We start from the raw sequence: 128,305 nt of genomic DNA on the forward strand, positions 1-128,305 counted from the left end.
AAGACTCATTCGTTCAATATGTCTCAAAGTAAATAAACTCCTCCATCCTACTCTATCTCTTGCTAAGTTCACTAAGTTGGTAAAATCATCTTCATTTTTCAAATAAATTTGTCTCTTAAATAGGTCCTTTTTTACAATAATATCATACAAATTAGTCCTGTGTCTACCCACTCGTCCCTTTAGTGTTTGACATCCTAGTGTAGCAAATAACAGAGACTGGTAGACAGGCGTGTCGTTGTCACTGCGTAGAACATGACCTAGCATTGTCCACCGTGCCTTTTCCACTCTCTCGGAAAGGGGCCTGGTCTGGGTACGAGCGTAGAGGGCCTTATTAGATATTGAGCTAGGCCAATAGATGTGTAGGATGCGCTTGAGGTGCTTCCTCTGAACAACATCTACAGACTCTAGAACATGCTGAGGTACGGCCCAGCAGCAGCAGTTGTACAGGAGCACTGATACTACTAGTGAGTCGTAGAGTTTGATCTTTCTCTTCTCAGTTATTTGACTCCTCTCTGATCCCTGGCACCACAGCTTGTCAAATGACCAGAAGGCAGAGTTAGCTTTATTTATTCTATTAGTAACATCCTGCTCTGATCCAAGCTTTGTACCAAGAATTTACATGAACAATATCATCGTCCGTATTGATTCTTGATTGTCTGTTATTTCAGAATGATTTAATCAATGCAACTTGTAATCGTTGACTTAGAATTTTATCGAGTATAGTAGCTACTTAGTTCTTAGTCAGTATTCATCTTTACTTGCCATTATTTGCCATTATCTGCTTCGCTAGAAATCATCTGAACTGGAAATTATCAGAACAGTTGTAATAATTAGATGTATCTCTTCAACATTTTAGAACGCAGTACTCCACCAGCCTATAACCACCCTGGTCATGGGCCATGGCCAGGTAGTTCACCCGTACTATTACCAATATTGAATTGGTCTAAAGAATGGCAGCACATTAATCATCGGACCTGTTTGCCCTAGTGCCCAGACTGATTTATAACCAGATTAGCTGATTAAGTTACGTCATTCGTCCCTTGATATATTTATATAGATAATATATTTTATAGGATGTTTTTATTGCACTTATTTGCACTAACTAAAATTCAAACTGGTCCTGGGATAGAATTTTCGCTCTTTACTGTACAGAATCTATAAATCTCTTTATCAGTCACGAATTTCGCAAGCTAATCTAGGCGAAACCGGTTTGGAAAAGCCAAGTATAATTTCTGCACAATTTCTATATGGAATATGGCTCAAAGAAGGGATCAGAGGGGGTTAAAATTGAGGTCTGAAATGGCTGAAATCTGGCTTTGTTTTGTGTGTTTTCTTCGTTCGAATTAATCAAACATCGTTTAGTGTTTACTGTTTTTTGTAAGGGTGGCTGTACTCTGTAGTTTGTTCTGACACTTCCTTTTTAATTTCAAGTAAGCGATTAAGGAAATTAATTATCCTGATTGATTGTATCGCTGACAAGTACCAAAACTTTGTGCAACTTTCAAGTCTGCTTGTAAACTTTGATCTCGTTTTCAGTAACCTTAAGTCATTTAAAGCTCGTACAAGCCAGGGAGTTTTTACTTAGTTTCATCATCCGAAGCCTAATTAGACTTTGAACTATGAACTGCAGTAAAAAAGGAACAGCTTGAAAAAGTTTTACAACAAAAAATTTTATTTCGCTTGACACATCTCAAACGCAAGGAAATATTTTTAAAACTAATTATAAATACAAATTTTTCCTAAAGGTGGAAAGTTTATCTGATCATTGCATTTACGGTCATAGACTACTTCAGGTTGTTGATTTAAATCTTTATTTAAATCAGTACCTCACAGTAGTAGAACAGTTGTTGAGAGTGGGCTCCTTGTTCCTATGGGAATATCGGGCTCTCTCTGAGCAACTGATTGATATTTCATGCCCCCGGGTGAGAGCCAGTGCTCCCCATCGGGGCATGTAATATCAATTCTGCTTTCCTGCCAAATTTGGCTCGAAAGTGTGATAATATTATATACCCATCTACTTCTACAGGCTAGGAAACTTGGAGCGGTCAACCAAATATTGATTCTATTCACAGAAATAAACTCGCTGTCCCATTTTGACACTGTACTCCGTACAAACTACAAACCATTTTATCCTACTCTATCGCAGATTTGGTGCATAATCCAGCATCATGATGAGGAGAAACAATTACTATCTCATAGTCACGTGATAGTATCTGGCAGAGTCACGGGGTCGGGGAAGAATTATTAGTGAGATAACAGTCAGCTTATATACGACTAACTGATGTAATCTGGTAATAACATTTTTGTTGAGTAGACTGAAAAATGCCCCGATTTAAGAGTAATGAGGCTAGCGAAGGGAGTGATTTAAACAGTGTCGCAAAAATACCCCGATATAAGGATGAAATTAATTTCAAAACAGTTCCTCCCGTATGAGTTAATTTAATATTGAACAAGGATCACTGAACTTGACAGTACTAATGAAGATGCTTAGGATTAGGAATATGATTTAAGGATGACATTTAAAAACTCAAAACTCGGCATGGAGTTGACCGTCGCTAGTGTCTCCTTTTTGTAAACAAAAAAGAATTTATATGCATTTGAATTACCGTTCAAAATAATACTGAGAATGAAATCGATAGCTCGCCATTACTATCAGCGAGTGGCGACAGTATGCTTTTGGATAGATATGAGAAAAACTGATATTTACTGAAGCGCAAACAAATAAACAAAAAACTACCCTAGCAGCCAGGTTAATTCAAATTTTAAATTTCAACCAATTTTCTGCTCTTCGAGCAGCAGTCACTTGTTGATATGTTGTGCGAGCAGTGCAGAGGTCACTGATTGATCTGCTGTATGAGCTGAGCTAGAGACGAGTTGGAATAAAATCAAAAGCACATTCCAAGAATTCACTGTGTGTTGCCTAGCACAATTGCACAAATTGCTTTAGAAGTAAAGCCAAAGATCCCTCAGCCAGCTCTTATAAGTTCGTGGCGTCGATGTAACCGAGGATAATTATGTCCAAATTTTGTAACGGCATAATGGCCTTTGTTTTAATCCTTGACATGAGGGGAGTAAGCAACGGGTTTGCTTACCACAATAAAGCAGGGACCCTCTGATTGAAATGCTCATAAATAAATCATAAATGGTAGCTGTTTTGACTCTCTGTGTTACACAACATCTCGCATGAACGGGTCTCTTGAACATTCGCTGACAGATAACAAGCGACTGTGGAGGCGCGGAATTTACTGGTCACTGAGAGCACTGACTGGATGCCCCTTAGCAAGAATTTAGACACAAATATACATTTCAGGATATGTGCAAATACAAACTAAACACCTCCCTGCTGCTAGAGAGTGGACAACTTCAAAATTTCAGAAATTTGGGTAAATGGGCGTGGTCAGGGTGCCAACTGCCACTCCACTTTTATTTACCCTCATTTTATTTTATTATCATGTTCTAGTAATTAGTCAGGATGGAATGGAGTGACGCCCCCCACTAGCAGAATGGCAGTTGTAACAGACGTGCTCGCTAGAAGTCTACCTTTGCTCACCTTACTTCTCCTTATGCCGATGTCTTCGACTCTAAACATTTCAAGTTGGAACCTCAATGGTATTAAAGGTAACATTCTTAGAAGAGAACATTTAGTAAGTGACGCTAAACGTTATCATTTAGATGTAGTGTGTCTCCAAGAGACAAAATGCCGAGACTTCGAGGAAACAATTATTGACGGTCACAAACTTGTAACACTAGCCCAATCAGACAACTGGTATCATTATGGTCTCGGTTTTCTAATCTGCCCAGTCCTTGTACCTTCTATTGTTGCATGGAGACCACTTAGTAACATTCATTGATATAAGACTCACAGAACCCAACGGATCTCATCGTATGATCAGGATCGTTAACGTGTACGGACCAACCAAGAAGATTGTCGATGATGACATCAGTAAGGTCACAGGTAACTCCCCATTGTTACAATCATATTTCAATGATCTGAAAACTGCTATCAATATCCCAGCTCGATACGATTTGTTTGTTGCAGGAGATTTTAACGCCCGACTTGGGAGATGCAGTAGGAAAGAGTATGATGCTGGCCTTAATAATCATATTGGTCAGTTCGGTAATGGTCTGAGAAACAGGAACGGTGAGTTTCTACTGGACTTTATTGTTGATAATGGTCTGTTTGCGTGCAATACTGCGTTCCAACACAGAGCGAAGTATATTACCACCTGGAAGGCTAGATGTGTTCCCAAGGGCAGACCCAAGGGTTCAAAAGACACTGTGAACTATTTTAAACAAATTGATTATATTTTATGTCGTACTAACTTTAAAGTCTGTTTAACAGACTCCCGCTCTTTTTGCGGTGATTTTGTAAAATCTGACCATAAACCTGTGGTCGCACGTTTTAAACTTGGTTGTGAAATTGAATACATTGTACATAAGCAGCCCAGGTCTGACAAAATAAGGTTTGATGTCAATCGCCTTAATGATTCTGATATTAAGTCTAAATTTTTTGATTCTTTTAAAAGTAATATTGATTGTATAGTTTTAACTAATAATGCTATATTTCTGAAAATTCTGATATTTTTGGTATATTGAGTGAATGTGCCGTCCAGGTGGTTGGTAAAGTGCCCCCGGCGAAGCCTCATCAGTACAGCGACGATCCAACTGTCGTTAAACTTTCAGCAGAGAGAAAGTCCCTTCAGCAAGAATGTAGCCTCACAGGGATAAGTGACAGGAGTGACCTCAGAAAAAGAATCAACCATCTCAAACGTACCATCAAAAAGAGGTTGAAATCTATCAACGAGGCCACTGCTTACGCCCTAGTAGATGTCATCAACAACACCGACAGCTGCAGAAGCATGTTTGAAGCGAATAGAACTTTGGCCCAGTGTAGGATGAAGAAAGATGGAGTGACTGTCCACGATGCAGACGGCAACACCTTAGGTTCTGACTCATTAAAAGCAGAAGTTATTAAAGAATACTTTAATAATGAGTTCAATGACAAAGATGAACCCCACCTCTCAGCATTCATAGACCCTCCTGGAAGCCTCCTCTGTCCCATAACACCTGAAGAAGTTGGCCGTGCTGTTATGAAGCTGAAATCCGGTAGAGCGTGTGGCCCTGACGGTATACCTAATGAGCTAATGAAAGCTGCTGGATATCCCCTCCACTGTGAGTTGGCTAGGATCTACAATCTCTCCTTTGAGACCAACACATACATCCCAGCTATTGGAGAAGGTATCCTGACACCCCTTCAGAAGCCAGGAAAACCCCGAGGTCCGGTAAAGTCTATCCGGCCCCTCACATTGCTAAATGGAACTAGAAAAGTCCTATCCCTCGTAGCCTTAAACAGAATCAATTACCACGTTGATATGTACACTGGACCTTGGCAGGCGGCATACAAGCAGGGTCGCAGTTGTGCTTACCTGAGGACCCCAGGCTATTATGTTCATTAACATATAGAATATAGATTTGGCGGAATGACAGGCTGAGCGCGGCCCAGTAAAGTTGTGCTGACCTGGTTTGGTCTCAGAGAATGTTGACATCAGTGGTTACCAGGCGCGAGTTTGAGTATAGTAAAATCAACATTGACATGACCGCTGCGTTTAATACCATCCGCAGACAGACCATCATCAACCTCCTCATTGATGCAGGATGCTCTAGAGACGACATTCGCCTGGTTCAGTACCTCCTCTCAAATACAAAGCTCAAGGTGACGGTCAACAGAGCTGAGTCTGGTAAATTCGTGATTAATATTGGAGCTTACCAGGGAGACAGTCTGGCAGGTAAAGTGTTTACATTGACCCTTGCCGGTGCCCTGAATCACATCAGAGCCGTGATCAGTGTCACAATTCCTAGACCGAACCCCCCAGTCTCTGATAGAGGCCTCCCGTTAGAGTCCGCCTATGCTGACGATGCTGAGCTTCTGAGTGAAGATGGTCAGAGTCTGGTGAAGATACTAGAGATTGCCAGTGACATACTAAAGGACTGGAGTCTCTTTGTTAACGAATCAAAGACGGTGTTTACAAGAGTGTATTTGGCAGAGACATATGCTTTAGATGCCCATGGCAATAAAATCAGAGGAAATGAAGAGTGGCGAGAGTCAGTACTATTAGGATCAAAGCTCTGTTCAGAAAGGGATATTGTCAACAGACGCAACAAAGCCAATGTTGCCTTCTACACCTACAAGAAAGTCTGGTTGAATAGTTCTGTTCAGATCAGTGAGAGTAGAAAGCTGAAGTTGTACGAAGCTCTTGTCACTTCAGTGTTGTTGTATAACTGTAGCAGCTGGGCTGCTCCTGAAACCGTAATGGCATCTGTCGACGTTCTTCAAAGGAAGCATCTGAGACAGATCATCAACATCTATTGGCCTACGGTGATCAGTAACGAGAACTTATATAAGAGATGTAATGTCAGTCCCCTTACTGAAAGGATCAAGAAAGCACGATGGAAGATGCTTGGGCACGTTCTCAGAAGCGGTGATGACACTCCCGCTTTCTTATCTTTTAGATTTGCATGTTTAGGATGTCTTGACTACAAAGGAAGGAGGGGCAGACCTCGTTCAAATTTATTTGATTTATTATTAAAAGACATTATGACGAAGAATATTATTGTGATTGTAAATAAAAGATTTAGTTTAAGTAATTTCAACGATTTAGTGTACAAAGCTCATGATAGACGTTTATGGAGAAGCTATGGGTGAGTCGAGACTACTCGGCCACTCGATTTTATGATTTATTTCCTATTATCTTGTGTTTGCTGTATATAGTTGATTAATAAGTAATACCGATGGCATCATAACAAGCCATTTAGAGATCCCCATTTAATATTATATCAAATTTTTCCCACGCTTTTAAAAAGGGTGTGGTCACGGGTTTAAACACACTTACAAAATTATTCACCCAATTTATTTTTGAAGTAGAGACCTTAGGGAGCACAAATAACATCTCAAACCTTCTAAACTCGCTGAGTTGTGCCAGGTTTTGACCAGATACTTTATTAAGCCTTAACACTTAACGATTCCCAATTCCCATAATGTTCAACGGGGTAGTTAACGGGGTCACCTTATCACGTGATTAGGGAAGCCAATCACCTGATCACATGTAATGAATAAACTCGTTGTGCTTCGTATCTCGGTCATCTGAGAAGCAATTACTCTAATTTTTTCAGGACAAACGTAATTCGAATGGCCAAACACAATTTAGCTCGATCCGATTATCCAAACTAAATAAATGCTAAAATGAACCTTTATTCGAAAAAAATGAGATGACAAATTCCTCGAACTAGTGGTGGTAGTAAAAGGCTATAAAGGCCAACGTATGGGTATTGACTTTTTTGCCCACCCTGTAGTTCAGGAAGGATAATTCATATTTCAAAAGGAATGTTGAATATTTGATAGTTCAAAAAGAATATTTGTATTTTTGACTCGTTTGGCTGATGATTTCGCACATTATATATATTATAAAAAATATATATTTTTCCCTTCAAATTGACACATGAATATTATAAACATCCAATTCTCTGAGCTTATTTTTACCTAAACTTGATAATATGGTTGTTGCGCTAATTTTTTAGATTTGGTTATCGTAAAATGTTGATTAATGATGTCATAAACGAAGTCAAAAGTGAAATTATATGGAAACAATTGCTTAGACAAAATTCACTATTAAGTGGAACAACATCATAATAAATAATAATAATAATAACGCTTTATTTGTATACCGCTTAGGCCGTATAAGCGACCAAAGTCCAAAAAATGGAGTTGATACTGGCCAACAAAGCGGTGCAGATAAATTTACCTTAGTAGTCCCTTTTCTAATCAAAAATTCAAATTTATAAATTGTAGATTGATCTTAAAGTCCTGCGTCCATAACTACTGAATCACCAAAAATACTGTTCGCACATACAGGATAGGCTTGATGAAATAGATGGGTCTTGAGAGCCTTCTTGAAAACATCCAGTCGAGAGATGGAGCGTAGTGAGTAGGGAAGTGTATTCCAGATTTTAGGAGCAGTGTGAGAGAAAGCACCAGCTGTAGCCCTCAGCCGTGATAAAGGAGGGCGTTCCAGTAGGAAGAAGTCATGGTCCATTCTGACATGATGTTTACTAGTGTCCCTAATGTTAACATTAACTATAAATTTATGAATCGTTTGACATTCGCAGATGGGTGAACGTACGCTGTACGTCGTGCAGAAAGATCCAAAAGTCAGGCCTAAACTTATTTTCTAAATGATTCCTAAACGGTTTAAGGTAATTCATTTCTGTAAACATTGTTTTGAAGTAGAAGTGTTTAATGGTGGATTTTCAAGACAATTAAATCAAAATGATTAGACAAATTCAATAAATATCTGATCATATTATGTACATCGTGATATAAATAACCATCAACAAAATCTTTTCACGATCCAGAAAGAGGATCATTCTCAACAGCAATACTGTTGCGTGGAATAAAACACCGAAGGGGGGGGGGGGGGAGGTCCCCCCTCCCCCCCTCCCCCCCCCCCCCCCGTAGCTGACTACGAAGAGAAAACGAAAGTTCATTTCAAAACATACCATCCTTTTTCTCAATCGAGACCGCTCAAGAAAATTTTGGGAGTGCCTCAATCTCAGTTTAGTCCGGGGTTACTCCTTCTACTAAATCATCTCTCTGTCGCCTCTACAAATTCGTCCATTTATAAACAAACTCTAAATTACTTGTCTTTAAATTCTCTTTCGGCTAAAAGCCCGCATCTCCAAAGCCAACTTCCTTCTGAATCGACTTGATTTCTCCTAGGAGATCGACATCTTTTAGTCCTACTCTTAGCGCGTACTTGTATGACTGTTCCGCTTCTAGTTTCCTGAAAAGTCGTCTATCAGTGAAGTGCAATGATTTAATCTGATAACTGATTCTTCAGCGCTGACTCTTTTAAAGTTAAACGCAAGAAGAAATGATATATTTCACAGAAAAATAATCAGCCAAAGCAATACTGAAATACCGCATTATAAATACCTGCTAGTTTTAAGACACACAAGAGATAAATAGCCCCAAACTTCCGGATCAGTATTGTTGAGAATGTTAGCTTCCGAGAGGGCTTGTTCAGCTTCACTTAGTTCACCAAGTCTGTAACAGGAGATTCCGACTCCTGCAATTAATTTTATTTAATTTACTTTCAGTTATATTATAATTACAGGGTGGTATACACCACATTTAGCAAAGTCTCCCCTGTGCACACAGGGGTGCTAACCTGGCTTTCTACTAACAATATTCCAAACATTTTTCATGTAAGCTTCAAAATAAGACCAGGTTTGTGGATATATATTCTCGGTTAACTCAGAGATTTTGAGATTCACATCTTCAAACTTTGGTAACGTCAACATTAAGTCCTGTGACATCACCAAACTATCGAAAGACGTCATCACACTCTCACTATACTATCACATGACGTCACTATACTATCACATGACGTCACTATACTATAACGTGACGTCACTATACTATCACATGACGTCACTATACTATCACGTGACGTCACTATACTATCACGTGACGTCACTATACTATCACATGACGTCACTATACTATCACGTGACGTCACTATACTATAACGTGACGTCACTATACTATCACATGACGTCACTATACTATCACGTGACGTCACTATACTATCACGTGACGTCACTATACTATCACGTGACTTCATCTCATTCCTTACCTAACCAGGTGATGCAGCTAGGAGAGTCCCTACACGCTAACAAGAACATCTGTTTAGCAGCACCGTACTGCTGTAACTGCAGATAGATGCTGGCCAGTCTGAGACGTATAGAGTGTGTGTCCGGAGCAGGAGTCTCGTAAGATAGTGTACGTTCGTAGTTGTCTCGGGCTCCTTTTGATTCTCCGCCTGAGGGACCGTTTAAATATTGTCACATGACATGACATCACAAATAATGTTCTACAAACAATCGTCAGATATTCGCTTATTTAAGCTCAATGACCAAGGTGAGCTTCTAACATTTAAACATAATAAGTATCTCCTTCTCGCATAGATAGATAATATGTAAAGCCCACTTACTAAGATAGAGAATATGTCCAAGTAAAGCCCACTTACTAAGATAGAGATAATGTCCAAGTAAAGCCCACTTACTAAGATAGAGAATATGTCCAAGTAAAGCCCACTTACCAAGATAGAGAATATGTCCAAGTAAAGCCCACTTACCAAGATAGAGAATATGTCCAAGTAAAGCCCACTTACCAAGATAGAGAATATGTCCAAGTAAAGCCCACTTACCAAGATAGAGAATATGTCCAAGTAAAGCCCAACCAGCAGGATTGGTATGGTTCAGAACAGTGGCCTGTTTAACATAACTCTCAGCTTCGGTCAGCTCTCCTTTAGCCATGTGTAGTTTAGCGAGGAGGAGGTAGTATTCCTGATTCAGAGTTTTGGGAGAGGAAAGAAGTTCGTGTGATAGCGCACTTTCTACCTGAGGAGGAAAAACCGTGACGTCATCGTGACAATAACGTGACATCATCATGACAATAACGTGACGTCATCGTGACAATAACGTGACGTCATCATGACAATAACGTGACGTCATCACGACAATAACGTGACGTCATCACGACAATAGCGTGATAGTGCACTTTCTACCTGAGGAGGAAAACACGTGACCTTATCAAAAGCAAGTCAATAAATAAAAAATTGGTCTGCAATTCATATGGTTGACTCGACACTTTCCGTCTGTAAAACTGGCGGTTTTTCTCTACATATACCTCCCTCGACACAATTTACCGACATCAACCTAAAATAATGTTTCCAGCCTAACGTGACGTCATCATTTCCAAATTTCAATACTCACCAGACTGTAAGCGTGCAGTTCTAACAAAGTAGCCGCGCTGGCGAGGAAGATAGAACTGTCGTCTCTGTTGAAGTGCTTGTTCGCCTCCAAAAACGCCATCTCAGCTCCTGATGAAGAGTTTCCTGGTTTAGTTACCATGTTTATCATGACAACCACGTGATACCACGCGATACCACGTGATACCACGTGGTAACTGTAATTCATAAGATTTGTCTCATATCATTTAATTGAAAAGAGAGACAAACAATGTCGAATAGTCCTAAGATTTTCATGTAAACAGAAAATACATATTTGAATTGTATTTATTAACCGATATCATTGTCACGTGTATCGTAGAAAAGTCCTAACACCGTCCAGGCCAGGCAATTGTCGGGCTGAACGCACGTGGAGTCTTCAAAGAACGTTTCTGAGGGAGTTGCGGGTATGATAATTCTATAATTACTACTCATGTGACGTTATTAAACTCACGTGACGTTATCAAACTCACGTGACGTTATCAAACTCACGTGACATTATTAACGTGACGTCATTAAAATTACGTGCCGTAATTAAAATTATATACCTGCTACATCATATCGTTCCTCCATAACGCAGACGATACCGTACATCAGCAGTGCAAGAATGTAGTTCTGGTCCAGTCCCAAACACTCTCTGTAGTATTATCAATTCAGTTAATTGATTCAGTTTAATATGATTGAAACCACCTACCAATTTTAAACGGTAAATAAATTCTAAATACTATGATACTTTTCCCTGTACTGGTGTGGTACTTGGTCCACTTTGGATTAATACAAATTGTATTCTAAACCAAATATTTCCCAAGTTTCAAATCAACAACTGAGGAATTTATTCCTAACAATTTATAAAAGTAAAACTATTGTGAGATATAAAACCTGAAGCACTCCCCAGCTTTGGAAACATTCCCCACGAGAAGAGAGAAACAGCCGTAATCAAACCAAGACGAGCTACTGTTCTGATCCATTGCTAACCTCTCCTAATTATTTAATTAATTAATTAATTAATTAATATTATTATTATCTCCTGGGGAAAGACTTCCATAAGGGAGATGGTGATACTTCTAGTGAACTATTGTAATGAGATAATGAGACGAAAAGTTAAGTTCTCAGTCACAAGATATCGATCGTTATAAATTAATAATAAATTAATTATTATATAAAGTCAATAAACTCTTACTACAATTAAGTGAACAATAAAGTGAACAATAAAGTGAACAATATAAGGTCATTAACTTAGAGTTTCCAACCATAAAATAACAGTATTACTCTAAATAAAGTTAATACCTTACTCGGGATTATTATGACCGGGATAAAGTGGTGGGTTTAGGGTAATTTCGCCATATTTTTCCCGAACCACATTTTCACCGGTCGTTAATAAACCCGCCTACTCAGCTTTTAGGGTTCCCAAGGGGTATGGGTGCTCATATTTTAATCGTTGTCTTATATTCACTAAAGAAGACTATTGGGACACTTGTTGTAGGTTTTTCGACTTCATTTGGCTAAAATTGCAAAAAATTCACCTTTTTGCCCAATTCTTGTCATATATCCTTATTGTCAAATTTGATTTAAATAGGCCAATTTTTAATTTCTTAGGTATTGACTATCTCTTCATAATGAAATAGGACTCAAAGTAAAAGTAACAGTTAAATTAAAACTTGAATTAATTAAAACTGATGAAAGGGATGATCCAGATGAAGATAACGAAGATGATTACAACTTATTGGAAGACTAAACAGCTCTCCCTTTATCTTAATATCGATCTGGTTGTTACGCTTCAAATGTTAAAAATTATTTTCCATCTAGTTTGATTAACCACGAGTCATTATTTCTGTCTACTTTCAACAATTTTTGATAATTCGACTTGTTTCACAAGTTTTAGCAATGCGAAAATTTCTAAACTTGCTTATCTCTAATAAGGAAATTTACATCTGAGACAAAATTTTTGAATCTAAAATTGAAAGGTTGGACACCGGTAAAATGGCGACCGGGAAAATGTGGTGGGTTTTGAGCAATTTCGCCATATTTTTCCCGAACCATATTTTAACCGGTCGTTAATAAACCCGTCGTAATAATCCCGAGTAAGGTAGCTACAACCTAAAATAACAGTATTAATCTAAATAAAGTTAATGACTAAAATAAAACGTTATTAACCTGATAGTAACGAGCAGCCAGTTCGTAGTTCTGGTTAAGTTCCGCCTCTTTAGCAAAGTGAACAAGAGAGTTCTGGTCAAGGGGTGAGGGGAGTGGGGCGGCGTTGTTCTGGAGAGAAAACACCTGGGATACACCCTTGTGCATCTGTTCGATCAAGAATACGTACCTAAAGAAGTAAATATAGTGTTACTAGATAAGTTACAAGGTAAAAATGGACATTTTCTTTTTCGATGATCATCCAAGATGTCATCATTACGTCAGCATGAGGTCATCATGACAATTACGTCACGCCATCATGACGGTAACTTCACGTCATCATCACAATAACGTCACGTCATCATCACAATAACGTCACGTCATCATAACAATAACGTGACGTCATCATAACAATAGCGTGACGTCATCATAACAATAACGTCACGTCATCATAACAATAACGTGACGTCATCATAACAATAACGTGACGTCATCATAACAATAACGTGACGTCATCATAACAATAACGTGACGTCATCATAACAATAACGTGACGTCATCATAACAATAACGTCACGTCATCATAACAGTAATGTGACGTCATCATAACAATAACGTGACGTCATCATAACAATAACGTGACGTCATCATAACAATAACGTGACGTCATCATAACAGTAAACAGTAATGTGACCACTCACAGTTCACTGAGGAACTGATGCAGTTCTTCCTCTTTCTGAAAAGCTGATGTTTTGAAAAACTTCTCTCTTACAACTTTAACCACGCTCTGCTTCAGTTGTTCCTGAAAAAAAACGGTTTACAATTGCAATAATTATAAAATATACGTATTAAACAAATATATCGAATAAGCCATGAACTGTATCACATTTACTTTCTCTTAATTCTTGTTATCTAGAGGTGATTATCCTGGCTGCAGAATCATTAAATAAATGGAATATTCCACTAATTTTAACTTTTTAATTATTCTGGGATGAAGAAATTAATTCAATAAAAACACGTGCTGTTAGAAATTGAGAAAAAATCAGATAAGAAGATGCCAAATCCTTATCTATCACAGACAATATGTATATTACAATAATGAACAAATTATCTAGACGGAAACTGTTTAATTAGATCTCGGAAAGTCTGTGAGATGAATTTCTGCTGTGTGATAAAGAACATGCTCCCTTACTGTTACCAATAATCTCAATTCTTGAGTTCGTGTCAACATAAATTTGTCTGCTGCTGATAAATTTGTAGAGCTTTAGATTTGGAACCAAGTTACTTAAATTGGTCATAAACTTATCCGTATTCTGCAACCATTTAATCTATTTGGTATTTACTCATCGCATGATCTGTCCAAGTTTATACTTTAAGCACGATTACAATCCTCGTTGTAGTTATCGTTATACCCTTTATTAGCGCTGATATTCCTCAAAGTAACACGAGCCCCGTAAGAAGCAGAAATGATCACACAGCTGATGTTGATGACGGTAGTAGCTACCACTTGTAGTACCGCTTTGGTGTCACCTTTCGACAAGGGAGTTATAGGCAAAGTTTCCAAACAGTTCTTACAGGACTTTGCGGACGAGGTGGCCGACCTAACATCTACTCTATTGAAGGTAGGGCTGGGACTCGGGAGGGGGGGGTGCTTTGGCTAGAATTAAAGTCGAAATTACATCTGATATATTCGAAATATTATACAAATTCATGTCAGTCTTAGGAAATTATGTGATCATAATGTCATGATCAGGTGATTTTAATGTTTGATAACCCCACCAGGAAACATCATTCAGTGGAAGTGACAGTGGAAGTGACTACTCGTTCAACTACTGGGGAGTTAGAGTAACCTCCCTGTCTCTCAACCCCTCCATCACCCTCCGTAATGATGGGAGTCCCCGGAGTGGAACAGGTCAACTTGTAGTGGACGGGAGTATTGGAGGGACTATAAGAGCCTCAGGGAGCTGGAGGTACAACAAGAAGTCCTGGTGGTACTCCGTGACACTTGATGGAGGAGTTCACGTTAGCTCAAACGGGTTTAGTATCTCAAACAGGGTCTATCTTGGGGAAAAGTCGAACGGAAAAGTTGGGTTCTCACATGACTCGGGTTCTTGTAGGTCGAGTATGGGATCTCTCAACATTGACATTACAGGTTCCTGGTATAGCTGGATCCTTAACATTATTGTATGGATCTTTGAAGATGATCTGAGGGGAGCATTGGAGGAAGTTGCTTGCGAGAAAGCGAATGAAGTGGTGGGCGAAGCTGCAGTTAACTTCGAAAATGCAATGTTCAACCAGGACTTTTCTATGCCATTGAAATCAGGAGGAGAACTGAAAGTGGACTTTAACCCATCAGTAATAACAGGGGGACCTAGCTGTGCTGTTATCTCTACACCCGCAGTTATAGAACTGACAGGAGTACCAAACCCCCCGCAAATAGTCACACCTCCCTTTATCCACCTCCCTGCCACCGAGGAACCAGCTAGAAAGAAAAGACAGGCTAGAGACTGGTGTGGAGTGGTTCCAGGTCCTAACAGTGGGGTCTCCATCATCCTCACGGAGGACCTCGTCTCTAGAGGTATCCAGAACCTACACCACTTCGACTTACTCAAGTTTTCCTTGGTAGAGACAGGCACTGAGGGGAGCAGAACAACTTTCGATGTGTCCCGCAATGGCCAGCGTATAAATACAGTGAGTGTAGAGTTCCCTGAGGACGAGGGACGGACCCTGGCTGGATTTAGCAGGAAGACCGTGAAGATCAGCAGCACTGAACTCCCGGAAGTAAGCATCACCGACAACGGTATCTCCGTATTGGTTCACCTCAGAGCACGGGTCACTCTGAGCAGTGATAACCCAAAACTTGAGATTAGAACGGAGTTCGAGTCCCTGACTAATTGGATAGGAACAGTGAGGATGGTAAAGAAGGACGGGGGATACTCGCTAGTCCCCCACGTGACAGCAAATGTAGATATATGGACTGGGAAACTCTACATTGGAGCGGAGAGGGACGGAATGAGAAAGTCCGGCCAAAGGAGACTGGAGGAGGATAACTTGATACTGGAGGGGATCGAGAGGCTGCTCAACTCGGTGCTGGAGGAGAACCTGGCGAGGGTGCTGGAGGACGATTTGCAGAGTGGGATCCCTCTAAACATCCCTGAGGAGTATATGACAGTGGGGAGGGCGGATATCAGTTACAGGGAGGATTATATCATCGTATCTGCTGATGATATCACTATCAACCTTCAGTAGAAAACGGGACGCAAGAAAATGGAGATTACTGGTTTGAGGACTTATGAACTGATCAGTTAGGGTCCGATATCAAACATTACAGTTATCCGGACATAACTGAACTAAGTGATTTTTCTAGAGTACTACTTAGTAGAATTAGAATGAATTCAAATATAATGATTCCTCATTAATGGTTCTTGAATTTTGAGCTGGAATAAAATAGCTTCAGCGTTAATTTTAATTTCTTTAAATTTCCGGGATGTATCCTTGAAAAAAGTTATTTTGCTTAAAAGAAACTCGAAATTCTGGTAAGGGGTACATTTCATCATATGTACACTGTACAGATATAGAGGGTATAGAGGTGTAATAAAACCAGTTCTTTGTAGGCATTTTAGTGGTTTAAAATGGGAATAAGTATGGTTTATGCTGTATTATTATATGGTTTTTGGCCATCCTTAAATAAAAAGCTGACTTATTTTAGCTAACCTTGAAGGCAAAGTATTTGCCGGAGGAGTTAAGGTCGTAAATCAGTGATCTCTTCCTTTCATCTGAAACTTCGTCTGACTCTGTGGATTCGTTTGAGACTCCGAACTTCTAAACAGTATTATAATTAATAAGGAATAATATTCGAGGATTGGTAACTGTGATTTGGTAATGGTGGGAACATCGCCTTAAAAATTTGCACCGTTTATTGCGAATAAATATACTTAATAATCACCTGATCACACGAATAATCACATGATCACACTAACCTGTCGGTACTCGTTCAGCACTAAGTTAGCCACGTCTCCGATCTGTTTGTGATATTCTGAGACAGCTTCGTCCGCTCCACAGTGGTGTTTAGTTAGTGAAGACCGTTTTGGAATGTATTCTGCTACCTGAAAACCACGTCATGTCCAATTGCTAGAAACAATTTAAACGAAATTGATTTTTAGACAGGTTTTTCTGTGAAGTTTTGACTACTCTATTCTTCAAATGTCGGATTGATCGCAGTATATTCACCTTAGCAGCGAGTTGCTCGGGCGGTCTCTTCGAAACAAGTGGCTTCTCCAGAACGATCTCCACAACTACATAACTTCTGGCTTCTGTGTAGATCTGAGCTTCCTGGTTCTTAGGCTCTTCTGCTCCCTCGACTGGTTCCTTGGCTGCTTTCTTGCTGTCCTGTGGAGGCTAGGTACTAAGCTTAGAGACATTGTTTGTGATATACCTTCAAGTTAGATAGGTAATTGGATACTTTAATAACAACGTGAAAATATGTGAACATTTACAAATTGCTGACTTATTGGCAATTTCAGTGTTTAAGAAGATAAAAATGATGATGTGACAACAAGTTAAGTGAGACTGATTCAACTGAAATGAATTATTGGTGATGCTAACATTTGATTGGGTGCTGGTAGAAGAAGCTGATGGAATGCGTGTGAGTGGTGCTTTGAACGTTATCTGTAAAATTAGTGTGATGGATAACGCAGGTAATATTAAACAGGAATCACCGTGATGCAATTTGGGTTATCGTGGGGTTGGGCTCTCTTCCATCCCGCTCTTTCTGTACTTATGACTTTTAAATACGATAAACTGTTACAATTCATCTTCTGCCGCGAAATTATGTTGCTTAACCGCGAGGTATGGTAGCAAAAACAAATATTTCTTTGCTTTAATGCCAAGGAATTTATTTCCATTTGTCCAAATTCAGAAAGCAACCACTCAGTGGTTGAAAGACTGCCCACGATAACCCAAACACGTGACACCGCGTGACACCACGTGACACCACAGTGTGTTCACCTTAGCCCCCTTTTTAGCGCTGCTAACCCCCCGTCGGCTGCCCCCGCTACTGACTCGCTGCTGTCCACTATCTTCACCTGATACTGTCCCCGATCTGGTCGTCTTCTTAGTCTGCCAAAACGCCTTGATGTTATAGCATGAGAAACGGAGAAAAACCAAGTTGGGGATCAGATACGAAAATAGGCTCTATTAGTAGTAGTAGTTAGGCTCTATTGATTGGTTCTATTGATTGGCTCTATTGATTGGTTAATCACAGGTATGTGCCGAAACACTCTTTATTAACCTCCTGGTAATCTAGCATATTATTGATGTAATCAATGTCATTAAGGCAACATACAAAAGTTAGTTAGATGAACATTGTTCATATAATACGCATGTTGGAAGACAGCATTAATCTCGATTATCCAGCGATCAATAACAGATAAACATTGAACTACCACCCAATTTCCACCCAATTACCACCTCATTAACATACCCTCTCAAGTACTTCACTTTCAATGTACGGATGTATGAGAGCAGCTCCCTTGATACGGGTAACCCCCGGGTAGAGAAGTGGTGCCAGGTTAACCCAGGCTATTCCATGACACGAGGTGGCGGTGTCGTCGTCCTTCCCTTTCTTTGCTCCAGAGGACAAACTCGATCTGAAGATCTGAAAAGTTCGTATGTGAGGTGGCCGCTTAAAGACATTGTGTTTAGTTGATATTATAATGTTTATATTTTACTGAGTTAGGATAAAATGATATTGAATTGAATAGACAAATTGTGTGTACTAGAGTGATGTGCGTATTATTTTGCATTTGAGAACGGTAATTTAATTGATTATATCATTTCTTTTGTTTGGAAAATGTGACACGGTCCACTCTACCCACTTTTTTTACAATCCTCATATTTTGGTCTACTTTTTGTGTGTTACACTATGATCAATTTCTGTCTTAATTCTATGGCTGGAATGTTGGTATAATTTCCACTTGAGTAGCTGCGTCTTTCCTGGGATCGGATTTCTGAGTTCTGACGCTGCAAATATGGAAAGTTTCACAGAATTCATAATAATTGGAACAATTGCACGGAGTACAGCCCCCTACGAAGAAAAATTCCTACTCAAGGCATATATTTGAGTGTTTTCATCATGGCTCAAGTTTTAAAAAAATTGTGGTCACCTTGGCCATGACCACAGGCCCACAGCCCCCTACGAAGAAAAATACTTATACTCAAGGCACATATTTCAGTGTTTTCATCATGGCTCAAGTTACAAAATATTTTGAGGATATTAATAAATGGAGTTACATCTGATAAGGTCTACACTACACAATATAAGGCCAGTTGGTAGATCACCGACCGGCTATAAGCCGGCTACTAACCGGCTATAAGCCGGCTTATAGCCGGCTTATAGCCGGCTACAATTTTTATAGCCGGCTATAAGCCGGCTTATAGCCGGTTAGTAGCCGCTTACATTTGTTGTTGAGCGACGGCTATTAGCCGGTTATAAGCCGGCTATTAGCCGTTTTGGTATTAAAAGTGGTTATAAGCCGGCTATAAGCCGGTTATAAGATATTAACTCAACTACATCGTACTGAACGATAGTCAGGAGCCGGCTATAAGAAATTCAGTGAAAACGGCTATTAGCCGGTTATAAGCCGGCTATTAGCCGTTTAGGTATCGAAAGTGGTTATAAGCCGGCTATAAGCCGGTTATAAGATATTAACTCAGTTCAGTACGATGAAGTTAAGTTAATATCTTATAGCCGGCTTATAGCCGGCTTATAACCACTTTCGATACCTAAACGGCTAATAGCCGGCTTATAACCGGCTAATAGCCGTTTTCACTGAATTTCTTATAGCCGGCTCCTGACTATCGTTCAGTACGATGAAGTTGAGTTAATATCTTATAACCGGCTTATAGCCGGCTTATAGCCGGCTTATAACCACTTTCGATACCTAAACGGCTAATAGCCGGCTTATAACCGGCTAATAGCCGTTTTCACTGAATTTCTTATAGCCGATACCTAAACGGCTAATATAATAGCCGGCTTATAACCGGCTAATAGCCGTCGCTCAACAACAAATGTAAGCGGCTACTAACCGGCTATAAGCCGGCTTATAGCCGGCTATAAAAATTGTAGCCGGCTATAAGCCGGTTTATAGCCGGCTTATAACCGGCTTATAGCCGGTCGGTGATCTACCAATTTCCCCAATATAATATGCAACTTTTTTTACCTTGTTGAAGCGATTTAAGCTGTTTAAAAACACTTAGCCCATGTAATTACAATTAAGTCCATACTTCATCTAACGGGAATAACCCTTCTCTAAACGTCTAAGTGAGAGGTGATTCAGATGCTCAAGAGCGGCTTCTGTACTGTCTGCACTATTTCCTACACTTCATTAGAAGAAATAATCTGACCTCGACAGATATGTCGTCAGGGCGGCCATGATACCGATTCTGAATATGTTGATAACATTTAAGACGTGCCAACATAAAACGAAAAAAACTTAAACTGTCGAACAAAATCGAACATTTTCGAACTATGTTTTCGAATTTTTAAGACAAATTCTGGGGAAAGGAATAACCCGCGATAAATTGGTAGTTGCGGAAAATCGGGGGTTAACTTGGAGTCAGGCAAGTGCAGATATGTCGTCAGGGCGGCCATGATACCGATTCTGAATATGTTGATAACATTTAAGACGTGCCAACATAAAACGAAAAAAAAACTTTAACTGTCGAACAAAATCGAACATTTTCGAAATATGTTTTCGAATTTTTAAGACAAATTCTGGGGGAAAGGAATAACCCGCGATAAATTGGTAGTTGCGGAAAATCGGGGGTTAACTTGGAGTCAGGGTAAGTGCACCTTAATGTATTCAAGACGTTATTAATTGATATGAACCTCCGGATTACCATAAATTCAACATACTGGTTTAGGATAAAACTAATTGTAAAGATGCTCAGCTCTAAATATCACTGATCACAGTATTCTTAGAATCTTCGTTATATCACATACTTCCATGGGCCAGGCTCTACATTTGGCAATTCTCTCCTGCAATGTTTCTGTAGCAGAGGGAAGAAGGAATACGTTTCTCTCCGAGTTCCAAGTAACTCGAGCTTTGTCAGCTTCTGATTCCTTTCGGAAACTGTGGTGCTGAAAAGATATTCCACAATTAACATTTTTCTTTTGCTGAATAAGTTTATCAAGCGGCGAGCTTGCAAAAAATTGATTGACGGAAGGAATCGTCCAGTTCAGTTTAGAGTCTTTATTAAAGAAATCGGGAAAATATCGAGCAGTTTTCAGTTGTCGCTTATAATGACTTTTACTAACAAGGACTTGTACTCCATACTACATAAGGGCCAGCTAAACTTGATAGCTGGTTACTAAGCAGCAAGACATAAAGCGTCACTGCGCGTGAAAAATAGGCGCGTGCGCGTTTACACTAGCTGTTGAAACAAAACTTTATTTATTTTTGTTTTAAGCGCGCGTTTCAAATTTTCCATATGAATCTCACAATTGCCACTGCGTCATCCAAGGTGCATGAAAACCAAATTATAATGTAAGAGTTGGGATCAAAGCATTAATCTGTTCGAACGATGAATAGATGTTTACCTCTTTGACCCGCAAATCCCCATCCTCCTCCTCGTAAACATAACCCTCCACACTTGAGCTAGGAATGTGAACCACTGCTCCTGTCAGACCATTACTGGACGCAAAACGTCGCGGTATTACCTTTTGTGGGCTCGAGATATCCTGTAAGAAATTATCAAACTGACAATGTTGCAACATTACTTATTATTTTATCAGGACACACATTTCAAACCACTCAATGATCAGATCACGTTCCTATATTATTATTACACTGTGCTCAACAACATTTGTGTAGATAATTTACCATATTTTTCTCGGGAGCAGGCCTTATAGACCCAGCTCCGGCATTTACGCTAACATCAACTGTGTCACTTAGAGGCACTGTCATTACTGCGTTGAAATTGTGTGTCTGGGGATAAGAAGGTTAATATTAAAATCTATAAAGTAAATTAAAGTTATAACTCCACTTTTGACCTATTTGGCGGCCATTTATTAATTCCATAATTGCACCGGTTTTTGTTCCAGGGTGTGCGATTACAAAACTAATTGCACTGTTTTGAGAGTGACCGAAATCTTATTAGGTACGATTACTAAACTAATTGCACTGATTCCCTGAAAGATGCTGTAAATCATGGCTCAGGCAGATAATTAGAGTTAGAGAGAGCACCTCGTAAAATGAGGACCTAATTAAAACCGAGTATTTTACTACTGTGAGGTGCTGATTCAAGTATTGACTTAAATCAACTACCTGAGGTAGTTTGGCGACCGTTAGTGCAATGGTCGCACGAAATAAAATGATGGGCATAAATTTAAATTTATAGTTTAGGAGAACATCTTTCCTTGTGTTTGGAATATGTCAATCCTTACATTGCATTAACACAACACAGTATGAGGCTGAGATCTCACTAATTATTTGTAAAACAAAAAGTGGCATAACTTATGTTCTGATAAATATTTTTGCTTCTAAATTTCACAGAATGTTAATAACAAGTATCTAAACCTTTGTGGCAAGTTTTGTGTGATTGCGAGCTTCACTGAGTTTATTTGACCAATTTAGCCCCTGAGCGAGCTAGCTTGAATTTCTCACCCAGAACTGTTTACATTGGTTAATAGAAACCACCAAAAAAAATCCTGGGTCACAAAATTAAAAAACCAGCGATTTATTCACGTTTTACCAATTCTATTCACATGGATCCATCGCACATTCCATTCTCTCTATATTTTAACTGATAAGGACTATCACAGATGATCCTTCCTGCTTGTTTATATCGTTCTTCTTACATGGAATGTGCGATGTATCATGGTGAATAGAATTGGTAAAACATAAATAAATCGGTGGTTTTTTAATTTTTTTACCCAGGATTTTTTTGGTGGTTTCTATTAACCAATGTAAACAGTTCTGGGTGAGAAATTAAAGCTAGCACACTCAGGAGCTAACTTTGTCAGACAAGCTCAGACTCACACAAAACTTAGCACGAAGTTGTGTCTAATTATGATTGACATTCTCTAAAAATTTGAATCAAAAATATTAATCAGAACGTAAGTTATGGCGCTTTTCCATTCTGAAATAAAATAATTAGTGAGATCTCAGCGAGCTGTTACAATTTTAAGAGATAAGGATGGGTAGACTTTTGAGGCCCACCCTGTATAACAACAAAGTCGGTGCGATTATAAACTAATTACACTGGTTATAACATCAGAGGCGTGGAGTTATACGTGAATCTAACTGCATGTATAATACGATTACACCAGTTATTGCACTCGGCTGCGCCTCGTGAAATAACTGCAATAATCGAACTCGGCTTCGCCTCGTGCGATTATTGTATCAATTTCCACTCGGCTGCGCCTCGTGCAATTAATAGTGTAATCGCATTATACGCAGTTAGATTAGCGTATATAATAATAATTAAAAGTTATAATAATAGTGACGGAGATTACCCAAAGGACGGATTAAGAAAGCAGTATTTAATCACTTGGCAAATTATATAAATGCACGAAATCTCACAAATTAGTGATAAGTTGAGAACTTACAGCGTTATTGGACGGCTGCCAAGTTTCCGGTAGTGAGTAAACACTGTCCACACGGATGGTCATGTGGTTACTAACCCCGTACACTTCAGCTGAGACTAACGGGTTCGTTACTGTTACTTCAACCTGTAACTCCGGCTGGACAAAATATTAGTGAGTACAGAGCAGTGCTCGCATTCCACGAAGGCACGATATAAATACCGAAATATATTAAAATGCAAAAGCTTGTTATCGTACATGCAATATGATGAGCTATATTGTCTTACAAAAAAACAATATTATGCATGATTGATTGGGGGACTGGTCCGTAGTACCAGCCAATGTTTACTCAAAAGTAATATATATAATTGAAATAAGTTAAATATTCATCCCCGAGGGGCACGCAGATTATAATTGTGATGTTATCTATTAAAACTATTCAATTAAAATTTTATTGGTCGAGTCGACTGGCCCTGATCTGCAAACATATTTGATATTAGTAACTTTATGATGCTGCCTCACCGCAATTAGGTGTGTTATCAGTGTAGATATAATGCGCTATGTGGCAGTGAAATAAGGAATGTGCTGTTAGAATGGCAGGTGGTTTGAAATGTTGTCCTGATTCAGATTGTTTAATTTGAGCTGTATGAGTTTGGTTTTGAGTGATTATTGACTATGTTTTTTGTGATTTACGTAATCCAGGTAGGTTGTGGAGTAAAAATGGTGGCCATTCGTCGTTGCAGCTAGCACTTTGCAAGTCTAGTAGTACTTTTTTTGACGAATTCTTATATATGTTGATAGAAAATATACTGGATGGGCATATATGCGAGTGTTATGCTCTGAAATAGCGAGCATTGGGCCTTTATAAAAGATGCTAGATCTCAGGTCAGTCTGTGAGTAAATTGATAACCAGTCTAAGTTTTGTTCGTGTGTCGTTCCTTGTTTGGGTGTGTTAGGAGGGAAAAGTTCTGAAATCGATTTAGGTAACAAACTAGACATATTTCGAACTTTGTGCAGTATGTATGCATGTATTTCTCATAACTATACACAAAACTGATATTAAAGTATTAACACCAAAATGGAAGTTCGCAGATTGGACTGGCACATAAAATTTAGTAAAAGTTTTAAAATTCTAAAATGTTAGTGTAACCCTGGCTAGGGTTGGCCCTACATTTTACAACTAAAAGTTACAGGAAAAAGTATAATTTACATGAAAAATACAGGGTGGGCCAAAAGTCAGTACCCATACGTTGGCCTTAATAGCTCCGCCGTGTTTTATATTTGAGAGCTGTTGCTTTGCAGATGGCATACTGTACTTACTTGTTCGAGGATTCCGTCGTCAAAATTTGAAAATTCGAATATTTTAGACCACGCCCATTCAATATTAAAACACCTATATTGTTTTCTCTGAACATGCTGAACGCCTTAATTTTTAGAGACGGTAGATTATCAAATGTTGCATATGATCTGAAAACATGAGGCAAAACGGATTAGAAATGACGAAGTTATCAAGCATTTTCTGTATCTCGTTAACAATATTGACTGGGTGATTATGTGACACCGTGACACGACACCTTATTTGGGCACCCTTAACAATTCCCATAATGTTTAACGGGGTAGTTAACGGGGGCACCTTATCACGTGATTAGGTAATCCAATCACCTGATCACACGTAATGAATAAACTCGTTATGCTTCATATCTCGGTCATCTGAGAAGCTACAGTTCTAATTCTTTCAGGACAAACGTAATTCGAATGGCCAAACACAATTCAATAACATTTAGCTTGATCCGACTATCCAAACTATCAAATAAATGTGAAAATGAACCTCCATTTGAAAAAAATGAACGCGAATATTTTTCGAGTTGACAAATTCCTCGAACCAGTGGTGGTACTAAGTCATACCAGAAAGAAGTATTTAAATTGGGCACTCAGTGACTGAGCTATAAAGGCCAACGTATGGGTACTGACTTTTGGCCCACCCTGGATACAAGGATACAAGGATACAAAAGTGATAATTACTTTATTGAGTACACAATAGTTGTAATTCTGAAATAATTTAAGTTACACAATTCTAATTATTAACAAGTGTGTAGGGATAATTTAGAAATGTTATATAATGCTAGTTTTAGAAAAATAGATAAATCGAGTTTGTATGGTTCAATCTTATTTTAAGGTCCTATAGCATTATTTTAAGGTCCTATAGCACCCTGTATATATATTATCTCGGCATATGAAAGTTAAAATACATATTACATGTAATACCTGAAGGATATTCTGACCAGTGTTCGCAGCAACATTTTCAGCTGTTGTCCCACTATGGATTACAACAGCCTGAGTGAACCCATTCTCACCTGAAATACAGAGATACCTTACTGGTGGGGACCATATTTATTCTGATTCTCAGTCTTGATTGGTCAATGATGGAGGTTGATTGGTTCCTCTCCCACAATTTTTCACATATTTTATTCGCAAAAAGTAAAATCATCCCGGCAAAAATGGTTAACTAAACTATGTACCTCGAGACACACACAAACGGCAAAAACATCTATAATAATAAATTATTATAGACGTGGATTCTCGTGGGGAGGTGAGTTACATTTGTTTATTCAACATGGAGGTTCTGCTCAGCAGGAGACAGAGGTGAAGCACATTTTGTATTATGGAACGCTTGTAACGCTTGTAACGCTTGTAACTCCTTCCAGTATAAGATGACGATTGCCTCGATCTTTCGGTTTCAGCTTAACTCCCTAGGCCCTAGGTCATGAGTAGAACCGAAGGATCAGAATATATGTTGCATGTTGCTCGTATTAACTATAAAATATCAATTTTGAGGGATAAGGAAGTGTTTATAGGTTCTGAAACCTATTTAAATCGGTTCTGAAACCTATTTAATTCGATTTCTCGTGCAATTTTAGATGAAGAACAGTTATCAAAATGAGTTAATAAATAGGTCGATTTCGGTAATTTTTGAGCTTTCGTTTAGAAAATAATTCGGGACCTTCAAAGGGGGGTAACAAGAAGGAGTTACAAGCGTTCCATAATACAAAATGTGCATCACCTCTTTCTCCTGCTGAGCAGAACCTCCACCTTAAAAGTAAACAAATGTACCTCCCCACGAATCCGCATCTATTATATGGTAGATAACTGAGTTATCTGACTATTTATCTGACATTAAACTAATCAACAGTGCATTTAAATTAACCTTTGAGAAGAGATGAGAGATCTAGAACACCTTGACCAATTGGAGCAGTCTTCTCTTCCCTTGCCTTTTTCTCCTTCGGCAACACTTCAATCACGTGAAACAGGACTAGCCTAGCAGATGAGAATAAAGAATAGTAAAGGTTGCTTAATATCATGGTTAAATATTTACTTTTACAGCCAGCAGATTAATAGGTTGTCAAGCTGGGGAAAAACTGATACAAATTGGAAATCATACCTGTGACATATTTCATCTATAGCTGACGGATCATCTAAATTAACTTCAATACTGGCATTAAAATTGAACTTTGTAATTCCATCAGGTCCGATTTCAGCCTTGTTCGTTTCTCCAAGGGTCTTGCCAAACTCTACTCTAGCGTACGCAGTTACTGCATCTCCTTTGACACCTCGCTGTAATGCCAAACGATTAATGTAACATTTGAACTGAACATGAAATATTCAGGTCATTTAAATTTGAGGCAAAATCAAAAGTAATTGGATATATTCATTAGTCATATATATGATATTATATATACATGCCTAATATGTCTCTTTTTTTTTTATTTTGCCATAAATTTTATAATATGTATATTGTATATATATCGGCTCAATCACTGGAACCATTTAAAGCTCTTCTAAAAACTTTTCTGTTTAAATTGCCCCTTCATGAACTTGAAAAACTTTATCGATAATTTATTTTGGTCAATATTGGTGTTCGATTTTTACATATAAGTATCATTTTCTGTCATTAGACTTAATGATATATTTTCAAGCATACGTTACCAGTCCTTATCTTATTCAAGTACTTTTCTGGGATGTTTAGATTAAACTGCTGAGTACAAGTTTTATCTTAAAAGTGGTGTTATTAAATTTCAATTTATATATATATATATAACTAGACCTGCTTAAGCCAGGGGAATGGCCCGGTACCCATTAATAAAAGGTGAGTTATATTTTGTTGGTATTAATTATGTAGAAAATTAGGAACCTGATCAAATGTTAAAAGATAAAATGACCTTATTCCTATTATACTCACTAGATTCTTAGCCTGAATAATTTTTATCTGTATAGTTGATGTACGTTTTTCTTCACCGGCTGGTGCCCCTCCTTTGTCAGCCATCCTAACAAGCGAATGGATTATTCATTTGGTACCAACTATGTACCATGATGCATATAATAACGAATCATATTTTTTGACACGTGACTGAAAGTTTTGGTTGGATGAAGCTGATCGGTGAATCGGAAAAATATGCCTCACCTCCTGTTCCCCATCACATAAGCATCTAGATTCATAAAAATGGATGTTCTGATCGAAATGACAACGTCTTTCTTCATTAAATAAATCAAGAATAACAACAATAATAGTACTCCACTGTGAACTAAATGGGCATAGTAAAGCTTTTTGGAGAATTCTCGTGAGAGTCTGCTTACAACACACCGCCATCCAAAGATTACACCTCGAGAGGAGGAATATGCCAAAACGGTATACACTATACAGGCAACTAAAAGAGACTAGGATACAAGGTTACAAAAGTGATATAATTACTTTATTGAGTACACAATAGTTGTAATTCTGAAATAATTTAAGTTTAAAAACAATTCCAATTATTTACAGATGTGTTGGAATAATTTAGAAATATTATATTATGCGAGTTCAATTTTATTTTGAGGTCCTATAGCATTATGCACTGGCCAGTATTTGAGTAGAAATCTGGGCTCTTATAGTAGGCTGTATATTGTTCGTTCACAGAGAGAATTGAATGGATTGCTCTTGCTGTGGCAGTAAATTTGGTAGGATCGAAAGTTTTATTGGGGAGCAAACCGGTCAGTGATATTTTTGGAATGGAAGTTAAATTTTTCCCTAACTGAGTAACCAGTCAGTTAAAACATGATTTTCGTCCTCAATAGGCGTAAGCCCCTTGCTGGAAAAGCATCTTAAGTGCACTATCGACCTTCTCTTGGTACTAGGGGCGTTTAGTATCGACCCCTCTCAATCAGGGACAAAAGGATTTCGCGGCATGTACGAAATCGCGAAATTTCCCATTCTTCGCGACAAATTTTATGTATAGTTTAATGTATATCCTGTTAAATACTTTCAGCGCTGCTATATAACAAATAATTTGAGGGAAAGTATGTCGTAATTCCCTCAAAGGGGTGTCGTAAGTTTACACGTTGCCTTAACAGCTGATTGTTTTGACTTTTGCTGGCTGTTTGTTTTAACGTTTGCTGAGTATGGGTGACAACAACAAGAGTAACAAGAGAGCCTCATCTAATAACAACATGTCACGAATTCTTTCCCCTGCGGACAAAAAGGCAAAGTCCCGGTCCAAGAACAACACTCCAGGACTAGAGGTGAAAGGAAAAGATGGATCTTGTGAGGCTATTGTTGTAGACAGTGATGTAACACTCCCAAAGATTGACAGTTCACACAGGGACAAGACAAAATGTCCATGCAATAAGTCAATATCGTCATGGAAGATTGACTGTGTAAAGTGCAAGCAATATTGGCACATAGACTGTCTAACTATGAACGGACTCAATCAGAAAAACGTCAACAGCATGACCAATTGGCACTGCCCCTTTTGTTTGGTTTTACCAATTCCCACACTCGAAACTGCTGCAGATGTGTGTTATGTGTGTAGGAACACTCTGACACTTCAAAAATCTAACAGTCAGTGTGAGACAGCTATTGCCACAGAGAAGCTTAATACCATCACAGCTTTTGGTGAAAAGCTTGGCAAAGTTGACTTTGACAGTCTAAACGACAGCATTGCCGCCATCCAGAACCTTGACCTCCATATCAAGCACCTACTGGTTAGTGACAAGAACACTGCTCCAGCATGGGTTGAAATTATGGAAGGAGATCTGAAGCAGCTGAAAACTTCAGTTGACTGCGGACTCGGAAAGGTTTCTGAGACTGATAGTGGCCTAACAGAACAGATTAGAGTGTTGAACAAGCAACTGCAGGACTTTTCTATTCCTCAAGTAAGTGCTCAATCTTCATCCAAGACCAAAGATCTCATGGAAAAAATAGAGAAGAATCTCCATGAGCTAAATTCCAAGCAGTCTCTGGAGACGAATCAGGAGCTAACAGCCATCAGACAGTCTTTGAACACTCTTGAGCAAAATTCTTTGGCTTCTTCTGACCATTTAAATGCCCAACTTACCAATTCTTCACTTGCCCCTGGCCCAGACCTAACAGCTAATGAGCATCTCAAATCAAGAGAAGAACCAGTTGTAGGCGCTATAGAAGAGTTTATCACCACAGAAGAGCAGGATCTTCTCCTCCTTGCCTGTCAATCACTTGACGAGGATTTTGTTGTGGAAGGAGCTCGTGCTGTGTATTCTCTGGGAGAACCATACAAGTATAATGGCTCCAAGTCACCCAATGGTCAGCTAGAGTCAACCAGCTTCTCCAAACTGATGGACAAAATCAATGGGGCATTCTGTAGTGGTGAGAAACCGAAGATCAATAGTCTGCTGATCAACCGCTTCAAAGAGGATGGCTCCCTACCAAAACATTCGGATGATGAAGCCACCATCCACCCCGAATCCGAAATTTTCACTGTGTCCATCGGAGGCCAGTGCAACATCAAATTCTTTGACAAGAAGACGGATGATATAGCCCTTGACCACCCATGTGTTCCAAGATCCATGTATCGCATGACACGAAGTAGCCAAGAGTATTACAGCCACTGTATCATGGATGGGGCAATAACTGGTGGGGTCAGATACAGCCTAACTTTTCGTTCAGTTAGCTTCAGGAACAAGAACTCTACGTGCATCATAGGAGACAGTCATACAGGGGGGCTTAAGTTTGGGTCAGATGCCAGGAAATCGTTTGGACAATGGTTCCCTGGGAGGCAATATTTTGCACCAGTGGTTGACCAGATTGACCCATATGTCACATGTGGTTATCGTAACGTTGTTTTGATGTGTGCGATTAATGATCTTAAAAAACCCGAGATCAAGAATACAGCTGATATTAAACGAAATGTATTTATTCCCTTTATTAAAAAGATTGAGAAAATTCATGCTATTAACCCTAAGGCACATGTATATGTTTGTCCAGCCCTGCCTACAAAGCTTGCTGAACTGAATAGAAAAGTTGTTTGCTTTAACCGCCTTATTTTGACAGAGCTGATCCCTTCAAATTTTGGTGTGACTTACGTCGATGGGTTCGGTGGGTTCTGTGATGATGCTGGGCTTCTTAGCCAACAGTTCTCCAGAAACATCGGCCGAGACCAGCGACCAGATTATCTCCACCTTAACTGGAGGGGTACAGCTAAACTAGGCACTTTGATTCGTAACACAGTGCTTCTTAGAATGAATGGAGGAGTTGATAGAAGGAAAAGGAGAACAGACGAGGTTGATGGACGCTCATATCGGAACGTGTTGAGTGGGACGGGTTCTACTACTGCTGCTGAGTCTCGACACCAGGATGGTTACCAGCCATTCTTACTCCCCTGAGTAAAGAGGTATGCCTAGTCTGTGCGAAGTTCATTAACGTAGGACAATTCATTGTTGAATGCTGTGAATGCGACTGTCCAATGCACCATAAGTGCTATACCAAATCCATTAACAATGACACATTATCTGACGATTTTTACTGTCCCAAGTGCGTACATTTAGCAGTTATTCGTTACAATCCATTTCGACTTGCATGCACTAATTTAAGTGATATTGAAAGTAGTGAAGTGGATGACACTATCATAAAAGTAGATCAAATACTAAATAACTGCGTATCGTACAATGTCAAGGAATTCAACAAAGCACTAGATAATCAAATGAATGAATTTTCATCGCTTCTCTTCCAAAACATCGACGGCAATAAGTCAAATTTCGACACTTTCGCTATTGAATCCCATAGGCTCACCAAGAAATTCTCGATCATAGCCTTAGTGGAAACAAATGAAGGTCCTGAATCCAGCAGTTTGTATCAATTAACTGGATACAACAGTTTCTACCAAAACACAATACCAGATAAAAAAAAGGGCACTGGAGTAGCTCTCTATGTTTGTGACACTCTTAGTGCCAGAGTAAACGGCAATGTATCCCATATCACTGAACATTTAGAAACTCTTTTTGTGGCCGTAAGTAGTACAACTTCCCCAGTAACAGTTGGTGTAATGTACCGTCCTCCAAGTGGTAATGTCAATGTTGCACTATCTGAACTCTCTGACATCCTTGACAGTCTCCCCAAGTGTAGTTACCTAGCGGGTGATTTTAACATTGATTTACACGATAAGAATAGCACAATCGTACAACGCTATGAAGAAATACTATTAAGTAAAGGATTTTTCCCCCTAATTTCGTTAGCAACACATGAGAAAACAGGCTGCAAAGCATCCTGTATTGATAACATAATAACTAACGACGTAGAGAGTATAGTAGCTTCTGGAATACTGACTGACCGTATATCACACCAATCACCCATCTTCCAAATCTTTGATAGAAACTTGGACTCTAGCAGAATTGACCTGAAATACAAACAGTATTATGATTACAACAAACCGAATGTAAAAGCTTTTTTACAGACTCTGGAACATGATCTCAATAATAATGTTATCGACAATTTTACAACATTTCACGACATATTTAAGGACTGTATAGATAGAACTTGTAAGTTAGAAACCCCTAAATGCTCTAAAAGAACAGCACTGAACAACCCATGGATTACACCAGACCTTGTGGTCAAAATTTCATATCAGCACGAACTTTACGATAAATGGGTAAAGGTCAGAAAAGTTAAATGTAAATTTGGGGAAATTGAAAATAAAGGGGGGACATGCCAATGCCCAATATGTTGCTCAAAACGTGACAAGTATAAAAATACAGTGACTGCAGGCGGAAGGTCAAAAAAGATCGCCGCAATGCTCAATCTAAGTTCTATGGTGGAAAATTTGCAGAGTTGCACGGAAACAGTAAAAAGACGTGGGAATTAATTAACCAAATACGGGGTAAACGAAAACGACAAACCATACCTCTATTTACTATCAATAATGAAAAAATTACTAATCGTAGGGTAATAGCTAATGAGTTTAATAAGTACTTTGTCTCCCTAGCTTCTAATCTTAACGAGGCATACAATGAAATCGGCGAACTAGTAATTAATGGCATCCCCAGTATCTATGACTACCTACCAAAATCCAACACGACCAGTATTTACATGCATGATTGTACAATCGATGAAGTATGTAAAATAATATCAGAATTGAAAAATGGCAAATCGTCTGATATCCCAATACATGTTGTAAAAGCGTCATCCAGAATTATCGCCCCCCCCCCCTATTATCTGTACTATACAATGAATGTTTGAAGGAGGGAATATTCCCGGACGATTTAAAGATTGGCAGGATCAGTCCCATATACAAGAAAGAAAATGAAGAATTACTTGAAAACTATAGACCAGTCTCTACCTTAGCCGTATTTGGTAAGTTATTCGAGAAAATTATATATAGTAGGCTATACAGCTTTTTCCAGTCACAAAATATGATCTATGAAAATCAGTGTGGATTCCGTAAAAATCACTCTACAAGTCATGCCCTGAATTTCTCAGTGAATTATATAGAATCATGCCTTAATAAAAAGCAGCACGTGCTCGGAATATTCATTGATCTAAGCAAAGCATTCGATACCATCTCAGCTGACAAATTACTGAGTAAGCTAGATAATTACCGAATTCGAGGCAATGCCAACAAACTCATTGCTAGTTATCTCTCTAATAGATATCAATACGTCTCGGTCCTAGGAGAAGAGTCTGACAAGCTTCCAGTTCTCTTTGGAGTACCCCAGGGATCTTGTCTTGGTCCGTTACTATTTATTATTTATATCAACGACCTATATAGGGCAACTGAACTAGGCAAGTTCATTCTATTTGCTGACGATACAAATATATTTGTTGCGGATGAATGTAAGATAAAGTTATATGAACGAGCAAACCAAAGTCTCAAACTGGTACAACTGTATATGAAATGTAATCTCCTGCATATTAACATTAAGAAATGCTGTTACATTCACTTTAAACCAACGAATAGAAAAAGCAAGGTAGAACATAATGAAGAAGAACACGTACTTACTCTAAACAATGTAGTAATAAAGCAAGTCAAAAAGGTGAAATTTCTTGGTGTTATTATTGATGATCAGCTTAAATGGGATGCTCATATACGGTCGCTCAACACAAAGCTGAAATGTGAAAGTGGGAAAATTTGTAGAATACGGCACATTATTTCAGAAAAACTCTACAAAGAACTGTACTACACACTATTTGAATCACACTTGCGATTTGGGATATCAGTATGGGGTGGCCTTAGTAACAACAGGCTTGAACCAATATTTATCACTCAGAAGAAATGTGTTAGAATACTATTTGGTAACCGAGAGGCGTACTTAGAAAAGTTTAGAACTTGTGCTAGAACACGAAGTAAAGACAAGCAAAAATTAGGAAGCGACTTCTATGAAAAACAGCACACAAAACCGCTATTTAAGAAAAATGGTTTACTAACCATACACAGTTTGTTCAAACACACTTGTTTATTGGAAATGTTCAAAATCAATAAATTAGAATCCCCAGTCCCACTCCTAAATCTATTTCACAGATCATCAAGACGTGCTGATCGATTCATCACTCCAACCCCATCCACCTCCTTCATATATCAATCGACAAAAATGTGGAACGATTGTAGAAACACTGCTAGCAATATCAACTTCTCTACATCAACGAACCTTGTAAAATCCACAATAAAAAAGGAGTTATTCGGCATGCAGTCCAGGTACGACGAAATAGATTGGTGTGAACTGAACTTCGATTCCAACGAACTGAAATTCTAATGTCTACTCAATGAAGATATGCTGAGCGCTAAAGCCGATTGAAGTGTTAATGTCTAAAGTATAAAATTTCGGCGGTCACGCCGCGCATTTTGCGCGCTGTGCCGCTATTTTTGGCCCATCTTATCAGATATTATTTACAATGTACTCGCACAGTACATGCAGGGCATGCCTCAAGATCATATTAGTGTAGGAATCATTATGTTTTCAACAATTCATTTAGGGACTACCGGTGGGTGATGAATAATTGAGAATCCAACAGGATCTTGTTCTCTTCATTGTGCTGATTCCGGGAAGCATTCGTTTTACGCTCTAGTCATATTAAAATCGAGATATCGGTCATTGAAAAATGAGTAATTATAGGCCTGTCAATGATTGCAGCCCAATTAAGAGCTGATCAGTTGCAGCTACTTGTGCCATATAAGGGATAACTGAAGTCACGTGACCGCCAATCCTATCACGTGACCTTGATTCGTAAATCCTTGGTCACGTGATCACATTCGTAACGTGTCGAATGCTGACTAGGATATCTCGTGACGTCACCAGAGCTCAAGCTCCCTGACCAGGCCTCATATGGAATAATATAGTGTATCACGTGTAATTGGATCCAATTAAGAGGAGTTGCGCAATTATCGCAGCATCTCGATCTGGTACCCAGCAGGCAGCTGGGCCAGAGATTTTAAAGATAAAATAGAAGGATTTCTTGTTAAGGTAAATCGAAGCGAAAATCATGTAACCCTATGTTTTTGATGACGCTGAACACGATAAAACTGGTTATAATGTTCATACTTCAGGGGAAATTGCTTTAAAATGCAATTGAATGTCATCAATTTATTATGAGCTGAGTAGCTTATCGGTTGGTTATACTGCATACTGCAGCATCTCTGCGAATCCTTATAATTGTAAACAACGAAGCCTGAGCTGTACTTCTCAGGTTGTGTGTGTGGTTATACTTATGCTGTTATGGGACAGATCTCAGGTTGAAAAGACGAAGGAATTGTTTTTCCGAATATTTGATAAAGTTTCAGTTTAACAAATACAGAGTCAGATATCTACAAATAATATAACAACAAAGCCGGTGCTTATTGCAAATTCTTATTTTTCGCGCAATTTACACGTGGGCACTCATTATTTGGCAACATTACAGCAAATTAAAATGAGCGTGCAATTGCGAAGTAATCGCACAGTTAACCATGGCAACCCTAAATGAAATGTTGACAGTTGTCTCAATTTGCACGTGGGCGGTCTTAGAGAAAACTTGGATTATAATATGGAGTGATCATTTCTAAAAAAGCTTTCTTGATTTAACAATGAAGTTGTCTGAGTACATAAACGGAACTATAACTACCCTTCCAAGCCAGCCGCCGTCGAACAAGGATGTTCTTCGGTTTTTTCTGTTTCACAAAGAAGAACGACCATTGCACATAATGGAACAAATATCGCTAGCTGCAGAAAAAATGGTCACCCATTTCAGCTCCCTTGAAGTTTACAGCCGAACTGAGTTCTTTTCATCTTCCAACTTGAACAAGTAAGTGCTAGTTAGACGCTTATATCTTTATATGTAACTGTACAGTGAAATCTTTCTCAGACACACTATAGTTTTGCTAATCGACGTTGTCCATTTAACAACAAAAGTCGCTTTTAAAAAGAGATTTAAGGATATAATAAGACAGCTCCCTTTTATTCATTTTCTTAATGCTAAGGTAATGTTAATTCAGGAAGATCAAGGTCCTTTACGAAAAATTAAAAAAGCGTAAAAACATGCGGAAAAGGGAAGCGATCGATAATTTTGAGACCTTCTTGGAGAAGGAGTTCATTCTTGGAATCGTGAACGATCCTCAAGCTCATGTTCTTAATCGTGACTTCAGTTATCCCTTATATGGCACAAGTAGCTGCAACTGATCAGCTCTTAATTGGGCTGCAATCATTGACAGGCCTATAATTACTCATTTTTCAATGACCGATATCTCGATTTTTAATATGACTAGAGCGTAAAACGAATGCTTCCCGGAATCAGCACAATGAAGAGAACAAGATCCTGTTGGATTCTCAATTATTCATCACCCACCGGTAGTCCCTACAATTCATTATATGTCGAATTCAGCAGTGGGTCCTCTCTTCGTCCGGTGTGTGTGTTTGTCGCATGTCTGGACTCTCGTAGTCATGTAATTTTTAATTTTTAATTTCTAATTTGTTATTTTAATTTTAATTTTAATTTTTCAATTTTCTAAATGTGTGTTCTGCTCCGGGACTCGATTACCGTTTCGGCTTTCTTGAGACTGTAAATTTGGAAAGCCAACTATGCGGGGCGCCTGCCCACCGGCACTGAAGAGTGATCAAAGAATTAACTAAAATTTCCTAATATAACGATTGAATATAGAGTTGTTTAACCGGCGCGGCCATGGGTGTGTGGCCTAGCTTTGGCTGCACACCTATGACTGCGCTGTTGCTGGTGGACAGGCGCAGTTTTTGTTGTGCAGTAGTGTTGCAAGAGAATAAAACCAACTTATTATTTACTAAATGGAATCAAGAATATTATTGACTATATTTGATAACGATGAATTGTAAATTTCGATCAATTTATATTCTCGGTCTCCAATTATTGAACTGCGGAAGCTGGTTGCCTCAACAATGTTGACTATGCATGGTATGACTGAATTGTAAACACGTGATAACTGAACGAAAAATAAATGATGAACATGATTCAAAAACTGTAAACCACCAAATGAATTATCGCTTAAATTTAAATAAGTATTTAAACAAAAACCATCATGTGCCGTTAAACAACAGGGCGCGGCTCATCTGGGCCACAGCAAATCGGCGAAAATGGGTTTGAAAAAGCCACTATTGGCACTCGAGTCCTTGATCTTTCCGATGGTTCACTGGGGCTTTTGAGCTGCCGTCCTTCAGCTTCTGTAAACTAAAATTACTACCAATCCAAGTTGAGGCAATCAGCCGACGCGGGGCCTTTATGGTTATATATGATATGTTTAATCTGTAATAAAGATCAAAATTCAAATTTGTTTCTCTAAAATTTGTTTCTCTAAATTTCGCGGTACCGCGAAGAAATTTAAACGAATAACATCAGTCAAAGCTTAATTACCATGTTTTTGAAAAATGTTAAAGTTTTCATGTACAACAAATAGTAATGAATGATGCATGCTTCTGGGGAAAAAATAGTAATACATTTTTTATTTTGCGTGATTACTGTTTTTCGTTTTAATTTAAATGATTATTATATGCATAAAATAAAAATTGAAATAAAAATTGGCGCGCCGCGCATATTTTTGATTTTAACTTATTTATACCGCACTATAAAACCAAGCGCTACATAAACACTCCTGCGCGCAGTGTTGTGACCTCCCTTCGTCGTAATTAGCTCGTATTCAGATTGAACAATTTTGAAGTCAAATAAATGTTGTTTCTTTTAGACTTAAATAAACAATATGGATGTAGTCCGAAAGTAATTTGTCTACTAAATAACATTTTGAAACTATGAACAAAATTGGCGAAAATTTGCCGTAGATGTGACCAAAAAACTACGCGCAGAACTAAATATTTCTTCATAGACGCGTGAAAATTTTTGAGTTTAACATTGAATATTTTAGCTTGGTTATTGTAATACTTAATTTTCAAGTCTCTATCCGATAACTAAATATTTTATCTTTACGACAGTATAAAATTTGTTTGTATATTTGCTAAATTAAAAAAACAGTAGGAATAGAAACGTCGAAGGTCTTGCGCTTATTTCAGTCCCAAAATATACTCTAATCATAAACTTCATAAAACCCACTGAAAATGATGTCGACAGGCATATTAAGCCCTTACACCTTCCCAAATCATTTAGCAAGGATTCAGAGCCAGTTTTTAAAATTAGCTTTCGAATATCATTGTTAAGACATAAAACTATAAATAAATGAGTGCCTTTTTCTCTTTCGTCTCGATAGTTTCTCTTTCATTTTAACATTATACATTAGTAAAAGCAATCAGCGATCTTTATTAATCATATAAAGAGTAGAGTAATTGGTCCTCGTCAATGTTTAGTGTCTGATTACAGTTTCGGTCCGACCTCCACAACTGAAAAGATATTGGGGGTATTATCAGTTATGTAAATGGAAAAATTATATTTGCATCATAAAACTATGAAAACATTGAAACTAATGTTTTTGAAGGCTCGCCTATTCGTTTAAGCAATCAAATAGTCAGTGCATGCACAGTAAAGAACAGTTGAAGGCACCGGGAATGTTTCAAATATAACCTCTGTCTACTATCAAGTATCAGACCACACACTCCACTATCCACTATGTACTATAATGTACAATGGCAATGAAAATGTGTTCCCGCCATTTTATTTTAAAAATGCGCGCATCTTGCGCCGTGACCATGGTGGTCACAGCGCATGCTGGTGAACGGAGGTAGGCTGGTGAACGAGTTATTGGGACAAAATTGGAACATTTTGGAACATTGGTTACATCGGTTGTAGACATGCAGTGATTCCCAAACTTGGTTTGAGTGGTCCTAGGACCAATCTAAACGCTTTCCGGCCAGTTTTAAACCGTTCTGAGCACTTTTAGTTTTAGGAGAATATTAATTTTTGTTCATTTTCGTGCATTCCATGAACCTGGGTAATTTTCATGCTCATTGGAATTTAGAAGGTAAAATAACTCACACAACAGTGCTCCCGACAAGTTTCACGGATATAGTGATTGAGTTTCTAGTCACCTAGCCTCTTGGCCTGAAAGATTTCTTGTTCGGCAGGGTGACTGCTTGAACGTCAACTTCAACCTTTCCCACTGTGCACTGCATCGAATCGAGGTAGAGTTGTTAACTGAAATATTACATTCAGTCTAGCGACCTTTAAATCTGGGTCAAACTTAGTATTTCTGAAAGTTTCGCAAAATTTTATTGATTACAGAGGGTGTGTCACGCCACTCTCTCCTTAAGATCTTGCAGATGTTAGCACCATACCGTACCTGTTCATTATAATAGCCCTAGACTATTGCATGAGACAAGCCTTAAGCAAGCACCCTGAAATAGGATTTACCATTAAGCCTTATAGGAGTAGGAGAGTCAAGGTGGAGAAGATATCGGTCACTGGTTTTGTGGATGACATTGCTCTGATAGCAGATACTGAAAAGGAGACAGAGACGCTGATGCAAGAGATAGAAAGGGTTGCTGCCACAGTGGGACTTGGAATGAATGAAGGGAAAAACTAAATTCATTACTCAGAACATCGAGAACCCTGATACCATCAAGTCTCTGGGTAACCATGCTGAAAGAAAGCCTGTCTCTGAAGAAGGAGAGACGATAACAACGTGATACGATACGGTATGTTGAAATAGGAAAAAAAACAACAATTTCAGGAAAACAACAATTTTATTTAGTATCAGTTACAGCAAACAAAAAATATATTTTATATAATATAATATAACTAGGACGAACTTTAGTTTAGAAATCTTGGGGGACTTGGAGTAGCAAGAGATTGACTAGAAGGTATATACCTTTTACCAAAAACGTCGAAAAGAATCCTGGGTGATACAGGATCGGAGAGTACAGACCATAAAGTTTACGCACCCACCTTTGCCTCCAGAATTCTTGGTTGGTTGAAAATGTATGCTAACTTGGTCGTTTATACTCCAAGTCCCTTTGTTAAAAGAAGTAACATTATGTACGTCTGGAGTTAACTTCATTCAATAATAACAATATCAATATAGTCAATATCAATATCAGACTAAACTATCAAATAAATTATCAAATATTATTTGTTAATTCGATCTGAATAAAAATTTAGTTAAGTTAAGATATTAAATAATTAAAAACATTACAACAAGTGGTTAAAAACGCCCAAAATTGATCTGAGAGCTTTTCAGTCTATGATACAATCATGATAGTAATATTAAGTGTGTTAAGTGTGTGCTGCTGCGATAAGAATAGATTACTGCAATTTAAAATTGTTTGGATTCCAAGTATCTTTTAAATCAGCAGCCTGTACTTGTAATAATAGTGCCTTGGTTCTCAATTTTATCAAGTTAATGGAAGTTTCTAGGCAATTGCTTGAGGTTAGAATTTTTTTATGAACAGTGTTCCAAAGCTTGGCTGCAGTGAACAAAAAAGTATTTGATTTATTAAGAAGAATAACCGTTAAACTCGTTGTACGGTTTGAAATGTTGATGGCCTCATAAAGGGAGTATGGGCAGTGGTACTTGATAATCTTAGAGAATTCTGAAATGCAATGGTACTTGAACAAGTTTTGAACTGTAAGAATTTTTAGTCTATTAAAAATGGGTTTTGTATGCTCCTTTTCAAAATGTTTATGGCCTAATCTTTGCATACCATATGGTCTAGTTCTTGCACATGTTGATTGTTTATCTAGATATGAGTCGAGATCACCAAAAAGGATCCTTATACAGTGCTTCTGAGTGATAAAAAGACTGTCATTGGACCGTTCCTTGATGACAACACCCCAAACACTTATACCATAACTGAGATGTGATTCAAAAAGAGCATTATATATTTTCAAGTATAGTTCAGCAGGTATAGAGTGCCGGATTCTACAGATTGCACCAGTCATGGTCCGCAGCTTTTTACGGATGTAGTGCATGTGGGCAATCCAGTTTAGCTTACTATCTATAACAACACCTAAGAATTTGGTATCCTTGACTTTAGTAATAACCTTACCATCGATGAATATTGATCTAGATTCATCTAGCAGGTTAGCAAATGGTCTAGTCCGCGCACAGGTGTCATCATATTCAGAGGCAGGTTTAAAATGTATGTAGCAGCATTTGGACATGTTGATATGAAGTAGATTACATTTCATGTAAATCGAGACATGTTTAAGTACTAAGTTGGCTTTTTTATATGTTGCTTCTCTAGATGGTCCTGATATGAAGATATTAGTGTCATCAGCATAAAGTACAAATTTCACCTCACTGTCTGAAAAACAGTTTACTATATCGTTCATATACAGTAGGAAGAGTAGTGGCCCAAGAATTGACCCTTGTGGTACTCCAAATTTCACGTCCATTGTTACTGATGGTACATCGTTATACATAACATACTGCTTTCTGTTAGTCAAATAGCTTTTAAGTAAGGTAAGTGCTGAACCCCTAATACCGTAGGAATTTAACTTGCTTAGAAGAATATTGTGATCAAGGGTGTCAAAGGCTTTGCTCAAGTCAATGAATATGCCCAATACATGTTTATTGCTAGCCAGAGACTTTGTAACGGAGTCTATAGATTTGTGTAGAGCATGAGTGGTAGAATGGCCTTTTCTAAATCCAAACTGTGAGTCTGTTAGTACACCTTTAGATGTGAAGAAATTATAAAGGCGTTTGTAAATGATCTTCTCAAAGATTTTTCCAAATAAAGGTAATATTGATACAGGCCGATAATTTTCAATGCATTCCTTATTGTCTTTCTTGTAAATAGGAATAACTTTACCAGTTTTAAATATACTTGGGAATGTACCACTTTGTATACATGTGTTGTAAAGCCTGGCCAAGGTACCAGCAATGAGCTTTGCCGATTTTTTTACAACGATTATAGGTATGTCACTCGCCTTGCCATTTTGAAAATCTCTGATGACCTCGACAATCTCGTCTTCATTAGTTTCTTCAAGGTATATGGAGTCAGATACTGAATTAGACATGAACTGAGCAAATGATTCTACTGGTTCCAGAGAAATACTATTGTTTGACAATACATTTTTATTGAGATTACTTGCAAGAGATGTAAAATATTCACAAAATTTGTTAGCAATTATTCGTCTGCAAGTAACTCTCTGGCCATCTATGACAAAATCGTCCTTACATCTAGACAAATTTTTACCACGGAGTTCATTTATAACTTCCCAAGTCTTTTTCGAATTCATGCTGTACTTCTCGAATTTTTGAGTATAGCACATAGCCTTTGCCATATTTATTGACCTTTTGAGAAACTTGTCGAATTCCTTGTAGTAGATGTGCTTGTTTGGGTCCCCGTCAGGTAGTTTTAATGTACAAGTCTTCTTCCATTCGAAATACAACCTAGCTTTCTTATCGATGGAATTAATTAGGCCCTGGGTAATCCAAGGGTTGGTTATGCTGTTACGTTTAGTGGTTCTAGGAGTTAGAAGTTTGCAAGACAAATCTATCTTTTCTTGAAATAACTGCATGAAAGAATCAAATGTGTTACAGCTGTGGTGGAACCTATCTACATCGTTTTCTATTTCAAGACAGAGCTTTTCTAAGTTAGCATTACTATAGTCGTAGTGTATAGTAATTTTGTCTGATGAATCAGGTGTTGGCACAGAGTCAGGGGAAAGTTCAATAAGAGTGAATATAGGGTGATGGTGGGAGATCTTGTCAGATATCACACCAGAAATAAGGGTTTGATCTACTACATTGGTATGGATATTGTCAATACAGGTCCTGGAACAGCCAGGCATTTGGTGAGTTGGTACTGATATGGTTGGTATGAAGCCGTTGTTGAATATTATTTCTTGGAATTTGTCCTCTGATGGAGATGGGTCCTTCAACATGTTTATATTGAAATCACCAAGAATATATACTTTTTTGCCATTCAGTTTTGAGAGAATACATTCATATGCTTCGTTGAACAGTTCAAGTGATGCGTTTGGGGGACGGTATATAACCCCTACAACAGTTGGGTCTTGCAAGCTAGTGATGGATACGAACAGTGATTCTATGTGTTCATTACAGAGAGATAAGCCAGGGATTTTGTTAAAGTTAAAGGAGTTGTGCAGGTAAAGACACACTCCTGATCCTTTACCCTTGAACTGGTTTTTCTTTTGACAAAAATAACGTGATTGGTAACAGGAGGAGTATCCGTTAAGCTGATACAGAGTTCCATTTTCGGGATTAGTATTTGTTTCTGCAAGACCGATAACAGAGAATTTGTGGTCGATACAAGACAGCTCAACTGCAAAGTTGTCAAAGTTTGATGCATTTCCATCAATATTTAGGAATAATTTGGACAAATATTTAGCTGAATTTTTAGGTAGGATGGTAGCATTCAACTCAGTTATGGAGAATGTTTTGCAATTTTCAAGAATCTTTGAGCTATTGTAGATAGATTCAATATAATTAACTGGCTCATCATCAATGAGGCCATTGTTTGCAAAGTGTGGAGCTTGGTAGAAAGGGTTGTACCGTACAATATCATTGGCATCAGTGCATATTTTGCAGTATGTTGCATCTCGAAATTTGGTTATGTTATCATCAGTTTTACATTTTTTGTGCATTATTTTGTCACACATCTGACAAATCAAAAATGGATGTCCAGCACGCACAGGTCTATCGCAACAGCAGCAGATTTCGCATATCAGTTTGACTACCATGACTGGATTACAGATCTACGAGAACGTGGGGAAAATCTATTTTGGGCCTTGGTAACATCACTGAACAACCTCCCATCAACGGGGCTACCTAGAATCTTATGGGCAATTGCCCGGGAGAGTTTGAAGATACCGCTTGACCCCAGGTGGATTGGGTCATCCGGCTTCTTGTACCTACAAAACTGTTTGTTCAGTAGACCCTCCTCATCGACAAAACTATCAAAATCTAAATTTCCTATTCTAGCGTTGGTATTACAGTACCCAAACAATATACTATTAAACTCCATGGCTCTCTCATTTAGCCAGGAGGACCTAGTTGGTAGGATTGGTGAAACTATAACTTTAGAGTAAGGACAAATTTCACAAATATTCGTGAGCTTCTTCGTCAGCTCATTAGCCCAGTGTTTAACATCACCCCCTCCCCTCTTAACGACTGTAATGATTCCATTAAATTTTCTTAGTACATTTAGCTAGTTTATAGTAGATACACACGATCACAGAATAGAAGAGCACAATTGGGCTCTTTGTTCTGCGACCGTGTTTCCTCGGTGGGCCGACAGGTTTTTGTTGTGTAGTAGTGCTGGGGAAAAACACGCTTTGAATATCAATGAATGTAAATATTGTTAATTGACATTAGTGCCACAGTTTCTGTGGTAAAAACAAATTTATGGTTAAACATTATATATCGTAGAAGGGCATGATTTACGCACATCACCAAGCATCTGGATGGATAATTAACACACAAGGATAAACTGACCTTTAAACATGACCACCAGCAATATCATATAACCATAGCTCCGAAATAAATAAATTGCTCTACATAGAAACATCTGGCCTGATCTTATCACATTGTGGTCCCCAGGGGTTCGGTAAAGCCCTTACAGGCAACTGGGTCCTTTTACCAGCCACAATTAAACTAGTCATGCCAGTACTGTCATAAACTGTAACCAACTATTTAAAAATAAGATATCTTTTGCTAGAAGAAGAATAAGATATCTTTTGCTAGAATTTTAAATTGTAAGCCATAGAGCAATCTTCTCAATTTTAAAATTTAAAAATAACATTTTACCCTAACTATGATGTGGTGGCATTTCATACTTAACTAAATTTCAACTTTGAAAGTCAATAGATTATTAGTCACAACAAAATTATAGTTTAAGACATCCATTTTGCATTGTGTTTCCAATATTAGAATTTATGATATGTATTGATTGAATAATTGGTAATAAATTTAACTTTTGTTTTATTAACTTTTGTTTTATTAATATTATTTACACCACAGTGTACTACAACATTCTTATATCCTACACAAAGGGCAGGGTCTAACTGATCTATTGTGAAGCATTCAAGTCTTTTTCCAGGCAGTTTGTGACCGAATGTCCCTTTTCCAGCACCAAATCGGAGGAACCGGGTATTTGAGTCACCAATAATCAATGTTGCATTGCTACTGCTGCTCACGTAGCGGAATGTTATACTGAATCTCACGTCCCTCCTTTCACTGCTCTTATCTATTCTGTGGTCCCAGAGGAACTGAGACTGCTTGCTCATGATATATAGACTGCGTCCCTCTATTGTCTCAATGACTTCCCCACTTTCTGATCCTTTCATTGAGAACTTAACTGAACACTGGCTTCCTAACGATACAGTGAAAATCGAACTATCATGCACAAGCGAGTTCTCGTTATCCGAGTGTTTAGGGAGAAAACTGCTCTCATCATTGTACCGGTTGATCAGGCATTGATTAATAACTGTTTCAGGGCAAAGCTTCTTTATCCTTGAGGCAAGTTCAGCAAGAACTTCAGGCAGGTCTTCTGATATGGGCTTAGCAGCTTTTGCCCCGGGGTAATCATATCGTTCACCAAAGCTTATAACTCCATGCCCGTTTTCTGTGTTCTTGACAAAATCATCGTTCTGTTGAGCAAGGAAATCTAATAGCTGAGAGTTCAAGGTTGTATCAATGAATTCTGGTAAATAAGACATGATGTGCTTAGACTTAGGGTCGTCTGCACTTGAAGGCTTCTGTGCATCTAGCAGGAGCTGTTCATGGTCTGTTTCACAGGCTGCTGGTGGCCCTATGATAAAAGGAGGCATGGGCAGGTCAGGAGTGGATACGTTTGAGGATCTGCTGTTTTTGAAACAGTTAATATCAACTTTGAGCTCAGCAAGCTTGGTGTTTATGGAGTCAAGAGTCCTAAGGTGGCTATCATTGTCTTTCAAGTTTTTAATGGATGTTTGAATATCTTCTAAGGACTTGTGTATAGAGCTTTCGTTAGAAGTAGTATGACCCATTGGAATGCTGGAGGGGGCTGACAAATAAGAAGGGGACTTAACCTCGTGGTCACATCTCTTGCCACTTATTACAGCACAGACATTTTCTGCAAGGCCAAGCAGGGATAGTAGACCCTCTGCTAAGGTGAGTTTTTTAAGAGATGGGCAGCTCTTAACCATAGATGGCGTTATGATTGCAAATTTGTTCACATCAAGTTTTAGAATGTTACAGATGTTGAGCTTAATGATATCTACCTCTGAGCGCAGGCTCTGCGAGTGAGTCAACAGGAAGTTGTCAAGGGGGGTAGACCCTGAGAAGAAACTAAGGAGGCTGCTACAATCTTTATTTTCCTCTGATTCGTGGTATTCTGAAAGAATTATATTTTCAACATCCTTCAGTACTTCGTCAATTTCCACCATAATGGTAGGAGTCGTGGGTGCAGGTGTAGTCTGATCCGGAACCGTAGTAGTTGAAGTCTGGTCCGGAACAGATTGAGAAGAGTCAGTGGGTGTATCGTTCATGGCGTAGAAGCAATTGGGGGTACCAGGCAATCCAGGGGGCACCTTCACGTCCAACCAGCACACTCCCTGGAAAGAAAGAAAAGCAGATAACAATTTCAAATGTTCCGTTGTGGAAAACAATGAAAGTGTATTTAAACTGGATTAGTCAAAATGATTCAAAAGATTGAAAAATTGAACAGACTGACGGACTACGACACATGGGACAAGAGAGTGAGTGAGTATGAAAAATATGAGGTGGTTGGACTGGCAAGCCCTATCATTTAATCAGAATACATTAAATATAATCCATAAGCCATATATATGTCAGCCTGTTCTTGGAGCACAGCCCCAAAAGTTATCAGAAGTATTGGTTCAAGATTTAAGCTCAAAATTCTTTCAACACTATCTATACATTAATCAGGGTTGTCCAATTGTCCAATTGTGGATTGTGGTGTGAATGGAGTTATACATTTCCAAACAGAAACATTATTCACTACAACTACTTAACTTCTTAACAGGTTAGCGTGCCAGTCTTCTGATTCAGCACCCCCTGGACCATCATAGTACCCCCGATGCAGTTGACTTTAGCAAGCCATGGACATATTGGACATCCTCAATAAATGTAATAGATTTGTAGTGTTGTAATTAGTTTAAAATAAAGCCTGTCTCTGAAGAAGGAGAGACGATAAAAACGTGATACGATACGGTATATTGAAATAAAGCCAGTCTCTGAAGAAGGAGAGATGATAAATACGTGATACGAAACGGTATGCGAAAGCTATGTAGTTGATCAGACTTAAAGTTACGTGTTCTTAAGAGGGTGAGAGGTTCTTTAGTAAGGCCGACTGATTAAATGAGGCTCTGAAATGAACAGGAATCTAGCAATAATAGCATGGAGAGTGGGGAAAATCAAAACGCGGAATAATAATCTAACTCTAAGTTAACGATAAACTGGTACAGAAATCAAAAGTCCGAACACGGAGTCTAGGAGTAGGAAATAGCTGTGAACCAAACAAACAGAATGGCACCCGTGCATGATATATTAAAATATGTACCGTTCTAGGATGCCTCCGCAAACTTTTGCTCCTCTGTAAATGCATGTGTTAGTGCTGTAGCGAAAGCTATGTAGTCGATCAGACTTCAAGTTACGTGTTCTTATTAGGGTGAGAGGTTCTTTAGTAAGGCCGACTGATTAAATGAGGCTCTAAAATGAACGGGAATCTAGCAATAATAGCATGGAGAGTGGGGAAAATCAAAAAGCGGAATAAATAATCTAACTCTATAAGTTAACGATAAACTGGTACAGAAATCAAAAGTCCGAACAAGGAGTCTAGGAGTAGGAAATAGCTGTGAACCAAACAAACAGAATGGCACCCGTGCATGATATATTAAAATATGTACCGTTCTAGGATGCCTCCGCAAACTTTTGCTCCTCTGTAAATGCACGTGTTAGTGCTGTAGCGAAAGCTATGTAGTTGATCAGACTTCAAGTTACGTGTTCTTATTAGGGTGATAGGTTCTTTAGTAAGGCCGACTGATTAAATGAGGCTCTGAAATGAACAGGAATCTAGCAATAATAGCATGGAGAGTGGGGAAATCAAAACGCGGAATAATAATCTAACTCTAAGTTAATGATAAACTGGTACAGAAATCAAAAGTGTAGGAGTAGGAAATAACTGTGAACCAAACAAACAGAATGGCACCCGTGCATGATATGTTAAAATATGTACCGTTCTAGGATGCCTCCGCAAACTTTTGCTCCTCTGTAAATGCACGTGTTAGTGCTGTAGCGAAAGCTATGTAGTCGATCAGACTTCAAGTTACGTGTTCTTATTAGGGTGAGAGGTTCTTTAGTAAGGCCGACTGATTAAATGAGGCTCTGAAATGAACGGGAATCTAGCAATAATAGCATGGAGAGTGGGGAAAATCAAAAAGCGGAATAAATAATCTAACTCTAAGTTAACGATAAACTGGTACAGAAATCAAAAGTCCGAACACGGAGTTTAGGAGTAGGAAATAGCTGTGAACCTAACAAACAGATTGGCACCCGTGCATGATATATTAAAATATGTACCGTTCTAGGATGCCTCCGCAAACTTTTGCTCCTCTGTAAATGCACGTGTTAGTGCTGTAGCGAAAGCTATGTAGTTGATCAGACTTAAAGTTACGTGTTCTTAAGAGGGTGAGAGGTTCTTTAGTAAGGCCGACTGATTAAATGAGGCTCTAAAATGAACGGGAATCTAGCATGGAGAGTGGGGAAAATCAAAACGCGGAATAAATAATCTAACTCTAAGTTAACGATAAACTGGTACAGAAATCAAAAGTCCGAACACGGAGTCTAGGAGTAGGAAATAGCTGTGAACCAAACAAACAGAATGGCACCTGTGCATGATATGTTAAAATATGTACCGTTCTAGGATGCCTCCGCAAACTTTTGCTCCTCTGTAAATGCACGTGTTAGTGCTGTAGCGAAAGCTATGTAGTCGATCAGACTTCAAGTTACGTGTTCTTATTAGGGTGAGAGGTTCTTTAGTAAGGCCGACTGATTAAATGAGGCTCTAAAATGAACGGGAATCTAGCATGAAGACTGGGGAAAATCAAAAAGCGGAATAAATAATCTAACTCTAAGTTCTCCACTACCTGAATATTGATCGGGAACAGGTTAGCCGCGTATGTGGAAAGAGTGAGTTAGATTATAGGTAACAACGGGTAGTCTCAAGCTACCCGTCTTTGCACCGTAACTTAGCCATCTGATCTAGAAGAGGAAGGGAGGTTATCATCTACACATACTGTATTAGGAAGTTAATCGTGTCCTAGCTACAGATCATACCTTATTAAGAAGTTTATCGTATCCTGAAAAAAATACCTTATTAGGAAGTTTATCGTGTCCTAGAAACAGGCCATATAACAGAATTATCACTTTCTCCTCCTCCCAATCCACAGTATTCCGGAGTTTCTGCAACGTCACTAAAACTGCAAAACATTGTAAGTTCATATGTAGATTCTATAAAAGGTTTGAATTAAAGCAGAGAGGTTAATAAGCACTTATCATATTTAGATTATAGTTCAGTCAGTTTTTTTTGAGACGCCTCCATGAACCACCACGGGGCGACCTGCCCAGTAGTAAGAGCTGCCCAGTAGTAAGAGCTGCAGGAAATCACAAAAGCAATGAGGAATGTTGAAATTAAATGACTTTTGTCATTTATGGGTGCTTGTATAATAATTTTACCGCAAGATTTTGATAATCTTTGTAATAAACTAGTGCAATGATTGGACAAGTCACAATCAACAATGATAAAAGTGTTTTATATAAAATAACCTAAAGCGAGAATGTCGTTAGTTGACTATAAAATACAGTACCAAGCGATGTATTAAAGTAACACAATTATACTCGTTCTAATTGATATTAGCTTACTTTGATTCAACGAAAACCTTCCTTTTATCTGCTTTCGTGAAATTCAAAAGTGATGTTAAAGTAACACGAGCCCTTTAAAGCTTGCAGGGGTTCCTCCTATTATCGTTGATCAATTATGTACCAAGTACACTATGTAATACAGCAAAGTCGTCAGTCGATAACTGCTGTTAAAGCCATGAAAGTTCAAAGCGAGTGCAGAAACAAGAAATGGCGCGAAATCATAATGTTCAAGCCACACGTACAACGTATGATCTGCATTATGCTCCTTCATCAACTCATTCTAGTTTTAAACGATTTTGACACGCTAAAATGCGCGCGTGGATTTGCGCGGCGCGTAGAAAAATTTTAAAGCTGTCAGATAGAGGTTAATAAATTTTTCTACTGTCAACACAGCCCAAGTTATTCATGTTTTAATATCAAAAAATGTCCGATTTTTTTGTATTATTTTTAACTAATTTCCTTTTCAAATCGCTGCCACATCAAAATTATTTTACGAAAGTACATTAAATTTTCACAGAAAGCAAGCTGAATCGTTTTAGAACTAAATTAAAAAAGAATTTAATATAAAAATGTTAAAACTTTAAAATTATCGATGGAATAAATTGCCAACGTCCAAATATGTGTAAAATACGACGAAGGGAGGTCACAACACTGCGCGCAGGAGTGATAAAGAACCATTTGTGTTGAATCCCTTTTATTTGTTTTCTTTGAATTTTAAGATCTACTTCTTCTCACTTTTTTGAATTTTACTTGGGGATCCAATGCTTTGTTTTTATAGCACCCCGGCGAACGCCGCGGGCTTCATATTGCTGCGCGTGTTAAAACAAATTTTCGGCATAAATTTGTCAGGAGATCGACTGTAATTCCGTTTATGAACCTTTTAAAGATATTTGACAGTGCCGATTATCCCTTAAAGGATTTTCAATAGTGCCGAGGAAAAATAAAACATCAAATTCATTCATCTGAACATTAGTAAAGGTTATAATGATATCAAATCAAGATTTCAAACGTTACAATCATTAATTCTAATCAAGTATTGTCAACTGTGATTAAAGATCATAGCAAGGTATGCTATCCTATATGTAAGCTACAATGAGGAAGAAACAGCATTATACAACAGTATTACTGCTAGTAAATATAGGTATAATACCAAAATGTAACTATTAAAGATAAACTTATCAAATTTAAAATTGACACGAAACTAATACGCGGTTTATATTAGAATGCAACACAAACACTAAACACATCAAATAGAAACAAAAAAAGATATCTCGCACTGTCAGTCATTACATATTACAATTATGTAAATAACACCGAAGAACTCATATATCAACAGCTCGAGTAGCGCACACTACTAGTACTAATCTCGAGTGTCTGACAGTGGCAGGGGAAGCGTCCAAGGTTCGATGCCGCGACCGTGATCTTTTAAACATTTTGTGAAAGTCGTCTTTGTTTAAGAAGGTCCACTTCCAGTAGCCCATTTTCTCCCCACATAACATTTCTTCATCCTCAGCAAGACCTGTTTTATTTTCCATTACAGTAATTCCATGTTCCAATGAAATCTAACTCTTCAATTTTAATATCAGCGGTCGGATCCTGAAATATGGAAGTGAAACTCAGTAAATTTTTACAGTCAAGTAATACTATAACTTCTATTCGTAAAATTTTACAAGATTTGTTTCCAGTTTCGGACAAATTCACAATATTACTACATAACAACTTAGTAATGTAAGCAGTAAGGGCCCTCTCCTAATTTTAATCTGTAGAAGCGCACGTGCAAATAACGCGCGGCTTCAATGCAAAAATACGTGTGTGCTCTTGGCGCGCGCTAAAACTCTGCGCTGAAAATATTGGTTTGGTACCACAACGAGAGTTTTAAAATTCCCGCCAATTTCAAACTCCAGAAAAAGAATCCGAAATTTTGGGACAGCCTAAAACATATTCAGATGATTAATGCTTTTCGACTTTATTTGTCCGTAAACTGACAACTACAGCAAATCTATCTTCTCTACGAACTGGGCCCGAGTTACTTGTTTTAAAATACAGCAAATCTATCTTCTCTACGAACTGGGCCCGAGTTACTTGTTTTAAAATACAGCAAATCTATCTTCTCTACGAACTGGGCCCGAGTTACTTGTTTTAAAATACAGCAAATCTATCTTCTCTACGAACTGGGCCCGAGTTACTTGTTTTAAAATACAGCAAATCTATCTTCTCTACGAACTGGGCCCGAGTTACTTGTTTTAAAATACAGCAAATCTATCTTCTCTACGAACTGGGCCCGAGTTACTTGTTTTAAAATACAGCAAATCTATCTTCTCTACGAACTGGGCCCGAGTTACTTGTTTTAAAATACAGCAAATCTATCTTCTCTACAAACTGGGCCCGAGTTACTTGTTTTAAAATACAGCAAATCTATCTTCTCTACGAACTGGGCCCGAGTTACTTGTTTTAAAATACAGCAAATCTATCTTCTCTACGAACTGGGCCAGAGTTACTTGTTTTAAAATACGACAAAGTTAACTGCTGAATGTTCCCGGTCAAAAATTAATTATAGTTTATATTAAAATATTGTCTAGTGTCTATGTTTTACTATAATGCTGGGAGCCTTGTTGTAAATAATAGGGTACATACCATTCCTTGAAAGTTGTTATTTCGGAGTGAGCAACCATTTTGTTGACTAGCGAATCTAAATTGAAATAGTCGAATATCACTCAATTTCAGTTGCAGGTCGACATCCTTAAAATTAGAGAGCAAATAATTTTATTTTGTACTCTACTTCAGTCAATATAAATAGAAATTACAGCAATTTGAAGTAACAGTATATCAAGCTATATCATACATAATTATGAAAGCCTCGCAGAGATCTCGATTAAATCTGTAAACGTACATTTAACGGTAAGATATATAGATAGCGCGCAATATATGCGCACGCATAAAACCAATATGGCTGCCACACAAAGCTACAAACTGGAACAAGAAATGAAAATTGTGAATTCAACCAGCTTGGATACTATTATCCAACGCGACATTGGTTTGGGCGCATTATCGACACGTTTTAAATGCGCGGAACATTTTTGTGCGCGGCACTAGCATTTTAAATTTTCAAAATTCAAATCATAGCAAGAGTTATGGTTATTTTTCAAGACAAATTTTGAGGCAAATTTTACGTGTAAATTATCCATTTTTCATTCATGATCACTCATAATTTGAACAATTTACCTTGGATTTTTTTTTTTTTTTTTTTTTTTTTCAAAATTCAAATAAACTTTACATCAATGTATTACAGTTATATTCAATAAAAAGACCACAATATCTCCTGTGAAGCAAAAACATGGAAAAAGAGAGCTAGAAAAATATTCATGATACTCAACACTACCAGACTCAGCTGGAGTGAGAAACAATTTGTAAAAACATCAAGGTAAAATTTATTTCGGCTGAACCAAAACACGGTGGTAAGACCATAATTACATTGGTGCCGACCCTACATAAAATCATTAATAAATAATCAAGAGAACAAATTTAAATGTATACGATACCTTTGCTACTACTCGACAAACTTACACGACATAACAACAAAATAACATAATTAAATAATATTATAATAAAACAATCTATAATCTAGCCACTCACGTACTGCGTGACGCGCTTGTTTCGGGTTGTCTCATAAAAGAAAAAACGGCGCGTTCTACTGCAGGTGCGAGGGGCAAATTATAGAGAGTATGACATTCATAAAGTAAAATATATATATAATAATATTCCATGATGGGCCGTCTAATCAGGCCAGCATACGTCAGAAGACCAGAGAAATTCAGTAAGCTTTGTTTTGAAAATAGAAATTTTCTCAGTCTGTCTAACATAGGCTGGCAGTGCATTCCACAGAAGCATTGTTCTATAAAAGAAGCTGTTTCTGAAACTATCGCAGTTTGGTACAATAGAGCAGGTATATGTGCTGGTGTCAAGTCCTTCAATGACTGATGCCGTGCTCCTTGTGTACCTCATTGTTCCAGCTTCAACAACAGTAATATATTCAGGTAGAGATATACTTACCAAATCATTTACTATTTTATAGAAGAGCGTTATTGAATTATGGATGAACTTAGATCTCACAGTGGGCCGCAAAGGGGGGTCATGATAGTTTAGGCATGAAGGAATGGTCTGATTGGCCATATATACTGTTCTTAAGGATTGTTTGGCCCAAAAAGTCGTTTAAAGACATTTTCAGAGCTCTAGTGTCATCACAAACAAAGTTATTTCGATATTTTGAATTTTCCGAATTTTCAACATTTTCATACGCAGACCCTTTATATCCCTATAATTGATGTTTAATGCGGAATTCTGTGCAGGATGATCTTTTCCAGTGGTAATACGATCAGAGAAGGGTGTTTTTTGATCAACTTTATGTAAAAGGAAGCCAATTCAATGCTCCCCAACCCGCAAACACGCGCACATAACGCGCGCGCTTTCAGGAGTTTAATCCACTATTTACTTGGTTTGAAGTAACCAAAGAGATGGTTATATGTATACATTTGGGGATAAGATAAGATAGCTGGAAGGAGCTTCTGAAACTGAATTGTGTCGCTCCATAAGTTGTAGACACCAAACTGCAAACTCAATTTTAATTAGCTTCTAGAGTAGATTTTTTCACTCTCGCCCCAGTGAAAATCAGTTTTTCTGGATTTTTTCCAAAAGTAAGCATTTTGGGCCTTCATGACCTTTATAGTGTCAATATAAACATGTGCATTGCGGTCATTTTAGGCCAAAGTTTGAGTCTCTAAGACCTTCAGAAGCTGAGATACAGATTTCCCATATATGCGCGTAATGAAAAAAATGGGCGTGGCCCCCACAGGGTTGGGAATAGCGACACAACATGTGCCGTTCGGTGAATTGAGTTACAAATGACCTATTTAACCCGATTCAGTATCAAAAAACTCTATACATCGAAGTGCACACTCAACCCCTCCCTTTTACTAGAATATTGCTTATTTAGCGCCAGGAAAATACACCAAAATGAGAGCAAACTGGGGATTTTGAAAAATTCATAAAATGCAAAGCCAGATCCAGCCACAACCATTCTTGGTTGCATTTGTTAGGAAATTGTCAGTACTTAATGATAAAAGTGGTTTTTAGTGGGCACTAGAAGGCCCTAACAACTATTTCTGGTCTTGAAACTGTGAAAAGATGTGAAAAAGAGGGTCTAAATTTGCCTCTGCGCGTAAATTTTTCCTAATCAAGAGGCATGATAAGGCCTATTTCACCAGAAAGATCATCCAAAACTGTTCTAGAAGGTATTAAAATAATCATTAAACCTTATTAGGCCATTTTTCTGAGACACAGGCATTTAGTGGCCATTTTCACTGCCAAAATTGATTTTTTTGGCAGTCAAAAAAATGTCTATATTTGGCGCGCTGCCAAAACTCAACATTTGAACATTTTTCAATTCGGTTTTTTGCACTTTATGTGTATATCTATTTACTAGGAGATGAGATAAAGAAAATGGGATTTAAAGAAAGTCGATTTTTGGCCTAAACTATCATGGTGGCCCACTGTGGATCTAATGGGTAGAATTTTAAGCTCCTTCTGCTTCTCATAGAATACAATATCACTATAATGATCAAACTGTTGTCCATTGATCCATTTGATCGCTCTTTTCTGGATTGCCTCAAACTTCGACATGTGTGTCGATCGCTGAGGACACCATATAACTGAGCAATGTTCAAAGATTGATCTTACAATGGTAAGGTAGAAAGCCCTCTTTTGGCGTTTATCCATGGTAAAATGACAGGTTCTCTTTAAGAGCCCAAGCTTCGAGCTTGCTTTAGATATCAATTGATCACAATGTGCACCCCACAGAAACCTGTTGTTCATTATTACACCAAGATCTGTATGGGATGCCACATAATCAATTATGACTTCATTAAGATTATACCAATAAATATTAAAAGGAAGATTGTCTAATACATTTCTTTGCAGAGTTACAGATAACACCTTACACTTTGAAGGGTGAAAAGTCATTTTGTTATCGATTGACCAGGCAAACAACCTGTCTATATCTCCTTGGAGAATATAGTGGTCTTCAAAGCATTCGATGACCCTCCAAATTTTGGTGTCAAAATTGAACTCTTCAGTATTCGATGATTAAAACAATTGTTTTAAGAACAGAGTAGTTTTAAAGCTAAACATTCGCAATTTGTCTTAACAGGAGTCTTGGGAGAATTATAAAAATGAAATTTAAACGTTTTAGCGGCGCATGAAGCCCGCGGCGTCCGCTGGGGTGTATAGACACGCCGATTGAAGATAATATTTTTTGATCCCAGCAGCTTACAGTCCCAAATCAACAAACTGGTAGAATATCTATGCCCATTCTGCTATGTAGCACCAATCCCAACCATAAATCATGACCTCGACCTCTGCCATGTCTGTATAAACACACTCACGATCCAGCAAGCCAACAGTGTTCATGAAATAGGAATAGCAAGTGAGAAGCTGGAACAAATGGCATCATTTGGTGACCTGCTCAACAAAGTGAACTTTGACAACCTCAAAGATGGACTATTGGCCATACAGAACCTTGAGCTGCATGTTCAACATATATTAATCAGTGAGGAAGGTCTGAAGCATCACCAAAACAAAGTGAGTTAGATAGAGGAACATATGAGCGAAATTGCTAAGCAAAAAGCATCAGAGGATGGTTCAATCACTGACATGGTAAAACAGACACATCAGTTGGTTGAACAACTCCAGAAGATCAGTGATAAGCCGGAGGTAACATCTCACAAGAACGAGGAGCTAATGAAAAGGATCGAAGACAAGCTCCGGGCACTAACCGAAAGTGAGACAACTTTTCAGACCCAACTTAACAGTTTAGGTAGTCAAATATGTGGCTGAGAAACACTCTCCTCCACCACATACTCTCTTACAACCTGACCAGCCTACCCCTCATATAGCACATGACCAGGTGCCATGCCTGTAACGGAAATCAAGCCAGATTTCATTCTGTCAACTGAATCTGATAAAATTACTGCCTTTCTTCAGTCATGTTTTCAGAATTACAACTATTGTGTACTCAATAAAGTAATTATCACTTTTGTATCCTTGTATCCTTGTATCCTTGTATCCTTGTTCCTTCGAATCAGAGAACGGTCACTCTGTCATTTCATTTGGCAATACCTACCACTACACTGGTTCTAAATCTTCAAAAAATGTTCCACCGATTCCTGAGGAACTTAAACCATTATTTGATGAAATGAACAAAGTACAAACTGAGCTGTACAATAAGTGCTACCCGGAGCAGCCCCACCTGACGGCCCCAGTTAGGAAATATTTGATAAAACTTGGAAATATTCTACACTTACTTGTGTAACAAGCCCACTTACACTTTTCACTGAAAAGGAATATCGTTTACTTTGTCCTCTCTACTGTCTATGAACTATGTCTACTATTTAATGAGAGTATAGAAGATGAGGCATGCTGTCATTATAAATTTGTTGTTTTCTTGATAATACTGGTATCTTTTGCTTTGCTCGGTTTTACTGATCATGTAAAAAATACAATAGATTCATCTCGGGCATGGACATAAATAATGATGTTATTATATGCTGCACTAATAGCAGAAGGAATATATTATTCACCTTGCTTTAGCTCATTATCTTCTGACATGGAAATCAGGTTCTACTATCTTTACATGGTTGTCACCACTGTGCTATTCCATGATTTATGTGCAAATAGTTTCCATGGGAGTGGTCCTTGTTTTTTACTTTTTAGCCTACCTCTCGCAATACCTTAACAGACATGATAAGTACAACATATATCGCTGTTGGGAATTTAGCTACCGTGTTATTCTTTTATTTTCGGCACTCGATAATAATAATAATTTTTGTTAAATTTATGCTTATTTTGTCGAATTCTACTAGATGTTCTGGTAGTCATGATTTAACTACAAAAGTACATGATTCATTAATTATATCCCTTTTTGTTTGTAATTTATTTGTAATGATATTGATAATAAAAATAAAGGTTTAATTACGATTTTGAAAATCTTGAACCTCTAAAAATCAAGGTCCAAGATTTTCAAAATTGAATTAAAAATCTTTAAAGGCCTATCTCAAAATTCTGGCTCTAGAGTTCTCTTCTAACTGATCCTAAGAACATATCCTGAAAGTTTGAGGGTGATTGCTCAAAAAATGTAGGAGAAGATAGATTTTTAGACTCGATTTTCAGAACGCGCGATTGAAAATCGCTCATGCAATACAATTACACATAAGCGCTGACCTTTGACCGGCGATAATTTCGGCTAGGAAAAATATTTTTCCATGGGACCAAAAGCAGCTGATAGATATCACTCCCCTCTATCAGAAACAACTATAAAGTCGATTTCGAGAGAATTTTGATGAAGACCCCCCCCCCCCTGGCCCCCTTAATTATTATTACATATAAATTATCAAATATTAATATTTCATTAGTTTAGGAATGAAAATAAACAGTCTCTAAAATGCTTGGAATAACAAAGAAACTTTCTACTCCTCTACAGCTTGGATCCAGGTAGCAAATATTTTAAAGTTCTGTTTTAAATGATGTATAATTTGTATTTCATGAGATATTATTATAATCATCGATACTTAATTTTAGTTAAATCCCTCAATGCTATTTCAAAAATCTAAGATCAACTTTAATGGAGACTCAGACCCATGGATAATTTCATCTACCTAACAAAAAACTTTCATTTCTCACTTGTTCGTGTACAGGTGTATATTCCATTTCTCACTTGTTCGTGTACAGGTGTATATTCCGATGGAGTGGAGCCAACCTGGAGAAAGCCATGGCACCGGATCCAGAGCAGGGTTTCAGGCGTGACCATCCCCAAACCTTCGACTCTGCTGAGTGGGCCATCCCAGAGAATGAGATTGTGGGTTTTTTAAATTATTGTTTTCGTAAATTAAGAACGTGTTAGCAATATATTATTATACAGGATGGTCTATAATTAACACGATGTACAATTTCAAATTTCATTAAAAGTTATCGTATTTTTTAAATATTGCTTTTTTTCTCTCTGCATTATCACAATTATAATCCAGCCTGATAACCTGATTAAAACAACAACCAACTTTGTTACAACTGCAGGACATGGCTGTGCCTCAGTACAAAGCACCTGATGAGCGATTGTTGTCCATTAATTTTGGTCCACAGCACCCTGCTGCGCACGGCGTACTGCGCCTCATGTTGGAGTGTAAAGGAGAGGTTTAATTATAATTTTATACATTACGTTTGATTCAATTTTTGCAAGTGTTTGGTTTTAGATTCATATTTAACAAAGTAACAAGTATTTAGTTTCGTTTTGATTTCTAGCTTTTTTTATTAAATACTTTTCAAATTTTACAGAGTACAGCAATAGATGAATATAAAATAGAATCGTTCAAAATATCGCCCCCATCTGTAAAATATGATGGGCACCCAAACACGGTAAACACATAGTGAACTATGTCCGCAGTAACTTGGACCCATTACATCGAATTAATCTAAATCCAAAAATTTATGAAAAACTATTTAATAACAAACAAATCCATGGTGAATAACTGTGGATGTAGAGTCAAAATTGGTAATTCAATACGTCAAATTCCAGATACATTAGATACAGGTCTGAAATGGTCATTAATGTGTGAGAAGGTGTGCGGGTGAAGTGTGATATGATGTTGAAAGTATAGGAAGGTAGATAAAAAAATTAATAAAACAAAAATAATAATAATATGGGGAGCAAAGAGACTAGGCTAGACTGTTGTTTCACTATCCAATAAACATTTCCATAGATGCTTAGTGACTTCAGCTTTGAAAAGACTAGTAGACACAATCTGTCTTACCTGTAAAGGGAGTCCATTCCACAGTATATGGGTTCTGTAGAAAAATGATTTTGCCAGTGGGCTATTTAAGGTACATGTGGTGTGTGAATTCTGACTTAACTTAGGTAAAATTGATGACACAATAGACAGACTGTCGAGGTGGCAACGTCTTAGTCGAGAAGTGCCCTGATATAAAGAGAGATAGTGAGGCAGCGATACAGGAATTAAATTGTTAAGAACTTTGTGGAAAAAAATAAGATCATTCAAGTCAAACTTTTGAGACAAAGGGAGAATGTCGACAAGCTTGCACTTTTTGACATATTGCTCAGGTGGATAACTGCGGCCCTCTTCAGACAGAATCCATTTAATAGCTCTCTTTTGGAGACTTTCTAATTTATCACTAAGTGATTTATTACAAGGGCGCCAGATTATGGAACAATTTTCGAATTGGCTACGAACCAGGGAGAGGTAAAGCGCCCGGCGACGTTTCTGATCAATGACAATATGGCCATCTCTTCTGACCATACCAAGTTGTTGGCAGGCCTTAGTATAAATTCTGTCGCACTGACTATTCCAACTTAGCTTAGGAGTAACATCGACTACAAGATCTTTTTCTAACTCTACATACACAAGAGGAGAGCCATCAAGATTATATGCGAATGGAGGAGATAAAGATGGTTTTCCTGAAACAATAAGCACTTTACATTTTGCTGGATGGAATCGCATTTTGTTTCTTAGTGCCCAGTCAGAGAGATAGTCTATATCCATTTGTAAATTAGTATTATCAGAAGATGAATGTATTTTACGCCAGATTTTTGTATCATCGGCATACAAAACAATATCAGTATTATCCGAAAGGCCAAGAGGAATATCATTGATAAGCAATACAAAAAGTAAGGGACCAAGAATAGAGCCCTGGGGGACACCAGAATTAACTGAGAGGGTAGATGACATCTCATTACCAATAACCACTCTTTGGTAACGGCCTTGAAGGTAATTGGTAAGAAATTTGAGAAGTGTACCATCAATGTTATATAAGGTCTTTAGCTTATGAAGAAGGATATCATGATTTACAGAATCAAATGCCTTAGCAAAATCAAAATACACAACATGATTGATAATGTTTTCGTTAAGAGACAATGCCAGGCTATCACAAAAGTCAACCATATTGGTTGTGCATGACTTGTGCTCTAGAAAACCATGCTGCCTGGGATCAAGAAGGGTACTTGTCAAAGAAAGCATTAAAATATTAAGTTTCACTTTCCCTTTCAGCAAGTTTTCAAAGCAGATCCACACATTGGCTTACTGCACAGAGGAACTGAGAAATTAATAGAATACAAAACTTACACTCAGGTGAACTGACACGTGGAGTAAAAGCCTTATTTTGTTTTCCAATTAAAAAACTTTTATTCGGTTATATAATATAATCGCCGCCTTGATATAATATTTGCTTCTGAATTTATTAAATTTGACAGTCAATAGAACTTTTCAATTTATAACCCTAAAACCCTCAAGCAATGATAACGGTATCCCCAGGCTTTACCGTATTTTGATCGTCTCGACTATGTCTCAATGATGTACAACGAATGGGGCTTTTGTCTAGCAGTTGAGAGGATGCTAGGTATTGAGGCTCCAATCCGAGCCCAATACATAAGAGGTAAACTATACAATTACATGAATACAGTAACTGTATAATTAACCTGTACAATTATGCAAACAGTCACTTTGTCCCCGACCCCGCCCAATGGCCAATACTCCAATATAATCTAATGTTAAATGTACCCTGAAACTTCATTTCGAAGGTTAAAAGTTAAGATCGTTACCGATTAGAATTCCATCTGCCTTATCTTTCAGCAGATGTAAGAAATTATTTGATGCTCAAATTAGTTAATTACAAGTTAATTAGTTAATCGATATTAAACCAGATACCTCACTTCTCAGTGCTGATGGGTGAGATGACACGAATCCTGAACCACATAATGGCCGTTACAACTCACATTTTGGACGTCGGAGCGACCACGCCCTTCCTTTGGCTATTTGAGGAGCGGGAGAAGATGATGGAGTTTTACGAGCGTGTCAGCGGAGCTCGATTACATGCCGCATACTACAGAGTGGGTGGTGTTGCACAGGTACCGTGTAGTCTATGTTTTATTTTTACTGTTGTACTTTCGGCGCTTGTTAATTGGCCCGTTACGATGTAGTCATATTGCTGTTGGGTAAACTAAAGTATAATAGGTATCTAGATAAAAAAGAATATACAAAAAGTTGCGTAACGTTGCCTGTTGGCGCCCCCGCTAAAAAAGCGCCCCCCTGTTGGCGCCCCCTCCCCTTTTGGCGGGGCCCTTTGTTACGCCACTGTAAGAAAACCTTTTATGTTTGCAGGATCTTACACAGAAATTATTATGGGTTGAAACCTTCATGATGTTCTTCTTGCCTCCACACATGCTCCCAACATTTATAACAATTTAGATGCAGCATAATTAACCTGATGTATTTTACAGGACCTTCCAATCGGTTTTATGGATGACGTGTATGACTGGATGAAGAACTTCAGTGAGAGATTGGACGATGTTGAGGAACTGGTCACGTACAACAGAATCTGGCGATCAAGAACAGTGGGAATCTGTCCCATCACACTGGATAATGCACTTTCCTGGGGCATGAGGTAAAAAGAACATTCTGGTACTTTTAATTGAGTTCGCAACTATCTTCCTCCAATCCCTGATGGTTCAGCAATTACTTATTTGTTGGAATTCATGTTGTTTGTTGCCACTGAGACATTAGTAAAATATCTGAAAAGTACTGCTGAGCGCGATTGCCAATCGAAAGTTTTGTGACTCGATGTTTTCCTGGCAACATTTCAGCAGTGTTGCGCGCGCGCGTCGGCGCGCATATTATCAGCTACAGCAGCTGTTAAAAATATTATTTTGTTCTGTCTTGACCGATCAGTAATTTTAAACTTGCATTTTAAATCAATATAAGAAGCATATCCCGCTTTTCAGTAAGTTTTTATTCTGGTTTAACGAAATACCTTATAGTTTCTAAATAAGATCCAATAGAGTATTTTAGCATATTCCATACCACCTGGGGACCCCAGTCTTTACTGTTTATAGGCATGCAGATATGGCGGAGTGACAGGCCGAGCGCCGCCCAGTTGATATAATTCCATATTGAATTTGAAAATCGTGTATATTTCTATGTAACCATATGTTTATTGTTTATGCAACCTGACACGGTTCTGTGCAAAATAGTAATCCTAACTCAAAATAATAATACCTTACGAGACATATTTATATGGTACGAAATTTGGGGATTTTTGGAAAAAATGGGAAAAAATCCCCATATTTTCGTACTGAATTTCTGAAATTTCGTACTGAATTACTGTATTTCTGAAAAAAATCCCCATATTTTCGTGCCCCCATAATTTCGATCCCCGCTAATTATGATCCACATAAATATGTCTTGTAAGGTAATATGCTATCAATTAGTCCCTAGCGGGATGCGTGCATGGTGAAATTAACAATGTACTTGAACATTTCAGCACCGCGCGCCAACAATTGTTTAATTCAGATTATCGCGCAAAATAACTTTGTGCAGGCAGACACGTACGCTCGCACGCTCGCACGGACGCAAGCTACCATATACAAAAAAAAACCTCGTTCGCTAACCCTTGTTCTTGACTCTTTTGTGCCTTCGGCACTTTGAGTCATGGATCGGGAAAAAATTGCCTAACACATCGGGATCAGCACTTGACATTTTAGCAACCGATTTTTCTAGTTTTCTAACGATCAATTAGTACCACAATTTTGATTTTACCAACATTATAACACATGGAAGGTAGTCCAAATTTGAAACACACAAGGAAATATTTTCACTCTGTATAATTACAGCGGAGTCATGGTACGAGGGTCCGGAGGGCGGTGGGACTTGCGCAAGTCTCAACCTTACGACGCCTACAATCTCGTAGACTTCGACGTGCCAGTCGGAAGGCACGGGGATGTATATGATAGGTACATGTGCAGAATGGAGGAAATGAGACAGAGTATGCGAATCATGCACCAGGTACGTTCAAGTTTCGTGAGTTTGAATTAGTCTTAATTAAATTAAATTTGTTTACAATAATCTCATATTTTGTCATCAGGTATTTCTGTTTCTATTCTAGTATTCTATATCTTTAGAGTTAAAGTGTTCCTATTATTAGTCTAAGGGGGAAATTTTTGACACGATCCGTCACAGATTAGGGGGAGAGTAGCTCAATTTTGGCAAGCTTTCTTCATCATTGTGCCCCTCACAGAAATGCCCAAATTTGGTTTGGGTTTTTAATAGCACAATATGTATGATTTGTTAATCTTTAGATCTGTTTAACGTCAATATGGCACTCGATGCAAGGGGGGATTGAAAGAGCTAAAGACGTTGACTATCTTATATTTTCATCATCACATCAAAATCACAACTAAGCCTTCTGATATCAGGGGTCCCACGGTGACCAGATCCTATCACCAATCAGTCCACCCGCACTGGTAATTCGCAAAATCATGAGAAACATTACAATGACTCGTGGAATTGATGCTTGACACTCTAGTACTACTTGACTTATCAAAGTTAAATTTAATTGTTGGATCACCAACAAAAAGAGACTTAAGAACAAACAATATGGTTACAACAACAACTGTGTGAAGTTCAGCTCACAATGACTAATTAGCAACAAATCCACGGAAGCAAATATGTTACAACAATTATCCGTCTTGAACACGAAAACATAGCTCAAAAGTAAGGGGGAAAATACTTTTGTCCGTATTTAAAATAAGTTATGCGTAATTTTTACCGTAATTAAATAATGAATAATCAACGGGATCATTTGATGATACTTCATCAGTTCATTTTATAGCACGGCCGCAAAAATCTGACCCCTAAAATCTCGAAATTGCAATAAAATCACACTTCAAAAACTCAAAATTCAGAAGTCAGCACTTCGCGGCTGTGGTATAGTTTACATTATAGGTTTAAATAAGTCAATTAAATTAGTCAATATGAGTCTAAGTAGCGCAGCTTCATGAGTGTCTCAGAGTGTTGATTGAGACCTGGGCGTGGATCAGCAGTAAGGTGAGAGAAATACTGTGGGTATCAGCACCGGATAATGCACTTCATCATCTGGTCCAGACGGGAGCTGTCTTTCTTGGAGACGTACGCGGAGTAGCACTTATTTACACATCTGGAGGGTTGTGGTGTTACACGTGGTTTAATCACGTGGTATCTTGTCACGTGGTATGTTATCTTGTCACGTGGTATGTTATATTGTCACGTGGTATGTTACCTTGTCACGTGGTATGTTATCTGGTCACGTGGTATGTTATCTTGTCACGTGGTATGTTATCTTGTCACGTGGTATGTTATCTTGTCACGTGGTATGTTATCTTGTCACGTGGTATGATATCTTGTCACGTGGTATGTTATCTTGTCACGTGTTATGTTATCTTGTCACGTGTTATGTTATCTTGTCACGTGGTATGTTATCTTGTCACGTGGTATGTTATCTTGTCACGTGGTATGTTATCGTGTCACGTGGTATGGTATCTTGTCACGTGGTATGTTATCTTGTCGCGTGGTATGTTATCTTGTCACGTGGTATGTTATCTTGTCACGTGGTATGATATCTTGTCACGTGGTATGTTATCTTGTCACGTGTTATGTTATCTTGTCACGTGTTATGTTATCTTGTCACGTGGTATGTTATCTTGTCACGTGGTATGTTATCTTGTCACGTGGTATGTTATCTTGCCACGTGGTATGTTATCTTGTCACGTGGTATGTTATCTTGTCACGTGGTATGTTATCTTGTCACGTGGTACGTTATCTTGTCACATCTACAAGGAAATCGTCAGTGGATTATATGTTTAAATTTTGCTATATCATGAGGGTATATGAGGGTTATCACTTACTGAAAGTCAATGGATTGGTTGCCATAGTAACTGCGTATCTGTCGGCTTAGTGCCACATCCACTGCCGGACTACTCCTTGTCATACTGATCAGTAACAACACTGTCACGAGCATCAATGTTATCTGTCTTGACATTACTGGCTGCAGTGATTACGGTAATTAGATAATGCAAATGAGGCTGCAGTAAAACATGATGCAGCAAATCCTGGATAAAATAAGAAAAAGAAAATAATACATTTTGTCAACCATTTTGATCAAATACAAGCTATGTACGTGTTTTCATTCAAACATGATTCGGGCCACTATTCGAATGAAATAATTTAACGGCGCCAGCATTGATTACATTCCAACTACCGGTTGATAACCGTTTGAAATCTTCATAACCGGCAGTTGGACCCCGAAAAGCAGGAAAACTCCGGAATTAATCCTCATAAAAAAGGAGTCTGACCAGGTTTACACCATGACCGGTTAATTTATCTAAATCCCACGTTTATTTAAAACACGTGACCTATCTCCTGTTTTATCTCGATGTTTTCTTTATATATTAAATTAAACCTAACCCCGCTAGGCGCTTAAACCCTAACCATACTGGGGCACGACGTCCTCGAGCTGGGTGATGGACGTGGCCTTGAGCTGGGTGATGGACGTGACCTTGAGCTGGGTGATGGACATGACCTTCCTAATTGGACGGAAAACAATTCATAGTTCAAATACTCTCATGATATTCTTTTCTGTAGACCTCCGATCACAGGACGAAAATTAAATTGAAACGTGTGCGGAGTATGTTATCGGTTATTTACCACCCTATTGAACAGCTTATACAATCGTACAGAATTTAATGTTGCATGCTATTTATCCGGGACTTATACAATTAAACAACAAAATTATATAAAACTATACGTATTACTAGATACTGATTGTTTTTTTACGCCCTCAGCTGTAAAAGAAAGAACTAAGTATTTCGAGCACCTATGATAATAATATCTATTATTCATCAATCGCACCTATATTAGCAGATTTCTTTCACAATATCTTAACATTATCTGAAATAAACAATTATCACAAGGTGATGTGTCATGTGACACCTTGTAATAATTGAATGTTGCCACCCTTCATGTCAAATAATGCAAGATATTGTGCAAGAAATCTACTAATATTGGTGCGATTGATAAATAATAGATAAAATTATCTGCTCGAAATGTGTTCTTGCTGGGCGCTGGCACAACAGCTTACGACTTCAGACCTAATAAATGTTTTATTAAAATGAACGTGTAGTTTAATAAAATATAAAGTGTTGGTCCACCTCATACGTTAGTAAGGAGTACTAGTAGGCACAAGCTAGGAAATTTGGAGTCCCAAACTGTTCAATAATGTGGTAAATAATCGATAACATACTCCACATACGTATAAGTTAATTTTCGTCCGGTGATCGGGGGTCTACAGAAAAGAATATTATGATACTACTAGTGAAACCCGTGCCTACGGCCGGGACTTCATTATTGCAGTTGAAATGCAAAAGTTTAAACGGTGCAAAAGCATGAACTCGCTCAGTCGAAACCGGCCGCATCATACTCAATTTAATTCTGAGTGCCCCTCACGTATCCAATAGTTAAGTAGTTATACTTCACAGGCAATCTTGTGGCTCTACCTACTGCCAAACTACCTAATTATGTATCAAAGCTGTAATTAGGGGAGCTGTTAATGAGTAAATACTAAATAGGGAGAGAGTGTGTGAGAGGGAGAAAAATTGAGACACTTTAGTATCACATTTGGGGTACAAAACCATCAATTAAGATGGTTCACCCTGATTTTTTTTGTGAAATTTTATTTCGAGATAGCAATTGACCAACAAACTTGGGCATGTGACTGAACTTTTGAGGGGGTTCCGGACTCTGGGTGCCCGCTGGACAGCCACCCCCATCTTTGGTCCCAATCATGCCAAATCATCTTAAAATGCTCAAACCCAGATTAGTTCCCTGAACTCGTATATAATTTTATGAGCCAAAAACCATATACCCATATTTGGTCATACGCAGGTCAAATTTGATCGATTTTGCCTGGATAAATTGGTCAAATATCAATATTTTTGAATGAAACCAACTTTATAGAAAAGGTAAGCCTAAACTGCACAGTCTCTATGATTATGAGCTCAATATCTACCTAAGCAAACTGTGGATTCTGTGTTCAAATAATCGCAAAAAATTAACAAAATTGCCCATAACTCAGTTCGTGATATTCGCGAAACTGATTTCACTCAAAACAATAGAACTCAATAGGGTTTCATTATTTTTTCATGAAACTTTCAAAGGGGGTAATGCAACGACCATTAATGTCAGTATTTGAGATTTTTCCGAAACTGACATTGTCATTAATGGTCATTAATGGTCATTAATGGTCATTAATGGTCATTAATGGTCATTAATGGTCATTAATGGTCATTAATGGTCATAAGATATCTCAAATTTTGAAATATCTGGCAGTAACCTTGACTAATTGAGGGGAGAAATCATGTTTCGTTAGGAGATCAGCGGCTTAGGTCAATACAGATGAACGGATCAAAACAGCCAGTCAGAGCGAGCTGTCGAAGTTGGAGTACCCGCCAGTATTTTACTTCAACAAAACAGGAGACTTTCCCATGCAGGACATCTGTCATGAGTTGAAAAAACTGGTTAACTGTCTCCATTACCTCAGTACTAGATTCATCATAATGGCCGATTCTGATTCGATCGAAGACACGAAATTCACCCTAAACTGGGGGATGATTCTTAAACTCGCTACGGAAAGTGAAGAATTCAGAGACTCTGTATCCCTTACAACTCTGCAGCACTCTGATAGACAAAACCCGCAGTGTGCTGCAGAGCTAACGGCTAAATGGGATGTTCTAAAACAAGCAGGATTTCTGAGCCTCTCGGCCTATCTTAAGGCCGGGTTTTTGCTCCTGGCAGCGTTTTATGACAAATCGCTGACTGTTTCAGAAAGAGCTGAAAATGCGTGGACTGTTTTCACGTTCTTCACTCTGTGGGGAGAACACTCGAAGAAATTAAATACCAGCGAGAACTTCATAACTAGAGAAAGCTTCAAAGACTTAATATCCGCAGCTAACGGACTTGTCTTGTATTTTGTCGACTTGATTTGTAATCACCCCAAAGCACCAGTAGTACCGTGGTTTTTATCGTCTGATCAAAATGAACAACTCTTCGCTCGAATCAGGGTTGGACGGCACTCCGGTAGACGCACACAAATCGACTCTACAAGAGTCCCTGAAGCCATGGGTCGTTACAACCGACTATTAGAGGTGGAGAATACGCTTGATGTTGAATGTGGTACAAGTGTTCATAAAACCGCTCATACCCGGGGGAAGACACTCTTTCGTTCTGAGTGGAGCAAACATCCAGAGAAAAAGATTGCTGTTGATTTTGGAGGTTCGGTCAAGATGAGTAACCTTATAATCCAAAGCTTAAAAAGAGGATCCAAGATTGGAGAGGAACTCTTTGTTTCCTCTTCTAGTTATGGAAGTTCGTATCTTTCAGGTGATAATGGAAATGTTATTTCTGAAAGACGGCGGAGTCTCCAATTTCCACTCTCATATGGTAGTGAACAACAATCAGATGATGAATCAGACCATGAGAGTGAAGACAATTTTTCTGATTATGAGGACGAAGAGCTGGTTGATAGCTCCACTAAGGTCGTGACCAAATATTGTAACCAAGGCAAGACCAACTTTGGTGCGAAAAGCCGAAGGAAAAGATTTTTTGGTCTTGCCTTGGATACAAGTATTGGGGTGTATCGCCCAGTCTGTAAAGGTTTAGCAGAACCAGAGCTATGCAACGCTCAAGAGGTGCAAGTTGGTGGAACAATAACTGGTATACTCATAACAGGCAAGGATGAAAAAAGAAGGCGCACGGTTGTGCAGGGCAAAGTGCTTTCTATATCTGTTAAGACATCTAAAGCATCACAAAGAAAAGGAAATGCTCGGTCGGGAGAGAGAAGACCTGCGGTGGCGATCTGTATTGAGCACGATATGTCTTCCCAGTGTTGGTTGAAGACCCAGGATGGTTCAATAATAAGTTTAGATTGGGAGAACGTTGTGGTTATGGTATAATTGGGTTAGTTGTAATATGTAGTAATATCAGTGTTTGAGAAAGTTGTAAAATTAACTTTTCATCCCTTTTCATACCCCTTCCAAGACGTAAAGTACCGTCTACTTATTGTTAGTTAACTTTAGGTAGGTTCTAAGTGGTCCTCGTGTCCGTCCTTCTTGTTCCAGGAAGTGCGGAAAAAAACATGACCATTAATGTCAGTATTCGAAATTTTGGCAAAACTGACATTGTCATTAATGGTCATTAATGGTCATTAATGGTCATTAATGGTCATTAATGGTCATTAATGGTCGTTGCATCACCCCCCTTTCAAAATCGACGTAGAATTGCATGATGACCTTAAGTTTTGGAGTGAAATTTTGAGTTAGACCTTTAAAAAATGTGGCGGACAAATTCTGAAATTTGCCGGGCATTTGACCAATTTATGAGCCAAAATCGATCAAATTTGGTGCATATGTCCAAATACGGGCATATGGATTTTGGCTTAAAACTTAGTCATTTTTGTCTAATCTTGATGAAAAGTCATATACGCGTTCAGGGTACCACTAGCTACAAGTAGAGCACCTAAAATCTGGGTTGTGGGCATGTTAAGGTGATTTGGCATAATTGAGACCAAAAATGGGCGCGACTGTCCCACAGGCATCGGTGGGCACCCGGAGTCCGGAACTCCCTCAAAAGTTCGGTCGCAGTTGGTCAATTTCTATCTCGAAATCAAATTTCACAACAAAATCAGGATGAACCTTAAACCACTTACCACCGGCCGTTTTTGTTTTTTAATTTGCTTATTGACTTCGTCAGAGTTTTGTCGAAATTATACCGAAAAAAACCAGTCCCATATGCATAACTCTTACAATTTTCTTGATTAAGCCGTTGGAAATTACACACGAACGAACGAACCCTTACACATTTTGGGATTATTAGAATAGATTTGAACTCTATGTACGATCGTAAGGAGAGTCCGGAATTTTAAAGTTGTATATTATCAATCCGGAATTTGTACAATTATAAAATTATATAAAACTATGCGCATTAATAGATACTAATTGTTTTTTTCTGCACCCTCACCTGTACAAATTACGGTTTAAGATTTTCTATAAATGAATATAGCAGATTTACGTAAATCAGACAACAAAAAATAAAAGTTGTCAGAAGTGGGATTTGAACCCACGCCCACATTCGTGGACCAGAATGCTCATTCGTACGAATGCAAGGTTACTCTTGAGTCTGGCGCCTTAGACCACTCGGCCATCCTGACATATCAATACTGGAATGTTTCCTCTCTACATACCGCTAAATGGAGCATGCGTCACTTTACTGTTATTTCCGTACATAATGAATTGTGAGTATCTGGTTTCATCGCGTGACGCGTATTTCATAAGTACCTCCTAGATAATACTACATAAATGTACATTATGCTATTATAACCTAACATACCTAATTACTTCTTTAAGAACATTGTACAATGTTAGATTTTGTAATCTAAAATGATATTTGGTAGTTGAAACCAACCTGCATTATTACGAAGACAACAATATTTTATCACTAATTTATTAAGTCACCTTGTACATTGAACATGCTTTATTTTACGAATACACTACGGTAGTAATAAATATTTAAAGGATTTAAAAGACTTTAAGAGCACACCAAACAAAATAATTTACTTAATACCATGGAACTCAATTCCTTTTCATTTAAATACCAGCTATTCACAGAAATACCTATACAATATGCTATAGCAATCAATAGAAATAATTTGTGGACCTGCACGGATCGATGATTGCGTAAACCTAATTGCGGAGAACGGGCATATGGTAGTCTCTGGTATGACAATGGTAGTCTTTCTAAGGAGGGGGCCGCCCAACAGGTATTGTCCTCTGGTAAAGGTAGGTCTACCTGGGCTTGTGTCCTACACCTGTGTCCTACACCATAGGGACGCCTTTAACGTATTCAACCTAGCCTCGATGTAGGTAGAGTACCGAGTGGGTGCCACAACAAAAATCATTCCAAGTGGAACTGGCAAGATAAATTTGTTTAAGAGCTCCGTTTGCAGTGCTGATTGCGAATGGAGGATCAGTATTTATTTCGACCGATGCAATGTTTATATAATACAAGTGAGGATAATTTTCCCAGACGAGGTAATGAGGTAATGAGGTAACGAGGTAGTGACTTCACCCCTAGTTAAGAAATTGTGCACATGTGACGTAAGCACATGTTTAAAGGGCGAGGGGCTTTAAACATAACCTTCACTAATAAAAATGTTTAAAAGGATTATAGAGTGGGAGGGGGCTTGCCGTCTTGAAATATTCAAAATCTGGCTAACGTCTTGTTGTAAGAATCGCTACAATTCTTTGGAACACTTCGCGGGAAACGTATCCATAATAACTGGTGGCATAAAAACTCCTTATCGGTCGTACACATATTTTTAAAATTAAAAATTAAAAACACGAATTTAATGATCAACTTCACCGATAGCAATAAAATCTACAATCTTCCTGGCGGTGCGGATGGAAAGATTTTAATCAATTGCCTGAAGTTGAAAATAGAGCATATTTTAGTGACCACAATTTCTATCCTTACACCCAAAAATAGACGAAGAAAGCCCCCCCCCCCCCCCTCCTCCCTCTCCCCCCCCCCCCCCCCCCCCTCCTCCCGGCTCTTCAACGCTCTGACAAAGATATCATCCTTGCTAGAGACATGTTAACCACTAAGCCAGTGCAGTATTTACCTTTGACCAGTGAAATGTCTCGTTTTCGCAACATTTAATTAAATCAATTTTCGAGCTCGCTTAAGAAGTGGTCACAAGAAAAGGAAGTTAAAAAGGAAGTTGTTTAAAACCTGAACGACTGCTTCCGCAATCCGCATTTACAGGGAGCTCATCTTGACATTAGGAGAGATTATTGCAACAATTATTTCCATTTTATGAACTTTATAACCGGTTACTGGTGTGGCGTAATTGTGATTGCTTGCAAAGTCTACCATAAACACTGAGAAATTGGCTCGAAACTCGAACGAGTAAGGAGTCATCAAAGCTGTAAAATGACATGAAATTGAAACGTTCGCTTTTTATGTAACTAAATTTCATTCCCACGCGTTGAGAATATTATGTTGATCAACTTATGTCTTATCAGTGCTCACTTCTCTAAGTGATAAATTCAGGACCGTGCTCCCAATAGTACTTTTCAATCACATTTATTGGTAGGGTTTTCTTTAAATGAAAATTGGTTGGTCATGAAACACGGCCATGAACCCTGTATCACGTCGCTACGCGCTATCTCGAATCGTTTAAATACTTCAATACCAGTTTCTGCTGGAAAGGACGCATTCTTTCAGACCCTGAGCTCAGAGCTGCTGTGTTAATTGAGACAGAGATAAGGTTATCATTATTACACCAACCTTGAACCTTACCCTAACCAATAGGTTATGTGGAACATAATTTAAAAATCATGCAAAACAGATTTTTAAGTTATGACGAAGTTATCAAAATCTCGTCCGCAAGAAAGAAAGAATTACCTCAAACGGGCACTCAGTGACTGAGAAATAAGCCCGATTGTTAGAGCACTTATAGTTATTGCCCAACCTGTATCACGTATGTCATATGTGTCACGTATTTGTCACGTGTCCCTGTCATGTTGTAACGCTAGAATAGCAATATCAGCTCCACGGTAGTTAAGATAGCAACATGTAATTGGTTGTAAGCTAGAGCAGCGTACGTATACATGTGTTTGTTGGAGCGCGTGTCAGGGCTCTCCCTTACCCACTCCTTTAAAATATAGGCCCTCACTGACGTCACACCGTTGGGAACCAACAAAGACCTTAACCCCCTGAGACTTTAAAATGCAATTTCACTGCAATGGGACCTTGGGTTCAAAACCAAATTGTGAGACGAGCTTTAATTTGCTAATAGCAACGCCATGCATTTCAGATCGGTGTTCACATAACGCATTGTTACATCCTGTTCCATATTGAAAACGTTTGTTTTAACGTTTTACAGTCTATTAATAAATATGAAAGGAACCAGGCATGAAGGGGCTGAGTATAAAGTCGAATATATAGGGTAGAGGCAATGGTATCATTAACATACTGAGGATGGGAAATTGCATATTTGTTTCTGCATTTTTGTGTGAAACTTTGTAACAGGGGGTTGTTCACATATCGTGTTATTACGAGGGGGAGAGAGGGGGTTCTTAAATAATTACGATAATGTATTTTTAACACAAAAGCTAAGTGTAAAACTGATTACGGAGGGGGATTGAGCGGACTGGCCAAGTTAATTGTCTCCGCTGTCAATCACCACTAATTCCCTGCAAAACTACTATTTGATTTTTGTCTCACCTTTTAAGTTTTAAAAGCCCAACTAGTTTGTTACATGACGCATTACCTAACGCGCGACGTGGTAAGAAATTCGGTTACCTCTGTTACCAGGTTACAACGATGAGGATAGCTATGTACTGTAAATTTACTGTTGGATCAAAGCAGCTACTTTTAATTTATCGTTATGCGGATAGCTATGTACTGTAAATTTATCGTTAGAGTTTCCTCCTAGAGTGAACTTATGGGGACGTTGATATGTGATTGTGATTGGTTGCAATTTGAACAACGATTGATTGCAAAAACACTTGAACCAAAATGCATATATGTCTATTTTTCTAATTTCTCCATAAAATTCCATTTTATGAAATTTTGGAATTTAAATTGTATCTTTCATAAAGTTGCAGCCTCAAAGAATAAAGAACAATATAAATTCAATTCGATATTCATGCAGAATCTAAATATCATTTTGACAGCCAAAATGACAATTTTTTCCCTTATATCGGATTTGGACCTTAAACAATTTTTCAGCTCGAACACAAAGTAAAACTTATAGTATTAATTAACTTTAAACTTTTCGCCCTTTTGTGGGCAATGGTGAGATATTTAAGAAAATATTTCGCTATTTAAAAATGATGAGAATAATTTTCGCCACTTTTATTTGAAGATTTTCAAACCATTCACGACGAAAGGTAACAGGTTAGAATCTCACTGATGCCTTGCCAGTTGCCACTAGATCTACTGATGAGGCGGCGTTGTGAAAGATCATGATATAATATAAAATATATAAAATATATAAAATATATAAAATATATAAAATCCCTAAATTTGTCGGAGAATCGCATTGTCATGACCAGATTAGATTAAATACCGGTTACAGATTCTGGACAGGCATGATTTAAGTAATTCTGCGTTAATTTATCTGGTGTAAAGGTGGCGGACAATGACAAATTCCGAAACTGATTTTCTACTTAATTTCTTTCAATCACTCGAATTGATAAGTCAGGATCCTGATAAGTGAAAATAAAAAGTTCACTATCGTCTAAAAAATGCGACGTTAACAATTAATTAATTTTAACAAATTACCAATACTGCTCTTCCCCCCAGACATTAACGTCACATTTGAATTATCGTTTAACTTATGTCGTAAGTCAATGATGTGCAGAGTTTGGGGTGAGAAAGTTGGCGTAATGTGTGGGAGTGGTAAATGAATCTGTTCTTGAGAAACAGTTACAGAATCTCCACTACGCAATGAAGTCTGTTTAAGGTTCTCTAAGTTCTCTAAGTTCTCTAAGTTCTCTAAGTGCAATCAAGCCTGTTAAGTTGTTAACTGCTACAAACAAACTGCGATTTAAAACCAGCTAAAATAATTACTTCTGGGTCACATTTGAGGAATTTTAGAGATTCCCCCGTGAAATGTGAAATGTTTAGTGAAATGTTTAGTGAAATGTTTAGTGAAATGTTTAGTGAAATGTTTAGTGAAATGTTTAGTGAAATGTTTAGTGAAATGCTTAGTGAAATGTTTAGTGAAATGTTTAGTGAAATGTTTAGTGAAATGTTTAGCTCAGCCTGCTTCACACCTGCAACTCCGGCTATACTGAAACAGTCTGGCTGGAGAATGCGCGGTTCAATCCCACCACTCCAGACCAGCTGATAACACTTTAACTGCGCAACTCCCTTCCGAATTCGTGACTGAAACTTACGAGAACAGTAGTTGTGAGACGTTAAAAGAAAACATAGCAATCCACTGACCAACCCCCATATTTATAGCCCCGGAGAGCTACAAGTCACGTGACGAGTTGGGAAACTCCCGTCATTGTCTAATGTCTATAACCTCAGAGAGAGAGAGAGAGAGCGAGAGAGAGAGAGAGAGAGAGAGAGAGAGAGAGAGAGAGAGAGAGAGAGAGAGAGAGAGAGAGAGAGAGAGAGAGAGAGAGAGAGAGAGAGAGAGAGAGAGAGAGAGAGAGAGAGAGAGACATCAGAGAGAGAGAACCTCATTTATGACAATACAGATTACAAAATTGTTGCAGTTGGAACACATGTAGGGGTGAGGTATTTGTTAAATAAATTGTTGTCCAATCTAATTACCGGGGGACCAGTAACGCGATCCTTAGTGGGACGGCAGAGTGGGCATAGAGTGGGCATTGACTATTGGGGTGACCTGTGCACGTTCAGCACGGATCAACAGGGCTGACTGTGTCCATCATTGGATGGGTGCAGCATTTCTGCAGAAGTTCTGAAGCTGTGCCTTCCCACTTAGAGTCGAAAACTTTTCAATATAAACACGGAGGTCGTGACGTGAATAATACATCGGGTCGTGACCAGAAAACTAAAAACAATGGTGGACCATTGTGACAAGTCGGTCTTATTATTATTATTATGAATGAACGATTTCTTGTTGTTAATGAGAAAGTTCAATAATTGCAGTGGCGGGGCATTGTTATGTACCCTATGTATAATGATTATCATCACAAAACAGAGCGAGAATAGTTTAATACGTGAATGAAGCATATGAATGTAATTATTAAACTTATGGTAAGCATTGTATGGTAGATAACTCGCAGCTATTCTCTGAAATGAGACTTAAGACTGAGATAAAATCGTTAAATCAGCTCATGAGACTCCAATGAAATAACATTGTAATATTATTCTCTGCTCAGAATGAGCTGGGTCTCCCGAACGAGCACCTGATCTAGCCACAGAGAACTGGAAGTAAAGTCGAGTGAATTATTGGTCACTATATCGTGCCCGGGCAATGACTTTCTCAATAATTCCATCATCATTATAATGAACCGAACTATCACAAAAGAACGTTAACAATGGTTGATATTTCACAATCTTACTGCACGGGCATAATGGAAAATAGCTCCATACGCAACAACACGCTACAATACAGGTACTGTCACGTTTTTGTTAAAGCCCCCTAGTTGACAATGGTAGGCGTTAACTATAAGCCATCAGGCTTGGTGCTCTCTTATTTATACATCCAAACTTAGGGAGTTCAGCACACTCCTTGGGCTCAGTGATGGCTTCCAAAGATTTTGTAATTAATTTTGTCCATTATTGTAAATGTCAGCCCTGCAGATTGGTTACTTAATGGATTTAAGTCCTAGCAAATGGATCCTGCATATCGACAATCTGGGATTTACGGCATATAGGTAACAATGAAGATGTGGGTCCCTTTTGTTTACTCGAATCCAATGTCGACCTCTATTTGCTCTGATTGTGAGTGAAAATTAGGTTAGTAGTGAGGTAATTCATCGTCAGCTAAAATGGGGAAATAAACCACTAACTTTGCTGAACGTCACAAAAAATGTTAAATAATACATTTTTGGGTTTCTAATCAATTGACTAAAACTGGAATTACTTAAGTGTTTTCCCCAAAGTTCACTTCATGGGGGGCAAATGTAAATGGGTGTGGCTGTCCTTTAAACGTTTAGCTCGGGGTATGCGACCTCTAAAACATTTCGGCCAGGGGCCAAAGTTTTTGGTCAACTGCTTTTTCGAAGTTAAGTTCCACAAATAAAACATAAAACTATTTCCAAATATTTGAAACGATTTATAAGTACCATACCTTGGTTCAGCTTCGAGTTGGATCGCTCAGACCAAGATATCGAGTATCTCCACCGCCAAAAGAATGGCGAAATAAAAACGTTGTTGGATTTTTTATATATACACACCTTTCTTTTAACCAGGTAACTAGTGAAATATACGGTAGTTTCCAAACTGAAAGTTTCCTGTAAATTGCGATCTCCCTAGATTATTGCAGTTTCTCTTGAAACCGCTCTTCAATTCAAATTATATTTAACGTGCTCCCAACTGCACCCTCTCACTGTGATTGGTTGCCTACTTACAAACTAGATTGCAGGAAACCATAAAGTAAACCGGACGTGGAAATGTAGTTAAACCTACAAGTTGCAAAGACTGAACTAGTAGGGGAGATGGAGTGGATACTGGCTATTACTGTATTATGTAGTTGTCATCATCAAAAATGGCAAATGTGTTGAAAAACATGGATTGATCTGAAGAAGACTCAAGAAATAAATAATTAATTGTAATAAAATCTTAATTTAAAATTAGTGATCCCTTCCTGTGTTCTGTTAGTTAAAGTATTTTCAAATGAAGATAGATGGATCCAACTTGTAGGCTGTTAAAATGACTCTCCTAAGCGTAATAACCGCGGCGTGGAGGTGAATATTACCTTATATTCAAGTTTTATTAGTTCAATACAATCCAAAACAGGTGACTGACAATTGAATATCTTCAGAAGCAGCTACCTAACATTTAACAGGGCCCAATCTGGTTATCATGGGTCCGCAATCAATCAAAATTTAAGAAAATCCAAACAAGATTACCAGAAAATATTATGGACCTACTATACCTAGATCAGAAAATTAAACATCATATTATGGGACCCGCTGCAGCTGCTTGAGTATTCTTAACTAAACCTTGGTTAAGAAAACATACCACTTGTGTGACGTCATTGACGTCACACAAGTGGTATGTTCTGCTTTTTGGATATTGTATATGAACCGTGATCAACTTCTTGCTTAGTGTTTGGAGAGAGTTCGCGTTCGCGAACTCTCTCTCTCTCTCTCTCTCTCTCTCTCTCTCTCTCTCTCTCTCTCTCTCTCTCTCTCTCTCTCTCTCTCTCTCTCTCTCTCTCTCTCTCTCTCTCTCTCTCTCTCTCTCTCTCTCTCTCTCTCTCTCTCTCTCTCTCTCTCTCTCTCTCTCTCTCTCTCTCTCTCTCTCTCTCTCTCTCTCTCTCTCTCTCTCTCTCTCTCTCTCTCTCTCTCTCTCTCTCTCTCTCTCTCTCTCTCTCTCTCTCTCTCTCTCTCTCTCTCTCTCTCTATAACCTTCTTTCCTCAGTGTATGAACGACATGCCAGAAGGGGACGTGAAGGTAGACGACGCTAAAGTCTCGCCACCCTCCCGAACGAGATGAAAAACTCTATGGAGGCTCTTATTCACCAGTTCAAGTTCTACACTCAGGGATTCCAAGTTCCTCCAGGATCTACTTATACTGTAGTTGAGGCTCCCAAGGTTTGTGATTGTTCATTGTTTCAATTGCGAAACAATATTTTATCGACACGTGGAAATTGTTGAATTCACATAATAATTATGAATGAAAATAAAATCGAAGAGTTTCGAAACGTTTAAAATTAGTGACAAAAATTCTGAAGATTCTAGAATTTGTGAAATCAAATTTTTCCCGTTTTATTCGGGAATCGTGTCTTACTCCTGAGCGCGGCTCCGTGAAATCTCATAATATTGCTTGGAATTAGATAGTAATCTAGCAATTTCATGAGACTTCACTTCTCATTCTAGTAGAATTGTGATTGAGGGAATGCTCGGAAATTTGATTTTGCAATCGTTAAACTGCTCAATGTCCATCTGTCTATTTAAATACGGCCCCTGCCCCTCGTACGTCACGCCACAATCTAAACTTCTTGCAATGTGCACGACAAATCCACGCCACCATCTAATTAGCGTTTGAGAGGTGCGCACTAAAAGTTGCGGTCTGCTGGATCAGACATTAATGAGTTAACTTAGTGTCTTTAGAGTACGGTTAACTTCATTGCGGCAGTTCTGATTGCCACGTGGAGTCGTGGACGGTCATTCTAATCGAGTATTTAATCGAATCTTGTAATCGCGGACCAGTATTACAAATTAAAAGACGTGGTGGTGATTGAGCTTTATAATGAATACGTAAACCCGAGCTGTGATTGGTTGATTTTGATTGGTCGAGAAAGCAAGAAATTAAGATCTAATAACTGTGTTTGTTGTTTGTTAAATATAGAACCCGTCCCCAATCTCGTATCGGAAAATGACTAAACTCCAAGCTAATTTTGCTTTTGGAGCAAAATTAGCTGTAAAAGTCGCGTAATTTGACCAAATTCGTTGATTTTGTCGTATTATTCGGATATATCTTCGGTTCCTTGAATGAAATCATTCTGAAAATTGGCGACGACCTTCCAATAGGGCTTTCACAACTGTCCGAAAAATTTGGTGGATATCGGAGTTGATAGGTATAGTGATCAAAATGGGGCAAAATACGCTGCTTTTAGCTGTAACATAATGTCTGATGGTTGGATATGCTTCAAATTTTTCAGACACTGTCCTTGTAAGTCTATGAGTAAGCTTACCAATTTTTGTTGCAATCGGAGGTCGGGAAGGATACTCAATATCTATTTGTTTGAAGAAAATTGTGCTGGCCGAAATTATCGCTAAAAAACAATCCTACAGTCGGCACGCGCGGCTCACTGTCGATGGCGCACTACCTACTTAGACCAACCTACCTGTGGCTAAAGCTCTAATATACAAAAACAATACATTATAACTACTATTAAATAAAATAAATGGAACACAAATTGTAATATGGATTTCTTTTCAACCTCAAAAACTTGCAACCTCAATTGAACCTCTACTTTATTTTCAGGGCGAGTTTGGTGTGTACATGGTATCGGACGGCAGCAGTAAACCGTACCGTTGTAAGATCCGGCCTCCTGGTTTCTATCATCTAGGTGCAATGAAGGATGTTGCTAGAGGCTTCTACATCGCAGATATCGTCGCTATCATCGGTCAGCTATTTTCAAATTTTAAGCGGCCGTTAAAAATATATTGAAATATTACACAGTATACAGGAATAATCGGCAATTTTCCATCCCCAATATTAGATATGATTATTGTATTTGATTGTAGAAATTAGTTAAATAATATATAACTTAAATACAAAGTGTAACACCACAATATGTGGTGAACCATAAACACCTTACCTTTTTAAGTTGTCCTTAAAAGTTCGAATCTTTCAGGCACGATGGATTTGGTATTCGGAGAGGTTGACCGTTGAAAAACCAACTCTTCATCTAACCAACCTCTTCACTCTCAGCTGTTGCCTCAGACTCTATTTATTAATGGGAAAGTACTGAACTTTATAATTTACCGAGTTTGCGTCTGCATAGTTAGTTAAGTTTCCCGGCTCTTGATTAAGGGTAAAACAATTTGATCAGCCTATCTCTCTTTTTGTGACCCTAAATGGAAGTTTTTAAGGCTTTGCTTATAATGCAATGGGAGCCGCAGGGTCCTGCCGCGATTAACTTTTTTAATAATATCTTAAAAAGTGCAATATAATTCATCTCTGTATAATTATAAAGCTTTTTGAAGTAAAAGTTCTTAAAGGTGGATTCTGAGTTTTAGAGGTAACCATGACCACCGTCCACCATAGCAACATAAATGCTAAACCATAGCTGGTTCTCTAGCAACCGAGACTAAAATCAGTTATTCATTGGAGAATATCGATTTTTACAGAAATTAATTATTTTGCACCGTTTAGGAATTATTTTAAAAAGTAAATCGCGGCCACCCCGTATTATAGACAACCCTTCGATAGATAATAATGCTTCAGTTTTTCGGAATGAATTCCGCTAGACCCTCACTGGCTTCATTTAATTGTTACATTAACTGATGAAGAAACTATTAATGTGGTAGCTTCGTTAAATTTTTGATTCATATTTTTTGTATATAAGATAATGTGTTTGTTTTATGTCCTGATAACTATCATGTAGTGACTGAAAAACGGGGGCTTGCTATTCATAAAAGTAGCTTTTATCTATGCGTAAACTTACAGTCTGAAACATAAGGATAATATGCATTATATGGTCAATAATAAATAAATTAAAGTACAAAGTATATTGAAATTCTGGCTCATACCCTATTTCTTGCAGCATCAACAGAGGTCTTGTAACTGGAGGCTAAGCTACAGCTCGCATTAAATGTAACTACAATCGCAAGGCAAATATATGTCAGTAACTGAACTAAGATCGTTCTATTAAATAGGGGTTCGTTGACATTTTCATTACTCCTACAGAATTTTACAGACGGAAGACGCATTTATATTCGAATATGTCGCTTACTTAAATTGTGTAACCGATTAATTTGCATAAACTGAGACTTAACCGCTTCCTTCCTTGTTGAATGCGGAGTTTTAATCAAATGTGAATTGTAAAAAAACCTATTTTAGCTACCTCGTGGCACATATTTAGCACCCCTATCCTGCGTCATTTCCCTCCCAGACAGTTGAATTGTCTACAAGTACAATTAGTCCCGTTTTTGTGGGTTAAAGCAACTCAAAAGGTAACGGAACTCATTAAGAGATGGCAGCTGTAAAACCGGGATGGCTCGATCCCGCCCCGATTATTAATATGAACTATTTGACATTAATGCTGTTCCATTTAAATATCCTGTCTCTTAGGTCAATTATTGCACTCTTTCTGCGTAGCTCTGTAACTACAAGTTGTAAACCATATGAATACTGGGAAATACTTGGTCAAGTTGGTACGGTCAACGGTGCAGTTACTCGGAGCCTAATGGTCAAGTTGGTGGTTACCCTGAGCCTAATGGTTAAGTTGGTGGTTACTCTGAGCCTAATGGTCAAGTTGGTGGTTACTCTGAGCCTAATGGTCAAGTTGGTGGTTACTCTGAGCCTAATGGTCAAGTTGGTGGTTACTCTGAGCCTAATGGTCAAGTTGGTGGTTACTCTGAGCCTAATGGTCAAGTTGGTGGTTACTCTGAGCCTAATGGTCAAGTTGGTGGTTACTCTGAGCCTAATGGTCAAGTTGGTGGTTACCCTGAGCCTAATGGTCAAGTTGGTGGTTACTCTGAGCCTAATGGTCAAGTTGGTGGTTACTCTGAGCCTAATGGTCAAGTTGGTGGTTACTCGTAGCCTAATGGTCAAGTTGGTGGTTACTCTGAGCCTAATGGTCAAGTTGGTGGTTACTCTGAGCCTAATGCCAATTGTCAATTTGCCGGTTACCCTGAGCCTAATGGTCAAGTTGGTGGTTACTCTGAGCCTAATGGTCAAGTTGGTGGTTACTCTGAGCCTAATGGTCAAGTTGGTGGTTACTCGTAGCCTAATGGTCAAGTTGGTGGTTACTCTGAGCCTAATGGTCAAGTTGGTGGTTACTCGTAGCCTAATGGTCAAGTTGGTGGTTACTCTGAGCGTAATGGTCAAGTTGGTGGTTACTCTGAGCCTAATGCCAATGGTCAAGTTGGTGGTTACTCGGAGCCTAATAGTCAAGTTGGTGGTTACCCTGTGCCTAATGGTCAAGTTGGTGGTTACTCTGAGCCTAATGGTCAAGTTTGTGGTTACCCCGAGCCTAATGGTCAAGTTTTAAAACAGTCAACTTAATTGTTACCAGGTGCGCCAATCCATATGCGCGGCGCGCTTTTCTAGCTTTTATATGGAGAGAACCGAGTGCAAGAGACTAGCTTAAGGGGACATCTGCCAAATTCTTTTTTGCCGAGATTCGGGAGTTGACTTCATATTAAGACAATAAGATTGAGGCATTGACAATTGAAATCCTTTAATCCTTCGCAGCTTTACCTGGGGACCCCAGGCTATTAGTATTATGTTCATAAACATTCGGCGGAATGACAGGCTGAGCGCCGCCCAGTAATCGTTGTAGGTTTACAACCTACCAGGACGCGCTCCGAGTTGGACTTTGTAGCGTGATGCAACACTGGGTCGCGCCGCGCATCAAATAATTCTTCTCGCAACCATCTTCGGTAGATCGGCGAGATGCACCACTGTGCCTCACCGAGCTGCGAAGGATTGACATCGTGAATCAAAGTTGGACTCGTCGACGGTCCAATATATGGAACAGATATTTTACGAGTATCACCCGTTATCAATCGCAGCTCGGCGTGGCCCTTGTCATACGTTGTATGACCCGCCGCGCACGAAGTGCGCGGCTCCCCCTGTATCGTCGAAGACTATAGTGAATAAGTGAAGCGACCGTGGGGGTCACCACGTGATACAACCGTGGGGGTCACCACGTGATATTGATTCACGATGTCAATCCTTCGCATCTCGCCGATCTGCATATGGTTGCGAGAAGCATTATTTGATGCGTGCGCGACCCAGTAGTGCATCGCGCTACAACACGTGATACAACGTGGCCCATGGTGCATCTTGCCGATCTACCGAAATGGTTGCAAGAAACATTATTTGATGCGCGACCCAAGTATATAGTGCATCGTGCTACTTACCTGGGGACACCAGGCTATTATATTTATGTTCATAAATATAATTATAGTCATAGAGAATTCGGCGGAATGACAGGCCATGAGCGCCGTTCAGTAACGTAGCACTTGCCATCGGGACAACATTTCGAGAATAAAGCGGCGCGCGCTACTTCAACGAAATTTAGACGAGTAACATCCGTCAAATTAAGACCTTAATATGTTAAAAATATATTGATTTAAGTATTTAGACTTTAGTTTACAATTATACAAAAGTGTACAGCGACGCAAACATGCAAATAATTTAATGCCTCGTCTCATTATTATGTATTAAAACTCTTGTTTTATAGTTTTTACCTCATTCTTGAATGTTTGACGGTAAGGACTAAGGTACCCGCGTCAAAAAAATAAACTTTTGTACTAGGACTACTAATTCATATCAGTAGAATTTGACGTACTTATCACAAACAAAACGAACCGGTAAATATGTATGAAACGAAGCTGAGCGACTAAAACCTTTTGAAGAACTAGAAGTACTTTACTAAAAGTATTGATAGTTCATTATATATATTAGGAAATCCACTTTACAAAATTAATTTTAATAGCTACTTTGTCCGAATCTAGGACTAGATAGTACAGTCAACAGTACTATCCCAATTATGAAGCGTGTTTGCCTACCCACGTCATCTTTTACGGCCTCGCGTGCACATATCTTGAAATGTAGCTGAGCTTTAGGCTTAATCGTCCAAGTTATGCATGTCAACCATAGGCATAAGTATATTAGTATATTTTACCAAAACCCATATTCACGGGTAGAGTGGACCGCTGCCAGTGTCTCTCTTTCCCAAACAAAAGGAAATGATATTAATTTGATTGACCGTTCTCAAATGCAAAATGATACCGAGAATGAAATCGGTCGCTCGCTTTTTCCATTCATTCACGGCTTACGAATTGTAATAAATTTCGATTGATTACATCAGTCAGATGCTGTAAAAATCTCTTTGGGTTGCGTTCGGATCGATACCTAGTATTTCGGGGTAAGGGTAGTAGTTATTGCTTATTGAATTAGCTGAAGTTTATTGAATCTTTATTGCCGAGTACAGCTGCCTTTGGGTAGATCTTCTTAATCTATTACAATTGTAAATGAATGGGAAAAGCGAGCGACCGATTTCATTCTCGGTATCATTTTGCATTTGAGAACGGTCAATCAAATTAATATCATTTCCTTTTGTTTGGGAAAGAGAGACACTGGCAGCGGTCCACTCTACCCGTGAATATGGGTTTTGGTAAAATATCATCTCTTTTTGATTATAATGTCAGGGTACTTTATAAAGTCGAAATATAAACTGATATCTTCATTAATTAATAAGGAGGAAGTTTCAACGATTTCGAAATTTTTCCTTGTGTTTAGGTAAGCATATCGGTCGATCACTGACTGAATATGCCACCTAATACTCATTCAAGTTGGCATTAAATTCATATATAATGACATTAAACTGTCGTGGCAAAGCAGAATTTGTTGGAAATCACGAATGAGCAAAATTCTCACCTTTCGCACGTGCAAACTTTGAGCGGACGTTGCGTGCGCATCCAATATTGAATCGCCGTAAATTTTTGCATGTAATTGTTTTATATATAGCTTGATAAGCATGCAAAGTTTCAAAGTATTTTAAGAAGAACTGTAATCACAACGGCACTCTAAAGTTGACAGAAAATGACGAAAACAGCAATTTTCAGTGATTTTAGCAATTTTCTATCAATTTGGGCGTGTCCCCACGTGTGCAACTTTTCGATTTTCAACTTCAAAACTAGCCTTATGCACAATTTATACCTATAGGAAGCAGAACTGAGCTCCTCAACTCAAGGCATGGCCCAACACCAGAGAATACTAAATCGCAAAATTGACGTTTTTATAAAATAATTCTTCAAAAAAGCACAAACTTCAATGACGAATATCTTTATGAAGGAGCAAGCTAGAAAAACTTTCCGGTAGATTTTCAGAATGCTTGAACAATTATCTAAGGTGAAAATCTCCTCAGATTTTGAATAAAATTACTCCTTAATGGTTTAAAATTAATTTTAAAAGTTATTACTTTGTCAAAAATCAAGTTTTAAAAACGGTTAACTTGATGACGTCATCAAGGGGTGTTTATGACGTCAAATAATTTTTTTATACAATGTAAACTAAAGTGTAAACAATTATTTGCAAGACCTGTGGTCGGAAATGGCTTTATCTTTTATACTTTTGAATCTATGGACAATTAAATACAGGCTACAATTGACTGGCAAAGCGTCTATCCCTGAATATGTATGTATATATATATCACGACAATCTGTCGTAAAACAGGGGTTCTAGAAAACCCATTTCCCGATGCTCCTGAAACCTGAAACTTTTTTTGCAGTCGATTTGATCAGCGTCTAGACGCCCTGAAAAATTTCAGATCTCTAACTCAATGAGTTGAGATCTCTAACTCAGTGCTGGCGAGTATTTTATGCAAATTTCTTAAAAATCTCAACATAACTATTTTTTATTCCTGTCATCTTTGACATCAAATTAGAATGTTTTGAACTAAAAATAATTCTGCTTAACGACTTCCGATGAGTCTTAATGCCTGGAAAACTCCTGCCGGAGGCGGCGGCCTTCGGCCGCCGCCTCCGGCCGGAGTGCACGCTTCGCGTGCACAAAAGAGGCTTGTAACGTGTACCAAAGGGGGTATAATAGTAAAGGGGGTATAATAGTAAAGGGGGTATAATAGTAAATGGGGAACATAGTATACCCACAATAAATGCAACGGTCGTGCTTGCCAGCACTGTGATAATCAACTTTGCTAACGTATGACGTACTGAATGACGAACCGATCGTAAAGTTAATGACTTAAAGTTAATGCATAATGATCATCATGTCCATGTTGCTAAATGTCTTGATATCAATATCATATGTCTTCTGTCTGGAACAATTGAATACTTCAGAGAAACACGTACAAACTGAAATTCCAGAAACAATAACACGCTATCAGTATCACGACCAGTCCTCATTCTGATTGATGTAGATTGTAGATTGAGATCCAACTTACGCACAACTAAACAAAAATCTGATGCCACGCATTGACGCCTTGTAGTTGTATAGGATCCAGAAAAATCGCCAAGTTTCTTCATATTTTTACACGATGTCCGGATCTTTGAAGACAGCTGTGTTTAAAGTAAACATTCTGTCGTCAAACTCGCTGTTTTCGTTGAAAACAATCGTGTTGGACCGATCAAACTGATGACAAAATATTGTTAGTTTTATTAACTTTCGGAATAATTTTATGTATTACAATTACATCGATAAGTTTCCTTGGTTGTAAAATTATTATTATTAAAATTACTAATTACGTTGGGGTTGCAATTGCACTCGATGGGAATCGTTAATATTAAATTGTTACTTAATTCAAACGTATAACATTTCTAATCCCAGATGACTTCCGTGAGAACTTTCAAATTTGTCTCGAAATTACTTCAAGTTCAGTGAAAGTTTTTTCCAAACAGCCCCTCCCCTAAGTTGACTTTCAGTTTTATAATATGTGAGCGATTCCTTGTTGTTGGAATGAATATATTATGCAGACTTATAAAAGGAAATACCTCATCGTCGTCAAAGCTTATGTGTTTGAAATCGGGATACAAATCAACTTTCTTCACGGCGTACGATTTGTCTGTATACAGAGATGCATTGTAAACTTCATCTGCATACTCTGCAAAAAATGTAAGTTAGTTGTAAATTCAAGTGGAACACAAATTATCCAGCTTAATGGATGGTTTCGATATTATTATTATTATCCTGCTTGCTGGTGCATGGTATGTGGCTCGCTACTAGTAGTAGTACTATGCAGTACTATAAGTATACAGTACTATACAGTCTCTGGGAGAATTAGAAGTGAAACGAATGCACGTGGAGGGAATGCTGATGGTAACATAGTCTATAATTACCTGGGGACCTCAGGCTATTATATTTATGTTCATAATCATAGAATAGAGATTAGGCGGAATGACAGGCTAAGCGCGGCCCGGTAAAGTCTATAAGTATAATAACTCGCTTCTTCACCTACCAACATATTATACTAATACATATTTGAAGTTGGAAAATTCGTTTTCAAGAGTGACGACATGAAATCACAAACTATCAAAGTTAACATCGAATTCGACGGCGAGCCGGAGGACATGGTGGCAGGACCCCACATCCACACCAACCCAGTTGTACGGAGCAGCTGTGGAAAAGAAAGTACCTGGAAGTCACTTCAACCCTCAAATACCACGCACGGTGACAACTGACATAACAATAACATCCATCTAAACTCTAAAGCGAGCGACATGTCGGAGCTGGACATGAAGGGGAGATAAACTATACCGCTAACATTGTTGTAGATGATAGTGGCGGTGATAAAGGGGAGATAAACTATACCGCTAACATTGTTGTAGAATGTAGATGATAGTGGCGGTGATAAAGGGGAGATAAACTATACCGCTAACATTGTTGTAGATGATAGTGGCGGTGATAAAGGGGAGATAAACTATACCGCTAACATTGTTGTAGATGATAGTGGCGGTGATAAAGGGGAGATAAACTATACCGCTAACATTGTTGTAGATGATAGTGGCGGTGATAAAGGGGAGATAAACTATACCGCTAACATTGTTGTTGATGATAGTGGCGGTGATAAAGGGGAGATAAACTATACCGCTATAAACATTGTTGTTGATGATAGTGGCGGTGATAAAGGGGAGATAAACTATACCGCTAACATTGTTGTTGATGATAGTGGCGGTGATAAAGGGGAGATAAACTATACCGCTATAAACATTGTTGTTGATGATAGTGGCGGTGATAAAGGGGAGATAAACTATACCGCTAACATTGTTGTTGATAGATAGTGGCGGTGTAGGAGCTTCCTTCATTGGGAGACGTGATATTAACAATAACTGTGGTCCCTGGCTAGAGAAAGTGTGGTCAGATGGCAAAGTAGAACCACTTTGGTTCTTTTGCGATAGTCAAAACGCGACAACTAGCGCTGGATGGCGACAACTAGCGCTATCCAGCGCTAGTTGTCGCCATCCAGCGCTAGTTGTCGCTATCCAGCGCTGGATAACGCTGGCCAGCGCAAAATATATATGTTCGATAATTGTCGCTATCCTAATCCAGCGCTACTTGTCGCCATCCAGCGCTAGTTGTCGCTATCCAGCGCTAGTTGTCGCTGGCTATGCGACACTGTCGCACGCGATAGTTTGCGATGGCCAGCGCATCTGGCCATCGCAGAAAACAGTTCGATAACTAGCGCTGGATAGCGACAACTAGCGCTGGATAGCGACAACTAGCGCTGGCTAGCGCTAGCTGACGAGTAATAGCGCAAAAATTTTGCGCTGGATATCGATGGCCAGCGCTGGCCAGCGCTAAGCGATAGTCAGCGCAAAATTTTTGCGCTATTACTCGTCAGCTAGCGCTAGCCAGCGCTAGTTGTCGCTATCCAGCGCTAGCCAGCGCTAGCCGCTAGCCAGCGCAATGTATCAAAATCATATACTTGCGATATTAGTCGGATGATGATTAATCACTTTACACTCGACTGTCACGTGACTTTTTTAACCCATTCTCTGACTCTAGCTGGTTCTGAACGACTTTTTTAAACCTTAACCCTCTAATCTGATCCCAACCCTAACCCTAACCCAATCCTTAACAAAAACATATGCTGAAACCCTAACAATAACGAGAAATTAGACTAACTTCCTTATACGGTCATATCACGTGATCGATACATGTACAGTTTTTCGCCAATATCTCGTCAGGAGAGCATTTTAACCATATGTCATGGGCCCATGGGGGTTGATTCGGAATTAGCGTCCGAAAATACATCGATTGAAGTTGGTTACAACCATCGGGGGCCCTTTTAGAACAATCTCGAAGATCGACTGTAGAGTGATTTAGCACGCTCGATATTAGTATTACTCGTCAGCCAGCGCTGGCCAGCGCAATATAGTTGCGATATTACTCGTCAGCTAGCGCTGGCTAGCGCTGGCTAGCGCTGGTTAGCGCTGGCTAGCGCTGGTTAGCGCTGGCTAGCGCTGGTTAGCGCTGGCTAGCGATGGTTAGCGCTGGCTAGCGCTGGCCAGCGCTAGCTGACGAGTAATAACGCAAAAATTTTGCGCTGGATATCGATGGCCAGCGCTGGCTATCGCTTAGCGCTGGCCAGCGCTAGTTCATAGTTGTCGCTATCCAGCGCTAGTTGTCGCTATCCAGCGCTAGTTATCGAACTGTTTTCTGCGATGGCCAGTTGCGCTGGCCATCCACCATCGCAAACTATCGCGTGCGACATTGTCGCATAGCCAGCGACAACTAGCGCTGGATAGCGACAACTAGCGCTGGATGGCGACAACTAGCGCTGGATGGCGACAACTAGCGCTGGATAGCGACAATTATCGAACATATATATTTTGCGCTGGCCAGCGTTATCCAGCGCTGGATAGCGACAACTAGCGCTGGATGGCGACAACTAGCGCTGGATAGCGCTAGTTGTCGCCATCCAGCGCTAGTTGTCGCGTTTTGACTATCGCAAAAGAACCGAAACTTTCTATGGTAAAGAATTACTTAAACTTAAAGTAAAAGCTAGGAAGAGAAAAAGGAAGGGCAGAAAGGTGAAGAAGTGCAACATGACAAGAGAAAATAAAGGAAAGGAATGTGCATCAACATCCCAACCTTCGAAATAATTCGTTCCCGTAGCAATCAGGATCACACACACACACACACACACACACACACACACACACACACACAAACACACACACACACACACACACACACACACACAAACACACACACACACACACACACACACACACACACACAGATTTACTGGGATTGTTAGTATTGATTAGTTTGAGCCTTGGAATTTTGGGAGTTGATTCGGTTTCAGATTCTGAGCAACCAGCTCAATCACCATTTAAAACATCCAATCAGTGCACATTATGGCAGAAAATGACGGGTCTAATAAACAAGTTGAAAGTTCCTTGTCGATTTTTTCCCTAAAATTTTAAACATAAATTCTGGAGCATCATAACACATGACTATATTACTATTATATTTATATAATATTAGTGCCTTGTTGAAACAATTTGTAACTGCTATAACGCAGTGTCCATAAATAATAATTGATTATGTTTCAGTTTGATGTGAACATTTCCGATGGCAACAGCGACAACAGAGTCAAATTCCTTTGTTCTTTATGGTTAAATAACTCTTATTAATAGAAAATAAATAGCGGTATTTAACATTCAATAGACAAAAATATGATTTATAAAAAGTTTGGGGGCAAATACACGTACAAGTGTATCATTGCAACGCTGAGTCATTTTACAAATCTAAAAACCTATTCCTAATACATTAACAGTAAGTATAATCGGCAGATTTATTCTCTTAAATTCATATAAAAATACAAACCGAACCTAAAACTTTAACTCCTCTTTTCCTAAAAGAAAAATACCTAATTATCAAGACAGTTTTAAAGATTATAGACTTTTTAAACATCATAACGACGTGGTATTATTAGTAATTGTGTTGGTTATCCGCTTTACATATTTAATGCTTTGTCAGCTCTGCAAAAACAAGCTTTTTAAAAGTTTAAACATATTTGCGGAGAAGAATCCGTAATTGGAAAAAGTCAAGCCACGTATCAGAACAATTCAAAGTTTAATTAAATTTCCGTTCGTAGCTTCAAATAATAGTTATTCAAATATTAAGCCCCAAAAGTAAATTTATCTTAAAATTAAATAACGTTCAAATTATATCAATTCAAAATTAAAATTAAACGTTTACCTCGGATTGAAAGAGTCAAAGTATAACTTAAAAGGAATCTGAAAATAACATGCACTTTCTAACGTCACAGCGCCTCACAGGAGCACTGCGGTGCATAAATATCGTCTCAAGAGTATCGCGTGCAGGCTCACGTGCGAATGCGTGATACCTCACGCAAATGCGTGATACCTCACGCCTGGTTGCAGCATTGTAGAGTTAACGCGTGAGAGATAACGCGATGACTTGTGACGCGTCCCACGTGTGTGAAAAGTCTTTAGATTTTTCTGGCTATCAGTATGATCTGTACACAGAGTCTGCAACAACTATATTGTCTGTCCCTGCGACTCTGTGGATATTCACTTTCTGTACGGCAAAGCGTCGCGCGCACACGTGCACACATCTTCACGTACGTGTACCATCCAATGCTCATCTTACACGTGCAGATCAGCAATCCTGTCAAATATCTCCCTGATTCTCTACTGATCACACCACGAAACTATCTGATAAGAACTGGACAAAAAGAGAGCTCGTATCTGACTGAGGTTATCAGTCACGTGACTCCATTTCAGAACAACTGCTCGTATTTACTCATTGAGTTTGTTTGGATGGTCATTTGTTCGAGTTCTCTGTAGACCGGGGCACGTTCAAAGGAATCGGAAGGCTCCACGGGGACGAGGCGCGGGTGAGAGTAGAGTGGAACGTGGAAGGAGTTTGTGGCGCACTTCTCGAGCGATAGGAGTTTGTAGTCGTAGGGTGGCTGGTAGCGATCTGAGACGAGAAGTTAGTGACGTCATCAAGGTAGTGATGACGCACAGACAACAGCACGGAGACCGATGGGCAAAATTTGGGGCTGAATTTAGAAATGATCTCATGTAATGAAGCTGATCAAATTATCACGTCCAAATTTCTTGTACACCAAATTTTCCTCCTGGAGCTGTTTTTCCACTCCGTAATTTTTTTAAATTTGCTACGTCTGCTCGTATTTGATCATTTTGTTATCCTAACAACCGACATTTCCAAGTTTGATATAAATTATATATTTATTATCGTATTACGATTTATTATAATCGTTATAATTTCTATCACCGTGGACTCTGAATTCAGAAACAAATATCATATGTCGTGTCTACAAAGGTTACATTTCCAAGCGTATAATTTAATAACATGTGCTTTTTATGCTATGATAGGATAGTTCAATGAGGATACCTTGTCGAATTCAAGTATCACAAGCGTATCAAAAATTAACATAGCAAATTTGTAATTCGAAATTGAACGACTAAACTTAAGTTTAAAAGAGAATTTCAAGGGGAACCAATTACATTTACTCCCCTTAAGTGTTTCGTATGAAATTCTCGATCTTTCGGGATGTATTAAACTGTTAAACTAAAGAATTTACTTTTTAAAAAGTGAGAAGAGAAGCTTTGTTATAGAAATTTTTAACTTTTGCCTCTAAGTGGGTTTTCGTGCTGTTGTAGTGCTAGTAGAATGTAGAAATATTACATTCAGAATGGTATTTAAGCGAAGTAGTAATATGTAATTCTCTGGGCTTCCATAACTTTTTGTAAAAAGCAGCAATAAACAAAACATTGAAAGACAAATATTGACAGTTTTCAGTTCTAAAGTATGCAGCGGGAAGGAACATGGAGAAAGTGAAAGGGAAAGTGAAAGTGTTTTTCACTTACCGACTGGAGGTTGTTTAGGCTCACAGCATTTACAGATTAAACATCTCATTATTCCCAAGTCGGCTCTTTTCTTTTTCCCGCTTGCTGAAACAAATGTATTGTTAAACTTAAATTCGATCGATACATTTTTCTAATATTAAGCGGTATATGAGCGATAATTTTTCGCTTCCCTGAAGTACCCTGACTTCAAAGATAAACTCCTTGAAATGAAAGTGTAACTGAAATCAATACTCACAAATGATGAAGAAGATGTACATGACGAAGACTGCCACTAGAGCAGTGATAAAGAGCACTATTCCCACTCCCAAGTAAACGCTCGCCGAAACTTGATTAGCAGCAGCTGAAAAGAAAACGGAACTTCAGATTAATGTTATAGAATAATTTGTGGCCTAACTAAACACAATTTTACTTTTAAGTTTCTCCAAGCATTAATTATATCAGTAGTTAATGACTATTGACTAGATAGGGTTATGAAAAGTTACAATGAATGATGGCATCTGGACTAGTGGACTTGGGACCAGCTCACAATACATAACATTAATGCCCTCTGAATACCATGAGGTTAGCTCAAGAAATGTTATAGATTTGTAGTGTTTTAATTATTATATTTTACCAAAACCCATAATCATGGGTAGAGTGGACCGCTGCCAGTGTCTCTCTTTCCCAAACAAAAGGAAATGATATTAATTTGATTGACCGTTCTCAAATGCAAAATGATACCGAGAATGAAATCGGTCGCTCGCTTTTCCCATTCATTCACGGCTTACGAATTGTAATAATTTTCGATTGATTACATGTCAATCAGATGCTGTAAAAATCTCTTTGGGTTGCGTTCGGGTCGATACCTAGTATTTCGGGGTAAGGGTGGTAGTTATTACTTATTGCATTAGCTGAAGTTTATTGAATCTTTATTGCCGAGTACAGCTGCCTTTGGGTAGTTCTTCTTAATCTATTACAATTGTAAATGAATGGGAAAAGCGAGCGACCGATTTCATTCTCGGTATCATTTTGCATTTGAGAACGGTCAATCAAATTAATATCATTTCCTTTTGTTTGGGAAAGAGAGACACTGGCAGCGGTCCACTCTACCCATGATTATGGGTTTTGGTAAAATATCATCTCTTTTTGATTATAATGTCAGGGTACTTTATAAAGTCGAAATATAAACTGATATCTTCATTATAATAAGGAGGAAGTTTCAACGATTTCGAAATTTTTCCTTTAAAAACATTTCCTTGTGTTTAGGTAAGCATATCGGTCCATCACTGACTGAATATACCACTTAATACTCATTCAAGTTGACATTAAATTCATATATAATGACATTAAACTGTCGTGGCAAAGCAGAATTTGTTGGAAATCACGAATGAGCAAAATTCTCACCTTTCGCACGTGCAAAATTTGAGCGGACGTTGCATGCGCATCCAATATTGAATCGCCGTAAATTTTTGCATGTAATTGTTTTATATATAGCTTGATAAGCATGCAAAGTTTCAAAGTATTTCAAGAAGAACTGTAATCACAACGGCACTCTAAAGTTGACAGAAAATGACGAAAACAGCAATTTTCAGTGATTTTAGCAATTTTCTATCAATTTGGGCGTGTCCCCACGTGTGCAACTTTTCGATTTTCAACTTTAAAACTAGCCTAATGCACAATTTATACCTATAGGAAGCAGAACTGAGCTCCACAACCCAAGGCATGGCCCAACACCAGAGAATACTAAATCGCAAAATTGACGTTTTTATAAAATAATTCTTCAAAAAAGCACAAACTTCAATGACAAATATCTTTATGAAGGAGCAAGCTAGAAAAACTTTCCGGTAGATTTTCAGAATGCTTGAACAATTATCTAAGATGAAAATCTCCTCAGATTTTGAATAAAATTACTCCTTAATGGGTTAAAATTAACTTTAAAAGTTATTACTTTGTCAAAAATCAAGTTTTAAAAACGGTTAACTTGATGACGTCATCAAGGGGTGTTTATGACGTCAAATAATTTTTTATACAATGTAAACTAAAGTGTAAACAATTATTTGCAATACCTGTGGTCGGAAATGGCTGTATCTTTTATACTTTTGAATCTATGGACACTTAAATACAGGCTACAATTGACTGGCAAAGCGTCTATCCCTGAATATATATGTATATCTGTATGTATGTATATGTCCCGACAATCTGTCGTAAAACAGGGGTTCTAGAAAACCCATTTCCCGATGCTCCTGAAACCTGAAACTTTTTTTGCAGTCAATTTGGTCAACGTCTAGACGCCCTGAAAAATTTCAGATCTCTAACTCAATTTTAACATGGTTTTTAGGGCACCTGAATATGGCGATTTTGGGTTTTTTACCGAATTTCGTATAACAGTGCTGGCGAGTATTTTATGCAAATTTCTTAAAAATCTGAACATAACTATTTTTTATTCCTGTCATCTTTGACATCAAATTAGAATGTTTTGAACTAAAAATAAATCTGCTGAACGACTTCCGATGAGTCTTAATGCCTGGAAAACTCCTGCCGGAGGCGGCGGCCTTCGGCCGCCGCCTCCGGCCGGAGTGCACGCTTCGCGTGCACAAAAGAGGCTTGTAACGTGTACCAAAGGGGGTATAATAGTAAAAGGGGTATAATAGTAAAGGGGGTATAATAGTAAAGGGGGTATAATAGCAAATGGGGAACATAGTATACCCACAATAAATGCAACGGTCGTGCTTGCCAGCACTGTGATATACACAATAGTCCTACAAAATAGATATGAAACTTAAAGGATACGCGTTCTCAGAAGAAAGCGTTGACTTTGAGTCATTGTTTCAAAATACATTTTATTTAACTTACTGCTGGTAATTTGAATTGATTTTATCACACTGGTTTCTCCGAATATGTTCTTTGCAGTGCACTGGAATTCGTAGTTTTTCCCCGTGAAGAGGTCACCTGCCGTCCCGATAGTGTTCAACATGCTGTATGTAAAACCTGCAGATATCATATCCTTGTTAGATGATAGTGTTCAACATGCTGTATGTAAAACCTGCACAAATTATATCCTTGTTAGATGAAGGCCGAATGTTCCAGCAGGAAAAGAACCACTCAACATAAGAAAGAGAGCAATTGCAAAAAAACTAAAAAGTCAAGAGGACCTACCTTTTGAATTAGTCTCACTGGTCTGGAATTTAGAAGACTCTAGTCGTTGGAAGGTGTTGGAGGTGGAATCTGAGTTACGATACTCCCACGTAAACTCACTTTCGGGGAAACTTTTAGCAGAGCACTTTAACTGTAGCGTCTCTGTTTGAAGAGGTCATTTGTAATATGATAGAATGAACAAGAGGCCATTTGTAATAGGATAGAGTGAACAAGAGGTCATTTGTAATAGGATAGAATGAACAAGAAAAACGAAGAATATAAAAACAAAGAATATAAATTTGGAAAATAAGGATATATTGAAATAACTAACCCATGAGGGAAACGAGAGAGGAATCGTCCGAGGCCAGGTTACCAACGTTTTCAATCTTGACATCATTTGGTTTCTCTTGATCAACTGAACGAGAGAGTTGTTATTTTCAATATTCAAGAGAAGATCATATCCCATTACATGCGATTACTAATTAAATATAAACTTCAGACGTATTTGCGATTATTGAGAGGTTAATAAATTTAGGGATTGGATGGAGTCACTATGCCTCTGAAGTCAGTGAAGTTTATCAAAAATCGCAAAAAATCACAAACCAAAGCTGATGGTAATAGTTTCGTAGCAGTCACTGTAATTAGTTCCTTGAATGGTGTTGTTGCCACAGCATTGGAATGAGTCTGTGTTGCAAACTGTGTCGTTCGCGTAGTCCACTTGTATGATCTGAAACACAAGGATATGTTACTAAAATATGAAAAATAAGCGCTGAAAAAATGTTGGTTCCTTACACAACCAAGTGTAACTAAGTGTAACTAAGTGTAACTAAGTGTAACCAAGTGTAACTAAGTGTAACCAAGTGTAACTAAGTGTAACCAAGTGTAATAATATAACTAAGTGTGCTCAGTTTTACTATCACAATTTGTAAAGTTTTCAAGACAGATTTCTCCTATGTTCTTATTAACAAAAGGACTTCAAGTAACACGTGCTGTCGAAATATTTTATAGCTAGGTTGTACTCTAATACTGGCCATCCAAACATGAGTCACGTGCTTTTGATTAGTAGACAAAGTTAGTATATTATAAAGTTATAATATAGTTTCCTAGATAACCTGTTATGGTATGCTATTTGGAACTGTATGCTACAGTAGGCTTGGTGTGTTTTGCCTACACATCAAGTCAGATAAAGGGTGTATATAAGGATAATTAGAAATGTCAGTCTAAAAGTTATGCAACGGTCCGTAGTATGGTTCTTAAAAGACTGAAAAATCTATGTGAGGTTTCGAGATAATATGCCATGAAAAGTGCGAGGAGAATATTAAGAATATATTAAAGAATACGTTTTAGAATATTTAGAAAATACAGGATATTTAGAATATTCAGAATATTCAGAATATTTATAACTTTATAATTAAAGATAAGTAGTTAAGATAAGTAGTTTGAATGTGCTCTGATCTTACCACACTGTCAGTTAGCTGAAAATACATTTTCTTATCTCGAATACTTTCATATTTAGAGTACCTATTCGTCCGCCAAAAATCGAAAATTCAACAACAAGATAATTTGAATCCTTGGATATTATAATTGTCTTTTTAGAATGGATGTTTATTTGGACAATTTATGGACCAAAGGTTTTTAAGGTTTTCAAATTGGTAGTTTTCAATTAAGACGTAACACAGCAGTTAATGCTGAAGCTTACCACGCTATCAAAAAGCTGAAATTGCGTGTTAAAGTTTAATAATTTTAGGGCCTGTTTTACTATTTACAAAAACAGAGACAACGTGAAAAATAGTGCCCAAATGACAATTTAGAACAGCACAAAATGAAAACCAAAAACATCAAAAATAGCAAAGTAAATAGACCGAGCAAATAAATCACATACCTCGATATCATTAGATTTAGTGATAGTAGAAACTGTTCCACAGTCGTTATTGCGCTTCATGGATATGGTGGGACGGGGGAGCCCTGTTGCTTTACATGAGGCAGATAGAGGGTAACCTGTGGTTCCGTACACCTGGGGGTAACTGGCTTTTAGACATGAGCAAACATGAGCAAACATGAGCGGATATGAGCAAATAAGAGCAAAATGCTAGGCGAAGTACTAAACTATGAGCAAATATAAATACAATCGAGTAGGCGGTAAACCAACCTGATTGCCAATAACTAAAGTGTAATCCGTATCTTCAGAATGCTGGGTTACAGAGACCCTTTCCTCCACAGCTAGAGTTATGCTAACACAAGCGGTTTCTTTCAGACCTGATCAGGAGCGGGTGTCACGTACTTGATAAAACAATGAGATTAATAAAGCAATCATTTAACAACGATAAAACTATAGTTCAGCGAAGTTTCACGACAATTTTAGGTCAGCTAAAGATAGTGAGTTGGGTGACTAACCTTTGATAAAGTTGTGTGAACAACACTTGTACACCCCGGCGTACTGCTCCGTGACCTTGTCAATTAACAGGTTTCCGATATACTTCCTTCCCTGTGGTGACGACTATTGTGACGTTAGTGTTATTACCCGAGGTGTCAGTCGCAAGAAACAACTTCAATAACAAGAGAAATTTCCTGCATTTAAGTAGCTTGATTTTAAATCTTACTTATTGACTTTGACCAGGCTGGATGCTATGGCGCTGGTGGAGTCTGGAACGTCGATACTTATATCAGATGGGGTTGGGTTGCCGGACCCCGTACATTGCATCGTGAAGTTAGCTCCTCTCACTGAGTGGATATCGTTTCCTTTCACAGTGATGTCAGGCGTGGAAGCGGTGGTGTGGGCCACTTTGGCTGGCTGGGACTCTGGTTAGGAAGATGGGATTAATTGTGTTATTACGTGATTAATTATTTGATACTCAATCTTATAAATTGATTCATTTCTCCATGGGATTAAAGCGAGTTAGCTAATCAATTACAGATTGAAAAGTAGGAACAATACAAAAATAAAAATAAACCCGAGAAAAGGAAAATGAAATCTCACCTCGAATAATGACTGTTTTGTATTGGCTGACCATACCAGCCTCGTTGTAAACAATGCATTGGAAAACACCGCTCGAATTCTTCTGGATATTCTGAAAGAAACAGGATTCTGTTAGAAATAAGAATCTCTACTCTAATAATAAGTTAATATTTAACTAAAATGATAACATAACTTGATACTTATTAGCTCACTTGAAATCAAAACTTTAACTAAAGCTACAAATGTTATCTAGTGGTTATAGAGGTGTGTACTTTTTTTGTTTGTTTTTTAGAATCGTTAAATTTAATTAATTAATTCAACTTACTTCTACTGTCAATACATTGTTGTCGTTATCAAGATTAAGTTTCCCTCGGTTAGCCATCGTGTTATCTGAGTTTAGAAGGAACTTATCCAGTCCTTGACCTGCAAAGAAACAGTGAGAAAACTGACAACAACAAAACAAGGAAAATGAGAAGAAAGGATGAATCAGTAACATTTAATGGCCAGGAATAAAGCGCAGGCTATGAGAAGAAAAAGGAAGTAGGGCTCCACGAACCATTCCATGATATATCGATCTGTCCTTTGACTTTGAGACCAAAGTCTATCGTTATAGTGGCCCCAGGTATGTTGTATTGGGAATTGTCCATCGTGCTGTTGAACCGAGGAACTGTGTCTAAAATGGCAAGGGGTTAAATTAATTTAAAGTAATCAACAAGTAAACATACAACTCTTAGGGTGTTTATTATTTTTGAGGTCTCTATTTCAACGTTCAAGTTCTCTATTTTAGCTCTAAAAATTCTCTAATGTCCCTACTTAAACTTCAATCGATCAAGCCTACCCGACAAGGTGAGACGAATGGATTCCACGGATTTGCTGGTGGCGGTGAGGGCCGCACACTTGTACTCAGCATCATCATCAACTGCCTTTATACTCTTCACTATCATGCTCGTTTCCAAAACCTAGATTATTTGATAATTATTGCAATTAGTCGGGTTAATTAGATAATTATTATCATAGTTTTTCAAGAGCACCTTTTTGTACCATAGCATATGAAGGGTCAAATTCATTTTATTTTCGAAATAAATTTTCAGCGATACTAAAATATTAGCAACAATAAAATCATTTTATTAATCCAGCGACAGCCCAACCAGAGGGTAAATCAGGAAATGCAGGATGGACCAAAACTAACGCATTCAAAAAAACATGTGAAATCACATCGAGATCATATTGAAGTTGCGTTAATTTTGGTCCACCCTGAAAACTAACAGTGGTAGGCTCAGCACACGATGCTTAAAATCAGCTCAGCTTTGCTAAAAAAATACCTAATCGAGCAAACTCGACTCATAAATTGTCAAAAGTGTTGAATTTCTTGATTAATGGAATGAATATTTCCTTTTCCAAATAAGGTGAATTGCACAACTAAGGAAAAATAGTACAGGTCTTAATGCTTTAATGCAAGTGAGAAGTTCTCAAGATCAAGATACGTGGTTAGTGGTTAAAGTGTGGCAAAATCTTAAAATTACCCCCGTACCGGGAAATAATCAACAATCATGATGTGTGAAGATTTCAAATTTTTGCGGAGGAGGCGACTTTATGATGTGCAGATTCGCAGAATAAGATTTATATGTGGTGTGTTTTAATCAACAAAAAGAGATCGATCATGATATCTGACAATACAGCAAAACCTATAGAAAATCAGCCATGTGCAGTTCATATGACGTTATATCAAGCTAGTTCATAACAATTACGTCATCACAATAAATTACGTCATCAAAACTGCACAGCAAGCTGATTTTCCACGGCTGCAAAGAACAAAGTGACAACAGAGCGATATAGCGCAGCAGCATAATATGTATAATATCCCCAAACACAAATTTACCTCAACGTATTCGTTTTGATATCTGATCTTATTTGAACTGTGACGCTGCAAGTATAACAGTCTTAAAATGTGCTGCCAGGAATGTTACCACGGCTACTTTGTCGTGGTTACCGTGGTAACAATCGTGCGAAAAGAATATTTATAATTTATTCTTGAGAAAATGTAGATTAATTAAGTTATTTTAATTGTGTCGCCGTTTTGGAGAAACAACGACAATTAATCTAGAGAATGCAGTGCTCTTGTTAGAATATGATCTTATTAGGCTCAAGAACAATCAGTATAATTCAATAAACAACTGCATAAGTTGTGCTGCCAAGTTTACTTTATTTATGTGCTTTATTATGAACGAAAATATGGGCTGAAGTAATGTAATGACCGGAAGTTTTAGTCGTTACTAAGACTTTAAAATTAATTGTAAGCCACCTTTTACTATAAAAATGAGAAACAATAAACAGCAGTAACATTGCATAAAACGTCATCGGCAATTGTCTGGACGAATTTTGGACACCAGAATAACAAATGGAAACATACAAATTTCAAAAACGTTTCATAGAAAATTATAAATGCTTTTTCAAATTTACCATGGTTACGACCATGAAATTGCCGATGACGTGGCCTTGATTGTCAGCTGATTTAAACACCACGAACTCAGCGGTACATCACAGAACACGGTGACAAACGAAACAAGTGATAAATATCAACTTTAAATGTTTCCTTGTGTTTGGAAAACATTTTTTTAAATTTCCTTGTGTTTGGAATATTACCTCATAAACATCGCTAGTTTGAAGTTTCTTGTCGTTGGTGTCGTGCCATTCGTAGGAAGGTGTGGGATAACCACATGCCCCACACCGCAACGTGATTGCTTCACCAACGTTGGGTTTACCGCCGTTGTCGATAAACAGGATTTGTGAGGAGTTATCGTTCATCAGGCTGAATGACGCTGCAAGAGAGAGGCTGTTATTGGTAAGAAAAATGTATGCGCTATCATTCATGATCTATATTCGAGGTAAGCCCCCATTATTAAAATCAATCCCATACTGAGGCAAATTTAAAATTACAGCTATCCAGTTCCAGAACTAGAATTAAACTCCTAATTACACATGTTACTGTAGCAACATCTGGCGCGTGTTACTGTAGCAACATCTGGCGCGTTTTACCATAGCAACTTCTGGCGCGACCCCCGCTCAATTCATCCACTGGACCACGAATAATCACCGCATTGAGTCACAGACTAAGTTTTTTACATCATCCATGTTGCTTGATATTCTATGATGATATCAAATGATCACAAACTTGATTACAAATTTTAGAGAGAGAAACAACTGAGGCAGTTTACAAATGAGTGGCTATATCTACTTCGTTCGTGACTATATCTACTTTCGTTCCAGCACAGTAATTAAAGAGCGAATGAACTGTATCTGTAAACTGAGGTGTCACTTCCAGACCCTCGTACGAGCTCTTAAAAGTTTAATCTGATTAAATGGGCCCACATGGAAGTAATAGGTTGTAGTATAGTCTTATAGTAACAGTTGTCCGGTGTAAGATATTGATATAGGAAATTAAATTGCTGGCACATCGGCTGTTTTACCTAATCAAATCCTAAATTTATTGTACAGGTACTATGACAATGTCTCAGAATTTTACCCATCCAAAAGGCCGGATTAAATTATATCACTAAATTTAAAAAGGTTTTTCATTTTTGGGTTTATAAGCGAGTGATTTTGTTCATAATGTTTTAGGTCTTCGGGCCGGTGTTTCAGTTCAGGAAAATGTTCAGGAGATTATTTGGAGATATGCCAACAGTTTTGTAATAACTGTTTTGTAATAACAGAACGGAAAGCTCATCACTCATCTCAAAAACAATACATACCCTCAATACTACTCCCCGAAACTCTTACAGTCTATATAACAGTCACTCCTCCCCCACCAGCCCCCCCCCCCACACAGGCAGGGGGTTTATTATCTGGGCAGAGTACGAGAGGTACACAGAGGCCTCATGACACAATGTACCCTACACCACCCTACACCTCCCTACGTGTGGGGACACACACGTCGGGTGCATTGTTCGCAAGATATACTGCGATGTGTGGGACAGTAGTGTTGTGGTCTGTACCTATACAGTCATAATCTGGTGAATCAACAGGTGGATAATAAAACTCGTAGCTGCTGGTGGATATTTTCGGTTTTTCATTTCACTGGCCTGATTGGTCCCCCGCTTAAAGCCTATAAGCACTCTAAAAACACCTTAAACTCTAAAAACTTTTAAAGGCTACGTACCAGCTGTTTTGACAATGTAACTCTTAGCGGTAGAGGTTCTCCCTTCGAAGAATGTTCCAGTAGCTTCTACATCGCAAGTGTACGTTCCCGCAAATTTGTCTTGATAGTTTAGAATTACCAGATCGTTAACTTCAATGTTGTACTGCCTATCAACTACCTGCAGACGAAGGGATTCAATTGATCCGAAAATTAATCAATTATTTAACTAATAAATTAATTATTATCTATTAATATTCTTACCGAATATTTCGTCGGTCGTCAGAAAATTGTTTTACAATCAGGTAAACCGCGGTGATAAAAACTTATAAATACATTATATATAACGATCCACCGGTGCGATCACTCAATCTGATCAACTGAATAGCCTAAATAAACAGATTGAGAAATAGTCAATACCTTGCCGGTGACATGCATGACGTTGCTGTCCAGGTTGATATTTCTGACATCAACACCGTCTTTTTTCCACGTGACTATTGGAGCAGGGTTAGCGTTAATCTGGGAACACTTCAAAACGGCCACTTTCTCGTTCGGCTCTATCGTCTTTTTAGCTGATTCTGTTTCTATATCGAAATCTGGGGGAAGTGTTTGTTTAAGCTTATGCATTTGCAGATTGAAACAAAAAAGGTTTCCGGTTGGATACGTATTGCAAATTTAGCTGGTGGGTATGTGCCAGCAACAAATTGAACTTATATTATTTTAGTATACAATCACAATTTGCTTTTCCAGGAGGGGTGTATTATCTACAAACTTACATTCGACAATGACATGCAGGACAGGAGTGAAGACGGCATACCCTTCCTCGGACTGTATTAGGCACATGTAGTAACCCGTATGGGTGGAGTTAGCTGCTACGGTAAATGTTCTACTGGTAGATGCTTCAGATCGCTGAGAAGGAGTATTTGGTGAATGGGTTACAGTCAATTGAAGGAAATTTGTTAGTTCTGCTTTTCACGTAAAAAACCAACAATAGTATTTATTTGTTCCCGATAAGTCGAGATTTTGCCATCGGGAGCACTAGCATGTATGTTAATGGAAGTAAAAAGCGCCTGAACTTTCGGAGCATTGTATAACGTGGATAAAGAAGAGGGAATGGGGAGGGAATTGTATTTTTAAGAAGAAGAAATAGTACCTGATTAACTTGCGAAGTGTAAGGTCTCTTGCTCAAATACCATTTATAATTAACTGCATCGCTCCCTATTACCGAACTAGCACAGTCTATACTTAGCTTCTCTCCTGTAATTAGATAATTAATAATTAATCAATTGAAAGTTTTGATCACATTGGTTATAAAAATGTCGATGCAAAATTTAATATGTATTAAATCCAGAAAAATGTTAATAAACAAATAGTTTTCTTTGGACATCCCATTTACCTGACTTAATATTAATGACTTTGTTCGTTGTGAAGTACGCTTCGTTAACTGTTATGAAAACTTCTGCAAAATACAATGAAATGATAACTGAGACTCGAACTGATATAAACTAAATACCTGATAATATAAACTAAATACCTACTAAAAGTCAGTCAAAAGTTATTGGAAAGCTAAAATGGTATTTAGACTGATCTGCTTGTTTTTTGTTTGTCAGATTAAAAAGGACTCTAACCTGAAGGGTCTGAGGATAATACTGCACTTGTGATGTAGGAGAGTAACACCAAGATTAGATACATCGCTAGAGAATATAACGGATAATTATTAAATGTAACGGATCATTTGTAAACTATTGCAATCAATACAGAAGGCGTTAACCTACGTACGATAATTAGAAGCTCAAAATCAAACATTAAGTTTTCTCATGAAAGTAACAGCCCCAGTTCCATTTAGATCAAGCAATTTTATCCCGACAGTCCGATCGCTTGCCCATCCCCTAAGATTTAGAATAAAGTCATAGCAACTTAATTTAAAACTTCCATGAGAGAAGCATTAAGAAAACACAGCAAAAAAAAGCTTTTTCACTTTTCAGCGTACTCCAGACCGGCAAATCTGACACAAAAAAGAACTGTTTAGAACAATTTTTAACTTATGTCATAAATTAACATGCGGACAATAATTCGGCAGAATTTAGAGTGTCCAGGTAATGTTCGAGAAGCAGATTGAAAATGTTATTAAACTGATCCTGAAATTGCACTTTAATTAATTCATTTTGTTGACCAAAATATCTCGAAACAGATAAGTTCCTTGATCAACATTGCATCATGCCGAAAGTCAAGGAAAGCTACGTAACGAGGTACACATACACGATAAACAGCAGAATAACCTGAAAATAAACACGAGTAAATGGAACAAAAAACTAAATAAAAACTAAATAAAAACTAAATAAAAGCTAAATAAAAACTAAATAAAAACTAAATAAAAACTAAATAAAAGCTAAATAAAAACCAAATAAAAGCTAAATAAAAGCTAAATAAAAGCTAAATAAAAACTAAAGCTATGAAGTTAGATCCGAACACAACTCATCTGACAATGTCACTGGCTCACACTGAGCTCACAACAGGTATATAACTAACAAAACTGGATTACACACCCGTTTGATCACCTCACAGAAACACTGCACCTAATTGGTTAATTACGTTATATTGGCTAATCACATTATTGTTTTATCACATGATGTGTGAAGCAACTCTTGTTATCACCCAGCAAGCTTTTTCAGACAAAGGGCACCTCAAGTTTTAAACGGGGTGCAGATAATGAGATGTTGTTAGAAGAGGTTAATGGGGGCAAAGATACACTTTCGGGTGAGGTTAATTGAGTCGGAATTGTGTGGTGATACAATGTAACTACACACCTCTCATTAACAAGCGAACACACCAACCACACTCAACAATAACTATATTCCATGTAGATCCAAGACTTTCTGATAAGCGACGATATGATTACATTAGGCAAACTAATAAACTTTTAAGATCCTCGGCAGAGCCTTTTGCCCCAGAAATTGTACACCAGTGAGCACGTGCCAAAGAGCCAAAAGTCATGGGGCAAACAGTCACTGAGGTAAGAATTTCTGGGACACGAGTCCGCAGGGTTGTTATAAATCTGGGGCACGAGTCCAATGATGCTAAAAATCTGGGGCACGAGTCCAAGGATGTTAAAAATCTGGGGCACGAATCCAGGGATGTTAAAAATCTGGGGCGCGAATTCAGGGTTGTTAAAAATCTGGGACACGAGTCTAGGGATGTTACAAATCTGGGACACGAGTGTAGGGATGTTACAAATCTGGGGCACGAGTCTAGGGATGTTAAAAATCTGGGGCACGAGTCCAAGGATGTTAAAAATCTGGGAAACGAGTCTAGGGATGTTAAAAATCTGGGGCACGAGTCCAGGGATGCTAAAAATATGGGACACGAGTTTAGGGATGTTAAAAATCTGGGGCACGAGTCCAGGGATGTTAAAAATATGGGGCACGAGTGACCAAGGAAGACGTGAACCCTCAACATCACTACAGAAAACCCACGTCGATTCCGGAAACATAGTGACCGTCACGGCCGACAGAATCCGTGGATTGCAGACTCAGAATAATGGGTCAACCTGATTGGTTGATAAGAGGTCACGTGACGCAAAATGCACCACTAAGAGGACCCGAACAAACGGTGACCGTCGGGAAGTATAGTCTACAGCATAGAGCCGATGATCCTAGAGGAGATAAGAGGTTCCGCAAGGTACACATTTTTAAACAAAAACCCCAAAAATACAATTTAATTTGTTGAAAAGTTGACAATGAGGGACCTGGGAAAACTGCCATGACATAACCCGGAGTGTACAGAAGAAGATCCTGCGCTTTGATTGGGTGCCTGGGAACAGTTTCAACAGCTATTGGCAAGGAGAATCCACACGTGTGCCCGACTATGACAAGTTCCAAATTTAGTGCCAACCACTCTCCCGCTGTAATAGCACGGGGGCTGCTGATGTCGTCACGGGCCAAGGAAAATGGCTTCTGATTGGCTGATTTTCGAGTCCCGTGATAAAGAAAGGCTTCTGATTGGAGGGATTTGGAGTCCCGTGATCCAGCGTAGCCGTTAGGATTGGTGGGACGATTTCATTGTTGACAGTGACTAAAGAGGGTAAATGACGAGGAAAATGGGGAAGCCAGATAAAAGATATCAGGATATATAATAATGTGTTAGCGATGTGTTAGGGATGTGAAGAAAACATAAGTGTTACGGAAACTGTGTTACGTTTAGATAGCAACATCCAATCTTAATATACAACCATATAACTCCAAGAGTACCTGTTCTCGGAGATCAGTCTCCTTCAAAACAATGAAGAGGGAGAGAGAGGGGACCAGAGAGGACTGAGAGAGAGAAGGGGGGAGAGAGTGGAGGAAGAGAGAGAGTGGAGGAAGAGAAGGGGTTTTAGCTCACTCTGTCACCGGGAACCTTATACCCTAACACCTTGAAACCTAAAGTTTTCAACAGCTTATCATTACGTTTTTCTGTCATGAAACCAGAGATCATTTGACCTGTGATTCGTCCCACATTCCCTCGTTCTGTCATCGTATAAATACCTGACATTCTTAACGAGACGAGGACGGGAGAATTAACCGATAAAACTGATAATTATAAGAACTGTTATCACAGTGTAGAGGTGGTGTACACAGTGTATATTACAGAAACAGTGTGAACTAGTGGTAACGAGATCGTGTGAACAAATGATGAAGAGATGTGACGATCAGAGATTTAGTTAGAATTTATCTGTTTCAAATGTAAAATACATCATCGGGTTGTATCTGATTTTGTCGGTCGTAATCTGCGGTAAAACGGCGGATGCTTGTTCGCTCGGTCGAAAGTAAAAATAAAATGGATCAATAAAGACACTCTGCGCTGTTTTAAGTTTTTTCATGAACAATAATTTTATATTAATAAAACCACGATTTACTGCGGACTTAGGGGAACGGAAAAACCCGCAGTAAATTGGGGTTTTTGGTAATCAGGTTTAAAGTGGGTGGATATAAGGCCTGAAAGCCATAGAACTGACATTTTTGAAAATTTCGCGATGGTTTATACCATATATTATGTATATTATATGTTATAGTGTATAATCAATTGCATGGGATTCGAAAAAGGTGATTAGCTGCAGTAGTTAAAATCACAATCGATCGCAAATGAAAATTCCTGTCGGAAAGGTGAATATATTTACAATTAAATGAAATCATCCCGGAATTATCAGTTAATAATAAAAAGGAACAATTAAAATGAACAGAATACCATAATAACTGCATCAAAGAAATTCCAAACATCCTCATGGTAGATACCTGCTACCATAAATGTATAACCGCCAGCATTTGAAGTTTCTGATTTGACCCGACTTTCAAGAGACACGTGATCAACGCTCTCGGCCAATCACACGCTGTAATGGTGGTTACGAGGATATTTCTCTCCAATGAGGAGCCAGTATTTCGTCACGTTAAACCCTAATGATTACCAGTTACTCTGGGGTCCCTGGTAACCGACCAGTTTCAAACCGAAATGTGGTGCACGAACGTTCGAGTATCCACCAGCCATCAGTCGATCATAATCGAGATGCTATTGCACGTGACAGAAACCCACCAATCAGAATTGGGCAGAGTTAGGTTCGAGGTTAAAGAACTTACGACTAGTCCCAAGATTCTATTCTATGATGTCTATATATTTATATAGCTCAATCAAACAATACGCTCGACTAATGACTTATAATTAACAGATATCTGATCACGAACATTTGAATGCCCATATATGGTTTGCCTCGCAGACTCCATCGGTGCAGTGAAGAATAAGAAAAAAGGTTCGTTGGGTTTTATTAGCTTCAGGAAAGTTATCAATACTATTTCTTTCTTTATTACAGCTGAAAGATGATCGTTCCCGCCAGAAAAGGAGACTCAAGGCCAAAAGTGCCAAGGAAAGAGTGACATGCTCTCTTTTGCATACCGTGCAATCAATCGCAAGAAACTTAGCGATAGTCATCCATACATATTTAGATGCCTACAAATAAAAACAAGTTCTTGGCAATGAATTCGACGTGCTTTAATGTCAGTTCTGGCGTAGGTTCCGGTTTTATTTCTGTTATTGTTTATTGTAAGGGGGAAAAATCTAAATTACTGATCTGATAAATAGAAATGACGTAACATTTTTAACTACAGCTCAGTGCTCACAGCTGTTCGAATTAACACCTCGCTACCTATACCATGCTATTAAAATGCCGAGTTGTGGTGCCCAGTATACCTCAAAACTAAAAACTAGAACATGTGATACTCTGAATTTACTCCTAACAAAAATGACGCAACCAATTGGACTACAACAGCTGGCCAAATAAACGCCAAGAGCAGCATGCTATGCATGGCTATGACGACAAATGAAGCGAGAGAGACAAATGACTTCCCCCGATGCTAAGTACGGCAAATAGTTGTGACGCAGTTAACTTGACACAGTTAAACTTAACTTGGCGGAGGTGCATGATGTAGTTGTGCGAGTTGCTTAGATGAGGAGGCCGATGCGGATAATCGTACAGTTTGCTAGATTAAAAGATGCGAGATCGCATAACTCGAGAATTTTGCCGCACTTAATTGATACCTCTGATGTGAGAATGATAATTCCACCTCATGACCCGGAGTTGATGGGAACCAAAAATGTCTGGATAAAATGAAAATTATATCAAAATAAGAAAATTAACAAAAATAAAATGACAAAGGACATTATATTCTCACACTAAGATATGAGAATTACAAATTTAATCAGTCCAAAAGATGAGCACCGTATCAGTTGCACAATGCAATTTGAAAGAAAATATAATAACTTTCAAAATTTGTCCGAACTGGCTTCAACCTGGTGCAGCATGTAAGATGATTTTTATATTGCAACATAGCTAAACCCTCAGACCTCAAATGAAATCAAGACAGATATTAAGATTAAACTCTCGATCCATGATCTATTATTGGTTTAACCGCGCACTTGCGGTTTTCTCATTCCAAAATTATCCACAACATCGAAAGATAAAAAGTCACGAGACCAAAAAAGACAGCGTCACGTGATTAAAATGTACATATCACGTGTGACGCGCGTCTGTGCTCGTTGCTTAGCAACACACCATATCATTGGAGATGACAGTGTGAAAAAGACAGCGTAATCGTGAGATAGACAGCTTTTACTTTCAAGAGTCTTGCAGTGATTTCCGGGGCCGGGTAATTACACTTAATTGAACCAGATCAATTAACAGGCGGATTAGAGATTTAGTCAGCTGTTAGTGGTCCATTTCACGTTTTAGTTGACAAAATGACAGCTACATCCGGGTTTTAATAATAGATATTATTACTATAGAGGTAATCAGTGAAGTTTCAGTAAGTTGATATGACTGAGTGTCACAGATGGACTACCAATGGTCATTGTACCGATATCACAGTATAAGATAGTGCATAGGAAAATAAACTGGATTAAGATTAAATATAAGTAAAATAATTAAAACGAAAATTTAATTTTAAGGACAACATGCAATTGATACATAATATATAACTTCAAATTGATCAAAAGCAAAAGAGTAATAAAATTTGACTTTATATTGATCAAAAGCAAAAGAGTAATAAAATTTTGCTCAAAAGCAAAAGAGTAATCAAATTTGACCTTATAATGCTCATTGCTCAAAAGCAAAAAAGGCACAAAATTTGATCATCGCCAATTTACCACCGAAATTGCTGATCTGAGTAGTGATTATGGTTAGAAATTTTGTCTACATTTTCAGTCATTCTTTTTTGTTGAGAATGTCCATTTAAGTGGAGAAAATGACGTTAAAAATGTTTGCAAATAGAATTGTAGTGTTCGCCATTTTTGTTATGGCAATATTGGTAATTGGCCGTACCAGTAGTTATTAGTTACGAGCTGTCCCAGAGGCTCAACAATACGTACACGAAAAAAGGGTAATCAATAAGAAAAATTGTCTCTAAATCTCGAACATTTTGTGCTTTTCTACTGAGACATTTTATTCAGCTCGGCCAGCTTTTCACGGCTGTAGTACACATATATTTATAACAATATATCAGCCTCAAAGTTCAAAGGCAATCAGCAACACGGCGCCACAATATCGGAGATGAGTTTCTCGTTCAAGCCTCATCCTTCATACGCTCATTTCTAATCAAGGCGGTCACTCAGTGCACACGTGCTGGTCACATTACCCACGTGCACCAATTTACAAGATCAAATAAATACCATGGTAACATTGTCTCATCCAATCAAAACGGGGGATATCTACCAGCTATCTGCTGGATCACGTGATCAATTTAATACACAGTATTAGATGAGAGTACTGAGTAGATGGTGATAAATTCAATGTTAAACGCGTTCGATGAGGTCGTGAAACTCAATAGACACTCGATGTCTGCAGACGATACGTATCATTAAACTCATTAGTTCATGTGTAGATAGATGCCAGTATTAGTTGTAGAGTTTAGCATAATAAAAATCGCCTAAAAGAACTCTTGGAATTAATAAGTTAAATGTTAACTTAAAACAATAAGTAAAGCTGAATTCGGCTCCGCTTCTATGAAGATAATGAATATTTAACCGTCGGCCTAATAGATATACGTAGGAGAGATCAAATTATGCCATGACCAAAAGAAGCTCTTATGTTTTACCCAACCATCCTCACAGTGAAAACAGGAACAAAAACAGTTTAAAACAATAAAAAAGCTGCAACAAAACAACAAAACTCCTCAGTTTTACATACATCCGGCATGACAACCAACCAATCACTGTTTGTAACCAGTTAAAACAGCAACCATGTGCGGTGACCAAAGACCCCCTTAACCCTGTCCAGTAACTGTCGAGAGGGGCATTAGCGTTTTAATACTACAATAAACAGTCGCCTAGCTGTCCAGTAAAAACACACCAAGTTGAACACAAAACATTAGTTGTTATAAAGCCATAGTTTAACAACAACCAACCACACAATGTCCCCTTTATCTCTCTCAAATATCACATACTAAAAGAAAAGAGCACACTCATAATACAAACCCCTTTACAGACACTGCCGAGTGTGAAAAGAAAAGGTTTAGGGCTCGGGTTTGGGGGCAGATCCTCCTGTAGAGCGGATCACGTGACACGTGAGCGGATCACGTGACATTTCAGGGACGGACACGTGATGTGTTTTTATTGATTTGGGTGAGGGGCAACAATAGCGTGGTGACACGTGACTGGTCACGTGGGATCACTCACCCGTGACCTGTATCCTTCACACTATATCTGTATAGATCAAATAAAACTGTGGGATTTTGTAATCTCTTCAGATGTGGGCTTTTTCCTTATATTATCACTGTGAAGGTAAGAGAAAACGTTAATCCGTGTTATATAAATTAGTCTTCAAAGAACGATCACTAAGAAGGGCTGGACTCTGGGACTCATTAACTAGGGATCTGCATGATATTATTCCCTGAATTGCTCCTCAATACAATGTATTGTCTTATAATTATATTGTATATGTATATGTCATGATATGCAATGCATTCACCTTTCGATTACTGATTATAGTAACGACAATTATATCTGTATCGAAAATTCAATGTGATATACAGAAATATAAAATAATAAGAAATCGACGACGACTGAAGGCTCTAAAAGAGTGTAAGCGAATTATTATGCTCTACATCAGCGACCATGATAACCAGTAACCATAGCAACCATAGCAACCATAGCAACCATAGCAACCATAGCAACCATAGCAACCATAGCAACCATAGCAACCATAGCAACCATAGCAACCATAGCAACCATAGCAACCATAGCAACCATAGCAACCATAGCAACCATAGCAACCATAGCAACCATAGCAACCTTAGCAACCATAGCAACCATAGCAACCATAGCAAGTAGCAACCATAGCAACCATATAGTAACTATGATGGTAACCAGTTGCTCAGCTACCCATGACCACAGTAACCAGTGTAAACGGTAACAGTGCCACAACAAATGGGAAATATAAAGCAGTTGGGCCGGATACCAGTCACCAATATCTACTGAGGGGGGGGGGGGGCTATTCCAGTTTGGCATGACGTACAATGCTGCAAAATCCACAGCTTTCCGACAAACCGCAGATAATCCCCCTGGCCCCCAGCCCTCAACCTGTAACAGCGTAACACGGATATCGGGTGAAATTACAGCCCCCAACAGCTCCCCCCCTCTCTCTCTCCCCCCCCCCCCCCCTCTCTCTCTCTCTCTCCACCTCCTCTGAGACCACCAACTCTAAACCCCGCTAATTTGGCAGCCTAAATATTACCCGGTACACAGCTGTCTAAGTTAGTAGTAGATAAGATACTTATGGCTCTGTAGAAATACCAGTGGTTTATGGTCTACTCTACAACCATGGGGTTTATTTTCTACATTCTGGTGTTCCTCTGCCAGCTGGTACATTCTACCACGTTTCACAGGTAGAATGTGTCACTTTGTAGTTTAACAGTGGAATATGTGGAATATGTGCGGTATGTCGTGTTAATTGAAGGGGGGAGAAGTTAGGGAACTGAACACCCAGTTAAAGAGGAGGAATAAAGTTCAGACTATAAAATATTTAGATTTACAACAGTATTCAGCGTTGAAAGAGCTGGTTCAGCCCCAAATCGAGAGTAAATTATTTGGAAATCCAAAGAAGTGGCTAAAATAATATGCTGCTCAGACCATAGTCTACTGAGGGTAACTCTGAAAAACATAAAAAATACAACATGTATAATAATATACAAAATAAAAAATATAACTTTGACTAGGTTGCTTCTCAAACGTTCTAGACCACTTGAGAAGCTTCAAGAATTGAAATCCGCACACTGTTTACTGTGAACTGAGGTTTTGGTTAAAGTTGCTGAATGATCAAAATCTGGTAAAAATAAAGAATGTAAGAAATAACAAATGCCCTAGATATCAAAGTAGGCAAGGCTTTAAAAAGTATGTGAACAAGTGTCTCCTCTCAGACGACTAGCCCTCAACTATGTAAAGATGTAATTATAGCATGTAAGTCCTATGTCAGTATGCTGTCTATCAGATGTACCAAAGAACAGGATTTGAAGAGGATTCTATTCCGGATTGAATTGCACAGTTGGCAGTAGACAGCGACACATTTTCAATCTGCAGTGGGGTTCCATGTTGGCTACATACAGTCTTCTCCCAATGTACTGGCAGTGATAATGATTAATGAGCGGTAAAACCGGTACAGATCAAATTCCCGAGGGAGTCTTCCCTCGTGCCGACTTAGGGGTAAACTTAGGGGTAGACAATATTTCTGTTGGGCCTCAAGACACACCACACACTATTGTCCCGTGGGATAATAATATTACGAAACTTAAATGACCTTAATTTAAAATGTGGCCAAATAAATAAATAAATAAATAAATAAATAAATAAATAAATAAATAAATAAATAAATAAATAAATAAATAAATAAATAAATAAATAAATAAATAAATAAATAAATAAATAAATAAATAAATAAATAAATAAATAAATAAATAAATAAATAAATAAATAAATAAATAAAACCACAGATACGAAATAACGAAGTAGAACAGTATGTCAAAACTACAAGTTGCCAGGGAACAGTACTATTTAGAGAGCACACGACATGTGTCACGACTCACGGTGGTAGCATGTGAAGTATACAGAAGGTCACAAGTGAAGTGACATTATCAATTATCGTTTAGAGATCGGAAATAACGCGACACAAAATAGACTTTAAGCTTATGGTTTTGAACGTTACTAGTTATAACTAATCACGTGCTTTTGTCGTGTTCGACAGTAAACGTTGGACGTTCAAAAGATACTGATTTTCACCAGAAATCCCCACTTTTCAGCCCGTAATAAATCAGCCTAAAATGGAACTCCTGAAGTAATAGCTGTCAAATTAACGTGTAAAGTGATACAAATGGTTCCCAAGCGGAGATGTCACGGACCAGCGCTGGAGAATGGGCCATTTCTTATAAGTTTGATAATCGATTCCTTTCGGGTGGTTAATACAACCGAATGTGGACTTATCGAATAGATGGTTAAGTACTCACGCACGAGTAAAAATTAGTTAAAAAATCTGAGGCGTCAGAAAACGCTGATTAGGTCAGGGCGGGGGCGCGTTGTAGAGGGAATTAGGAGCATTAGTGACACATCCTGAGTGATGATTCAACATGCATGCAAATACCCCAAGTAGTTGCCAATAATACGATAATCAAGGAATGAAGATCAAGGAACTGAGGTCTCGAATCAGACGTATAGATACACAGCAATTAGCAATGATAGATATGCGGTTAAAATGTGAAATATCCTAAACTTTAAATTGATGTGAAATAAATTGAATATACTATCAGCCAAAACAGGCATCTAGCCACGTTATTTAAGTTGATCAAATTCGGGATCAGTTTGCATATCTAATTTCATCGCAAGCTATTCGCCTATTCTATATTATATATCATAATATTAAACTTGAGACAGGATCGGCTATCAAATTTTGATGGTACGTGGAATGTGGGATGTGGGATTAAGAATTGGTGATCGAAAACCGAGTAGGCCACTAGAGTTTTACCGCAGTTTTATGACTGATTTCCACAATATAATTATTATTTATATATTTATTAACACTCTGACATAATACCATAAATATAAAACTTTCAAATCTCATTACATTAAATCATTATATTTTGCCATTCCTTATTGACTAAAGCATTCTTTCTTGGTTATTAAGTACGCAATCAATCCTCTCATTTAAATATTTAGTTGCTTCCGATGGCGTTAAAATGTTTAGCAAGCTAATTTTAGAACTAGAACAGGATGAGAACTAGAACAAAAAGGATTTAAGAATTTTCAGAGGAGTTTCCAACTTGGCACTTAGGAGATATTTCACCGGAATCAAACGAAATAAAACGGAGACGGTCCGTAGTAACCACGGACGTGTTATTAAAGTTTTAAGAAGCTATATTATAAGCTTTGTACTCATTAATATACGTGTTATATACAGTAAAACATCACAATTCACAGAAACTCACTCACTCGAAAGTGGATTTATTTCACAAACAAATGCAAAGGAGCCTCTTATTGAAATTGTGAAACTGTACTAAGACGTAGAAGATAAAGGAGAGAAAAGACTCCTTTATAAAGACGGTTAGTAAATACACAAGGGAAGGGAGGGGAACGTTAAAAGAAGCTGAATGAGTAGTGTATATCACGTGACCGGTGACCTACTCAATAGGCAGATTCCAAGAGATCACGTGATTGAAACAGACTAGAAAATAGTCTATATAGAATATAGATGGTCTAACAAGATGGTCTATAGAGACGGTTCACTCCAAATATTTGGTTTTGTAATTCTCGTGAATTGATCAAGGATAGAATCAAGTAAGTTAGCAATAAAGAAACATTTGAAGCTCCACAAATTGAAGGGTTATCAATTTTACGTTTTATCAATGCCAATTGCCATGAACTTGAAGTAAGAGAGCAACTAAATTATTATGATGATAATAGTATTAAATAATAAATATACCATATATATATTATACAAAAGTGTTTGTTTCTCGGGTTCAACAATATATATCGATATTAGTAAACTGCCTGTGAAATCTCTGAAATCTGATTGATCGTAAATTTAATGCCGCGATTTAATGTTCGCATATAAAAGAAGACAACTTTTTTATATAGTTTTAGATCGACATGCCCTGACTTTTTTCGTGAACTTATCAGATCTTGAAGATGTTCCTTGTAGTATGTAACTATACTTTAAATTGGTGTAAAGTTTGATGACAAATAATAACGTAATCAAATAAACTCTAATTTCAAGTAGCCCAGCAGATCCTTGGGCAAGTAAACGATAATCCTGCGTACAAAGTAAGTAACAAATTTGATTTTCTGATCATTTGCCTATAACTGACCTACTGTGGCCCAAATAAAAAAGGGACGAAGACATAAAAATATATCTTTTTATCAGATCTTTAGTTCATTTGACGGTCAATAAGTACATCTGCAGTCTACAACGAGGTAAATAAACAATTTCAGAGGAGTTGTGAGTTTTCAGCACCTCCTAATTGAATATGTGAAAGTTGTGGTTAATAAGCCACAAAAACTAAAATAGTACAGGAACATGTATCAAATATCTGTATCAGCTACAAAAACTAAAATAGTACAGGAACATGTATCAAATATCTGTATCAGCTACAAAAACTAAAATAGTACAGGAACATGTATCAAATATCTGTATCAGCTACAAAAACTAAAATAGTTCAGGAACATGTATCAAATATCTGTATCAATTACCATCGATTCTGCTAAAGTCAGGAAGTATAAGCAGCAGAATATTAAAAATAAAGCGCAGAAGAAGTAACAGTTCAACTAACATTGTAAACAATAAAAAAGAGTGTGACCGTTTGTAACGAGCTATAAACTATTCGAAAATTGAGGTTTTTATTTTTATTTAAAGTTAAGTTACACTCGTGACCGTTTTGTTACACTCGTGAACATTTGCTGAGACCGTACACACATTAAACATAGGCAGACAGCACAAAGTCCCTTACTTACAAATTCCCTTACTTACAAAGTCCCTTACTTACAAAGTCCCTTACTTACAAAGTCCCTTACTTACAAAGTCCTTTACTTACAAAGTCCCTTACTTACAAAGTCCCTTACTTACAAAGTCCCTTACTTACAAAGTCCCTTACTTACAAAGTCCCTTACTTACAAAGTCCCTTACTTGCAAAGTCCCTTACTTACAAAGTCCCTTACTTACAAAGTCCCTTACTTACAAAGTCCCTTACTTACAAAGTCCCTTACTTACAAAGTCCCTTACTTACAAAGTCCCTTACTTACAAAGTCCCTTACTTACTTTTGAAGGAGATTAAGGACCTTGCTTTACTCAGTAACTCATTATTAGTTATCATCATTATTGGTTAATTACCACATTACTATAAATGAATAGTGCTCGTTCTTCATATGGAGCAGTGTAAAGTTATCAGTGTTGTACCAGGTATTTCAGTAAATAGTCTTGTAAATATTAGTGCAGGCAATCTGGGTTAAACTACTCACTCCAGAGGGTAATTAATTAAACCGAACCTCACATAATATGGATACATATAGTTAGTTAGTTAGTTAGGTAGTTTAGTTAGTTGAGTGTTTAAATAGCGCCAAATTAGGGCTAAAAAAGGGCCGAGTTAGGGCAATGATAATGTAATTAACAAAACTGAGGGTATAAAGATAGGGCTCATAATTGAGATACATATATTGTAATATATTGTTGTGTAGTTGTTTCGTGTGGTAGGAGTAAGTGGTTGAAGAGGGGAGGAAGAGGGGGTGGAGGGGTTGAAGAGGGTTGGAGGGGGAGGAAGAGGGGGTGGAGGGGTTGAAGAGGGTTGGAGGGGGTGGAGGAGGGGGTGGAAGAATTTAGAAAGGGTGGAGGGGTGGAAGAGGGGTATTCATTGAGGTTTTACTGTAATACTACAGTGAAGCTACTGTTGCTTCACTGATCTGAGTAGTAGGGTAGGTGTTATTAGAACAATTAGAGTAATTAATTTAGTAGGGTAGGTGTTTCAAGAGGGTTATGTAGACGACTCGTCACGTGACCAACACAGCAGCCAATAGGTGATGAGTAATTCTGATGACCAATGACTATCTTATATCGAGAGAATGTGTAATGTTTTCATACATCCAGCCAGACAAGCCGAAACAATCTTAAATATAAAAATTGCGATCGGCGAAAATGTAAAATATATGCAAAATATCGCCCTAAAACAACAACTTGTAATCAAGCAGGGTTTCCGCCTTGAGATTGCATTTTAAAACTTAATAAATCTTCAACGGGGCGGGAAAATAACGGTAAAAAGTGTTAAATTGAGACATTTTTTTAATGCTTATCTCCGAGTAGAGATTAGAGAATAGGCATTTAAATAGAAAATCAAACTATCAAACATCTTCACAGTCTTAAAATTCGAATAATTTTAAATAAAATTCAAAATTTACCAAAATCTTTTGATCTAAGGATATCTGCTTTGGTGAGGCCGATGCTTACGGAAAAATATAGGAATTAAATTACAGGAATTAATAATGAAATATAGTTTACTTGTTTGTTACTACTAACTATAGTAGTTAGTAGTAACTAGTAACGAATATTTTTAACAAGTATATTCGAGAAAATTTTTTCCTCACAACTCCAAATACTATCTTGAAACGGGTTTTTTGTTTGAGCTTATAAATATTGAAAAAATTCATGTTTTGATTATCATAATACTGTTTAACTCTTTTAAAAGACCCTAACGGTCTGAAGAATTCAAAACTTTTCTGTTTCAACAAAAACTAGGGTAGCTAGGTTTTCTATGATATCAATCTTGATGTTTTTAAATTGTTTAAAAATAGATTAAGATAATCTGTAATCACGAGTAAACCAACCTTGTGACGGCAAGGCTGAGTGATTGTCTTTACCGCTTCTGTTAAAAACTTATATTCGAGCACTGGATCGCTCGTAGGCAGGTCACATGGAAAGACGTTGGAAATTTGCCAAACTCGTGCGAACTTTGAACAAACTTTGGTAAAAATCAACGTACATACCAATCATTACCAAGGAACGAACCTTAAACGCGTGACAAAATCCGACCAATAAATATATACTCATTACTCTATCATAAAATACGAATAAACATTAAACGTGTGTATTAAAGCTTCATTATTCTCCCAATAATCCTACGACCAAGCAATGTAATTCTAGATGATTCTAGATTCTAGATACACCCATACAATTACCATTGAAAGACTAACATTATTTTAATACGGTCGAAAATTATGTAATCATGAATTTTTACAAAACGCACAAGAAAAACCGGCATGATTTGGATCGATGAACCAAGATAAAAGTCATCACGTCATAATGTGGGGATAATTCCAACCCGCGGTCCAAATAAGCTCATTACAGGACGAGTAGTTGTAGATAATGAAGCAATATGAGCACCCTACAGGATATTGTTAACCCATTAGATGCTTTGTTACTGCCCCAGATATGCTAACTGTTCGTGGGAAAATTGGAGTCAATGTACACGTGAGCCCGCTGTTTCTCTCTGTACTGAAAGAGAAAGAGAAAGAGAAGGTGAAAGGACCGAAGATGAGAAGATTTACATTTTACCGCCGTGTATATATACGGAAAAGTTGTTATGTGATCAGCTAACAAACTTTGCAATCAATATCTCTACCGAGCAAGCGTGAAAATTTCAACAGCTGAAACTTTGAAATCTCTCCATTTGGACTGACATACTTTTTGCTGATATGAGAAGTCAGAGAAGTGAATAATAATACAGCCAATTCTAAATATTTCGTGCGTGATTATGTAGATCACGAAGAGGTGCAAAAATAATCATAATCAGGTACAAAGTAGGCATACGATCAGAAGAAGACAGAAGTCCTGTTAAACATTATTGAAATTAACATTTAAAAACCATAACTGAAAACTGAAATTTATACACCAAAATTATTCGATAAATCCAAGCACAACATGCCTAAATGGAGAAAGCAAGTAGGTTAACAGGGCAGTCAAGCATCATCAGCTCAAAAGGGCGGTTCACAGGTATATACCGACGGAACAGTCCCTGTAAACGAAACATCATTACCAGAACATTCCCTGACACTGACACACTGTCACTTCAACTCTAGACCATAACAATTTGAATGTCTGGCCAGGTTCTCAGTTGATATCAATATGCTAAATCTCAAAATATATATAATTACATTTTACAAGACGTGTAAAGATGGGTATTATATATATTACATATGGGTATTATATATATATGTATATATATATAGTAGACTTCAAGGCTGTTGATCCCGTCAACTTCAAGGCAGATCGTAAGGCGGGCTATCGAGTGAAATAAGGCGGGGTACCTACTAATCAGGCGGGGTACCTACTAATCAGGCGGGGTACCTACTAATAAGGCGGGGTACCTACTAATCAGGGGGGTACCTACTAATCAGGCGGGGTACCTACCAATCAGGCGGGGTACCTACTAATAAGGCGGGGTACCTACTAATCAGGCGGGGTACCTACTAATAAGGCGGGTACCTACTAATCAGGCGGGGTACCTACTAATCAGGCGGGGTACCTACTAATAAGGCGGGGTATCGAGTGAAATAAGGCGGGGTACCGAGTGAAATAAGGCGGGGTACCTACTAATAAGGCGGGGTACCTACTAATCAGGGGGGTACCTACTAATCAGGCGGGGTACCTACTAATCAGGCGGGGTACCTACTAATAAGGCGGGGTACCTACTAATAAGGCGGGGTACCTACTAATCAGGCGGGGTACCTACTAATAAGGCGGGTACCTACTAATCAGGCGGGGGTACCTACTAATCAGGCGGGGTACCTACTAATAAGGCGGGGTATCGAGTGAAATAAGGCGGGGTATCGAGTGAAATAAGGCGGGGTACCTACTAATAAGGCGGGGTACCTACTAATCAGGGGGGTACCTACTAATCAGGCGGGGTACCTACTAATCAGGCGGGGTACCTACTAATAAGGCGGGGTACCTACTAATAAGGCGGGGTACCTACTAATCAGTCGGGGTACCTACTAATAAGGCGGGGTATCGAGTGAAATAAGGCGGGGTACCTACTAATAAGGCGGGGTAACTACTAATCAGGCGGGGTACCTACTAATCAGGCGGGATCAGGCGGGGTACCTACTAATAAGGCGGGGTAACTACTAATCAGGCGGGGTACCTACTAATAAGGCGGGGTATCGAGTGAAATAAGGCGGGGTACCTACTAATAAGGCGGGGTATCTACTAATCAGTCGGGGTACCTACTAATAAGGCGGGGTATCGAGTGAAATAAGGCGGGGTACCTACTAATAAGGCGGGGTAACTACTAATCAGGCGGGGTACCTACTAATAAGGCGGGGTATCGAGTGAAATAAGGCGGGGTACCGAGTGAAATAAGGCGGGGTACCTACTAATCAGGCGGGGTACCTACTAATAAGGCGGGTACCTACTAATCAGGCGGGGTACCTACTAATCAGGCGGGGTACCTACTAATAAGGCGGGGTATCGAGTGAAATAAGGCGGGGTACCGAGTGAAATAAGGCGGGGTACCTACTAATAAGGCGGGGTACCTACTAATCAGGGGGGTACCTACTAATCAGGCGGGGTACCTACTAATCAGGCGGGGTACCTACTAATAAGGCGGGGTACCTACTAATAAGGCGGGGTACCTACTAATCAGGCGGGGTACCTACTAATAAGGCGGGTACCTACTAATCAGGCGGGGTACCTACTAATCAGGCGGGGTACCTACTAATAAGGCGGGGTATCGAGTGAAATAAGGCGGGGTACCTACTAATAAGGCGGGGTACCTACTAATCAGGGGGGTACCTACTAATCAGGCGGGGTACCTACTAATCAGGCGGGGTACCTACTAATAAGGCGGGGTACCTACTAATAAGGCGGGGTACCTACTAATCAGTCGGGGTACCTACTAATAAGGCGGGGTATCGAGTGAAATAAGGCGGGGTACCTACTAATAAGGCGGGGTAACTACTAATCAGGCGGGGTACCTACTAATCAGGCGGGGTACCTACTAATCAGGCGGGGTACCTACTAATCAGGCGGGGTACCTACTAATAAGGCGGGGTATCGAGTGAAATAAGGCGGGGTACCTACTAATAAGGCGGGGTAACTACTAATCAGGCGGGGTACCTACTAATAAGGCGGGGTATCGAGTGAAATAAGGCGGGGTACCTACTAATAAGGCGGGGTACCTACTAATCAGTCGGGGTACCTACTAATAAGGCGGGGTATCGAGTGAAATAAGGCGGGGTACCTACTAATAAGGCGGGGTAACTACTAATCAGGCGGGGTACCTACTAATAAGGCGGGGTATCGAGTGAAATAAGGCGGGGTATCGAGTGAAATAAGGCGGGGTACCTACTAATAAGGCGGGGTACCTACTAATCAGGCGGGGTATCGAGTGAAATAAGGCGGGGTATCGAGTGAAATAAGGCGGGGTATCAAGTGAAATAATAAGTTGCTCCTGTTGAACAAGAAATGCGGTCGCTTTTATTTTGTGGATGGCCGCTTAGTTTCCGGATCTCGCAAAATAACTTTGCGCAGTTATATTAGGAACGTGGGCGACATTTTTGCGCACGGGCAGGCACGCAGGCACGACGGTCGCAAGCTACCAGTACCATATATACGAAAAACAACTCGTTCGCTAACCCTTGTTCTTGGCTCTTTTGTGCCTTCGGCACAGGAGTCATGGATCGGGAAAAAATATTTGGCGTCACAAAGACCGCTCTGTGTTATCACACGTCACACGTGACCTCCATATTTGCCTCGTTGGATCAAAGTCTTTTAATTTCAAGACAATGATTGAAATTTCAAAGACAATGATTGAATACCAACAACATGGGATGGCGTTCCTATAAGTATAATTGTCTGTTCGTGATGGACAACACCGAACAGACAGTGAGTTGTAGGTAGACTCTTATATCACGTGAGTCACACACAGGTGATGTCAAAACAATTTTATGTAATTTTTTTAATTATTTTTTAAAATTCTCAACATTTACCTGGTCGTGATTTTATTCAATTTTTCAAACCTCGCCGTGTACCATTGTCTTGGTACACGGCGAGCTATATTCGCACTTAGCGGCCGAATAGCTCACAAATATGCCAGCAATTTGAATAATGGAACACATATTTTATTGCCCTGCTACTCAAGAGAGGGCAACACAATAGGTACTTTCCCGCCATAAACCAGTTCGCATGGGATGAGAAGAAAACGAGAAACTGAATAGAAGAGGAGAAATTCGCAAAATTAAACTAAACTGAGATAAATTCAGACACATTATACTTAGTCTTACATCTATTTAAAGCTACGCGAGGTATGAATAAATGTGCAGAGGAGGAATGAGAATATCTTTATCCGTGGTTGCAAGGTAGGACAGAATATGGGCACAAGTTTAATCAAATCGGCTGGGATTATAGGAAAGAAGTTTTCATCAATCTGTCAAACTCGACATCTCAAAATACATGATGTGTTTTGACCCATTACTGATTGAATCAACGATGAGTATAATTCATGAATCTACTTCATTAGTCCCAGTCTAGGTCTATTAAAAATAAACTATTTTGTGACTTTTAAATACCCTGATAATATCAAGATCATACTTCTACAGTTCCAAATAAATATTTAAAGTAGAAACATTAGAACTAAATAAAAGTAGAAGAAACAATTTTACTCAATGGAACATGAACAGTGAAGAGTGAATAGATTAAGACGTAAGAGAAGCTCAACTAAATTAGAAAAAACAACAAAGGGTGCAAAAAACCTGCTCTTGTACAAATGGCCGAAGAAAGGGTGAAGTGTAAAGGACAATAGACCAAAGTGTCACTAATACACGTGGCCTATATAGGTCGTACTGGGACTATTGGCAAAAAGAAAGGAAATTTATCACATCCGGGTAACGTTAAGTTTGATGAAGGAGGGGTCGGATAAAAGAGGTGTGCAGTGAAAGTTATTTATCATGTAACGGCGATTGAGTTTAATTCGATTGATAAAGCAAGATTGAGGTAAGAAATGAAAGTCAGAAATTGCGAGTTCTCCGTAATTACCAATAACGAAAGTAAAAATATTCAATATCCCCCATAATTACTATTCGCTGTGTACACAGCTCCGTTTCATTGTTTTCCCGGACAGGTCCCGTGACACTGACTTCCTGGCCTGTGATTGGTGGGATTCGGTCACGTGGTGTTTAAACTAAGTCTGATTGGGTGAAACTGCCAATCTACAGCAGGAAATTTTTGTCGATGATGTACAATTGGAGGGGGTAAAAAACGGCGGCAATTATTAAGTTGTCAGTGCCAGGAATTCAAGCAAAAGGCCCAAATTTTGCACTCTGCAGGTACGCGACTCTACTAGGGTGTTTTGACTGAATGACCTTCTTACCTAACTCTGACAGTATTATATATCTAAGAGATAAATAATGAAAGCCAAGCTTTTATGACAGCTCGTGAAGTTAAATTTTATGCAATATCGTTAATCGTTTTCTTCGTGGCTTCAACTCTCTCAAACAGCAAACTCGTTTCCGAACGATAAGAATATTCGTTTGTTTGAGAAGGTGCATTATCATATTAATATATACATTCACGACCGACCGGTTATAGATATCACAATGATAATTCGCGCCACTACCACTCAAGATAAAGATAAATCAAATTTTCAAGAACTAGTAGCTGCATTTGTAAGAGCAGACACTTCAAAACTGGCTCGTATCGAAAGCTATACAACACTTTTTTAGTGCAGCAAGAAGATCAAGAAAGTATGCCCTATTTTCCCAGTATATCATATCATAGTGATCATGAAATTGAATCATGATACACACACTTAACTAATGTTATGAATAAAATTAGCAGCAAGAAAAATAAGTTTCCAAATATGTAATCACGGGAGATTGAAATTTGACATTAAAACGCCATTTCCATTAATGGATTATGGATATAAATCATCAGGAATAAAATTAAAACTAGCCAAGTCCGTATTTGTAACAACTACCTGATAATCGCAGCAACAATTTCCTGGAAATATTCCAGCAACTTCTGAAAATGAAACGGATGGGGTTCCACGAAAAGCTGGTAAAATGGATCGAATCCTTCTTGACTAACCACAAGCAGTGTGTAGTACTGGATGGAGTGTCATCACTTGCTGCTGTAATCCTTAGTGGAGTGCCTCAAGGAACTGTTTTGGGTCCGTCTCTTTTTATACTTTTATCAACGACATGAAGTTGTGTGTCACCGGATCAATCATCTGGTTCTTTGCAGATGATACCCGAATTCTACGGCACATCTATACTCTATAGTCTAGCAGATGCTGAGATATTACAGAATGATCTCAACTGCGTCGTTAAGTGGGCAAAATGCAACAACATGGCACTTCACGAGGATAAATTTGAGCTACTTCAACTTGTCCACAAACATTGTCCTCAAAACACCTTGCTAGACCACCCATTGCCATCCTAACCCAAGTATACCAAGTCTCAGACGGCAACATGTTATACCCTTCCAAAGTGGTTAAAGATTTAGGGGTGATGGTTTCAGCTGACTTGTCCTGGGTTGCTGCTTGGGTTCTGAGTGCGTTTAAAACGAGGAACAAAGTCACCATGCTGATCCTTTACAAATCTCTCATCAGAAGCCACCTCGAGTACTGTTACCCCTTATGGAATATTTCCAAAAATACGGACGTCCACCAACTGGAATGTATTGTTTTTGTATATTAAAGCTTTAGCCACAGGTAGGTTGGTCTGCACGGAGCCCCACAGTTTCAATTCCTTGTTTAACTAGCCGTACAGAAAGGATATTCATTGTGTTAAAAAATAAAGGCAGCGATCTCGCTGTCCGGGTGGTCAGCAACTCTGATGACCCGATAGAGGATTCTATGAAGCACACCAATTCCAAAGTAACCAAAGTAAGTAACAAATCTCTTTCAACAAAAAGTTCAAAGTGTAAATCTTAGAAGTGATCACACATTTTGCGCGATCAGAAAACAAATCCAACAAATCTCCTAGCAACAACACCCAAGAAATCTCCCAGCAACAACACCCAAGAAATCTCCCAGCAACATGTGAAATCCTCCCTACCAGCAGTAACTACACTAACAGATAGTTGCTACCGTATTTACACCGCTGGGAAATTAATCGCACTTTTAACTAATTGACCGATCACCTGGACTTTACTTCCGTTTACCCAAAACCTTGTTAACCAATCAGAAAGCTCCAAATCCCGCATCGACCAATTAAAAGAAGTGTAAAACATCACGTGGGCGTGTATCGATAGATGGTTTTAGCCTAATTATTATTTAGTATCAAGAATTAAAAAGGTCCAATGAGGATAGAAGAGTTGCGGTGCGGGCCAGTCAAGAGTTGAGCAGATCACGTGGCCTAGTCAGGTGGTCTTGTTTTTAAGGAACTAGCTTCGTAGGGTAGTCCTGGTAAAGGTACACTCTACAGTCAATATATTGATATGCACTTGTGTAGAATCAAGAAGTACGATGTGAATTGTGATGGATATTGAATACCTACAAATATAATAAATTGCTTTTTTGGGATATCGGTTGGCAGCTCAAACACCAGCTGCATTTAAATAGATTTTAGAAAGTAATGAGTTATTGGACACACTCCACGTAAATCCAATCAGAAAAACCTGAAAAGAAATATTGTTGGGAAACGCGAAATAGCGAATGGATAATATATGTGTGGAGGCAAGAAGTACGAAGTGAAGGACACCAGATTCCCAGAAGCGCTGAATTCAGTCGGGAACCTGATTGGCTACGGAAGCA

At 38.3% G+C, this 128,305-nt stretch overlaps 4 protein-coding genes, 1 long non-coding RNA gene and 1 other non-coding gene across 8 annotated transcripts; 2 read left to right on the forward strand and 4 right to left on the reverse strand.

Annotated features, from left to right (window-relative positions):
- Nucleotides 1-8,327: 8,327 nt before the first annotated feature.
- Nucleotides 8,328-47,332, reverse strand: LOC134822144 (cilia- and flagella-associated protein 70-like). Of its 3 annotated transcripts, none has more exons than XM_063833051.1 (24): nt 47,305-47,332; nt 27,800-27,880; nt 27,002-27,174; nt 26,768-26,877; nt 25,828-25,916; nt 23,587-23,721; nt 21,860-21,964; nt 21,577-21,717; nt 20,980-21,117; nt 18,460-18,633; nt 17,985-18,095; nt 17,208-17,366; nt 16,958-17,083; nt 16,692-16,799; nt 13,679-13,779; nt 13,002-13,167; nt 11,727-11,827; nt 11,396-11,484; nt 11,144-11,239; nt 10,834-10,940; nt 10,266-10,458; nt 9,693-9,878; nt 8,990-9,122; nt 8,328-8,837 (listed from the first exon to the last, which is right to left on the reverse strand). In XM_063833051.1, the coding sequence occupies exons 1-24, from the start codon at nt 47,305-47,307 to the stop codon at nt 8,717-8,719; spliced, it is 2,946 nt and encodes a 981-aa protein (XP_063689121.1). In that variant the 5' UTR covers nt 47,308-47,332; the 3' UTR covers nt 8,328-8,716. The 3 variants fall into 3 exon arrangements, with proteins under 3 accessions (XP_063689121.1, XP_063689122.1, XP_063689120.1); XM_063833052.1 differs by lacking the exon at nt 17,985-18,095 and adding an exon at nt 17,583-17,645 and having other exon boundaries at nt 27,002-27,182; nt 27,799-27,880; XM_063833050.1 differs by having other exon boundaries at nt 27,002-27,182; nt 27,799-27,880.
- LOC134822145 (uncharacterized) lies at nt 14,404-16,883 on the forward strand. Its single transcript, XM_063833053.1, has 2 exons — nt 14,404-14,599; nt 14,760-16,883. Exons 1-2 carry the CDS (start codon nt 14,444-14,446, stop codon nt 16,224-16,226), a joined length of 1,623 nt encoding a protein of 540 aa, XP_063689123.1. The 5' UTR covers nt 14,404-14,443; the 3' UTR covers nt 16,227-16,883.
- Nucleotides 28,868-82,145, forward strand: LOC134822147 (NADH-ubiquinone oxidoreductase 49 kDa subunit-like). Its single transcript, XM_063833054.1, is given in 13 exon segments — nt 28,868-28,893; nt 58,579-58,652; nt 58,890-59,016; nt 59,232-59,348; nt 61,217-61,297; nt 61,481-61,601; nt 61,886-62,073; nt 62,446-62,609; nt 63,835-64,006; nt 79,160-79,223; nt 79,226-79,332; nt 80,729-80,870; nt 81,102-82,145. Coding segments are annotated over 12 exon segments (1,371 nt in total). The 5' UTR covers nt 28,868-28,893; nt 58,579-58,602; the 3' UTR covers nt 81,140-82,145.
- Nucleotides 30,749-34,883, reverse strand: LOC134822148 (uncharacterized). The gene is made up of 3 exons (XR_010161139.1): nt 34,821-34,883; nt 32,139-32,243; nt 30,749-31,976 (listed from the first exon to the last, which is right to left on the reverse strand). It is a non-coding gene; the product is annotated as an uncharacterized LOC134822148 (long non-coding RNA).
- Nucleotides 71,126-71,237, reverse strand: Trnal-caa (transfer RNA leucine (anticodon CAA)). The gene is made up of 2 exons: nt 71,200-71,237; nt 71,126-71,171 (listed from the first exon to the last, which is right to left on the reverse strand). It is a non-coding gene; the product is annotated as a tRNA-Leu (tRNA).
- A 14,494-nt stretch (nt 82,146-96,639) lies between the features above and the next one.
- LOC134822383 (neural cell adhesion molecule L1-like) lies at nt 96,640-105,701 on the reverse strand. Its single transcript, XM_063833410.1, has 20 exons — nt 105,638-105,701; nt 105,406-105,468; nt 105,163-105,266; nt 104,786-104,918; nt 104,430-104,605; nt 104,034-104,190; nt 102,521-102,696; nt 101,757-101,801; nt 100,716-100,836; nt 100,434-100,550; nt 100,203-100,300; nt 99,899-99,989; nt 99,522-99,720; nt 99,316-99,406; nt 99,071-99,177; nt 98,804-98,935; nt 97,525-97,648; nt 97,253-97,336; nt 96,943-97,083; nt 96,640-96,774 (listed from the first exon to the last, which is right to left on the reverse strand). The coding sequence occupies exons 1-14, from the start codon at nt 105,699-105,701 to the stop codon at nt 99,379-99,381; spliced, it is 1,572 nt and encodes a 523-aa protein (XP_063689480.1). The 3' UTR covers nt 96,640-96,774; nt 96,943-97,083; nt 97,253-97,336; nt 97,525-97,648; nt 98,804-98,935; nt 99,071-99,177; nt 99,316-99,378.
- Between the last annotated feature and the right edge of the window lie 22,604 nt (nt 105,702-128,305).

The sequence above is a fragment of the Bolinopsis microptera genome, chromosome 10 (assembly GCF_026151205.1).
Source record: "Bolinopsis microptera isolate Bmic1 chromosome 10, MBARI_Bmic_1.0, whole genome shotgun sequence".
Classification (NCBI taxonomy): Eukaryota; Metazoa; Ctenophora; class Tentaculata; order Lobata; family Bolinopsidae; genus Bolinopsis; species Bolinopsis microptera.

Excerpts from the sequence above, each read along its gene's own strand:
- LOC134822145 (XM_063833053.1), top strand. The coding sequence starts at position 14,444 with ATGATCACACAGCTGATGTTGATGACGGTAGTAGCTACCACTTGTAGT. Across the intron at positions 14,600-14,759 it reads TAACATCTACTCTATTGAAG|GAAACATCATTCAGTGGAAG; the intron begins GTAGGGCTGGGA and ends TAACCCCACCAG.
- LOC134822144 (XM_063833050.1), bottom strand. Across the intron at positions 10,459-10,833 it reads AACTGCACGCTTACAGTCTG|GTAGAAAGTGCGCTATCACA; the intron begins GTGAGTATTGAA and ends TTTCCTCCTCAG. Across the intron at positions 9,123-9,692 it reads TAGCTGCATCACCTGGTTAG|GAGTCGGAATCTCCTGTTAC; the intron begins GTAAGGAATGAG and ends AATTAATTGCAG.
- LOC134822383 (XM_063833410.1), bottom strand. The coding sequence starts at position 105,701 with ATGTATCTAATCTTGGTGTTACTCTCCTACATCACAAGTGCAGTATTA. Across the intron at positions 102,697-104,033 it reads TTACATTGTCAAAACAGCTG|CGTCATTCAGCCTGATGAAC; the intron begins GTACGTAGCCTT and ends TCTCTCTTGCAG. Across the intron at positions 100,837-101,756 it reads ATCAAAACGAATACGTTGAG|GTTTTGGAAACGAGCATGAT; the intron begins GTAAATTTGTGT and ends CAAATAATCTAG.